At 37.2% G+C, this 144,179-nt stretch overlaps 2 protein-coding genes across 5 annotated transcripts; one reads left to right on the top strand and one right to left on the bottom strand.

Moving 5' to 3' along the window:
* The first annotated feature begins 32,085 nt into the window (after positions 1-32,085).
* Positions 32,086-37,539, top strand: NXPH3 (neurexophilin 3). Its single transcript, XM_003768365.3, has 2 exons — positions 32,086-32,831; positions 35,598-37,539. Exons 1-2 carry the CDS (start codon positions 32,778-32,780, stop codon positions 36,300-36,302), a joined length of 759 nt encoding a protein of 252 aa, XP_003768413.1. The 5' UTR covers positions 32,086-32,777; the 3' UTR covers positions 36,303-37,539.
* Positions 37,540-53,627: 16,088 nt separating this feature from the next.
* Positions 53,628-128,178, bottom strand: SPOP (speckle type BTB/POZ protein). Of its 4 annotated transcripts, none has more exons than XM_003768366.4 (11): positions 128,041-128,178; positions 125,725-125,857; positions 76,782-76,931; positions 76,102-76,223; positions 73,025-73,176; positions 72,782-72,909; positions 64,608-64,785; positions 61,652-61,707; positions 60,353-60,475; positions 56,737-56,879; positions 53,628-54,207 (listed from the first exon to the last, which is right to left on the bottom strand). In XM_003768366.4, the coding sequence occupies exons 3-11, from the start codon at positions 76,857-76,859 to the stop codon at positions 54,063-54,065; spliced, it is 1,125 nt and encodes a 374-aa protein (XP_003768414.1). In that variant the 5' UTR covers positions 76,860-76,931; positions 125,725-125,857; positions 128,041-128,178; the 3' UTR covers positions 53,628-54,062. The 4 variants fall into 4 exon arrangements, with proteins under 4 accessions (XP_003768414.1, XP_023358214.1, XP_023358215.1 ...); XM_023502446.2 differs by lacking the exon at positions 128,041-128,178 and adding an exon at positions 127,454-127,973 and having other exon boundaries at positions 53,653-54,207; XM_023502447.2 differs by lacking the exons at positions 125,725-125,857; positions 128,041-128,178 and adding an exon at positions 83,804-84,178 and having other exon boundaries at positions 53,653-54,207.
* Between the last annotated feature and the right edge of the window lie 16,001 nt (positions 128,179-144,179).

Raw genomic sequence — 144,179 nt, 5'->3', positions numbered from 1 at the left:
TGGTTGAAAGGGGATCAAACATTGGATATAAAGTGCAGAGTCTTCCTTTCACCCGAATAATAAAACTGTGATCAGAAATTAGCTTAAACCTAAAAATCGTATTCCCTAAACTAACAGTATTTAAAGAAGATAGATATAATTACCCATCTCTTTACCAGTTTCTGCTCTCCCCTTCTTGCATCCTCTCCTGGCAATAATGAAAGTCTTTTCAGGTGAAGGATGTAAGAAGAAGCTAGAAATGCCATGATCAAAAAAAAAAAAGTCTGAAAATCATATTTTAAGAAATCATATAACTGCTCAGACATATAGAATAAGAGGGCAAGTAGAAATAGAAATAATTCACTGATCACTTCCTGAAGGTAATCTTCAAATGAAAAACTTCCAGGGATGTCATAGTGAAAATCCAGTTCTTCCAGATCAAAAGTAAAATAAAACAGTTAAATAGGAAGAAAATACTAAAGAATCCCCATCAGAATTATAAAAGACTTAGCAGTTGCAACTGTAAAGGAAGGAAGAGCATAGAATACAATAGTCTAAAAGTCAAAAAATAAAAGCTTACATTCAAGAATAATATACCTAACAAAAAATGAATATAGGTTCGATGGGGGTAGTGGTGGTAAAGATAAGCAGAGACTTTGAAACATAAATATAGAAGAGGTAGAGTCAAGATGATGCAGTTAGAGAAAGCAGTGAATTTAGTACCCTGAAATCTTTTCTCCATAATAATCTATCAAATGCACTAGACTAAATTCTGATTGGACAAACCAATCATCTAGGTAGCACCATAATTGTCAGTCAGATTTGGAGTCAGGAAAAACTGGATTCAAATCCAAACTCGGCCACTTACTAGCTATGTGACCCTGGAGAATCACTTAAGTTTCTTCATCTATAAAATGAGCTGTGAAAGGAAATAGCAAACTATTCCACTATCTCCTCAAAAAGGGTCACAAAAAGTTAGACTTGACTTAAAAACAACTAAAAAAGCCCCCCAAAATCAGAGTGAATCATTTTCCAACCAAAGGCAACTTGAAGAGACTGAAGATACTGATCATTGGGGATGGATCTGACTAGGAATGCAAGCAGCATGGAGCTTTCCAATGCCTAGGAACTAAAAAAAGAACCTAGATAAAGCTTCAGGGTAGGAAGCACCAGACCAGAAAGAGATTCAGGGGATCCCTGAATTAGCAGTGGGTGTAAGAATGGGTGCCATCTGGCAGCTGTAACTAACTACCCAGATCCAGGTTACAGAAGACTGATTGCAAGCATAGATATTATTACTGAGCAAGGAACAAGTTCCAGAAACGTAGCCGTGTGGCTCTGATCCCAGAAACAGAGTGGTGACTCAGTCCTATCCCTTAGCATGGCGTGTAAGTCTGTAGAGGAATAACCAGGGCAGACCAAAGAGGAGTTGGCAGTTCAGCTGTGCTTACCTCCGGGAAGACTAACAGTGACTGAACCCAGAAGCACTCTACTGAAACTCCCAATCAAGGATGTGCCAAACTTAGGTCAAGGACTTGCAAAATTCAGAACCAAAGGGCAATGAACAGATCTCTCCCCAGATCTCACTACTTAGGGAATGCTGAAAGTTTGTAGGCCCCCAGGTTGAGTTGTAAAAGCGACAGAAGGACACAGAAGCACAAAATCTCAGAGCTGACATCCATCCTCCCAAACTGAGCAGAGCCCAGCTGAAACATAAAGCATAGAAGAAACGTACAAAGAGGGGAAAGATTCAACAACATCCACAGTCTCAAACAAATACAAAGAAGTTAAACCTACATCCTATGGGGGAGACAAATGAGTTGTTGTTGAGTCATTTTTCAATTGTATCTGACTCTGTGACCCCATTTGGGATTTTCTTTGGCAAAGATACTGAAGAGGTTTGCCATTTCCTTCTCCAGATCATTTTACAAATGAGGAAAAGGAGGTAAACAGGGTTAAGTAATATGCCCAGAGTCACACAGCTAATATCTGAAGCTGAATTTGAACTCAAGACTAAGGTCTTCTTGACTCTGTGTCCAATATTCCATCCACTGTGATTCCTAGCTGTCACAAACTTAAGTGGAAGGGCAGATTATAGAATCAGAAAGATCCGAGTTCAAATCTGTAAAATGAACAGAAGGAAATGGCAAATCACTCCAGTATCTTTGCCAAGAAAACTCCAAATGAGGTCATGAAGAGTCAGAAATTACTAAAATGACTGAACAACAAATCTATACCTAAGGATCCCCTGTGGGCTTCATATCAACTTAGTTTTAAAATGTAAAATATTTTAAATTAAAATTTCATTTAAATCTGGTTCAAGCTGCACATGGAAGTTTTATGGGCTGCATGTTCAACCTCTGATTTAACTTATGTTCTAGACTAATGTTTCTTAAACTTTGGGTTATGACCCACATAACTGAATGTGGGGATCATGAAGTTATGATTTATCATCAGTAACTGTTTAATCTATATATTTATTTTGTATACTTATATACATGGGGTTGCATAAAAATTTTGGGGAGCATAAATGGATCAACTCCCAATGTTAAACAACTCTCTGTGAGTATAATGTTCCTGTCTGTGTTGACAGAGTAAGTTTCCTCCTTGAGAAATAAGGATGAAATAATAGAAGAAAAAAGAGAAAAGGAAGGAAGGAAAGAAGGGGGAGGAAAGAAAGAAGGGAAGAAAGAAAGAAGGAAAAAGGGAGGAAGAAAGGAAGAAAAGGAAAGATGGATGGAAGGAAGGAAGGAAAGAAAGGAAGGAAGGAAGGGAAGGAAAGGGAAAGTAAGGGAAGGGAAGGAAGGAAGGAAAGGAAGGGAAGGAAGGAAGGAAGGGAAGGAAAGAGAAAGGAAGGGAAGGAAGGAAGGAAGGGGAAGGGAAGAGAAGGAAGGAAGGAAGGAAAGAAAGAAGGAAGGAAGGAAGGAAGGAAGGAAGGAAGGAAGGAAGGAAGGAAGGAAGGAAGGAAGGAAGGAAGGAAGGAAGGAAGAAAAGGGAAGGGAAGAAGAGAGGGAGGGAGGAAAAGAGGAAGGGAGAGAGGGAAGAAAAAGAGAGGAAGGAGAAAAAAATCCCATTGTATATCATAAAGGGAAATGAAAAGAAACTAGTGGAATGGAGACTTCAATGAGTGTAGGGACTGAGAGGACAAAAGGTCGGGAAAGAGGATGGAGGAGGGGAGTGGCTAGTAGTAGTTTTGGGCTGGTGAGGGAGTCTGAACAGAGGAAGCTGATTTCTGAGCAGGCAGGGACCTGATGCTGACCTTGATCCAGACTTAACCCAGACCAGCATTGGACCATGTCTAGAATTTGACTCTTCTAAGCTTCCTTTCATGGATCTCCTCCTCCACACACACACACACACACACACACACACACACACATACACACACACACACATTGTGTGGCATTGGGGCCTGCGGATCCTTAAACCATCCCCATCCCACAGTCCTCATCCTCCATCCCCCCATCTCCCGTCCCATACAGAAACATTGGGACGCCCAAAAGGAGCCGCAGCCTGTGCTAGTGAGACGAATCCCGGTCAAGAGAGATTTGGGAGCTTCTCTGTCTGTCCTTGATCTCTCTCCCACCAGAACAACTGGATCTAACTAGCAGGTGTCCCCTGCACAGCTGTCACTGTAACATTCTCATTTGCTGTGGGGAGACCAGGTTACTCCCTTACACACAAACTCTCCATACACACCCTCGGGCTGGAAATGGGGAACAGCTGAGACTTGCCTTTTCCCCCAAAGCCTCCCAGGAAGATTTCAGAGAGGAAAACAAACCAGAGACTTTGGGAAGGGAGGAGAGAGTGAAAGATAAGGAGAGGCCCCGGGGCTCTCAATCCCCCTGCCCCTCCCTTCACTCCCCACCTGCCCTCAGCCTTTTCCCAAGGGCTTTCTCCAATCCTTAAAGGACAAGAAAGCTAGGTTAGTTTGCATATCACTTTGCATGTGTTTTACATCTGATTTGGTGTATAGTAATACACCATTTACATTTGCAAGGGATCATGGGATTCTTACTACCTGAGATTCTGTCATTTCTTTTTTTTATGCTGTTGCTATTATCATTTTAAAGTAAAATTATAGTGATTACTTTTACTTTTGCATCATCTTCATCTCTCTCCCTTTCCTCCTTCCAGATAACCACCCTAACAAAAAGGAAGAAAAAAGCAGAAAAATACATTTCAGCAAACCTAAATGACATATTGGGAAAAACGTAGTCCATCACCTCTACAAAGAAGATATAAAGATAAAGTATTTTTTCCTATTTCTCCTATACAGCCACCCTTGGTCCTTATAAATTAGCAGTATTCATACTCCATTATCTTGGGGGTATTTCCATTTACACTAAGCAGCAAGGCAGTTTAGTAGAGAAAATCCTGTAGTGAGAGTCAGGAAGACCTGAGTTCAAATCCTGACTCAGATTGTATGGCAATAATTAAATCGTTTAACTTCTCTCAGACTCAGTTTCTTCAACTGTAAATAAGGATCAATAGTACCTTCCTTATAGGATTGTTGTGAGAATCAAAAGTTAGTATATAAAGCACTTTGCAAACCTTAAAGTGCTATATAAATGTTAGCTATTATAATGATTACAATGGTTATTATGTAAATTGTTTTCTTAGTTCTGCTTACTTTACTTTGTATCAGTTCATATAAGTCTTCCCTTTTTCATCTTTTCTTATGATACAATAATATTGTATTATATCCACATACCATAACTTGATTAACCATTCCCCAATAAATGGGCATCTACTTTGTTTCCATTTCTTTGGCTACTGTGAAAATTTGGTTTATATGGGGCACATTCTTTTATATGGTATATAATCACAAATTTCCTTGAGCCATTTCTTTAGTCTTCACTCCTTTTCTTCTTGAACTTTTCCATTCAGGGTCCAATTACAACTACATAGTTATTTCTCAGTACTCATGCACAAACACTCACCACTAATGCTCCACACAAAAAGAGACATAGAGTCTCATACCCATTCTACCCACCTACCCATTAACCCCCTTACATCCCTGCACATACACAGACATCTGCTATCCAAGAACACACATGGAGATATGCAGAGACACTAACAAAAGGCATAAAAACTAACTGGAAACCTGAGTCAAGGAAGGGGTTATATTCAGAAACTTTTGCTGCCAGTCAAAAAAGAGAATCTCTACTAGAACTTCCTTCTCCATCAGCTCTTAATGGAAGTCTGCAGTTCCAACCAGGCACTCCCTTTGGCTTATGTATATTTTATTGGAATGTAGGTATCATAGTTCAGAAAAACCTGGGAAGAATTATATGAACTGATGAAGAGTGGAGTGAGCAAAGCCAGAAGAACAGTTTATAATAACAGTAATAGTATAAAAACAAACAACTTTGAAAGACCTAAGCACTCTCAACTCAATGGCCAAATGTGACTTATAAAAGGCTGATACAGGTACACTCAAGGTGCTGAATGACATGTTTTTTGAACAGGGTCAATGGGGGAGTTTGTTTTGCTTGATTATGTATAATAGTTACAAGATTTTTTTTTTTACTCCCAAAGAGGAAAAGGAGGAGGTAGAAAGGAAGAAAGGTATATTTCTGTAATTAACTTTTTTTTTTTCAAAAGATGTAAATTCCTTGAGAACAAGGACTGTGTCCTTTTTTCTTTAAATTTCAAATGTCTAGTACAGTGCCTGGCAAGCAGTAGACACTTAATAAATGCTTATTGATGGATTAATTAATCTCACTCATTCTGCAATCTAGGTTCCCCCTTATTAATACCAATTAAGTTTCTTGACTTCCAGTCATCTTGTTAGTGTACTTGGAGTTTGTGACCCACTAACAGCTCAGATCCTTTTCTCATGAGCTTTCATGTGGCTTCTCTTGTCCTGTGTTGTACAATTGCTTTTCTTAACCTAAAAACAAGGCTTCATATTTATTCCTCTATTAAATGTCATTGCATTATACTCAGCCTAGCTCTCCATCTTGTAGCCTGCCTTTCAATATACTGGCTGACATCTTTTTGGATCCTGCTTCAGCCATACAACATATTTGCTTTTCCGCCCAGATTTCATCCAGCTGCAAATGTGATCATAATGAATTCCAGCCTACTTCCAAATACTTGGTAAAATATTGAACAGGAAAAGAATAATGACAGATCCCTGTGTCACTCCACTGGAGACATCCCTCCAATTTGACATTGATCCATTAAATCAACATTTTTTGTGTCAAGTCATTCAATTAGCTTGCAATTATCCCAGTTGTATTATCCAGCTCACAGTCTTCAACTTTGTGTTTAAGAACAAGTCTATGTTTATTTGATATAGCTGAAACTGGAAATCTTCATTCTTCCCTTCCCCCTCCTCCCAATACCTTGAGAAAACATTTGGTATTGCCTAAAACTCCATAATTTGAGTTTTGAACTTTTGCACTGGGGGACTTAGCCTGCATAGGGCAGGTCGGTGACACAGTGGATAGAGTGCCAGGTTGGAAGAAGACTAGTTTTCCTGAATTCAAATCTGGTCTCAGACACTTACTCTGTCTGGATAAGTCACTCACTCAACCTGATTTGCTTCAATTTCCTCATCTATAAAATGAGCTGGAGAAGAAAATGGCAAACTACTCCATGATCTCTGTCAAGAAAACCAAAAGAGGGTTTATGAAGAGTTGAACATGATTGAAATAACTGAACAGCAACAAGAACATAGTGAATAAAGTAGCTAGATTTAGGATTAGGAAGAACTGCATTCAAATTCTGCTTCTGACATTTCCTAACTAAATGCCCCTAGGCAAATCACTTAATTTTTTTCATCCTCAGTTTCCTTATCTGTTAAAGAGATAGCACACAGAAAGCTCTTTGCACATCTTAAAGTGATCTATAAATGCCAACTATTAACTTTATTAAAAAATCTATTTCTAATGGATAGAGCTCCAGTCCTGAAGTCAGGAGGACCTGAGTTCAAATGTGGACTCAGACACTTAACACTTCCTGGCTGTGTGACCCTGGGCAAGTCACTTAACTCCAACAGCCTCAGTCAAAAAAAAAATGTTTCCAACCTTTGCTTCTGAACTTATCTACCATTGCTTCTTTTAATGACTTCCCCAGAATTCTCTATCTTATCTGAGTCACAGGCAGAACCAGACAAGACCGGACAGAGGAAGAGCCTGACTGGCACTAGGTGAGGCTGTCAAGTTTCAGCACTGGTAAACACCTGAGAGGTAGTTATTAGAAAGATATGGGAGTGGAGCAGCTAGGTGGTGTGAAGTGGCTAGAGCACCTCCCCCACCCCAGTCAGGAAAACCTGAGTTCAAATCCAACCTCGGACACTTAACACTTACTAGTGGGTAAGTCATTTAACTCTGATTGCCTTGCAAAAAAAGAGAAAGAAAGAAAAGGAAGGGGGAAAAGATATCGCCTTGAGAAAAAGAAAAAGGAAAAAAAGACATGGGAGAGCTAGACAAACTGAGAGGTAGAACTAAAATGAGTATAAAGTTCATGCTTTCAGATTTGTCATGAGGGTACAACAGATTGTTAAGAGGTCCCAAGGAGGTACAGGTAAAGTTTGGAGTCTAGAAGTGGTACCTTGACAGAAGAGGAGAGCAATTTGGTTTTAAGTAGACAGGCTTGAGTTAACTGTCTAGGAGCTGTCCACAGATAGGGACAAGTGGGCAGGGACAGGCTAAGTTGCTGGCAGGAGGGACAGAAGTCTGGGGAACCCTGGATGTATGAGAGGGAGCCCTGGCTATGAAGCCAGTGCCACAAGGTGCCTCTAGAGAGAACCTTCCCTGTTTGCCCTTTTCCCCAGGGTGGCAGTGATGGGGGAAAGTAGAGAAAGGGCATATGTCTTGTCTACTGACTTCTCAGGGAGGGTGCTTTGTCCTTTGGGCATCCTGGAAGTGTCTCTGGGGTGGGGGAGAAGAGGAAAGATGTTGAATCCTGTCCTGTCATCTGCCAGCAAATAAATGTTTCTGAATGGCTACCTGCCTTCCTCCAAACCTTGCTGTCCTGGTGGTCCTATCAGGCCCATCCCCTTCCTGCCTTCCCAGAACCTCAGGCTCACTCTAAGCAAAATATAATAGTTGGAGAAAGAGGAGGCAGGCCACCAATATGATTCTGGGGCCCCATTTCCCAGCTAAGACCGGACATCGTCTTGGCCAGATTGCTGCCCTAGAGAGGTTCGAGCTGGGAAGATTTCCCTGGAATGTTTTTTGTTCTCCATCTCCTGGCTGATCCAGCCGGCCTGGCTCTGACCCTACACCCACGGTTTATGGACAAGTGGGCTGTAGTGGCTGAGTCTAGGCTAGGGGCCAGGACTCCTGATTCCCCACTCCTCCTATCTCTAGGAAGGGAAGGAGAAGGATACCAAGAGATAGAGAGAAAGGAAGGGAAAGGTCCATCTTCTCCAGTTACAGATGGGAAGTCCGAGAAATTTAAATACTTTTCTTAAGGTCATATCAAGTCAAAAAACAACCCAGACTTCCCTTGGCTTCTATCATTCCACAATCCATTACCACTGCTTTATACAGTCTCTGCCCATGGGCTAATTATAGTTCACATTTCTAATAATACTTTGGGGGTGATGACATTTTTCTCATAACTCCCTTCAAGGTAAGTAGAGCAAGTATCATCATCATTCCCATTTTACAGATGAAGAAACCACAGCTTGGGGAGATAATATGTTTTGCCCAAGATTTCATTACCCCTATGGTGTTTCCCCCACTGTGGCACACCATCTCTCTTTAAGTAAGGTTATCCAGCTGATGAAGCTTTTTTCAGGTTAGTTCCAGGAAGCTGGATGAAAGTTTGCCTGGGGAAAAGGGAACTGAGTTTCTGGACAGAAGGGAATCACAAATGCTGGAACTCAGCATTTGGCTATTCCCAGCTAGGCTAGAAGGATTGGGAATATCAACTGGAGATTCCTCCTCCTCCTCCACTAGGGTCTATGAAGTCAGTGCCATGTGGTACCCCTAGAGGGGAACTGCCCTGTTTGCCTTTTCCTCCAGGTGGCAGTGATAGGGGAAAGTAGGGATCTGAACCCCAAGACACTCCACCTTGGCATATATGGCACAGTTCAGAGTTTGTAGGATCCTAAATAGGAGTTCTAAGATGACAGAATTATGAGAGTAGTGGGGAGGGGAATGGGAGGGAAACCTGACTGAAAGTGTATCCTGCAGTTCTGCCAATCCCTGAAACAGCAGAGCAAACAGGGCATGAAATGGGGAACGTGAAACCTTCTCAGGACTCGATGAAGCGAGACACCAAGGGTGAGATTCTTGCTGCCAGGGGGTGGGGAGACAAGCTTGATCCAGCTCACAGATGTCCCGGGCTTGGGGCCCAGACAGCCTGGAGGGGAGAGGGCTTGGCCAAGGGAGGTATATGAAGGGGGTGTGCACAGTGATAAGAGATGGGAAACCCAAAGACTGCCCCAGTAGGGAAAGGGCATATGCTTTGTTTACTGATTTCTCAGGGATGGTGCTGGGTCCTTTATCCAGGCATCCTGGAGGATCCTGTCCAGGGATGGGGAGATGGGTCCTGTAATCTGCCAGAGGAAAAAACGAAAAAAAAAAAAAAATATATATATATATATATATATAATTAATTATTCTGTGGAGCGTGTGGTCCCTCAGAAAGGAGGGACCCCTCAGTCCTCAGCCTCATTTTGAGATCCTATGGAAGTGTGCCTGAAAAGTTGGATCTGGAAAAGAAGGGGAGGTGGGGAAATATTGGTCATCCTTCTCAGCTGTCTATCCTTCTGCCTCCCACTTTCCGGCCTGGGGCCTGGGCTTCCTCATCCCAGCTGCTTCACTCCAGGAACCGGAGGGGGAAATGCAGGTGTGTAGGGGACCAATGGAGGTGAAAAGATTTATGGGGGTTCTGGCAGAGGGTGGGAGGAAGGGGAGAGGAAGAAGTGTTGGATTTGGTTTTTTGTTTGGTTTATTTTTTTTCTTTGGAGGGGAAACTTCTTAGGTTCTTAATATTGATTGAATTCTTAACTTGGGGAAATCAGCTCTTCTCCATAGAATCTTGAAATGAAGCTGAAAATTCAGGAGTATCTCCTTTTTAAGGACCTTTACTTAATTCAAGAAGCATTTATTAAGTGCCTCCAATATACCAAGCACTTCTATTCTGAAAACAGAATAAAAACAATAAAGATTGAGGTTACAGAGTAAGAAAACCTTCCCACAAGCATTAAGGGTCAGATTCCAGGAAAAAGCATTGAGGCAGGATGTTTAACCTTCCTTGGGGATCTGGAAGGGGATGTATGTGTACGTTATTGGACTAAAAGAAGGAGTCCAGCCCTGAGGCAGGGGAATGGAAGAAATAGCCTCTTGAGATTCTTTTCCCCTTTAACTGACTGACCTATTTCCTCTTAGATTGAAAAGAAACTCTAACCCCTAGAAGAGGAGTATCCAAGTCTGATGAATGGACATTTTTGGGCAGGTAGGTGAGAAGGCATGAGGAAGAAATCTTCAGGATAGGGAGTGGTTTGAATCACACATGTATGTGTAAATATGTTTCTAGGGTGAGATAAATATGTATGTTTGGACATTAAGTGAGATTTTACTATAAGCCCCCATCTCAGCCCCATCAAGTTTCTCAAGACATAAGGTTTATAAAGTCCTGGAGAAGAGTGTGGACAGCAAGTGCCCTCTGCTGGCAGGAAATAGAGCTGTTACTACGGCAAGAGAGATCTGGAAAACTAGCAACACGATTGGATGTACTCAACATTCCTGATAGCAACCTGGGAGGCTAGTGATATGGCCCTGAGCATCTTAATGTCTCCGTGCAATTTAGCATGGGCTAATCATTTGTTGAAATGCACAGCATAAAAGCTAGAAAAGCTCAGAAATCACAGGATCAGAGAAGCATAGATTTCAAGCTGGATGGAAACTCAAAGGTCATGTAATCCTGCTCCCTTATCTTACTGAAGAGCAAATGGGTCTGAAGATCAAGAGAACCTTGTGCTGTTGATTCCCACTATAGGACTCTAGTCACCATACCATATCATGACTTTAATCCAAACATTTTTTTTTTGAAGATATATCTATTTTCCTCCTACTTCTCTTGTGGAAACAACTCTTATCATACCTATTGACTAAAATACCTGTTATTTGTCCTATATATATATATATATATATTTTATTTTAAAGAGTGCCTCCTGGAGGTTCTAGTAGGCTGGTATTGTCACCAAGTCAATGTCTATCTCCCCCTACCATTTTTGAATACTATATGGAATCAGATTCTATCCCTCCTTCTTGGGATGTATGGGATGTTAAAGGAGGACTAACATTTCTGGTGTGGGGGCTTGATGAGCCTTTTTCAGGGCTATACATCCACTTGCTGTCTCTACCTGGTACATTTGTATCTGGTACTTTTGTTTTTACATGACCTAGAGTTCCTTGATCATCTTTTATAAAGAATTTTTTAAAAAAGAAAGAAAGAAGAGAATAAATTCAGCAAAACCAACCAATAATATATTTTTAAAATCTGACATTATATGCAATGTTCTGCATCTATTGACTCCTTATCCATGTGCCACAAAGGATCTGGGACAAGGGGAGGAGTTGAGGGATGTCTTTACATAGCTTTTCTTTTGGTCAAAACTTGTCCTATAATTTTTGCAACATTCACATTCCATTGTCTTGTGGTGATTGTTCCTTCCATTTACTTTGCTGTAGTCATCATGTATGATGTTTTCCTGGCTCTACATCAGGTCATGTAAGTCTTTCCATCCTTCTCTGTAATAATCATATTCACCATTCTTTACAGCAGAGTAATAGTTTATCTGATATTTAGATTTGGTGAATGTTTGTTTTAGTGTTTTCAAATCAACACTGTAGTAACAAATGACATTTATAGAGGGTGTCCCAAAAATCCTAACATAAGCTCCAGCCCTCATAACTCCAGAAGTATATAAGTTACAAACTTTCAAAATACATTGCTTAAAAAGTTAGCTATTTAAATTTCTTTAACAGTTGATGAATTTTGAATTTGGGAAGGAAAGAAGGGAAGGCTCACCTAAGATTCAGTAGTACCAGATATCTGTTAATTTCTTCTTTTTATTAATTATTTTTTGCTAAAGAGTTATTAAGTAAACTCTCTTTTTAAGCTACTGAAGGAGTATAAATGCTACCAGCACCCTCCAAATTTTGCTGTCCTTGGGGAAGACTCCCATCACCCTATCCTAGTTATGATTGTAGGATCATGGATATGAAGCTTGGATACCATCATCCTTTAAGGAGTTTAGATGCTTTTTGTCTTTCTCTTTCATTTGTCTAAACCAGAAAGGCTTCCCTGAAGTCAGGAGCAGACAGAAGACAAGCAGCCCTGAAGACCAGAACTCCTGTCTCTGAAGCTGTAGTTCTTAAACTTTTGTGTCTATGTATCATGAATCTTTATGGCAGTCTGGGGAAAAGTAAGGATTTTTCAAAATGTTTTAAAATAATTGGAGGTAAGTATAAATTTCAGTTAGAGATTAATGAAAATAAAGTTAAGTGGCCCAATGAAGAGCACCAAATCTGGAGTCAGGAAGATCTGAGTTTAAATTCTGCCTCAACACTTAACTGTTCTGTGATTCTAGGTCTCAGTTTCTTCCTCTATAAAGTGGGAATAATAACCTACTTCAAAGGGTTGTTATAAGGATCAAATGAGACATTTGTAAGGATTTGCATACCTTAATGTACTATAATTCTTTATAGTACATTATATTATATATATAGTACATTATAGTACATATATATACTATATAGTATATTATAGTAGAATATAAAAATTCTTTATAAAAGATGATCAAGGAACTCTAGGTCATGTAAAAACAAAATGTACATACTAGCTTAGTAATAGTAATTTGTTCTTTGTTGTTGAGTTTTTCAGTCATATCTGATTCTTTTTGACCCCAGTTAGGATTTTCTTGGTTAAGATATTGGAATAGCTTGTCATTTCCTTCTCTAACTCATTTGACAGATGAGGAAACTGAGGCAAATAAGTTAAGTGACTTGCTCAAGGTGTCATTTAAGAATGTTTGCTCTATTATCTCCCAATTGATAAATGATCAAAAGGTAAGAAGTATGCCCAAAAGGCTATAAAATCATGCATATCCATTGACCTATCAATATAACTACTAAATCAGTATCCCAAAAGAGATTTTTTTTTAAAGGAAAAGGACCTATATGTACAAAAAATGTTAATAACAACTTTTTTCTCAGGGCAAAGTATTGGAAACTGAGGGGGATGCCCATCAATTGGGGAATGGCTAAACAAATTGTGTATGTCATTATGATAGAATACTATTGTTCTATAAGAAATGATGAATAGGATATTCTCTGGAAAACCTGGAAAGTCCTCTATGAGCTCATGCAAAATGAAATGTACTATGTATAAAGTAATAGCTATGTGGGATGATCAGCTGTGAATGACTTTGCTATTCTTAGCAATACAATGATCCATGACTGCTCTGAAAGATTTATGATGAAAAATACTATCCATACCCAAAGAAAGAACTGATTGTGTCTGAATACAGAATGAAGCATGCTTTCTTTTTTTAACTTTATTTTTAAGGTTTTTGGGGGAGGAAGATCTATGTTTTCTTTTACAACATGACTTTTATGGAAATAGTTTGCATAACTTCAAAAGTACAGCAGGTTCTTACAGACCTTACCTCTGTGCCCCCATTATCTTGACAGCCCTTCTCCTCCCTCAATATCCCTTCAGTTTCCTCCCATGTTATAGTGGAAAGAATGGAGGACCTGGGTTCAAATTTTATTTTTGTTACTTAGTACCTAGTAATCCTGAGCAAGTCAGTTAACCTCAATAAGACTGTTTCCTCTTCTATGAAATGAAAAGATTGGGCAAAGCGACCATTAAGGTTCTTCCAGTTTTAAATTTATGACCTTCTCCTCTTTGAGTCTTGTATCCTGTCCCAGTTCCTCCATTATCCCTCTAGGCCTTGTGCTTCTCCCACGGTATTTCTCAGGTCTTCCTCAGTGATTCTCCCAGACAAAATTTTCTCTCTCTTTTTTGTCGAATCTAAGAAACTCTACAATTGGAAAATTCCTCCACTGATGAAAACTGGCAACTTGACCAGAACTTAAAATCTCAGTGTTCTGCCTGTAACCCTGAGAGGTTAGTGACTGGCGGGGGATCACAAGGCTAATATGTGCCAGAGCTGGAACCTACCCCAAGGTTAACTTCAAGGCTAACTCTCTAACCACTGCTATAACCTTCCTTTCTCCTGGTCTTACAGTCTGAAATTTTTTTCTTTGACCACCAGAGGGCAATACAAGCCCTTTAAAAAAAAAAAAAAAAAAAAAAAAAAAGCCCTTTTTAAAAAGATGCAGTAAGTGGTCTCCTACTGTCCTTCCTGTTCAGTGTGTCCTTGCCCCCTCCCCAACTTGCTTCACTATCTATCTCTCTTTCTGCTCTCCCCCCTAGCTTGATCTTTTCCCCACAGAGACCCCTTCTGGTCTCCTTTACTTCCTTCCCCAGGAGGCTGCAGAAGCAAAGCCATCAGGAAAAGTACTCATACCAAGGGAAAAAACTTATTTCAGTCATGCTACTACCTGGGCCAGCTCCTGGGGCCCTATAGGCTCTTCTAAAAAAATTGCAAAATGAGAGCCATCCATTTTCAGAAGCTGACTGTCAGAACAGAGCCCCCAGCAATGGGGAATCCAATGAGGGAACCCCAGCGGGCTTGACTCTCCTCCCTGAAACATTTTAGATTGCCTAATCCAAGAGGACACGGTGCCTTAAAGGAGAAGCCATCCAGCTGTTTCTGTTCAGGTTTCAGTCTCCATAACATGGCATTGCTGAAATCACAGGGCACTGAGGGTAGAGAGGAAGTGGCCTGAATTGGTCCCTATTCTCCTCTGCCTCTCAGCATCCCCTCCTTCTCAAACTAGCCCTTTCTTGGTTTCTATTCCTGGATCTCCCATTTCCTGACTCCCTCCCCCCCTCCTTTCACTATCTCCTCTCCCCATTCCATTTGAGGGTATTTACATGACACACCCCTACACACACATACACACACACACACACACACACACACAGCCGGAATGCTCACTTGGAAGCTCATAGTCACATATAGAAATCTGATTAAAAATGGAAATAATACAACTGAAATCCTCAAATGACTACAGGGGGAATAATGTTGGATTTGAATTCAGAAATCCAGGGTCTTGATCTTCACCTCTATTATTCACAATGTAATATTAGTCATATTGACCAATCTGTTTGGGCCACAATTTCTTCCTCTGTAAAAATGAGCTTAAACTCGATGATAGGTAAAAATCCTATGATCCTATTGTAGGATCACCACCACCTTTTTTTTTCTGTAATATGAGGAAATGTAATATAAGGACTCTTCTCTCTTTCCTTCTCTCCCCACCACAAATGCAGATATTGTTTGATTACAAAAAAAAAAAAAATTAAAAAGAAGGGGCTTCATAATACATATATACATAGTCCAGAAAAACGAATTTTCACATTGACTATGTTCCAAAATGTATGTCTCATTCTTCATTTTAAGTCTATCACTTCTCTGGCAGGAGTTGGAGGAGGGGAAGCTGCTTCATCTTTAATCCTCTGGATTTATGGTTTATCATTGTATTGTATTGATTTTATATATATGCTGCATCTATTTATTTATGTGTACAATATTTCCCCAACAGAATGTAAGTTCTTTGAGATCAAGAACTGTTTCCTTTTTGTTTCTGTTTAACCAACGCCTAGTACAGAGCCTGATACTAAATGTTTTTGATTGATTGGCAATCAGAATGAGAAGGATCCTGGAGGTTATAACTCTACCTTGCTAGATGGGGAGATGACACCAAAAAAAACCCTAGAAACTCATCCTTACTTTGAGAATTTGTGAATTCTGTGGAATTGGGAAAATCTATGAGGAAATGTCAGAAAGCCAGAGGGGAGTACTCCCTTTTGATTAATTGTTTGCTCAATCAAGTTGCTTCCTTTCATTCACCAGAGAAAGATATTTACACATTATAAAGGGATCAGTGGATGTCAGAACCTTGCTAACAACTCATTATCTCTGTTATTCACTCTGCTTTCTGTGATTATATAAATTGGGGTGGGGTAGGGGAACCTGAGATAATAAAAGGAAATTGGTGTCTCTCTGGAAAAAGGGAAAGTGGGAAGAAGGGCAAATTTGGATGGAAAGATGACCAGTTGTTTTGGACATGTTGAATTTGAGATGTCTTTAGAACATCCAGTTTGGGATGTTCGACAGGCAGATGGTGACATGAGAATGGATCTCAAGAGAGATGTGAGAATGGAATATATAGATCTGCAAGTCATCTTCACAGAGGTGATAAATGCATTGGAACTGAGGAGATCACTAAGTGAGAGACTACAGAGACGGAAGGCCTCCAAGATGCAGAAGGATATGGGTGATGAACTAGCAAAGGAGACTGAGAAGTAGTCAGACAGGTGGGAAAAGAGCCAAGAGAGAAAAAGTATCATGAAAACCAAAAGGAGAAATTATCCAGAAGAGGATGGTTTACGCAGGGGTCCTCAAACTATGGCCCGCGGGCCAGATGTGGCAGCTGAGGTTGATTATCCCCCTCACCCAGGGCTATGAAGTTTCTTTATTTAAAGGCCCACAAAACAAAGTTTTTGTTTTTATTATAGTCTGGCCCTCCAACAGTCTGAGGGACAGTGAACTGGCCCCCTATTTTAAAAGTTTCAGGACCCCTGGTTACAGTGTCAGTTGCTGTAGAGAGGTCAAAAAGATTGAGGATGAAAAAAAAAAACGATTAAAATTGGTCATTTTGGAGGGAACAATTTTATTTAAGGGATGAGGTCAAAAACCAGACTGCAAAGAGCTGAGACATAAGAACAGCCGAGGTGAAGTCACTGAGTATAGACAGTTTTCTCTAGGAGTGTGACTATGAAAGGAGAAGAGATGAAGGATGATAATGGGGGATGGTAGTAGGCAGCTAGGTGATGCAATGGATAGAGTGCTGATTCAGGAAGATGGGAATCCTAATCGAACCTTAGATACTAAGATTTTGCCTCAGTTTCCTCATCTGTAAAATGGAGGATATAATAGCACTTACCTTTCGGGATTGTTGTGACAATCAAATGTGATGTTGGTAAAGCACTTTACAAACCTTAAAGAATGATATAAATGCTAGCTACTATTATTAGAATTTAGTGAGGCAGAGATATGCTGGTAAATGTTTAAAAGCCAGTTCTCAAGGAGAAAAAAAAAAAAACTAGCATACTACTCTCTTTTCAGTTTAATTTGCATTATCAATACTTCTCCATATCTTTCTTAGGTTTAGATAAGCAACAAAAAACAATGAATTAACCTCTGATTATAGTGTTTTGTCGTTTCCAAGGTATAAATGCTCACATCAAAAATTTTATATCTGACTCTAGTAGCTGGCACAAATCTGACTCCAGAACACAACTGTGTGAGTTTGTATTTTGTGTGTTTGTTTTTTTAAGGATGGGGAGGGGAGATAAGCATGTTTGTAGGCAGCAGGGAAGGGACAGGTAAATTGAGAAAGATTGAATATTGGAGGCTGAGGAAGATTATGGAGTTGATATGTTGGAGCAAATGGGAAGAGATAAAATCAAAAATATACATTGGCAGGAAGGAGTCACCATTGTAAAAGACAAAGGCCACCTCTTCTTCAGAGACTAAAGAATATAATGATTGACCAAGTCTAGGTATTCTGAGATTTGAGAATGAAGAGAAAAAGAACTGTAGAAAGGTCTTGATTTTTAAAATTAAGGTTTAAATAGAGAACTTTAGCTAACAGAAGGAGCTGGGGAGGAGAGAAGGTTTGGAACAGAGGCTATGGGAAGTGGGAGAAAGTCAACAAATGCTATCATGCCAGGGACCACCATGCCTCTATTGATTTCTCAATCCCTGACCCTTCCTGCTATATTTTTCTCACCTCTCCCTCTCTCGCCTCCTCCAGTTACTACGTCTATTTTCTACTAAGCATGTCCCTGAACAGACACGATTTATTTTCCAGTCCTAATAACTAGGACTGGACTAGGACTAACTAGGAATAACTAGGACATTTCTGTTCCTAGTCTCTTTCTCTGGGAAAAGGGGGAAAAGAGAAAGCTCACAAATCTGCTACAAAAATAATAGCTCATGTTTCTAGAAAGATTTATCATACTTTCCTCACCCTATGAAGTCGGCATTTTCATGAATTAGCAATATCATCATACTCATTTTACAATGAGGATGGCTCATTACCTCCAATTCCTCCCTTCCCCTCTAGCTGATTCTTTCACACTATATCATATTCAGATTTCAATCACTTCTTACCTCCCCCTCATACTGACTTTCTCTTTCTTTATCATTCTCTTTTATTGTTTTTATTGAGTCATGTCTGAGTCTTTGTGACCCCACATGGTGTTTTCTTGGCAAAAACACTGGAGTGGGTTGCCGTTTCCGTCTCCAGCTCATTTTGCAGATGAGGAAACTGAAGCATGTGGTGAAATGACTTACCAGGATCATGCAGCTAATAAATGTCTGGGGGCTAATTTTGAACTCAGATCTTGATTCTATACCAGAAGCTTTATCTACTGCACCACCTAGCTGCTTTAAATTTCAATTTAGGGACCATCTAAATGAGCCTTTCCTTATCCTCCCAGCCTATACCTCTCCCTTCCAAACTATTTCTATTAATTAATTTTATATTTATGCAATATACAATTTTCTATGTATTTGTTTCCTCCATGAAGGAAAAAAAAAAACTCTTTGTGAGTAGGAAAGGGTTCTCTCTTTGTATTATAGCTCAGATACCCAGTACAGTTTTTGGCACATAGTAGCTGCCTTACCGATACTTGTTAATTGATTCTCTACCTGTTGTAATCTTGCTTGCATCCTCAGTGCTCAATTGAAATAACTTTCTCCAAGGAACACTCTCCTAACTTTTTAATCCAATGGCTTTTTTTCAGTCCTCATTCTTCTAGACATCTTTATACTGTTAACCACTTTTTCTTCCTAACTATTCCCTCCACGCAGGATTTTGTGACACTGCTTCCTCCAGGTTCTCCTTCCTGTCAGAATATTTTTTCCTCAAACTTATTTTGCTGACTAATCACCCGTTTCCCTCCCCCCTTCATGGCTACATCCCAGAATTCTGTCTTGGGTCTTCTTCTCTAAGTATAATCTCTTATTGATCTCATTGTCAGCTCCACCTGGGTGCCCTCAGAGATCTCCAAATTACCACAACCCAAACAGAATTCATGGTTTTTCCCCAAAATTTGATCCCTCTTCCAATATTCCTGTTCCTGTCGAAGATACTGTCATCTCTCTGGTCACCCAGGGTTCACAAGTTAGGGATCATCCTTAAGTCATCCACACTACCTATATCCAAAGATTTGCCAAATCCTTTTGAATGTGTGTCCAAAACATCTCCATATGTATCTCCTCTACACATCTATATTTATCTTCTATACTTACACCCAAGTTCAGGTCCTCACTACTTTAGTGCAGACTATTGCAATGACCTCCAATAGGTCTCAAATCTCTTCCTCTCCACTTCATCCTTCTACAAACAGATATTCCAAAAGCACAAGTCTGATCATCAGTACCCTACCTAAGAAGCTTTTTGTTGTTCAGTCACATCCCACTCTTTGTGACCCGTAGGCCATATCACACCAATGTTGTCCATGGGATTGTCTTGTAGTGTTTGCCACTTAGGGCACTAAACCATCTAACTGCCCCCAAGAAGTTTCATTGATTCCCAGATTTTTCTATCATTTAAAGCCTTCTACCATCTGGCTCCAACTTATCCCTCCATGAAGATCATACATTACTGTCCTTCACATACTCTACATTCCAATCCAATAGGTCTACATGTTTCCCCTCACTTAAGGCATTTCATCTACCTCCTTGCCTTTGTACAAAATGTCTCATGTCTGTTATGCTCTCCCTCCTCACCTCTGCCTCCTAGAATCTCTAGCTCTTAGCGACTGAATTCCATATTGAAGTCCATTGCTAATTCTTGAACTGTTAGTGCTCTTCTCCCTTCCTCCCCACATTGAAACGACTTTGTCATTATTCTGTAAATGGCACAGGGGGAATGACCTCTCAGAGCTAGTTTTTGAAACAGGTGCAGAGATTCTCTGATTGATTCCAGCTTAAGCAACAGCATGGAAACTTGGGAGGTTAGGGCTGTTTTCCAGCCATGTGTAACTAAAAGGCTTGTACCTATAATGAATTAAAGTCTTCTAATTGACTGTGGAGCCAGAGGAACTTGTGACTCAGGGATTGCTAAACCAGAACTGAGTGGGAATACGAAGCAGGCAGCCTGCCCTTATGTTGATTTCTTTCCTTTGTGGCTGAGACAGTTGGGTAGAGAAGGGTGACCTCCCTTATTTCCCACCCAGCCATGGTGACTGTTGGGAGCACATGGCTGCCTCTGCATCTGTGTTTGTTCTTTCCTGATCTTAGACAAGCGAGTATTCAGAAATAGAAATGTCCAGGAAACATTGGCAATTGGAGCTGACGTTTCATTAGAGGTCTCACTGGCAGTCAGAGTTGAATATCAGTTGGAACAGTAATCATCAGAGCAGTAGTGGGCAACAACAGAGGAAGTAGCTGCAGATGGATGGGAAAAGACAATCATCTGAGGATACTAAACAGCTTCAGAGAGCACAACTCCTTGCTTAGCTATGAACTCCAGAAAAACATTCATTATTCCCCACTGCACCCCAATAGACATTGTATGCATTGGTGGGAGGATATTCCTCAGGTTTATTGGTTTAGTCCTCAAGAGAGAGGTGATTATTATTTGGTACAATTATTATATATATATATATATATATATATATAAAGCTGCCTGATTAATTGTTAATAAAGAGCACACACGTGGAGGCTTTCAAGTGACATTATTTAAAAAAACAAAACAAAACAGTCCTTCAAGATCACTTCTAGAACTTGGAAGGAAAGCAGTTAGCCACTCTCTGGAGACCATAACATGTTAGTTCAATTGAGGGCCCACTCAGGGGTACTTTCTATTATACATCTTGATATATATACAATTTTTCCCTAATTGAATATAAGCTCCTTGGGTTCATTTCCATTTTGTATCTATCTAGCTTATAATCTAGCTTATAATAGTCCCTAGCATATAATAGAAACTCAATACATTTTTGATTTTTGATAAATTTCATTGAATTTTACAGATGAAACTCAAGTTCATAGACACAAAATGGATCATACAATTGAAGGTAAAATTCAACAGCAGGTCCCCTAGTTTTAGGTCTGGCTGCTGCCCCAGTCTTTTCCCTGAGCTCTAAACTCCCCTCTCCCAATGCTTGGTAGGTTTTTTTCACCTAAATGTTCTCCAGGTACCCCAAACTCAGAATTTTCCAAATTAAACTCATCATTTTATTCCAAAACTTGCTCTTCCCCCAGACTTGCCAGTCTCTGCCACTGATACCACATTCTCTCAGTCACTCATGCTTGAAACCTGAGTCATTTTTCACTCCTACTTCTTCTTCAGCCCCTACCTCTAGTCACTGAGCCCTGTCAAGTTCTTCCTTCACAATGGTTTTTTTTTTTTAAATCTCTCCCTTCCATTCTAAACCAAGACCATCTCTTTTCATAGATATATTATTGAAGAAGTTTTCCAAATGGCCTCCCTACCTCTGATTCTATTTATTCATATTTATTTATCGATTTTAACATATTTATCAATTATTTTTTCAAATTTATCAATTTATTCATAAAGGTAGAAGGAAGAGAAAATTGGTTTTTTATTTATTCAAAAATAAAGAAGCTTAAAACACATGCAGAAGACTCTTCAACATTCTAAAACCTCTTCCATTATTCTCTATAACCTACTGAAGAAGGTTGAGATTTGTTAATCCTGGCATTCAGACCAACAGGATGATTTCAGAAAGGCCTGGAGAGACTTACACGAACTGATGCTAAGTGAAATGAGCAGGACCAGGAGATCATTATATACTTCAACAACAATACTAGATGATGACCAGTCCTGATGGATCAGGCCATCCTCAGCAACAAGATCAACCAAATCATTTCTAATGGAGCAGTAATGAACTGAACTAGCTATACCCAGAAAAAGAACTCTGGGAGATGACTAAAAACCATTACATTGAATTCCCAGTCCCTATATTTATGCACACCTGCATCTTTGATTTCCTTCACAAGCTAATTGTACAATAATTCAGAGTCTGATTCTTTTTGTACAGCAAAATAATGTTTTGGTCATGTATACTTATTGTGTATCTAAGTTATATTTTAATATATTTAACATCTACTGGTCATCCTGCCATTTAGGGGAGGGGGGGGGGGGTAAGAGGTGAAAAATTGGAACAAGAGGTTTGGCAATTGTTAATGCTGTAAAGTTACCCATGTATATATCCTGTAAATTAAAGGCTATTAAAAAAAAAAAAAATCCTGGCATTCAATACCTTTCACAGTTCCCTGACATGAAGCCTCCACTTCATCACACTGCTATCTTTGATGAGATTTCAGAAAGGCCTGGACAGACTTACACGAACTGATGCTGAATGAAATGAGCAGAACCAGGAGACCATTGTACACAGCAACAGTAAGATCATACGATGATCAATTCTGATGGACGTGGCTCTCTTCAACAATGAGATGATTGATACCAGTTCCAATGATCTTGTGTTGAAGAGAGCCATCTACACCCAGAGAGAGGGTGTGGGAACTGAGTGTGAATTACAACATAACATTCTTACTCTTTTTGTTGTTGTTCACTTGCATTTTGTTTTCTTATTCATTTATTTTATTTTTTTGATCTGATTTTTCTTGTGCAGCAAGAGAATTGTATAAATTGTGTGTGTGTGTATATATATATATATATATATATATATATTTGATTTTAAATATATTTTAACATGTTTAACATATATTGGATTGTTTGCCATCTAGGGGAAGGGGTGAGGAAAAGGAGGAGAAAATCTGAAATACAAGGCTATGCAAGGGTCAGTGTTGTCAAATTATCCATGCATATGTTTTGAAAATAAAAAGCTTTATTTTTAAAAATGTTAAAATTGTAATTGGAGAGAAAATACTAAATAAAATTTTTAAAAGATTAAAAAAAGAGAGAGATTATAATTTTATCAATACTTCAGACTCTGCCTATCCCACCTAGTTACTTAGGGCCTCATCATTTTTCCTAAACAGACTAGTCTTTCCCATTCACTCCTTCTTTCACCTTCATTTTTGCTGATATCATTTCCCACCTCCGCCTCAAATGTCCTCTTCTATCTGTACTCTCTCTACTCCTGCACTTCCTCGTTCCATGATCTCATCAGTCCCCATGGCTTCATCTACCACCTCCATACAGATGACTTTCAAATCTACAAATCCAGTCAGCTCTCATCTCTCACTTGATCTCCAGTTCCACAGCTCGCTCCATCCATCAGCTTGAGATCAACATTTGAACATCCCTTTATCATTGTTGTTGTTCAGTCACGATCCACTCTTCCTAACCCCATTTGGGGTTTTGTTGGCAAAGATACTGGAATGGTTTCCCATTTCCTTTCTCCAATTCATGAGGAAACTGAGGCACACAGGGTGAAGTGACGTGTCCAGAATCACACAGCTAAGTGTCTGCCCTTTTTTTCCCCTCCCAGCTCTTTTTACAGATGAGGAAACTGAGGCAAACAGGGTAAAGTGATGTTCCCAGGTTCACACAGCTAGTTGGTGTCTGAGGTCAGATTTGAACTAAAGATGTGTTTTCCAGATTCCCAGCCCAATGCTCTATCCATTGCACCACCCATATTACACCATCCTACGTGCCTTTTAAACTCAACATATCTGAAAGCAAGTTCAGCTTTTCATCCCTTAAATCCACCCTACCTTCTACCTTCTCTATTTCTGTCCTTACTCTTTACCCTCACACAGCTATCATTCTCAAGCAATTACTATCTTTTTAATCTCTTTAAAAGTTTTATTTCTTTAATATCTTTAGCATCCATTTCCTTCTCTCTACTCATATCACCATCACTCTAATCCAGGCTCTCATCATTTCTTGCCTGAATTATTGCAACAATCTCCTAATTGGTCTCTCTGCTTCCAAACTCTCCCTTTTCCAAAGAATCCTCCATATAGCCTCCAAATTAATATTCCTAAAACTTAGGTCAGGCCATATCCCTCTTTTGCTTTAAAAAAAAACAAAAAAAAAAAACTCAGTAGCTTTCCCTTAAAATGCAAACTCTTCTATCTGACATTTAAAGTCCTTCACAATTTGGCTCCAGCCCATCTTTCCAGGCTGATTAAACATTACTCTCCCTCATGTATTCTGTGCTGTGGCCAAATTGGTCTCCTTTTAGTTCCCGTACACAATATCTCGTCTCCCACCCCTATGCCTTTGCTGCCCTCCATTTCCTATTCATCCCTCCCTCTTAGAACTCTAACATCCTCAGCTAAGTGATACAGTGGTTAGAACATAGGAGCCTGGAATCAGGGAGATTTGAATGCCAAACAAGCCTTACTAGCTAGCTGTGTGACTCTGGGCAAGTCACTTAATCTCTACCTCAGTCTTCTCAATTGTAAAATGGAGATAGCTACTTCCCAGAGCTGTTATAAGGATCAAATGAGATAATGTTTATAAAATGATTTGCACCTTGCCTAGAACATAATAGGGGTTTAAAAAGCTAGTTCTCTTCCTCCCTTCAAGGCTCACTTCTTTTAAAAGCCTTTCCCTCCAATGCCATTTCCTTTCTCCAATTCATGAGGAAACTGAGGCACACAGGGTGACTTGTCCAGAATCACACAACTAGGGATTTGCTCTTTTTTTTTTCTCCCAGCTCATTTTACAGATGAGGAAACTGAGGCAAACAGGGTAAAGTGATGTTCCCAGGGTCACACAGCTAGTTGGTATCTGAGGTCAGATTTGAACTAAAGAAGATGTGTTTTCCTCCAAGTGTCATCCTCCAAATCACAGGCTTTTAAAAGATATTCCTGTGTTTATTTCTTTGTGAACACACTATATTCCAGGAGAATGTAAACTCCTTGAGTACAGGAATTGTCTCCCTTTGGGCTCAGAATCCCCAGCCCTGTGCAGGGCACTTAGTAAATACTTAACAAATGCTTGTTATGTAAGTGATCGATTTCTAGGGCTCATAACCTCAGAATCACATGCCTTGCTTTCCCTCATCTAATTTGAATCTTTGCTAAAGCCTATTGGGTGGCTAGAACCCTGAGCATGGATTTAGGAAGACTCCTCTTGCTGGATTTAAATCCAACCTCAGACACTAATCAGCTGGGTGACCCTGGGCAAGTCCCTTAACTCTGTTTGGCTTAGTTTCCTCATCTATAAAATGAGCTGGACACAGGTAGGTCCACAGAGGATTGGACCATGATCCCCCATCAGTGCTCTTCCCTGCTTGCCTTTGGGAGTTATCTCTCAGTACTTCAATTTTTCTCTGCCAACTCTGCTTAAGTTACTCAGGACTCCATCGCAGTGAAGAGAGTTTAGAGCTTTCTTTTGTCCCTACGACGTTCTGCCTGCTATCACACTTCCTTATGAACCTCCTTTTCCTCCTCACTGACTAGAATGTAAATGCCTTGAAAGCAGAAGCTTTTTTCTTTCTTTTTGTATCTCCAACACAAAACAGAATGCTTTGCACTTAGTAGGAATTCAAGAAATGCTGGTTGGTTTGATTCGAATTGACTAGTTTATGACTTTGGGCAAGTCACCTCATCTTTGACCCAAAACTCATCATCTCTGAGTCTCAGTTTTTTCATTTGTTAAATGGGACTGATAATATTGTCTCACAAAATTTAGGGGGAGGGTTCTAAATGAGTTAATGTACCTGAATAATTTTTAAAACCCTACAGCCCTCTATGCAGGGCAGTTATTACAGTTATTAGATAGACTTTTCTATTCTCAAGAATCTCCTAGTGTACATCTTCTCTTTCCAAGGAAACCCAAAGACCCGGGATAGTCAGCTTAAGGAGATGGGACAAAATCTCTAAATCCCCCACCGTGCTGAATGTGCCAGTAGGCATTCAGGAAATAAACAGGGAAGGAATGAACGGTTGGATGGAGAAGTGGGAATTCTCTAGAGGGGTCCGGGATTCTTGCCTGGTCCATATGGGCAAAGCGCACAATTTACCACTCTGGCCACAGGAGGTGGCTTGGTCCTGGGTGCCGGATCCCTAATTGTCCACCAGGTGGCAATCTGACCTCACTTTACCACCTACCCTCTCCCACCTACCCAACAGTGATGTAACATTTCACCAGCCCTGACGCTGACTCTCCACCGCCCCCTGGGGGAACCTAATGCCAAATACAAACAGACCTGGGGTTGCCCCAGGAGGAGCATCGGGCTGAGCGCCAGAAATCTAAGTTCTGGATCTGGGTGTCCCCCAGTACCCCCAATTCTCCTGGTCCCTGTAACCCTGATGCAAGCAGGGTTGGCAGAGAAAAATTGAAGTACTGATAGATTAACTCCCAAAGGCAATCCTCTGTAGACCTACCTGTGTCCAGCTCATTTTACAGATGAGGAAACTGAGGCAAACAGGGTTAAGGGACTTGCCCAAGGTCACCCAGCTGATTAGTGTCTGAAATTTTCATTGCATTGATTATATTGGATCATCTATTTACACTGATTGACACTAATATACATATTATAAGGCCCGAGAGCTGAGGAGGCTCCTGAACCCCTCTATATCCTTCCAACAAAAAACAAAAACAACCAAAGAAAATTCCTCCTTTCTTTCTCATTTGAAGTGTTTTGAATGGAATTTGGGGAGGACAGTTGTTATCCAGATGTTTAATAAAGCAAATAACAACTTGAGCCCGGAATCCTCCAAACACCCATTTTCTCTTAAAACGAGAATGATTAATTATGTCATTGTAGTTGTTTGTTGCATCTTTATTTCTAATGCCCCCCCTTTTTTTGCCAAAGAAAATACCAAGTGATTCAAATTCAAAAGAATAGGTCTTGGGGGCAGCTGGGTGGTGCAATGGATAGAGCACCAGCCCTGAAGCCAGGAGGACCTGAGTTCAAATCTGACCTCAGACACTGGCTGTGTGTCCCTGGGCAAGTCACTTAACCCCAATTGCCTCAGGAAAAAAAAAAAAAAAGAAAAGATGTCTTGTGGGATTAGGGCAAAAAATGAATACAAACGGACTAAAATAGGATTTTAACCCATTATTCACCTAACACCTCTACTAGCGTTCTACTCCTAATCTGTGACCCTTTGAATGCCATCAGAGAGAAAGCTAAGAAACATTCTACCAAGTGAAGGCTTTAGTTATGGGTCTAATGGAAACTTTATACCCACTGTCTGAGGAAAAGGGGCCATGGGTCCAGAGAAAGGAGCACTAGAACTGGGTTCTAAACATGCTTGTCGCTTCCTACCTGTATGACCTTGGACAAGCCACTTAATCTCTTTGGATCTGTTTTCTCTTCTATTAAATAAAATAAGGGAATAAGATTAGAACAGTGAGTGGTTCTTAACCTGGGGTCTATGGATTTCATGGATAGATTTCAGAAGGCCCATGAATTTGAATGGGGAAAATAATTACATCTTTGTTTTTAATATAATTGATTTCCTTTATAATTCTAGATATTAATTTTATGCATCTAAAAGCATTCATCTGAGAGGGGGCCCATAGGCTTCCCCAGATTGTCAAGAGGGATCTATAACAGAAAAAGAACACCTGACCAAGATGATTTCTAAGGTCCCATTACCTTCTAGCTTGAAATGTAGGAGAGTATGACCTTCCTCTCTATGACTGAGCAAAACTGCTGAAGGATAGCTTGAGTCTGGATGAGTAGAAACATTTCCTGATAGGGATGCATTGGGGAAATCCTACGTGGATGACTCTTGCATCTCCCTTGCTAGAAGCCTTTCAACCAAAGGAGAGTCCTATAAGTCCTTTGTGTAGGGATATGAGGTTATTTCTTAAATTATTTTAAATTATATTAATTATTAAATTATTAAAATAAATAATTATATTATATTAAATAATCTTATATTATTTCTCTAGATTTCTGCAAACTTAAAGTGTCTGTAATTTTAGAATAGGAGAAAATAGAAGCCAGAGCTGAGGGGACCTAAGAGATCAATTAGTCCAAACTCTTCATTGTTTAGAAGCAGAAACTGAGACTCAGGAAGGAAAAGTGGTTACCCAAAATTATTTATTCTGTTATCAGCAAAGGATTCTTTAACTTTCTATAAGAGTTGGAATCATGGCACAGCATTGCTCATTATCTCACAAAAATCCATCTTATCTCAAATTCTAAAATATGCACTATTTCCTTTTCAGAATTGTGGAGTGGTAGGATTGTAGTTAATAGATATGCTAGGTGGCTCAGTGGATAGAGCACCAGGTCTGGAATCAAGAAGACATGAATTTAAATTTGGTGTTAGAAACTTATTAGCTGTGTGACCCTTTATAAAGTCCTTAAACTCTATTTCCTCATCTGTCAAATAGGGATTAGAAAACCACTTCCCTCCTCAAGGTTATTGTATCAAATGAAATAATGTTTGTAAAGGTCTTAACATAGTGCCTGGCACATTTCAGGCACTAAATGCTAGCTATTGACTCTGGGCAAGTCACTTAGCCCTATTTGCCTCAATTTCCTTATCTGTAAAATGAGCCAAAGGAGGAATGACAAACTGCAAACTGCAAACTGATGGACTACAAGTAAAGAATGGGGCAAACCTTCTTAGAACTGTCCAGCATATATATATTCTGGTTTCTCTTAAAATCGTATAAATCTTTCATCTTTTACCAACATATTGGTCCTTACTTGGACAGTATCTTGGGTAAAATGCTAGATTTGGAGCCAAGAAGACCTGAGTTTTAATTCTGCTTCAGATACACTTATTAGCTGTGTGACCCCGGAAAAGTCATCCTATTTTTCAGCATAAATTTCCTCTACTGCAAAATGAGGATAAAAACAACACCTACACAAGAAGCTTATTATGAGGATCAAATAAGATAATATATATTTTAAATGGTTTTTGTTGTTGTTCATTCATCTTGGTCATGTTCAACTCTTTGTGATCCCATTTGGGGTTTTCTTGGAAGAAATACTGGAGTAATTTACCATTTCCTTCTGCAGTTCATTTGACAGATGAGGAAACTGAAGCAAACAAAATGAATGACTTGTCCAGGGTCACATAGCTAATTTTTTAAAATGCTTTACAAAACTTAAAAGCATTATATAAATGCCAGCTATGGCTATTATTCTTATTACAAGGGAGAGTTTTTGGGGAAAAGGGATAGTAATTGAGGTTGTGAGGGACAGACAGAGATGAAAACAGAGAGAAAGGACAGAGGCAAAGAGAGAGAGAGGTAGAAACAGACAGAATAAAGAGAGGATAGAGACACACGGAAATAAAAAGAGACAAAGAGGACAGAGAGAGATAGAGAAGACAGAGGCAGAGAGACAGACAAAAAGGAGAGAGAGAGAGAGAGAGAGAGAGAGAGAGAGAGAGAGAGAGAGAGAATAGAGATATAAGAGATAAACAGACAGAGGATATCAAATAATGGGCACATATTAGAGAGGAGAAGGGATATTTTTTTTTAACCCGGAGAAGCACTGTTATTCAGAGCAGGGACTTGCTTGACCCCTGGGCTTTGACTCCCAATGTAGAACTCTGCACTCCCTGTGGGAAGGAGGGGAGCCTCCCGGTGAAGTGATGACTGAGCAAAGCTTTCTCCCTGTCTGACCTTAGAAATGACCCTCTGTTAGGCACAACTGCAAAGCCTGCTGAGTTGTCTCTACAAGCTGCCCCAACTGCAGCTTTCCTCTCAGACATCCCCAATGGCCATCTTCGTCTGGAATGTCTTTTGTTTCTTCTTATGGCTTTTGAAGGGTCACTGTTTAAATACATATCTACAACTCTCCACCTAGTCTAGCATTTCTCCCCTGGGAGCTGTGGTCCTGATCATCCAAAGCTGTGGTGTAATAATAATAATAATAAAATGGGGGCTTGGCAATGCATCCTAAAACACTTTTTTGTTTGTCTTCCTCATTACACTAGCTCAAGCTCATATTAAGATTCATCTGCATTCCCTGTGCACACACAGACTGACAGATGGTGGGGGAGGTGGCTGGGGGCTGGAGCAGGGGGGAAGCCATCCTGTGATAAAACCTTGGCCTTGGACAATTCACAAAGCACAGAACCCACAGGCCAAGCACTGAGAAAGGGTTTTCTAATCCCTTCTGAGGAGGGGCCCCCTTCTCAGTCTGAGAGATGGACTTAAAATGTAGAGTCTTACATCAGACCTCAGAGGTTAGATGATATCTCCCATCTTCCAAGATTCCAATAATATTACAGGAATCTTCCACCTCATCCCCCCCCCCCCAATATGATATAACAGTTTTCCTCAAAGAACACTGATGAGAATTAAATGAAGGTATTTCCTGATTAGGGAGGGACCAGAGGATTATAGATTGAGAGTTTGAAAGTGCCTTTGAGGCCATTATGTCCAATCTCTTCATTTTACAGATGGATAAACTGAGGCACAGAAAAGTTAAATGAAGCTAGTAAGTATATGAAGTGAAGGTCTTCATTTTGGGGATCACTTACATTAGCCTCATTTTGTTCTCCCTTTTAATTTGCTTTTAGAGGCCATTTGGAAGCAACTCTGTCTGAAACTGTTGAATACCTGGCACCCTGACTGCCAGACTTGGATGACTGAACCACAAAGAACAAGAAGCAGTTAAAAAGAAGAAAGAAAGAAAGAAAGAAAGAAAGAAAGAAAGAAAGAAAGAAAGAAAGAGAAAGAAAGAAAGAAAGAAAGAAAGAAAGGAAAAAAGAAAAGGAGGCAGAGAGAAAAGAAGAAAGAGAAAGAAAGAAAGAGACAGAGGGAGGGAGAGAGGAAGGAATGAAGGAAGAAAGGAAGGGAAAGAGGGAGAAAGGGAGGGAGGAAGGAAGGAAGAGAAAGGAAAAAGGAAGGAAGGAAGGAGGGAGGGAAGAAGCAAGGAAAGAAGGTAGGAAAGAGGGAAGAAGGGAAGAAAGGGAGGGAGGGAGGAAAGGAAAGGAGGAAGGGAGGAAAGAAAAAGAGAGAGGGAGGGAGGGAGGGAGGAAGAAAGGAAGAGACAAAAGAGAGAAAAAGAAACTGTAGGAATTCTGTCCATCACAGAATTTCCCCTCCCTCATTCAGCCACACTCCCCAAAGCCATACTCACCAGTTCTGACCTATCACTCACTATTCAACTAATAAACTTGAATTGAGTACCTACTACATACAAAGTCCTTTTGAAGGTAATGAATGAGATGGACTCGGGGACAAAGCCTGCATCCAAAGATTAAAGTCTTGTCCTCAGCCTCATAGAAAAACCTCCAGAAAGGGGTCAGATGAAAACAAGTCAAAGAGGGTCAGAAAAGATGGTCAACGACCCTAGATTGGGGGGGGGGGGGGATTGAGAAGGAAGTGACTAGCTCTAAGTCAGAGGAAATGCTGTGCCCAAAGTAGGAGACAAAAACTTAGCAAAGGGGCAGACTTACCCTAGACTTCCACAAGAAAGAGAATCTGAAAAGAATTCAGAGGGGGAAAGTATCTTTTCTCTCTGAAAGATTTTTACCACCCTTCCCTTCTACAGGGACATCCTCCCCTTGGGAGTTAGGGACAACGCTGATCAAGGTGAACAGACTCGCTTGGCCAATACAAGTCAGCACCTGGTTGCTAATCCAATCTGTGTCAAACTCAAACAAATGGAGGCCATCAAACCACACCTCAGGATCTTGGGGGGTCATTTATTGATTCGGGAAAACACTAATATTATCCATGTTTTATTACAACTTCATTAAATACTTTTCACCTGCGTTTTAATATGGTCTGGAGGCACTCAGAGTTTGGTGGGATCGCACCGGGCGGAGGGTGTGACATCTCTGACCCAGGGTCACAGTCAATATGTCAGAAGTCAGACTCTGTCAGAATCGGTCAGAAGTGGATTCGAATTCAGGACTTTCCGGCTGCTCGGAAGCCGCCTAATCCACGACGGCTCTTGTAGAGATGGGTGGGGACGGATTTCTGGATCTGATGATTCCTGGAGAGCCCTAATCCAGGGGGACTGAACGAGTGAGGTCACAAGTGCACGTTAGCCCTGTCCAGGCGCTGTCCTTTAGCCCCAAGTCCTGGCTCCCAGCTGGGAGGAGAGGGCGCCTGGGCCCCCTGGCCGATGGGCCGGCAGGGGAGGAGTTAACTCCGGAGGTGCCGGCTCCACTCACTGTACCTGCTGCCGCCGCCGCTGCCGGTGGGAGGGAGAAAGGGAGGGACGAGGAGAGAGGGAGCCGGCGGGGCGGCGGGAGCGCTCCAGTCTGGGCCCGCGCTATAGCCCGGAGCAGAACCGGAGGGCTCCAGGAGGAGTGGGCAGACAGTGAGGGGGGCACCTACGCCAGGGGGCGCGCCAGCCCTAAGGGGTGGGCTGCCGGGCTAGGGACGGGTTTCACCTCGAATTAGGGCTGCGAAAAAGAGGGGCTACGAGACAGTCCCTCGCACATCTGGAAGAACAGGGGGGCCCAAGGGCGGCGGCGCCACTGGAGCCGAAAGGCGCGCAGGACGCACATCTGGACCCAAGGAGCGGTCGCGCGGCTGGATCCAGAAACGAGCTCGGAACGCACAGCTGGGACTTAGGGATGGTGGTGGTGGTGGTGGTGGGCTAACACCTCGAACAGCTGCAAGAGAGGGAGAGGACGGCCACACAGCTGGACTAAAGCAGGGGGCGGGGTCCATCGCAGACAGCTGGAAGTGGGAGGGGCGCTCCCCGCAGGGAGCCGGAGAATGGAACAGTGAACCTAAAAGAGAGGGGCAGGTGAAGGGGGCAGGGTGGTACCCCAAGAGACAGAGGGAAGGAAAATGCAACTCACTCGCTGCTGCTTCGTGTTCCTGGTGCAGGGCAGCCTTTATCTGGTGAGTAGCCCGCGGGAAGCTGGGCGGAGAGGGCCCTGGGTCTCTAGGCATGAGGGAGTGGGGGAGGAAGGCGGGAAGCTTCTGAGGACCAAAACTTTCTCTCCCACCCTCACCTCCCAACTTCCCGAGGCTGGAAGTGGAGAAGCGAGAGAGTCCCGGGGCTGGGGCAAAGAATTGTGCAGGAAAGGGTTAATGGACCCGGCGGGTTGGGTGGCACGTCCCTCCCACAGTGATTCCCTGGTGAGGGAGAGGAGAGGAGAATTGAAAGGGGAGGGCTGGAGACAAGTCCTAAAGGGTAATGGGGCCCTCTCTTACGGGACGAACCACAGGATGTTAACCCAAGGGCTGCCTCCCGTTCCCCCCCCCCCCCCCCCGCCCAACTCCCGCCTTCCGGGCAACGGATTTTAGCCCTCGGGGAATAGCGGTAAATAGATGGAAGGGAAGAACCCGTTGATTTTATTCTGGATGGTGGGCCGTCCCCCCATACACTTCCCCCCAGGCTCTGGGTCCCCCCGCGCGGAGTCAGATCTGAAGAGGGTCCGGCCCCCACCTCCCTGCCTCTCTCTCTCTCCTTCGCTCCCTCCCTTCCTCTCCGCCTGTTGTTTTCCTCTCTTCTCTCGGCTGCGCGCAGCCCAAGCCCCACAGGACTCTGGCAGCCGGCTCCCCGCCCCGGGCTCTCTCGGCAGCTGAGCGGAGCTCCCTGATTCCCTGTTCCCTTTTTCCTGCTTCCCGCCCATCGCCACGGAAACAAGTCCCCCTCCCCAAACTCCTAGACTTCTCCCTCCATTTGCCACTTCTGTGTTTCTGACCCACCCCCGGCCGCACTAGGAGAGTCGTCTCTTACACTTGTTCCCCAGCTCCTACCTAACATCCCCCCATGTCATCTTTTTTCCCCCCTCACCATATCCAAATCACTCCTTAAATCTGGGAAAACCCGATCCCCAGATGCACATTTTTGGCCCTGTGCCATCAACTAATCCCACCCCCTCCCCCACCCTACATAAAAGTCCTCTCTTCTCAGCCAGCCATCCAGCCACCTGTGGCCTTCATCTCTATTCCACACCTCCATCCTCAGCTATACGCATCTGGATCTACGACTCCTAACCTTTAGTCTCCCTCCGGACCCATGTCCTCTCATCCCTTATCTCTAGGTCCAGGAAGACTCACCTGGCAAGGGGGAGAACAGTCAGTCAATCAATAAACATTAAGCCCCTAATATGTGTCAGGCACATGATATAGAGATGGATACACAGTCTCTGACACTGACAGGAAGGAGAAAAGGTATTTCAAAAGGAGCAGTGGTGCCCTTCAGAAAGATAAGGACATCTGTCCCCTTATCATTAAATAACCTATTTATTACTGATTCTTTTCCAAGTCAGAGTCAGGGAGCTGTCCAGCATTTTCCATATGCCATTCAGTGGACCTAAGTCAATATCCGGAAACACATGCAAGCCCAACAAAGACATACTTACAAAAATACCCCTGCACACATACTGTGTTACCTTCAGGCTACCATGCCTGGGCTAGATTCCCTCAGATTGTCCATATGCTTGGACATCCTTTCCTAGCAGCACCCTTTCCCTCCCTCTCTCCTCTAGGAAGATTAGTCAAGGGAGAGAGAAAATTGGCATTCTCTAGCTCAGCTATGTCTTGGGAGCTGACTCTCCCTGTCTGACTCTCTGCCTCCTCCCTTTCCTCTCTCCACGTAGAGATATATAGATACATATATAGATCTCTATTTAGAATATGTGTATATATATGTACACACATATAACACATACATACATATGCATCCTTAGTCATGAATACAAGCTCTTTGTGGTTTGGTCCATGTTGATATTCTACTGTCTGCCCTTTTTATGTCTGGGCATCAGTTTCCAAGTAGTATATCCTATGTAGACTGAATGTGCTGTCTCAGGTTGGGTGCTGTATTACTTCCTTTGCTGGTAAAATTTCAGGAGGAAGAGCCTCAAAATTGAAGGCATAATAATGATGATGGCAATAATAGGGGCAAAAACTCATACATACTGCTTTAAGATTTACAAAGGGCTTTCTTACAATAAACTAACCTTGTTTCATGATGTAAGCATTATTATTTCTGTAAAGCTTAGAAAAAGTGATTTGTTTCTGGTCACATAATTTAGTAAGTGTCCCAATTGGAAATCAAACCCAGATCTCTCCTGATGGCAAGTTCAGTGTTTGTTCTAATACAAAGGAATTGGGGATGTGAGGAAGGGGAAGAGAACAAGAAAGAAACAAGAGAAACTTTCAACTCAGGGCAGATGTTCTTCATTTGGTATGGGTTTAAAGTAGGAGTGAGGAATGAGTACTTCTTTGTTCTATCAATCAATCAAAGGCATTTATTGTACCCACTCTGCACCAGATGCTATGCTAGTCACTGAGGAAACAAGTATAAAGAATGAAACAACCCCTACTTTCAAGGTACTTATAATCTAATGGGGAGACAAGTGCATATAAAGTATATACATAGTATAAAAAGAATATAGTGTATATAAAGCCTAAAACCAAATTAATATATGTGAAGTAAAATACAAGGTAGCTTGGTGAGGTGGGAGGACACTAGCTTTGTGGGTCTCAGGAAAGACTTCATGTAGAAGATGGAACTTGAAGTATATCTTCAAAGAAGAGAGGGACTCATAGAACCAGAGATAACATCAGTAGTCTGGAAGAGGAGTTAGCAAGGACTTGACCATCTAGATTTACTATGAATGGGACTCTCACCTTTTTTTCCTCCCACCTCCCCAGGTCATCTGCGGCCAAGATGAATCCCCCCATGGCTCTGATGACCCTGAACGTGATGATGCTGAGGGACAACCTCGGTCCCGTGTGCCTCGGAAACGGGGACATCTTTCCCCCAAGTCCCGTCAGATTACCAGCTCCACACTCCTTGGGTTGCTGGCCCCACCAGGAGAGTCATGGGGGGATCCAGGACAGCCCCCTGCCCATTCCCACCATAGTGCTGCGTCTCCTGCCAAGCTGAAGAAAATCTTTGGTTGGGGCGACTTCTATTCCAACATCAAGACAGTGGCACTGAATCTCCTGGTCACAGGGAAGATTGTGGACCATGGCAACGGTACCTTCAGTGTCCACTTCCAGCACAATGCCACTGGCCAAGGGAACATCTCGGTCAGCTTAGTGCCCCCCAGCAAGGCTGTGGAGTTCCACCAAGAGCAGCAGATATTCATTGAAGCCAAAGCATCCAAGAGCTTCAATTGCCGGGTGGAATGGGAGAAGGTGGATCGGGGCCGGCGGACCTCACTCTGCACTCATGACCCTGCCAAAACCTGCTCCCGGGACCACACACAAAGCTCAGCTACCTGGAACTGCTCCAAACCCTTCAAGGTCATCTGTATCTATATCGCCTTCTACAGCACAGACTATCGGCTGGTCCAGAAGGTGTGCCCAGATTACAACTACCATAGTGATGCTCCCTACTATCCTTCTGGGTGATGCCCTGGGTGGGTAGAGGGGAGGACCTTCAGGTACCTTCCCTCCCTCCATCAGGGGCTGAAGGGGATCTTACTGCCAAAAAAAGTGGAGACCTGGGGGGGGGGGGGAAGGGGTAGGAAAGAGACTGATTTCTCAGCAGGAAGGGATAGTGGAAGAGAATTGTGGGGAATGATCAGAATAAAAGCTTTGGAGTGGGAAGTATTGAATAACCTTGAATATGTGAAATGGAAAAGGGATGGATTCTAGTTAACAGCCTTATAGAAGACTATGGCTTATGGGTAAACATTGAGTTTCAGAATCTGGGAGGAGTAGGTTATTGAAGCCTCTGGTAAAGGTCTAAAGTCAAATATCTAGGGATCAAGTGATGTAGAGGCACCTAGAATCATAGTTCCTTGGCCAATGTACTCAAGAAGAGACAGACATGAGATAGTGGGTATCTTCAGAGAAAATGCAACATTGGAAAGGCTCAGGGAAGTTTAGAGTTAAGAAGGGTTATTTCCAACAAGCCTGTGGAAACACTCATAATTTGGCTTAGAAAAAATACCTATTCTAGTGGTTGAGTGGTCAGCATGGTTTTTGAATGTCAGTAGAGTGAAGTAGGAGAGATAACCCATTAATCATAGAGATCTTGGTTAATGGAGCACCCACCCCACTCCCACACACACACCCCTCATCTTCAAGATCCACTCTCCCCAACTAAAAAGGATCCTTAAGGAAATCCTACTTCCCATTCTCAGACAATGTTGGGAGGTATACTCTGATGGGATAAGATTTGCTGGGGTGTGGGGTCTTCTAACCCCAGCAAAAGATTCACTAGGCACAGATGGAAAGACATTCATTGTACTATTGATGTCTCCTCTTCTGCCCCCAATCCCTCCTGAGTTCTATCCTCCTGTGCTGGGTATGTTTCCCCAAAGGAGTAAGTTTAGGAGGGGATCCAAAACACCAGAGTCCCCTCTGCAATCTCTGCTTCCTCCTCTTCAGATGGCTCTAAGGGGTTGCCAGTGACTTGGGAAGAAGCAAGGCTGAATGAGACAGAGGGCACTGGGTCTCTGTTTCATATGTTCTGTAGAGTCTGTAATGGGGGGAGGGGGAGGGTTATGGTGGGAGGAAAGGGAGGGAAAGGGGATGTCTTGTAAAATTATCTTGAATGTTGATTTCTGTTTGCAGAATCATGTTTTTGGAACAGAGAATAAAGCATTCCCAGGACTTGGGAATCTTAGTTGTCTAAATGAAATGACATTTGCTTTACCTAAACTCCATCCCCACATCATTTCCTTATCCCTCGTTGGTCCATCTGGTCTTGGAGACCAGAATTAGAGCTTCTGACCTATGTTTGGTGGTGGCCAGCTAGCTGTGGGCTACAGGATTTCCTTCATTTTTCCTATCCTTCCAAGAGTCAATGTCATACAGATAAGGAGAGGATCACTGAGCTGTTTTGAGGATATTTGTCATAACTACATGATCAAAGTTAGAGAAAAATTCATGCTATTCCTCTCGAAGTTTAGAAAAGCAGTTTTCAGGTAATGTGACAGAGGGAAGGGAAGGGAAGACTCATGGAAGGGAACCTAAAGTCTAGTCTGAGTTTTGTCACTGAATTGCTGCATGGCTTTAGGCAAATTCCTTTTAAAAAAATTTTCCCCCCAATTTCTTCATCTCTGAGATAATGCTCTATGAAGCTTCTAGATTTGGACATTACATGTTTCTAGAAAATCTGTGATTCTAAATGATTGTGAAATGTAGAAATACTATTCTTTAATTTTTGTATTATTTTATTTCTGCCTGCTGTCACCAGCACTCCCACACTCCCCAACAGAGACAGCTCGTGATGCCTTATGAAGAGTTAAAGAGTCAGTCATAAGAGCTTTGCCTTCAGATTTTCTCTAGGAGATGTATTGAATCTAAGGATGTGTCAACAAAGGAACAGGCAATGAGGGGCGATTTTTGAGGAAGCCAACCACCCAGTATTGCCTGTCAGTGGCAATTGGGTGGGGTCTGGGAAGAGTGGGTACTAGGCAACCAGTGCTGACCATCACCTTTCTGACCCTTGGCCCCAAGGTGCTTCCAGGGTCAACATGGGAAAGGGAAGCAAGTAGGGAGCTTTCCTAAACCCGACCCAGGCCACAGCTCCTTTAACAGGGATCTGGAAGATTCAGACATCAGGACATCTCACGCTTCTTCACTATGTTAATATGAGGACGTTTTTACTGGTTGGAGGGGACATAGAGAACCCTGGCATTTGGCCAAGTATGTTCTCCATTTGGAGGCAACCAGGACAGGTCTGTGGACTGAAATCAGGGGATGGGGCGTTGAGGGTGGAGGTGGTCAGTGATGGTAATCCCTTTGCTTTTCTCCTCTTTTCTCTGGAAGTACCCCCCACCCCATCTCCCTGAGACCCAACCTGAAAAATGAATTACCTTTCACTTGGTTCTCCTTGACCCTCTCATCCTGTTCCCCAAACCTGCAGAGATCCAGCTGCTGGCAGCAGCTGCACACCCTGGGCCTTGCATGCCCGACAAGTGCTCACCATGCAGGGGGTTGTTGCATTTTAATTACTTCATTTCACACCCCCGATGCTTTCCCCCTACCCACCCCTCCTTTTCCAACAAGGCCAAAAATGCTCATTCTTAACCTGCTTTCTGCTATTCCATTTTCTTTGAAGCAATATGGTCCAGTAGAAAGAATCCTAGTTCTGGAATCAGAGATCTGGGTTTAAATCCTGCCTCAAGACTGCCTGTCTGACACCTTGGGGCAAGTCACTTAAATTCTAGGGTCCCGGTTTCCCCTATACATTAATGTGGTTGAATACATTGAATTATATAATGTGTTCAGCTCCAAATCTATGATCCTATTCCAACTACTCATTCATTCTCTTGATCGTATTTCTTTCCCATCCCCAATATAGTGTCAATCCTCAATCCTTTTTGATTGTTACTGCCTATTTCTCTACTTCTATATAGGACATTGAAACCATCCCTTCAAAAACCCTCTCTAGGATGTCAGGAATGAGTCTCTACACCTTGAGAGATGATCACTGGGAAGTACTATGCCTGACTTCCCTTTCTCTGCACTTCAGGCTTTCAAGACCTTTCCTGTATTCAGGAGAGTCTCTTTAGAGTAATTTTGTTCCTCCCTCATCCCAATGAAAGTTCTGGGAGAATTTCTCCAGCCCCCCCCCCCCCCCCCCCCCCCATGGAAGTTTTGGAGATCTTTTCTCAGACTATAACAGTTGTCCACTATACCATTTAGCCTTGCTGCTTTGTCATGCTGCTGGGTACATGGTTCTACAGGTCCTCTCCACATAAGTGTGTCTGAGACTGTTACCTGTTCTGTTGGCTGGGAGTGCCAATGGCGGCTCCCAGGAAGTAGACCATGTTCTGTATGGCCGAGCTTAGTTCTAATAGTAAGAACCTCGACTAGGATGTCAGAACACCCATTCATTCAATAATCATTTATTAAAGGCCTTCTACGTTCAAGGCACTGTGGACATAAAAACAAAAATAAAACAGTCCCTGCCTTCAAGGAGCTTACATTCTACAAGGAGAAATAAGACATATACACGCAAGTCAATACACAATATATACAAAGTAATTTCAGGGGTGAATGTGGAGAGGGAGACCTGGAGCTACAGATCCACCCTTCCCTCACACTGTGACCTCACACAAATCACATCATCTCTGTGGGCCTCAGTTTCCTAATCTACAACTCCAAGTGTCTTTGTTTTCCTATGGGATAATTGTAAGAGGGCTGTGTATGATGTGAAATATCTGTTTGAATGTCAATCACTCTAATGGTTTTTCTTAGTAAAAATAGAGGGAGAAATGACTGTGGAACTAACAGTCTTCCCTCCTTCCTGCCATTCTGGGGATAAACAAGCGGAAACTGAGTCACCCGCATTTCTTCTCAGTGACCTGGGCTTGTTTCCTAACTCTCAGAGAGAGGAATGGTGGGTGGGCAGCTCGGCTGGGAGAGAAGGCTTATGATGCTCGGGCATCTGGGTCATGGTGTTCATATGGGGAAGGGAAGGGCGTGAGGAAGGAAGCAAGGATACATAATGAGCCAGTCGTTCCCCATTGGGAGATAATCCACTGGCGGGGTTGGGAGTGGGAGAAATGTCATTTCTGAAGACTTCCAGTCCCGTGGTGTTGCCAGCAGAGCTGGTGACTGGTGTATCTATGTGTGCTAGCATGTGTGTAGGGATAGGCAAGGGGATGAGACATAGCAATGTGGATGCCCTCCAACTCCATGAAGCCTGAGCTTGGAGAAATCATGAAGGCATTTCCCCAAAGTCATAGGGGATTGATCGGCAGCTGCCTTTGCCCTCCCTAGTTCAATGTGGTGGAACACTGTCCCTGTCATAGCTCTCACATATGGCCGGGAAAGGAAGACTGAGGATTTGTCTGTTGGAAGGGACTGGGCCCTGGAGAGAAGTGGCACAGGAGAGGCGGCTTGGAGAGGAGGATCCTGTTTCTTGGCAGAATATAGACCCCCAAATGCGAGCTGGAGGATAGTGGAGACAAAGTGAGATCTCCTTTTTTACTATCCAAGTGGCACCTAGCCAGACAGCCTAAGGCAAGGAGAATCCAGCACCTCCTGGGTCACAGAGACAGCCAAATAGGTTTCTTTCCCCCCAGATGGTTGGCCAAGAGGACTGTTTGGAAACTGCTCTGGGTAAAAGGAAGAGCCAATCTCTTTGCTTCCTGCGATGGGTTTCCAATATCTTGAGCTTCACTTCCAGTGGCTGGCTACAAAAGCAGATTCTATTACTGAATTCTTGTCCTCATGTGACACCTTGAGTAAATCACTTTTTGCCTTTGGGCCTCAGTCTCTCCATCTGTAAAACAAGGTTTATCCCTGACAAATACCTCAAGTTTGTTACAATGACAAATTTTTTTTTTAAGTGAAACTGCTTTAAAAAGTATAATACTCTCCTGATATTATCATGCCTTTCACCTCCATCTCTGGGTTGGGGTCATCCAAACCTGCTTCTTACATAGCCATAGAGGGCTCAGAAGCATTCATTACCACCCACAGTCTTCTAATTCCCATTTGAAATAACTCTGGCCCCAGAATTCAACCTCTGCTCAGCTAGGTCCCCATCCACTTTCTAATATAGCTGACATAAGATCCTCATTAAGGGCCTGGCTCATCCCAGCCAGATGGGATCCTAATTTAATTAAGACCCTTTAATTAAGACCTGCAACCACACAGCTTTGAAACTCCCAACTGAAGTAAGGTGATTGGTAAGAGGGGGAGATCCCAGCTCCATCAAAAATAGCATTAACAGGTCCTGATTTTGGGGGGAGGGGAGTTCATCACACTTGATGGGGACTATATCTTTCCACTGAGTACAGAGATTGTATCTTCCCAACACAGTAAAAACTCCCTAAGAACAAAGACTGCCTCCCCCAATAGATAAAAATCACCTTTGGAGTAGACACAGTGTTTCTCTCCCTCCCCCCCCCCCCCCCCCCCCCCAATCACAATGGGAACTTCCTGATAAGCAAACAATGTCTATTCAATCTGATTCACTCTCTCCAGGAAGGAGGGCTTTGTCTTTCATTGCTTTTTTGCTGCTAAGTATTCAATACTAAGTCCTGAACAACTAGAATATGAAATAAAAGACTTGTTTGCTGTTGTTATTTAGTCTTTTTTTTTTTTTTTTTCAATTGTGTCTGACTCTTCATGAACCCATTTTGGGTTTTCTTGGCAGAAATACTAGAGTGGTTTACCATTTCTTTCTGCAATTCAAACAGGGTTAAATGACATGCCCAGGATCACACAACTAGTGAGGGTCTGAGGTCAAACTGGAATTCAAGCCCAGAACTCTTATCTACTGTACTATCTAAACTTACCTTACAACTCAAGAAGCAGATAAACTATGTTATCTGTCATATCAAAAGCATACAACTGGTAAGTATAGATTCTAGAAATGCTGTCTCAAAGAAGCCCTAATCCAGACATAGAGACCTGTCTGTCAAGCTAGACACCCCAGAAAGAAGATGATGCCTATATTCAGCAACTTCAAGGACGTGTTTCTCTTTGAATTTAAGGAAAAGACCTTTATTCCTAGTAGCAGTGAAAGCAGGCCACCATCTGAACAGATTTGGAATTTGAGCCCCTCTGAAGATCAAAAACTCTTTGGAGGGAGCAGCCTGGGACTCACTTGTGAATGTTGTTCCTCTTCCTGTAGGGAACATCTCTTTATAATTAATTCAGAAAATACTTGTTGACTGGTCCTGCTTGTTGGGTTCAATTTACTCAGATAACAGTGAAAACTGTGGCCAATGTGGGTTTTTGTTAAGAGTATGAAAATCTGTTACAAGGGTTGTTTGTTTTTAAGAGTATAGAAGAAGGGATTGAAAAAGAGAAAACAAATGTTTCTTCATTGGAAAAAACAATTTAAAAAGAAATAGTGCTACACGTAAAGTCAGGAGATCTGGTTTTGAATGCAGGTGCTGATATCTACTTGTAGCCATGTACATATGCCACTTAATCTCTTTAAATCTCAATTTCCTCATCTCTAAAATGGAGCTAATAATGTTGTAAAAAAGCACTTTGCAAACTTTATAGGGAGAGAGAAACTTGTATTATAATAATAATATAAAAAACAAATATCATTAAGAGAACTGAGAGATGGAAAGAAATCCAGACAGTAGGACAGCTGAAACAGAAAAAGGATAAAGAATTCAGTTTGTAAAAATTGCATTAAGCAATGGAAGCAAATTACTTGTTTGTGGAAATGGGGACAGGATTGGGGATGGAGTTGTACAGCAAAGGGAAATAACACCCCATTTTCCATTCACTGTGTTTTCAGGCCTCTGATGGGGCCTGCTGCTCCCTCATTCTGATTCTGCCATCTGCCACATCATATCAGAGATCAGATCTAGCAGGTTTATTGGTAGCTTTTTCCCTCTCTCCCCCCTTTTTAATGCAGAGGATCTGGCTCAGGATGTCACTCTACTGAGCAGAACAGGAAATTAAGGGGGAGGTAGGAGGTCTAAGATATATGCCTGGGGGGGCGGGGGAATGGGAGAAAACTGGAAGCATCAATCAATACTGTTAAAGGAGAGAGAGAAGGAAGGGGAAAAAAGAGAATATTGAGGGAGGTGGAGACTAGAGAGGGGAAAATAAGAGAAAGGGAAAATAGAAGGGAAAAGAATGTTGATGATAGGAGGACATGAACTTCTGCAGAGATGATGTCTTGTATCAAGTAGGTTTACTCCGATTCCTGACCCTTTCCAGAAGAGTGTAGTAAGCCCAGAAGCCCGACTCCTGAGTTCAAATTCTAACTGCAATCGACTTCACCTTTTTTTCTGTGTTAAGATTTTTCCATCTGGGAAAGCCTCATCTCTCTGCTCCTCATTTTTTCCCTCTGGGACAGGTGATCCTGAGAAAACCTACATGTTTGATCTTTTAAAGATGGTTGGAAAAAGCACTGCTATTGGAGACTGGGGATCTAAGTTTAAATCTTGTCCCTGAAACTTTTATATATGAGTTTGGACAAATCATTTAATTTCTCTGTTCTTTAGTTTTCTGATTTTTAAAGTGGGGAAAATAATATCTCATAGAGAAAAGCACTTTGTAAAATCTTAAGGCACTATTTAAATAAGCTAATGTTGCCATCACATCAAAAAATGAAGGGAGAAAGCAGCACAATTTAAGTACCATCACTGTGTCCTTCCTTATGTTCCATCTGAAATTCCTAATTTATCATCAAGCATGCCCTCAGAAATCAGATCTTGGTTTATTCAAAGAAACTTTTAACTCTCAAGCTGAGAAGTCAAACAATATACCTTGTTTTACTTCCCCATAACTATCATTGTCCAACTTACACCTTCCCAAACAAAGTATGCCCACTGACAGTTGAATGGTGACTCTTCCCATCCCACCAAGATCTTTCACTTTGCTAACAATATCCCACAATCCCATTTTTTTTTTTTTTTTGGTTTGTCAGTGGCTCAACTATTTGTGACCCCCATATTTGAGGTTTTCTTGGCAAATATATTGGAATGATTTCCCATTTCCTCCTCCAAATTAATTTTTCTCAGTTCCAATTTGATTACTGATGGGGATGAGGCAAACAGGGTTACGTGACTTGCCCACACAGCCAGTACCTGAGATTAGATTTGAATTCAGGAGGATGAATCTTCCTGACTCCAGGCCCCTCACTTTATCCACTATGGCATCACCTAGCTGCTCTAGAATTCCATTTTATTGACTGTAATTCCACTCTCTTCTTGTAGGAAGACAAATCATCTGCTCTGCCTTATTCCCCAAGATCCTCTGAGCCTAGGCATCTGCCCTGCTACTTTCCCTTCCTAAATATTGCCTGAGCTCATCTGCCATGAACTAAACATAGCAATGATCTTCTTTTTCTCTACCTCCCCCAATTAGAATACCTAGTTCCTTGAAAGTAAGAATTACCTCAATTTTCTATTTGTAAATCCCAGCTCTTGGCACAATGCTTAACACATGGGAAATGCTTAATCAATGCCTTTCCATCACATTCCTCTAATGCAGAGTCACAGTATCCAAGATGTGACTTAAAGCCTCCAGTGGAACCTGCTATCTCCCTCACAAGTTCATCAGTGCAACATAAACCCACACTTCTAACTGCTAAGAGATCAGCACTATCTGGATGTCCCCCTAGAACCTCAAATTTAATATGTCCAAAATTAAGGTCATCTTTCCTGCCAATCATTCCTTCAATTTTTATTTATTTATTTTTACAATTTAAACTGTTATTTTTCAATGGAACACAGTAAACCAATTTTCATTGGGATACTCATTACCTTGCATAACCAGTTACCAAGTCCCGTTAATTACACCTTAAAAACTTATTTTGCATCAAAAGAATCTCAGTGCATTAGAGGTCATATAGTATAATTTCCACCTCTCTGTATATATATGTATGTATGTACATGTACATTATGTATATATGTTCTCTCTACAGTATCTGCCCTCCCCCCCAAAAAAAGTTATCTCTGCAAAGATATCCAGAAATTGAATATGTCCTAAACTAACTTAATTCTTATTTGGTAGGGTAGCTCTAACTCTTCTAATTTGAAAGGCTTTATTTATATAATTTGTTTTTGCAACTACTTCATTTTCCTATAGATTCCTCCCCCTCCTACCCCGTGAGCCATTTCCTGGAATAGTAAAAGAAAAAAAAAAAATACAGTTCAGCAAAAACTAACACATCAACTGTGGACAACTCTAAATTTTAAGTTTTTACTTACATCGAGTTGATATTTGCCTCTCTGAAATCTTTGCCCATTACTCTTTTCATCACTCCCAATGCCACCACCTTAGTATGTCTTCATTACCATATACTTGAACTTCTGCCTCTTAAGAGTTCCCACTTCCATTCTCACTTCTTCTAAATCATATTGCTTGTAGAAGAACTCTTTGCCCATAGCATTCCTCAGTTCATTTTGAGGGATTTTTTTCATTCTTGCTAATTGCAACTCCAGCATCTAGCATAGTGAAGATACTTGTCGTAAAACTGTAGGAATGAACTTTGAAATACTTAAAAACTCTGATCAAATTGATCAACTGTGATTCCAGAAAGCAGATGAAGAATATGACCTACCTGACAGAGGTAATGCAAAATAAAATGTATCTTTGAACATGGCCAATATGGAAATTTGTTTAGCTTAATTATGTATGTTAGGCATAGGAGTTTGTTTTGTTTTTCAATTAGGTGAGGAAGGGAACAGGAGGAGTTGGAAGAAAATACTTCATAATTGATAAAAGTAAAATTAAAAATACTTAAAGGCTGGCTTCCTTTTGCCTATCACCTGAGTTCAAATGACTTTCCTGGTATTTAATTGGCTAGCATTTGTCCCCCCAGCCAAATTCAAGGTGTTCCATTTCCAAACTCTCTTGCTTTGGCTAGTCTGAACTACTTGCTTTTTCTACAGTTGTTGCAAAATCCTGAGCTTGAATCTCTGGCTTTGATTCCTGTTTTCACAGTAAAAATTAACTTTTCTCTCCTTTTAGGCACCAAGTATACAAAACCATACTGAATCTAAACTTTGCATTTTCCCCAACACTTAACAAGATGGGTGGACAAATAGTTGGCATTAAATGTCTGTTGAATGAATTTTAATGAATTGAGTTCTAATGGCTAGTGAAAGTGGTTAGAATAGGAAAATATTTGAGAAAGGCTGTTTTAAACCGGTTTCCTTATTCCATTTACTAGCTGTCACAGAAACTTGTGGAACCTTAGCTTATTGTGATAAAGCAAGGATACTAGCTACCTACTTTGTGCTTCTCAAGGTCATCTGAAGGTCAAATTCCCAGTGAACCAGTAAATGCTAGAGTATGTATTTGGAAGGAATTAATATTCTTTCTTCTCTAGGAATCCTTAGAAAAGGAAGCCCACAGCATCCTTTGGGCTAGTGCTCCCAAGTTTTTTAATCAGGAATTTTTTTTTTTTTAAATTTTTCTACAGTAGCAATTTAAGCCAACTTTTTAAAAATACTTTTGGGATGAACGAATCTATTTTCTTAGGAAACTAGGTAGATGCAGTGGATAAGGTAGTTGGTCTAAAGTCAGGAAAACCTGAGTTCAAATCTGGCTGTAAGTCACTTAAATCTTTTTGCTTCAGTTTCATTTATGAAATGAGGCTAATAGCACCTAGTTTCCAGGTTTCTTGTGACTATCAAGTATAAAACCCTCAGTCTAGAACCCAAAATATAGTGCTATATAATTTTAATCATTATGCTAAACACTTATAGCGGGTTACTGATCCAGAATAGTAACAACGATGATATATCATTGCAGCATTACTGGGAATTGTAAGGGATGGCTACTAGAGATGCTCCAGGAATGGAACTGGATATAAAAGGTGAGTGCAAAATGTGAACTGGCCTCTCTGCTATTCCACAAACAAGACATTCCATCTTGGTTCTAGGCATTCCAATTATCTCCCTATCTAGAATGCTTTCCTTCCTCATGTCTTTCTATAATTTCCCTGACTTCCTCCAAGTTCCTTTCTACAGGGAACCTTTCCCATTCCCTTTTAATTCCAGTGTCTTGCCCTCTATTTCCTACTTTTCCAGTATGGAGTTGTAACAGTAGTTGTCTCATTAGAATATGAGTTCTCCAAGAGCAGGAACCGTTTTTTTTTTTTTTTTTTTTTTTTTTTGTTTGCCTCTTTCTGTCCACTTAACACTACACCTGGCACAAAAGTGTTTAATCAATGTTTACTGATTGAACCAAGGTTTTTGAACACAGGAAATTGGGTGAATAGTTGTGTACCATAAGACAGAAAAAAGTCAGGAGCAGCAGCAGATAATTTTTGCGGAAAGATAAAACTGGCTTTAGAAGCACAGACTCTAATGTACTACTGGTATATCCAGGTACGGAACTATCCATCCTGTAAATAGTCTAACATGTAAGTCTGAAGCTTAGAGAAGCCAGGACTGGAGCTATAAATTGCAGTCATTATGTGTAAAGTAAAAGTAGAACTCAAAAGAGGGTGGTATCAGTGTAGTAAGGCACCAGCAGAACTTCTGGGAATGTACATTTTTAAAGGAGATGAGCAAATTAGTAAAGAAGTGGAGTGGTTAAAGAGAAGGGGAGTTAGAAGAATGTGGGGTTTCAGCATCTTACATATGAAAGGGAATGCAAAAAGTGGCTAGTGAACAATGTTAAATACTGCTGAGAGATGATAAAAATTGGAAAAAGCCATGGGATTTCATGATTAGCTAGTCTCTAACAGTAAATACAGAAGTAGAAATGAAAATCAGATGGCCAACAATTGAGAAAATCATGGTGAGGAATTGAAGGCATTACCAAGTGAATGAGAAAATTGGCACCAGCATAGTAATGTCTGGTTTGGATTTTTAAAAAGTGTTTAAAAAAAATGAAGGTGCAATCTCAATATTAAGGAAATAAGAAACATAACAGAAATGTAACAAATTTATACTGTGGTATAACAAGCCTATTAGCTGCTGTTAGTGATGATGACTATAGTGTAGTATGGGTGAAAAAAAAATAGAAATTTAAAATGGCATGATCACATCTGACAACATTAAGAGAATTTATGGTATTACAAAAAGTTAATAGAGGCAAGTTCCAAATCTAGACATCTACCAGACAATTTAAGTCTTTGACAGTAAGTTCCTAGGACAAGCTTATCTGAATGCCTGTACACCCAATTCATCTGGAAAACAGGGTAAGTTAAAATAAATAATCCACTATGTGCCATTCTCAGAAATGAATAAAAGCTGATGGTGGCCACTTTTCATCTTATGTGTGATAATATTCTAACATTACAATTTCACAGATGTTATTAAAATATATACTAAAGTTTTGTACCTATTTTGTTGAAATCACCTTAGAATTTGGCCCAGAATTATTGTCTCAAAAATATAAGTGCAATCACCTTGATAATGTAATCATTAATTCTATAAGACATCACCCCAGGACATTGCTTAGAGGACCCTTATGAGTGACTACTAGTAGATCATGAATAATATTAGAACCACTAGTCTAGGAAGACTGCTAAAGCGAGACCTAGGATAAACCACATGCAAAGATCCTTCTTGTCCTTAGATGTACTTAGCCACTTGAACATTAAAGCTTTCAAGAATTATGGAAGACCTAAGAATATGGTTTGAAGAGAATCCCACTACTGGGATGAACAATCACCTGGAGGTTCCTTCTTTCTTTAAGTGGTTGTAGTTGGCCAGTAAACTGAAGTCTTTAAGAGAATCCCATAGATAGGAAGACAAAACAAGACTGGGATGAGAGAAGACCTGGCTTCTAATCCAAATTTACCTCCAAACCAGCTATATAACATTGGATTAGTCACTTCTCTGCTTTGGGATATTTCATTATCTGTGACATCAGGAAGATGGCTTATGTGAATGTCAAGGTCTCTTTTAACTTTTTCAGTCCTTTTCATAGGAACGAACAGATCCATTTGGGCATCTCTAGCCTTTTACTTAACCTATGTCAGATTTTTCTGTTTTGCATATTGGAACTTCATCTCATCTGAGTAAATAGTTTGTTTATTGACTTATTAGGGTAACTCTAGATTCCCATTCTCATTTTGGTTCACTATTCCTAGTATCAAAATAATTTGTTTTCTGCTAGATCTCAACTCTTAAAATCATCGAAGGCAAAAGTCAATGTTTAAGAAACAATTTCCCAATATACACATTGGGGAAAGATTGTCTCTTCAGGACATACTCAAGAGTTTGAAAATGTCAAAAAAGTGCTCTGAGATCTTAGATGTGGAAATCAGAGGCATCACTGCTAAATCCTTTAGCCAAGTTATACAGATTTCATTTTCATGTTTTCCCCTAGAGTTGATCCTTCCCAAACCCTTAATCATTTCTGTTGCTTATTCTGAATTCCCTCCAGCCTGAAACTATTTTTTCCTGGCACTGTAGCAATCAGAACCAAACAAAAATCCAGATGCCATTCCCAAATCAGCCATAGAAATTGGGAAGGGGAAATGGTGATCATCTTACTAAAATGTTATTCTTCTGGCTTATTGACTCAAAAATCTGAGTCAATACTGTTCCAAGTCTATATTTCATTTATTCAATAACACCTTGCCTTGAACTCAATCCTTCTGCCTCCTTTGGCTCATTATCCGAAATAGTATCCAAAAACTGTGGTTGTCTTACTTAATCTGTTTCTATGGGGTGGGTTGACCTATTGAGAATTTGGTCTGTTCCCCTTGAAATCAAAAGTCAGGAAAAAGAAACACTGAAAATGCAGACAGCTGTCTTACAAGATTTACCTAACCATTGGTTAATTTCTAATGGTCTACTAGATAATTTAGACTCAATAATTCCTTGGCAGTGTTCAAACAAATCACAAGGTAAAGAAAATGAAAGTGCAGAGGGATCCACAATAATTAAATAAGATAATTACTTGTGGAAAATATGGTAGGGTCCTAGCTGCAAATTTATACTCAACTCAAGTTTGAACCAAAGGAGTCAGAGCAGACATGTATGGGGTTTTAGCTGTTGTTCTTTTAACAGCAGTCTAAGAGCCAAAACAAAGCAACAGACCGTTTCAAAGTGGGGGCTGAACTCCCCCTCTGTTTGCTGTTATCCTCATAAACAGACAAGCTGTTTCTTTTCATCTGCCGAGGCTCACACAAGGAAGAGAGAGCCTCTACCTTGGGATCTGTCTAGATAATGAAAGAACAAACACCCAGAACAGCTCAGGCAGCAGCAGCACCAAGCCAGTGGTCACAAGCATCGATGATTTTGGTTCATCGCTGCAGTTAAAGATAGCAGAGTCCTTTTAAAATAAAGTGGATTCTCCACCTCTCGTTTACAAAGTAGTAACTTTATTATTAATAAGGAAACAGGGATTTCTTACCCAAGTTGCTAAAACCCCAAAAAGGAGTTGGAAGTCCCGAAGAAAAAAAATGAAGTTTGATCTCTCTAGAAAGAATGGAAAAAAAATTCTGAGGACATCATGATACGAGGTGGGTAGGTAGGGATACAAAAAGGGGGATATGTGAGGATGATGGATACAGATTTCAAATATCCAATTGGACATAAACCACAGCTCCTAAGATTCTTTGAAACCACTTGCCTGAAATATTGTTTTGATAAATAAGCCATATCCTTGTGGAATTGAAATCTCCAACTGTTCTACTGGCACGGACATCTCTGCAGTGACAGCACAAGCCACAGATTGTGGAGTTAACTCGAATTAAATTTCAGATGTGAGGGAGCTGGGGGAGGGGATAGTGATAGTGGGAGGTTTATGAACAGTATGCTATGGCTCTAATGTGGTCATAACCAGATGGTTCCAACAGTATCATTTAGGGGGGAAAAAACCAAACACCACACCTAATAAAAATAATAACAACAATAGAAAACCTATAAAGCACTGTCACCTGAGATGGTTGAATTATATGAATTCCTGGTGTAAATCTCAAATTGGAATTTTCACAAACTTTGGATAATCCCAAAAGAAATACTTCAAAGTCCCAGAAGCCTTCCAGAAGTTACATAAATCCCTGTTTACTTGGACAAACCTCCAGTTTTTCAGTGAAGGAATAAGAAATCAAATTTTAACTATGATTGTTCACTAGGAAATATCTAAGGAATCACAACACTGAATCATTCTTGCAACTCCCAGTGGACAAAACTCCCCTTTTGTCAGCTTTCCCACCAAGAAAGAAGCTTCCTTGGGTTAATTATTGAATCTTGGAGCACTGGGCAGGTCTATCCCTGCCTTTGCCACTTACTAGACGTGGACCCTTGGGCAAATCATTCCCATTACTTAGCTGTACAACCTGGGATAACAATCCCTACTCTTGAGACCCTTAGAGAGGATCCAATGAGAAAATGCACATAAAAGAACTTTGAAAACCTTGCAGCACAATACAAATGCATTATTATCAGCTATGCAAGAGATAAAATGAATGTCAGCTACCTTGTGGACTTGTTCTGTGTATCAACTTCACAAGTTGGGGAGACAAGAAATTATAAGCCAAAGAATTTACAGCCCATTCTTTTACAATGATATTGTTAATAGAATGAGATCAGACTTTAGTTCAGATAGCATATGTTAAGAGATTAGCAGATTCCAAATCTTGCCCTTGGTTATATTGATAATATATGATCTATTCAGGACTTTCTTCCTCCACATTGGCATACAGAATAAAACCTCCAATTTTTAGTTTAGAATCTACACTATATTTAATTAAATGAATAAAGTTAAGTGTTGATCCACACTCAAAAAAATCCAACAGCCCAGCTCAGCTTAAGTGCATCTGGGACTCTATTGTTGATGAGTACTGCTATGAATGGGGCATAAAAGGTGTCCAGGTTTCCAGGTGCTCAGGAAATTTAGCTTTACAAGCATGTCCACTAGTAACATAATTACAAAGGCTCTATTTTTTTCTATAGCTAGATCAGGATGAACAATAGAAAAGACACTACTCCAATCTCAATTCAGTCACAGTATGTCACTGTACCAAATCCATTTGCTTAAATGATTCTGTGATGACAATCTCGATTCTTTTTTGTTTCATTATTAGGTGAGGTCTGTAGTCCTGTAATTTGGTGTGGAGAGTGACACAAATCTTAGGAGTTTCAGAAGGATGACACTTTCTTATTCTCATTTCTATAGTAGGCTCCAATCTTGGCAAACCTGAGGAGTAATTACTTAATATTTACCCTAACAGAGGAATGAAAGGGCAAGTGTTAAGTAAGGACAGGGCTGACAAAGGTTGACAGCTTTTGAAAAGGTAACTTTGATCCTATTTCTCATTTAAAGACATTGAGTCTGTGCTGCTCAAGCACTGAGATCAGAATTACTATTTTTAATAGAACACCTGGAAAAGTGGCATTAGCTAGGTGTAATTTTAGGGAGCCAATCAGCCCTGGAAATTCCCTTGAACAGGTGCCTCTGATCCAAAACAGACCAAGGGAGTAGGAGAAAAAAAAAAAAAAAAAAAAAAGGAAAAAAAAGAAAAGAAAAAAGGAAAACCAGGGATACCACACAGTACAAAATAGTAATTATTTATATTTTCAAAAAGAAAAAAAAAATGACCATTTGGAAGTTCTCCCCATGGGAGGAAGGAAAGGAAAAGAACAAGACTGGCTCCTATGCAGGCGGCAAGTCAGGTACAAAGAACTGAGCATTTCAGGACCAGGAATTTTTCATGCAGTATTAGTGAACAACTAACACAGCATATTAGTGTTTTTAGTGGGGTGGGTTTTCCCCCCCACGCAGTGTTAGTGATTAACACTGTGTGTTAGTGTTTTCAGTGATTTTTTCCCCCACGCAGTGTTAGTGAACAACTAACAATGTGTTAAGTTTCCCCCCTACCCTTTTTTAAAAAAGGGGGCTGGAGAGAAAGAGGAGGGAGAAATAAAATGAGAGAAAAATGCCAAAAAACATTTTCCACAATATCTAAAAACAGAGAACCACAGTTCTTGTCAAGAAAGTACAAGATAGGGATGAAGGATTGTTTTCCCCCAGTTCTTCAAAACCAATAAAGACTCTTTGTAAAGGGCGCCATGTCCGAGTTCTTGATTCCCAAACCAGAGGGCCTCCTCTCCGCCTCTCACCTTCACAGGTCTTTTTCCCTCACAGAATGATAAAGGGTGTTTTCCATTTTTGCAAATAACATATAAGTGCTAATAACAAGAGAAAACTGCTCTTCTGTTCGCTGTACGACGGTAAAGCGTTTTCATAAACGTCCCAGTTTTAGCACAGCTGAAAGGGCTAAAGTTTCTTTCTCTCAACATAAATACTACTGGAATCCTCCAGAAACGGCCGTTTGAGAAATTCCATCAAAAATTCTTTCCTCCTCTTCCTTTTTCTTTTCCCTTCTCTTAAAAACTAAGCGTCCTTTTTTGTTTTTTTACTCCAGGCACCTGACGATTTGATCTGTTCTGTGCTGTCAGATGCAGAGATGGGTTATACCCTAGTACCACCTTCTGGATGTCTTTGTGGGGTGTCAGCACCTAAACCAAATCCCTGGAGGATCGACTTGTCCAAGCTGAAGGGAACACACAGACAATGCAGCAACAGGGTTTTCATTAGGATGAACTGCCCCGAGCCCCAGGCCCTCCCCTCCCCCATGTCCCCTCAAGTTACTTGGTGCTGTTTTTAAAAGTCAGGTTGTCATGAAACAGTCTTTCCCCCCATAATAGAGTAAAAGCTCCACAGACTGAGCTGTCTCTATGTAGTGGTCAAGGACAGCAAACGTGCTGCTGCTTCTGGGAAAAAAAAAATTGGGTCCTGCAACAAGCAGGGGCCTTAGGATTGCTTCAGGCGCTTTCGTGGGGGTCCCAAGAAAGGGCACTGTGCTGAAGCCAGGGAACGGTACGCTTCGGCCACCAAATGGGGGTGTGAAACCACCATGGACTTCCATCCAGAGGTCTCCATGACATCTGAAGCATGACTAGAAGAAACACAGACAGACGAGTTAATGGTGAAGAGAGGAGGTAAGCAAATTGTGGAGTACATATCTACCTTTGGTCTAATTTTTTAAAATGTCAAAAACAAAGATTCACAGAAGCTCACATATATGGGTGATGTGGATGTATGACAACAGCATTTTGTAGTTTTGCTCACTGTATTTTGTTGCACTTCTCTGAAATTCAGGTCACCAATGATTTTAAAGGTCAAGTCTGATGGCTTTTTTTCAGGCCTCAGACTTTCTGACTGCAGCACTTGATACCATTTATCATCTCTCTCCCTGGACACTCTCCTGACACTTCAAACTTCTCTCTTGAGTCTCTATCAAGCTGACCATATCTTCTTGATCTCTTTTGCCAAAATCATCACCCTGAGCTGAGGATGTACTCAAAGCTAGGTCCTGGGCTCTATTCTCTTCTCTCTTTACATTCTTTCATTTGGTGATGTCATTTCTTGTCATGAGTTCAATTATCATCTTTACTAAGATAACTCCCAGATCTCTATGTCCAGTTCTAGTGTTTCTCCTGAGCTCCAGTTCTGAATTACCCACTATCTACCAAACATTTCAAACTGGATTGTTCCAAAGATCTCAAACTCAACACATACAAAAATACAATTAATTATCTCTTCTTCCAAGCTCCCCCTTCTTTTGACCTTCCCTATTTCTGTCCAAAAGATGGTTCTTTTTCCATTCTTCCTTTACCCCACCCACTTGGGGTCCACTCAGTTGCCAGAAGTTGTCATTTCTACTCCCACAATATCCCTTTCCCATCTGATACCTTCTCTTCATTCATTTAGTCACTACTCTGTCCTACAGACTATTACAATGGATTCTTAATTGCTGTTTCATTCTCAAGAGTGTTTCCACTTCAATCCACCCTCCAAACAATTGCCGAAGTCATCTTTCTAAAGTGCAAGCCTAACTATGACACTCAAGTAAAATCAAGGAGCTCCTGATTGCTTTCAGGATTTGGCATTTGGATCTCTTCACAACCCAGACTTAGTACCTTTCCTATTTATCAAACATCACTTCCTTAGACTTCAGTCCAACCAAATTAGCCTCATTTCCTCACTTGTAATCTCTCATCTCCATTCTACATGTCTTTTTAATGCCTAGAATTCACGTCTTTTATAGTCACTTGTTTCCTTCAAAACTCAGCTCAAACATCACCATCTGTAGGAGGATTGACTGACTCCTCTCAGCTTCTTGTGTCTCTTTTCACTAGTCCTTACCTAGCATTTATTTTCTATTTTGCACATACTTCCTTATGTACATGCATAAAAAATGTAGGAAGTTCCTTGATAGACAGGAATTGCTTCATTTGTGTCTTTTTATTCCCTTTCCTTATAAAAGTGACTGGTACTTAGTAAATACTCACTGGTTGACACAATTTACAATCTTTTATACAGTAAAAATCCCATCCTCCTCTATTCCTGTCGAGTGTCTCTTTGAAAACAATTTCATTTATAAGCAAAGAAATATAGTTCTCTATCTTCAAGGATTTTTAGTAAGATATGCTGGTTACTCATATCTCTAGGATACTGATCAAGAAGTTTATTTAAAGGGGGAAAAGATGAGAAAAAACAACATATTTGGTCCAGAAATAGTTAACTGCTAAGATCCTAAGATCTAAGAAATGTGCTTGATGAGTTAATGAAGTTTATCCACCAACGTAGTTAAGCCACTTTTGTTAGAATTTGAAATACTATTTTTAAAAAACTATCAAATTTTCTCTTTTAACCTAAATGAAAAAATGATCTGACTATGAAATACTCTGGCTTCACTGGTTCCACTGGCTTCTCAGGTCTGCCATCCTCCAGATCCCTAGTCTGAAGCTCTACACCTTTTGTTTCTTGTCTTTGTCCCATCTCTGGGACGAATAGTCTCCAGAATTTGCACCTGAGATATACCTACCAGAGCAAAAACCCTGCTGCTCAAAAGATACTGACGTTCTTTTGGCACATTCATGTACCTGATGACCATTGCTAATTGAGACTATTTCATGGTCAGATAATATTTTCACTTAAGATGAGAGAACAGATCTAGTGGAATTGACCGTTTCCATTTTGAATAGCCTAATCTTCTGATTAGCCCAACCTTCTTTTTTCCCATTTCACAACACACCGGTAGAGAAATCTCATTAACTCATAAAATATATTTCTGGTTTGAGAAGATCTTCACAATCAACTTTTACTGGACTGAATCCCAAAACTGAAGTAAGAAGTAAAACAACTATTTTCTGAGGGTATAATATTCTTTCAAATCAGTAAGTTACAAATAAATTAATATAGTTCCCTTTTAAAATTAATCAAAAACTTCAACTCACAAGAAAGAGCATACCCACAAAGGTAAAACTATTTTCCAAACTGTGAGGTGAAGAATTGCCTAAAATATACAAAACCTTACCTGCTAGATCTGGAGGACTAATGAAGTCACCAGCATTGAAAGAGTTTTCTCTCATCAATTTCCCTCCCCTTTACTCCCCAAAAGGCCTTGAAGATGCCAACTCACTAGTTGATGAAATCCACTGCCTGTGTTTTCAGTTGATCTGCACTATGCAGGTCAGCCAGAATAAGAATCTCTGCTGCATTCTCCACGGACAGGCTACTGCAGAGCGCATCTTCACACATGACCTTTAAACGCTCCAGGGCATACTGTGAGACACAAACATCACCATGGTCAGGGCAGTAATAGCTATGGGCAGAATGGTTCTTAAGTTGCCTTTCTTGGCAGTACACCCTCCTCCAGACAGACCTCAGACTCCATTAGACACAGGGATAGAGTTGCATACACTGATAGACCACAAAAAATACTGGTTCATTTATTCATAGCAAATTGGCACATTTTGAGGGACAATTATTTAATTTTTAAACAAAGGCATCCAAGAAAACTTTCAAATATCTGGCATATAATAATTAACAAATTATAATATAATAATATAATTAATAAATATAACAATAATAATTAAATAGAAATTCTAAAGTCTACCTGCAACAAAATAGCAATTATCATAGAATTCTCTCTCCCCAAAATATATCCTAGTTTCCCCCACCTTACAGGAGTATACTGTATTTTACTGTTTATAGAGTTTAGAAGCAGTTTCACTTTAAAACTCCTGGTACATATTATTTTGGAACCAGAGTAAGGTGAAATATGGTTTTATTCCACCTCTTTCTTGCCTGAAAAAGCAACTTGTTATTCCAAATGGGAAAAAGAACTTTAGGGTGGTTCAAGACCTTTTTCTGAAAGATTAAATGGAGTCCCATTCTGTTGGGGTTAAGGAAACCTGGACAAAGCAATAGAGACTCCCCCCCCCCCCCAATTTTGGTTTCTAAACTCTCTATAGTCTAAGTAAAAGATCTAAATGTCCTTGAATGTGGACAGCAGGATTATAAAACATCTGGATGGCTTTGAAACAGTATGGTTCAGTTCCTAATGTGAAACTGACTTGATTTGGAGACTTTGTAAGGAAGAAACCAAGACAACACAATATAAATATAATTCAACAGGATTCCCTAGTGGGCTGTTGTGCCTTGGAGGCACCTAGGATCTGTCTTTGGAGCTGCAGAATTCTATGGGACAACCTCCCTTCAGGCAATAAAAATGAGGCTAATTATATTTTTATGAATTTTGGATTAGGAGGGCAAATCTACTGGGCACTCTGATATCCAAGAGCAAAAGAAGATGGAGAGAGGAGAGAAGAGTGAGAGAGAGAGATTTATTGGTTTTGGTGCTCCCTCAGTCTCTGCATTTGTGCAAGTGGGAAAACAGTTTTTGTAAAAGAATGATTCCAGATGACACCAGTAGGATGAGATTTCTGTGTTCTAAAACTGGGACAGCTCTCTACAACTGTAGGAGAAATCTTCCCATTCTTTCTCCATCCATGTATTATAAGGACCTGTACTACGAATAGCTGATCCCCAAATGCATAATTAGACAATAGTAGCCATTTTGGTCCTGTGGGAGAGGGACTAAAGTTTTTTTCCCCCTTAATTATAATTCTGAAAAACCTGCTTAATAGCAGTACTTACTCAAGAGATTGAAATTGTGTCTCTTGGGCCTGGCAGACATGATGTGCTTTGTTTTTGGTCTAATTACACATGTTCTCAAGGGACTGGAAAAGCTCTGAAGAAACTGGTTTGGCCTCTTGTGCAAACACTAGATGGTTTAGGTCCTTCCATGAATGGTTTCTTTTTCTGCTTTCCTTACATTCACAAGAAAGTTTAAAAGTAATATGCTAGGGGCAAGACGCCCGAAGTTGAGACATTCTGAGTAGACCCTGTCTATTTTGTCAGCTTCTCTTTCAAAAATGGAAGGGAATGCTAGGATTCAATAGCTTTAACTGATTTTTTTTTTTTAAATACCAATGAACATGTTGTACTGACAATATTCTGCCTGGGAATAGCTTAAGAAGCTATTCCCCTGTGGAGTTACAATAGGTCAAAGGCAACATGGTTCCCTGGCCATGTAACCAAAGAAAAACCCAGGGGCACAGAGTTCTAATCTTGGCTCTACCAATGGCATGTTACATAATACTACGTGACTGAAGGGGCTTGCTACTCAGTATATCTATCTGTAAACTGGGATTGCTGATTATTTGTCTCATGAAATTTGGGGAAAAGTTATCTAATGACTGCAAAATAGCCAAGGATGAAAGACAGTCTTAAGTTTCTAGTGAACAAATATCCATTAGATGATAATGGACACAAATGACCAACTATTGAAAAATCCCAGCAGAAAAATTAAAAGGGGAATATAAGCTCAAACATATTTTAAACAGTCTTATCTTTAACTTTTACTTGTACTCCTACTATATATTTTCAGTACTTTGAAACCAACCAATGACGAATAAATATTTACTGATTGCTAAATCATCATGAATTCTTGGTAGAGTAGAAGAAGCAATCAAAGGGAAATCAGGAGATTTGAATTGTAGTCTTAGTTCTGCCAAGCTATATAATCTCAGGTTAATCCCCACCCCCACACTGAGTCCCCAATTTCTTCATCTGTAAAACAGATGGCAGCCTGCAAATTCCCTTTTAATTCTAATATTTTATGATTCTATGATTCTTTGGAAAGCAGGTATCCTCAGGTAGAATAATGAGGAACCTACATAGCCTTTTTCCCTTCAAAAGATTTTTTTTAATTAAATTAAATTTTTTTCTTTTGCTTTGTACTCAACATCAAACATTTTCACATACACAGAAAAAACAGAAGAGGATTGTACATAGAAGCCACAAATCTCTATTATATAGAGCTTGTGTGTTTCTAAAAGACTTTAGAAGAAAATATCTTCAGTTTTTTCAAACCAATTCTTATATCAGCATTAAATTATCTTTTATAATGTTCCCACCCATAAGAAGGCCCAAAATTCAATTAAACAAAGTTAACAAACACATCTGATTGAGAAATATAAAATCTCCACCTGTAAAATAGAAGTCACAGAGTGATCTCCTCCATCCTCAGGATGTGCCAAAGGAGGTGGAGGGAGACCATGATGATCAGCAGATCCTAGGAAAGCTCTGAGCCCTTAGGCTGGAGCCATCTTTTCCCTCTGATGAGTTCTGTAGCATCAGAGCAGGAAGAGAAAATGCTTTCAACAGAAAATCGCTTTTCTCCACCAACAAGGTCTAATACTGCAGCTATATGAATCCTCCCAGCACACTTTCCTTAAATTCCTCCAAAAACAGAATTATTTTCAAGACAGCAAAACCAAACAACATGAATCTTTGTTTCTTTACCAGCTGTTCTGCCTGGAATTTTGTTTTCATGAACTATTAGGTGGTATTGTGGGAATGGTCCAAGAAGCATGCTTTGATGTACTCAGATACCTTGGATTATTTTGCAAATATTTCAAGTAATCACTTAAGAAAATCCTGAAATGCCAACTAAGAAAACAAAATGAAAAGGGATCATTTTCCATTTCTTCCTACCCTCCACCCCGAGGTTTTTCCTAGATAGTTAATTTCACAACATTACATTAAGATGACACAACTCAGTCTGGGAATGACTGGAGAGTAGAAAAAGTATATAGGTTATCAAACTCATGCTTCTTTCCTGATAGTGCCTGATAGGGCCTGCCATGGAAATCTGAATATACCGTGACCCTCTAAGATGCGGAACTTACCTTGTCTGCAGCTGCCAGAAGATCATCAGCCATTTTATCTAAGTTGGGGGCCTTGCCAGTGTAAATGAAGCACATCATTTCCTTAAAAACTTCTGGCTCTACATCATTGATTTCCACCCGGTTCTACGTCCCAAACAGAGAAAAATTTCGACAAAACAATTCATCAGCTACTTTCATTATTACATTTCAAAGGGGATTTGCTACTTACTAAGATTATATAATAGGTTAGGAAAAAATTATAATAGGTTAGAAAAAATGTGTTATGCCCTATTTGAATCTAATGTTCCTTCTTTCCTACATGTATATCTTAGTACTCTATGAAACATAATGAATAGCAAAACAATCTGTAAAGTGGTACCCAGATAACCTCAAGAAGGACCAGATATCAATTATTATATATGGATATAACAAATTTTAACATATTTTGATGCTTTAAGAATCTACAATTTAATTCCTTCCCTCTATCCAAGGCAGATCACAATTTCCTGAATAACTATGGTCAAAAATAACTTGGCTTTGTCCACCTTCCCAGGAGAAGAGCCTCTCTGAAATTAGCTTGGTTGATACTTAGAAGACAGGCACAGAGTCTATACCTGCACACATACTCTTTAGCCTTCCCAGTTTCATGGATCTTGTGACATAGTCTTGGAAAACAATTGGTCACCATAATGACACATGCAAAGTGAACTGACAGATGAATTTCCATATTAAGGTAACAAATAGAATTAGGAAGGTAAATCTTTTGCATTTCTAAATCAAATATTATAGACTGAATTATTTCTGATTTTATATCATCCACACAACAGTTCCCCTCTATTAACAAGGAAAATTGAAAGCTGGTAACAGGTGACCTGAGATTTAGTAACTTGTTTAAAAAAGATGCTCCATGATAGAAGTGGATATCTTCGACAATGAGAAGATCCAATTCAGTTCAAATTGATCAATGATGGACAGAATTAGCTACACCCAGAGAAGGAACACTGGGAAATGAATGTGGACTACTTGTATTTTTGTTTTTCTTTCCAGGTTATTTTTACCTTTCTCAATCAGATTTTTCTTGTGCAACAAGAGAACTGTACAGATGTGCACACATATATTGGATTTAAGATATACTTTAACATGTTTTAACATGTATGAGACTGCCTGCCATCTAGGGGAGGGGATGGAGGGAAGAAAGGGAAAAATCAGAAGTGATTTCAAGGGACAATATTGCAAAAATTACCCATGCATATGTTCTGTCAATAAAAAGCATTAAAAAAAAAAAAAAAAAAGATGCTCCATATCTCATCAGGCACATACCTTTTTGCTCTCTTCCATCTCATGCTCAAACATGGCGCTGAAAACAGGAGAACGGGCTATGGTGAAGTAGAATAGAAACACAGAGTTAACTTATAACTTTTGAGATGCTTTGTCCTATCCAGCAATGATAAAATTTGCAATATGCTTCCCATTTTACTGCCAAAGAAAAGGATACTAGTAGTATCAATCCCAAACATGACTAAAGCTGCCTTGTGGAAAGATGTTAAGTATAGTTAGTGCAAAAGACCTGGGTTCCAACAAGCTTGTGATTTAGAGCAACTTATTTAATCTTTCTGAATCTGTTTCTGCCATAAAATGATGGGAATGGAATAGATGATCTTCTATAATGTTATGATTCTATTAACAATCTTTCACTGTAACTTCAAAAATTAAACACTTATTAAGTTTCTAATGCTGGGTACTAGGAAAATAGAAAATTTATATAAGCAAGGTCTCTGGTACTCAAGAAGCTTAGTCTAGAATTTTTTGTATGCATCCTAGATCCCTTTGGCAGACCCAAGGATGCCTTCTCAGAGTCATGTTAAGTGCATAAAATACACAATATTACAAAAGAAGTCATTACGTTTAAGTGCAGTTATCAGAAAGTATTTTTTTTTAAAGGTCATGGACACTAACTTAAGAACCCATTACAATAGAGTAAAATAACTAAAGAACCTGATATCAGAATATTGTTTTTTTATTTTAAAAAATTCAAAATCAAACATTTATTAAACTCTTACTGTGAGCAAAGCATTATGGTTCTGAAAAATTTTAACATGTTTTGATATGAAATTTGCTCCTATTCCAATGTGTGTCTGGGATCTCTCAAAGGCTTAAAAACTACTTTCTTCACTGCAACTCAGAAAGTGGAAGTGCTGTTCATAGCAGGGGTATAAATAAAGAAGTACAATGTCTGGTATCATCAGTACTATAGAAGAAACTACTGGTCATGTTTAGAATGAGTAAGCTAAGTATTCAGCCCTTGGGAACAATTTGATTCAATTCCTCAAGCATTTATTTAGTATGTGAGGCAGTGAAATGGATGAAGTGTTAAGGATACAAAAACAAATCAAAATCTCTGCCATCAAAAGACTTCTAATCTGGAGTAAAAAAATATACAACAATTATACAGTTAAGTAAATTTAAGATTCTTTGAGAAGAAAGAGATGCTAACAATGAGAGGAATCAGGAAAGGCTTCTTCAAATAATGGCACCTGAGTTGATCTTTGAAGGAAGTTAGAAAATCTAAAGAGGCAGAAGGTGACCCATATGTATAAAAATAAATATAGTCAGATTCCTCAAACTAAAGTTATCTTTGATTCTTTTGTTTCCCTCATATCCTATGTCAAGTCTTACTCTAGTATACTTTTTCAATCTCACTCTAATTATCACGTTTCTCCTTAATCCCACTGTAACCTCTTCATGAAAGTTTTTATTACCTCTTGCTTGGATTGCTGCAACAGACTCCTAAAAGAAATGACTCAGTTCTCTCCCTGTTCCAATTCATCTGATTATGGCCAACACTGGTTGACCATAATTAATCTTTGCAATTCACAAGTTTGATGAGATCACAGCCTTGCTTAAAAACTTTCAATGGCTTACAACTTTGTCTTATAAAGAGAAATCCTAGACTAACAAATTGGTCCAGTTATTTTAGAAAGGAAATTGAAACTAGACTCAAAAAAGGTACTAATATTAGACTCATTCATATTTCAAGGTGATCAAAAGGAATCATATTGTATAAAAAATATTTTGGAATAGAAATCTTTGTAGAAGCCACAACTGGAAACTAAGTGAGGCATAGGGTTGCCCATTTATTGGGAAACGGATAAACAAGCTATAATATATACAGATAAGGAAATATTATGGTGCCATAAGAAATGATGAAACAGACAATTTAAGAAGAAACTGGGAAAACCTCTCTGATATGATGCAGAATGAAGTACACTGAACTAAAAAAAATAATTCACCTCTCCGATATGATGCAGAATGAAGTACATAGAACTAAAAAAAAAATTTCACTGATTCCAATGACATTACAAAAAAAAAGCAACTTTGAAAGACTTTAGAACTCTGATTACTACAATCATAAATGAGTTCAGAGGACTAAAGATAAATCAAGCTGCCCTTCCTCCCCCCAACAGAGACGTGATAAAATTTAAAATCCAGAATGAGACTTATATTTTTCCCAGTGTGGGAATTTGTTTCCTTGGAAAAGGTGGGTTTATTTTGTTTTTAAATTGTTCAATATGGCAAGGTGTTAGACAGATGATAAATGTTCCTAAAAATAAATACACAAATGAATACAGAATATTTAAATTTAAAGATCAAAGATCACAGCATTTCAGAGTTGGAATAAACCTTAAGGACTATCCAGTTCAACTATTTTGTATTAAGATGAGAAAAACGAAGTCCACATAAACATCCAGGGCCTTGTATAAGATGGTAAAGTAAATGGCATAAATTCAACTATTTACCCTTTCCCAAGACAGTATACTTATCGATCTCTGGGGCTTTCTTCATGCTGTTTGCTGGCCTCCTTTGTCTGGCATGCTGTATTGCTACCTACTTGCCCTTCCAAGGTTCAGTTCACATGACAAGGCTTTTCTGATCACTCTGCTTTGCTTCCAACCAACAGACATAGGATCTCTTTTCCTGTTAATTCTTGAGGCACTGTATTTACTCATCTCCTCCATTTTCCCACTCTATGTCTGCCTATGTCTTGTTTTCCACCCCTACCACCTCACACCCTCCCATCCTTTATCAGCACTAAGTTCTTGAAGGAGAATCTATAACTTACTTCATCTCTATATTACCTCAGGGCTTAGCACAGTTCCTTACACATAGCAGATATTAAATAAATGGTTCTTGAAGTGAATTCCAAAAGTTGAAAGGTTACCTGACCACTCAAGATCTTACCTTGTAACTAAAACTCACCCCTGGAATCAATACCAACCTGCTAAGATAGCTTTGTGAGCTTGGAACTCTTGGCCAGCAACACACAAGCAGCAATCTGTGAAGCGGGAATTTTCCCAGAGTCCTCCCAACTCATCTGCCAACCGGCACTCAGGGACTTTCACCATATTCATGGTATTCTGGCCAGAAATGTTGACTGAATCTTGCACCACACTCACCTGTGAAAGGCAGGAAATGTATATCAAAGCTTTTTCCTATCAGACATTTTTCTTTTTGGAGAAAGGGGTGATATAAAGGTCTTGCCAATTGCTTCCCCCAAGCTTTTGTACTGCAATTAAATGATAATATGGACTAGCTACTGTAGGCTTCTGAAATCAACTCTACCCCCCCTTTCCTTTTTGAATCAAATAATTTCAAAAACATATTTAACTTCTTTTTCCTCTCTTGGAACCATGCCTTCTCCCTCTGTTTCCTAACCTAAATTGTTCATACTGCCCAGAAACTTACTCTTAGCCAAGACTCATTGGCTTCATAAGTACTACCTTGAAGTACTGCCAAGAATCCAAGGAGGGGTTGGGGGGGAGGGGAGGAGAAGAAAGGGAAAGGGGAGAGGTAGATATGACAGAAAAAAAGTAAAAATAAAAACAACAGTACCCACATCTTATTCAACTTAAGCAAAACATCAGGTACCAAGAGCTCCTAAAAAGACTACTTTTTCATTTGGATGCCTTGCCAGAATTGAGCCTGATTTCTTAAACCCAAAGGAATAATGCCCAAAAGCTATGCTATTTAACTCAGAATTTAGAATGAGTTAAATAAAATGTGCCATCTTCCATATATGAAGCTTTACAGACTCATAATCTGTAGGGCAAGCGCTTTGAAGCTGTTGTTGTTTTTTTTTTTTTTTTCCATTAAAGGTGCAGAAATATATTATGCTAATTATCACTCGCTTGCCTAGTACCCCATGGTACCAAATGGTACACCAATGCAAGATGGCTGACTGGAATACATGAAAGTAACCAGCTCATAGTAAAATCAAAATTAGGAGTATGGCCTCAGTAGTATGTCTTAAATAATTAAGCTAATTGGACTCAGACAATAAAACAAAAATATTTTCTCCAAAGTGAGTCAAAGAAATTTTGGCAAATCCCTTAAGCAGAAATAGGACCACCTGTCACCACTTGCTTAAATACAAGTTAGTTCCATCTTCTGCAAGAAACTTTCCCCTCTCCTTAATGCTAATGTTTTTGTTATGTTGATTATTCCCATTTATCCATTCTATAGTTAAAGTGTACACAATGGACTGAATACTGTCTCTCTCAAAACATTGAAAACTCCTTGAGGGCAGGAACTATCTTTTTTTGTCTCCCCAGCACTTAGCCCAGTGCCTGGTACATAGTAGGTACTTAACAAATGGCAGTTAACGGACTAGACACTAAGGTTTTGCAGTTATATTCTCTGTTGATTACCAGTCTCCAACTTTACCTCCTATACCAACAGGTAATAAGTGCAATCATCACCATTTAGAAGGATGAGAAAAATAGACACTATAAGATCAAGCCACTTGCTAAAAGTGGTCTCTGAATAGATGAAAACAGAATTTGAGGTCTAATTTCTAGTTCCCCATTTTTTCTTTTTGATAGAGCAGGATAGGAAAGACAGTTCAGGGATACCCCAATACCCAACTTGCCTTTTAAAATCAAGATTTAAGTCATCCGCTGAATGCTGATATAAACCCAGAGGCAAAATTAATGCTTCTTTCAATTCACCCTGAGTCTCTTCTGTGCAGGAGAGGGATATTTACTGTCATGTCTGGAAATTTATTCATTTGTTTTAAACTAGCCATTATGGTCTTGGGCAGTGAGGCAGCCAAGTTGATAAATTATGGATGTGCTTAGCAGCACATTAATCAGAAAAGATTATAGCATTATTTTGATAGCCAGGGGCAGAGTTAAATCCACCCCAAGGAGACTTCCCTCTTGACCCGTGCATAATAATAACAGTTCTTGTCCTTTGACATTAAATGACACTTACAAAGTCTGTTTCCAGTTACAACACTGAAACACTGATGACCACAGAATAGATTTGAAAAAATCAGTTACACCAAATTTCCACACAAAGAAAGGTAGAGGCCTTGTGGGACTGAGGACAAAGAGATTGAAGATTTGGTACAGGATTAGCAGTTTACATTAAACCAGATTGACAGCAACTCATAGTCATTAACACTTGATAGCATTTAAAGATTGGGTGAAATGAACTGGGAAAGTCACCACTGAATCCCACACAACCAAACATAGTCAAAACTGATATGAAGTTTTGCCACTTGGACTGGATTTTTATTCTGTAAATATTTAAAAGGCTACAACGCATTGGGGCTCTCAGATTTGGAGCATTTTACCACCATTATATCATTATATATGTTTATATAACAAATAAATTTTAAATGATATTTAACAAGTGAGTCTTTAGAGTAAACTTTTAATTTTAAAAAGCAATTTTTTTTTTTTGCAAATGATACTGTTGAGGGGTGAGGATACCCTAACAGCGATGGGGGTCCCCAGTGTTGCAGGTTTTGGGAAAGAATTCTCAGTCCCAGTCTGCAAGTGAGGTTTTTGGCAAAAAGGGTTTATTTTTACTAAGAAACTCTTTCTCTAAGTGGACCTCTTCCTGATAAGATTGGGATACAGAGTTTTTATTTTATTTAGCCTTCTATGACTTGGGGGTTAAGGAGCAATTAGGGGCTAATTTCCAAATCAATAAGGGAGGTGAGTGTTTCCCAGACCAAAGTGATTCCCAAATCAATTGGAGGTGGGAATTTCCCATGGGAACCAGGTAATCTTCCCAGATTCAGGGTTTTTCTGATCCAGTTCCACTCCCTCGCCCCTCAAAGATCAGGGGGACACAGTTCTATTACATCAGTACTTTTTTTCAAAAGGCAAAGATTTTTTTCCAATGCCTATAAAACTGACAATAGTGACTCGTTCAGAACTACAACTGTAAACCTACACAAATGACATTCCTTTCTTATAAATGGCTACATGAAAACGTCTCACCACTCACTTAAATTTAAAGTTGTAAGAGTTTCTTTTTTAAAATACATTCCTCTTTCTAAACAAAATCAGTTTTCATTAAAGAGCACAGAGTCTGCCACATTGAAAAATGTTTCTTGAGTTAACAGAAACTTACAAAGTTAAGCAGCAAAGTTAAATTTTGTTTGACATTTGTGTGTTTAAATGCAATCTAGAGAAATAAAAATGGGCAAAACCCCCTTATTTCAAATTTGACGTGAAAATCTTGGGCTAAGAAGAGCTATGTTATATTTAAAGCCAGAAGGAATGTTTTTTTTAAAAGTTTAAAAACCTCTGGAAATAGAATGATGGCCATTTCAACCTTAATCACAATACTGCAAAGTGGGTACTAAAACATCCTATTTCCCAGAAGGTGGAAAATATGTATCTTCATTGCTAATAGCCACTTGTTTTCAACATTAAAAAGTTCAATATTAAAAGAGACATTGGTCAACACAAGCAAAAATTTTTATTCAGGAACCAAATCATGTTCTTATCTTGGTTTCCTAAGGTTCAAAATGTATGAAAACTAACTGGGGGGATACCTATAAAAATATAATTGAAGTAAACAGATCTTTTGGGGATCCCAAATCCCCTTCTGGGGAGCTCCAGCTCCTGGGAAAAACATACCTTTCCCAGACAACACCCCATTAAGTGATCTCATTCAGTTGGAGATGACTCTGGGACCACTCCCAGCTCAAATTCCTAAAATAAGTGATTTCTTTTCAATTAGAGATCTAAGTCCTGGGCATTGACAACATTGAAGGAATCTCATTCAATTTTGAATTGAAGCCCTAAGCCTCAGAAGGCTAATAAAAGACAACTATGAAGCCCAAATCTTTGCAGAAATCTGAAACAAGAATTTGCTTTGCCAAGGAAGCTCTTTTCTTGGCAAGGCTGCCTGCCAGGACTTTTGCCCAGTGTGAAGATATTCTCTTCTCAGTGTTAACCTCTGTTATTTCCCTAACAGGACCTTTTTACCCAGTAAGAAGTCTGTCTTCCTAGCAAAGCTGGCTTCTCAAGTGTCAAATTCCTAATAAGGAGTTTTGCCCAATAAGAAAGCTTCCTTCTAAGTGAACAATAAATCCCTTTTGCCATACAGATTTTCAGGTTTGTGAATTCTTTCACATTAAACCCAGCTTGCAGACCAGAGGGGGTTCCCCACCCCAATTCTCACACCTCTTCACTCCATCAACCTTATCTTTTGCACCTCATCATAATGAATGGAATGACTACCACTGTTAAGTAAGAAACAATGAATACAAATTAATAAAAAGAAGCTTTGGAGCTGGGAGGGAACCTACTACAACTGATAATATAGAACCAGGAATAGAATATTCAAGACTACCACAATGGAAACAAAAGAACAAAAGCAACAAAAATATCAAAATCTATGAAATTATAATGACCAAGTTCCCTCCAAAAACAAGAGTTATGAGAAGGAACTGTCCCTGGCTTCTTCGCAGCAGTGATAGAACTATGGGTCTGAAACACAAAATGTAAAGTTATATTTTGTTAGTTTTGCTCAACTTTTTTTTCCTTTTTCCTCTTTTTTTAGTCTTCACTATGGGAAATGTAGATGTTATAAAAACAAGCAAAAAAATTTTAATTAAAAAATAAAAATTCAAATCAAATTATGTTCTTATTTTCCTCTTATTTTTCTAAAGTCAATTGCCATTAACTTTGTCTCTCCTCTCAAATGTAGTATCACCTGTTATTGCCTTCCATGGAATAAAACTTTATTGTATTAAGTGAAATTCAGCTAACAAGTGAAAAAACTGAGACTATGAGCTCTAATCAGAGCTTTATTACAGATTTCTGGTGTGATGCTAAGCAAACTAACTTCTCCAAGCACTAGTTTTCTCAATCATAAAACAAGATGAACTGAACTCTCAAGATTCTTGCAAAGAGTGACTCTTAGAATGCTGTGTGCTATAATTAAACGGACCAAATTAAATGAGGGAAAAGCTTACTCCTCAGAGTCACTGCACATCACCAAAAGTGGATTCTGTGCTAGCTAAATTTACATGCAAAGACAATACATGTGCCTTAAGATTTTATGACTTATCTAAACATTCATTAAAATAAAGCCACTACAAATATTCCAAAATGTACGAACAAAAGTGATCAATTTTCTCAAATCTTTCACTTTGAGATTTTTCTGGTGGATTCTAGAGATGTGACAAAGTCACCATAAAAGCAATTGCATCATATCATAATAAACCAGTAGTCTATAAACCAGAGACAAGAACAAAGCTGTAAATTAGGAATAAATATTCAGTGTGAATTTATATGAGTATATCTATCAAGAGCCACTAAATATAAATTAAATATGAATATGAATAAATATTACATATGTAAATAAAAATTCCATGTAAGATAGGAAGCAGCAATGATCAAGGAGTTGGAATTTAAATGCAAAGATATGTTCAAGATCATAAAAAAAAAGTATTACAAATTTGGATAAAAAGATTCAGAGTTAGAAGGGATCTTAAAGGTCATCTAGTCCATATCTTCTCATTGTACAGATGAAAAGAACTACAGATTTTTTTAAAAACACACACATTCATTCCCTTTCTCTTTCTCTCTCTCTCTCTCTCTCTCTCTCTCTGTAACAGTCTTGCAATGATGAATGTTATAAAGTCCATAGAGAGCTTTGGAACAGGAAACAAGCCTCACTGGGCACAAGTCCAAAAAGCAAAAAACAGAGCTCTGCACCTGTGGCCAAGTAAGAAGTGTGAGAGGAACATATGGCACACCTGGTTTGATGGGAAGAAACTGATGGCGTCAGCAGAATCCAGCAGACGCTTCCCAGCTCAACATCTTCCAACTCCCAAAGTGTAATCTCGCCTCCCTCCCAAGTTAGCAAGGCAAAGCTAAACTTAACCACAAGACTTCTCTTCCTGAGGGAATCTCATATGGAAAAGTGAGGGCAAAGAGGATTGGAGAAGAGCCATGGACTCAACAGCAGAAAAATAGGGAGCCACGTGAGGACCTAAGCAAACTACTTCCAAATCAAGACTGTCAACACAAGGCAGACTGAAACAGCTGGAATGGATTGAGGGGGAAAAATGGGAAGAAGCTGAACCTACAAATGGGGAGAGAAACTGTTGCTATTCCACTGCGAAATTCTGGAATGTTGCAATAAAGACTGTGGCATGTCTAAAAATGCCAATAAAAAAATTTGGAGGTGACACTTAAAAAGGATTGTTTCTCTTCCTTCAGAAAACAATGACTTCCATGACTTGCTTTTGTTTCTAAAAGAAATTAAGTTTTTTACCATTTCTAGTTGCTTTTGAAATAAAAAGCTCCAAGATAGGTAAAGACTTTTTAGCATAGTTTCTCTGGATTAGATTGCACAATCACACAAACTGAAAACCTGGGCATGGCTTGTTTTTAAAAATAGTGTCTAACCTCACATTAAACATTAAAACGGTTCACCCACTTCCTCCTTCTGGCTCATTGAGTGTGATCTGTGCACAACTGGACCTACTTGGAATTCAACTTTCAAAATCTTCGGACACTGAACAACTTCCACATTATCCACAGTTAGGCATCACCTTTTCTCACTGGACTGTTTCTATTTTGCCCCAACAATAAAAGAAAAATAGCCATCACACAAAACCCCATTTTATATAAGCAGTATGGTGTTAAAAAAACATTTCCTCCCCCAAAAAAGGTTTACACCGGACATCAAATATTCCATGGAGGCACAGGAAAAGCTGTGACATGGAAAACAAAATAGGTACTGACACATTGATCTCTGCTGCTCACATAGATCCCTAGGGACAAGAATTCTTCCCTGTTGACCAAATGAGAGCATTAACTCAATAATAACAATAAAAATAACTAATATTTACACAGCATTTATTCTCAAGACAGGTGTTATTATTCCCCATTTTACAGATGACAGAGGTTAAAGTGACCTGCTCAGGGTGATACAGTTAGAGTTAAATGCTGGATTTGAACTCAGGCTTTCTGACTCCTGAGTTAGCGCTCTATTATTCACTGTGTCACCAGCTGCCTCTAACTCAAAACTGGATCTTGTCGTTATCAGTTCTCAAATAGTTGGGAAACAGCATCTAGGCTGTCATCATCAAGGTGTTGGCACAAGATTGGCACTGCTCAGAAAGTGATTCTCAGACCATGTGATGAACAACAGCAAAATACCGAGTCCCTTCCTAACATTCTGCTAATGGATGACAGCTGGCATCTTTTAGGACAGATTAAGCAGTAGCTTAGAGCAGGGGTCCTCAAACTTTTTAAATAGGGGGCCAGTTCACTGTCCCTCAGACTGTTGGAGGGCCGGACTATAGTAAAAACAAAAACTTTGTTTTGTGGGCCTTTAAATAAAGAAACTTCATAGCCCTGGGTGAGGGGGATAATCATCCTCAGCTGCTGCATCTGGCCTGCGGGCCACAGTTTGAGGATCCCTGGCCCCAGAGCATCCCTTCTACTAATACTGTTTTTCACCTTCCCACCTAAAGATGTTCCTAAATAGAATAAACTATAAGTACTCAGATTCTGACTAGATCCTGGGGTATAAAAAAAGAAAGTAATTACTGCAACTGATCTGATGTATGTGTATATGTTGTATTGTGTTATGTATGGTCACAAACATGCATGTGTTTACACACCTACCCCGGTTATTGCTTTCACATGTCTAGCAGCAAATGAGGGTGTATTGTCAGCTCTACAAAAGAATGCCTAAAAAGGCTTCAATGGAAAAGTCCCAGGATCCTGAGGTATAGAATATGGTCCTTACTAAGAAAGCTCTGCTTTTAAATCTTGTAAGAACAGGATTTTAGATCCAGAACTTTGAAAATCAGGAAAGGCAGTCTTCAGTTGATGCTATAAATCAGAGTTTATGAGATCATAGGACTACAGTATAATTTAGAGATCATCTAATCCAATGTCCTCATTTTATAGATGGGCAAACAAAGGCCCAGAGAGGTGAAGTGACTTGCCAAGGTCACACAGGTTGTAACTAGCAGAAGGTGAAATCTGAACCCAGATCCTCTCATTCCAAATGTAATTTGTGCATGGCATTACCCTTTGAGGTTTCCCCCATTTTTTCCTCCCAAGTACAATACAAGTGGATTCCCCAGCATTCCAACCAACCCCACAGCACTCTCGGTGGACTTACCTCACAAAAGAGGGTGAGTTTATCATCAGGAAGGAGACCATTGGCCTCATCCAACAGAAAATCTCTACGGATGAACTTCTTGAATCCCCAGTCCTTGCCCTGTACAAATCGATAGGCTCTCTGGCTCTCTACAAAAAGATATCAATAAGGCGATTGAAGAAAACATTCTGAAGTCACATCTGCACAGCAGAGGGAGTCACCATGGGCCAAAGCAGTGAGACAAGCCAAGAGGAGGACACTTACCCATTGCCTTTGTTTCTTCCCCTTTGGCATTCAGGATGGAGAATTTAAACTTTGCCCTGACTTCACTCTTTGGACAGCTGACCAATAACAGGTATAGTGACAAGTAATCTTTGCTTTCTTCATCTAGCCCTTTTGGATTCACCCGCAAACACCTACCCAGGACAAAATAGGAATGAAGTTAAAAGTGGCTGTGTTCTCAAAATTTTATCTCAAGCAGTAACATGGAACATTCTCTTGAGGACCATAGCTCAGCTATTCATTTATTAATAAAATATAAAGGAGGAACTTTAGATTGATCTAATTATCACTTAGAATTTGAATTTTTCCTTTTCTTTTTTCTATAATCTTCTAAATCATCTTTTTTCTCCTCATTTTTCTAACTAACTATCCTAGTTTTGTTTTAGTTTAGTCAGCCTTTTTATATCCAAATCCTCAATCCTTGGAAGAGCTACTGGTTAATTGTTGGTATATAACCTCAGCTAGTGAAGAAGAGTCCTGGCTTTGGAGTCTTAAACAAAATGACCAAACCAAACCAAAAAGCTCTCAGTTGAGCTTTTAATGCAAAAATCACTAATTCTTCTATTTTACAATCTTCTCCCCAATGAGTATTTCAACCTTTTCCTCTCCTCTTAAAAAACTATATCTTCATTTCACCAGCAGCAGCACCAACACCACATTCTTAGAAGATGACAGCCTATTTTACTGAGAAGACTGAAACCAACTGACTTGCCTCCCTCAGGTTCCTTTCTCTATTCCCCAAACATTGTCAGCATCATCATCATTCTCTCTTTTGTTCTCTTTCTTCTCTCTGGCCACAAAGGGGATATATCCCTAATTCTTACCTAGGCTCCAAGCCTAACCCTGGGCCCCAGTTCTAATCCTTTCCACCTTGTTCCCATACTCATCTCCTCTCTCATGTGTCTCCAATTTTTCCCAAAGGTAGTTTTTCTCATTTGTCCAAATATATTCAGGTCTCTTTAATCTTTAAAAACACCACAACAAAACTTCTTCCCTTGACCCTTCCAAAATCCCCTTTCATTAGTAAACTTCTTTAAAAAGTTATCTATATCTGATACTTCTACTTTCTTCACAATCACTTTTCTTAATTCCCTGTAATTAGACTTCTGACACATCAATTCTAACAAAATTGTTATAAGATCATCAATGATGACCTAATCATTAAATGCAATGGCCTCTCCCCAGTCATTCTTAGCACTCTTTTCAGCTTCTAACACTAACAACCATCTCTCTTCTACTGGATATTTTCTTCTCCTATAACTTCAAAGAAGTGGCAATTCTTCTATTTTGCAAAACTATCTGTAAACTATTTCTTCCTCACAATGACTATATTAAGCTTTCCTTCTCTTTTCTTACAACCAACTGTATCCCCAGTGACTTTTCTGCTGTCACCTGCCTCTCCTCCCTAATTTCTCCTTTGCTGACATCTCTTACCTCTCATTACCGCCAAATATAGGTGTTTCTCTACCTCAATCTTACATACTTCTCATGGCTTAACTATCACTTCTATACAGATGATTCTGAATGCTCTTTCTCTCGCGTCTTAATTTCTTTTTTGAACTATAAAACATCTGTTGCATATGCAACTGCTCCATCTTACCTTGAATTCTGGTCCTCCTGAGCTAACCTCTTTGTTGTAGTGCCTGTTTATAAGCTGGAGGTCATCTTAGACTCTTCCCTCACTCCATACTTCTCAGATATAATTCGGTATAAGGTGCCATTCCACTCCTCTACAACATTCACATCTGTCCCCTACTCTTTTTTCCCCAACACCAACACTCTAGCATTACTACCCTCTTCATTCATCTTTCAGATCACTGCCAGGATCTTTCTTATGCAGAGAGTTGGCTATGTCAATCCTCACCTCAAAGTTCTTCAGTCACTTTTTTGGTTCAAGGCCACAATCTGGTACCATGCTCCATTTTCAGCCTTATCTCTCAATTGCCTTCCACAGGCTCAAGCCAAAACGAACAATTTTCCCTACTCTAAATATTCATTCTGCCTTCCTGCCTTTGCTAAAGCTGTTCCTTGTGCCTAAAATCCCATCCCTTCTCATTTTTCCCTGTGGAAATACCAATATTTAAAGTCCATATTTAATACTCTTTAATATCTCTTCCAGGAAGTCTTTCTTGATTCTCTCTAGCAAATCTGATCATTTTAGGTTCATGTCATCTTTTATGTAATATCATATGTTACAGGTATTTTTGGTTCATTGTTTTCTTGCTCTGCCCCGAGCCTTTCTCCCTACTTTGCACTGTGAAGACCTATGTTTTATCTAAACATTTGTCCCAAAGTCTGGCACAGTGCTCTGCACATATAGCAAGAGCTTAATAAAATCTTTAGGGTTTGGGTTTTTTGGTAGGTCTGGGCAAAGAATGGCAAAAATCCCATTTTTAAGGAACTTTATCAAGTGTATAATGATTTGACAGAAATTTACCAAATCTGACCATGAAGTATGGATTATTTAAAGTTTTGCTTTTTTTTTTTTTTTTTTTTTTTTTTAAAGAATTTTGTTAAGAAGGAGGGGTGGGGAACAGACAAAGACAAATTTATGACATTTCTTCTGGAGATGATTTTATAGATGTAGTTTCTAACTGTACTTACAAAGACAGCCAATGATACAAATCCGTAAATTAAAATGAAAGTTTATATGGAGAGTTATATACTTAAGGGGTTCTATCTAAAGTATAAATGTCACAAGTTGAATACACAGCACATAGATTCAGATGCTGCTCCTACCACATTCAATCTACAAACCATATGTATCATCTTCTAGGCCATACCAGAGTTATGGCACCTCTTCTTGGCCAGGAGCCTAACCCTATGCCTCTCTTCACAGAGAGTATATGCTACCAAAATCATCTGTACATACTTTGCCAAAACATGCATTTGAACAAAATGCCAAGGATCAAACATTTCTCTAAGCACTTGATATAGTCCCATGCACACAGTAGGTACCCAATAAAAATTTTTAAAAGATTGCTCTCTCCTATATTTGTATACTGAACAAGATGGAAACACTTCTAAGTTTCATTGTGCTGAATGAATGTGCTCCTTACCATTTTAGTTTATCATTGGCTCCCGATGAAAAAGTTGAACTTTTAATGACCTCACCCATTTCTTCTCGACAGAAGCTAAAGTTATTGATGGTCCACATGTAGGAAAATTTCACTACCTTGATCTACAGACAGAAAGTCAGAAAGCAACTCAGTGAAGAACAGTCAAGCACAAGAAGCAGAAAAAAAACTCAGTTCTTTCCTCTTTTCCGCCTGTTTAATGCCAATTTCGACTGGTGAACAAGGGAAGGTAAGTAGGGGGACAAGAGCAGACTCAACATGGAGAGAACAAATGGTCACTTTTACAAATTCTTTTAATAATACCTGAAAAACACTTATTTGAAAGTGGAAAAAAAAAAACATTCAGGCAAAAGAATGAAGTAAATGAAGTATCTATTAATGAAAGAGTCTTTGCCTTTTCTTCAAACAATTTGTGCTACTTATAATTTTGGAACCAAGTTTAGAACATTCACACAGGTTCTGCTAAATGCACAATGTTCTAGAAGACTGAAAAGACCAGGGCTGCAGGCATATTTTTACTGTTCTAGATTGCCATCTCCTGGCGTCCCTCTCTTTAAGGACTTAAAAGTGTTAACTTTTAACACTTAGGATAAGGAAAGAATTTCATACTTTTGACTTCCAAAAATCCTGTAAGATCAACATATAAAAAAAATTTAACTTACTTGTGTGTAGCACCAGCTCTCAGCTACAGGGCCACTCGACATTTCTGCCGGAGGAGGAGGACTCGGGACCCTTGACATCGCCAGTTTGAAGGTTAAACGCAATTTCCCAAGTTTAGAAGAAAAAAAACACCTTTCTATTTAGTCTTCACCCTGTCAATCCCAAAGAACAATAGGACTTTGGTTAAAACTCCAAGGAAACCAATTATTAACTGTCTTATTTGCCTGAGAGCTGTAAAATTATTTTTGAAATAAACTTTAGACCCTCTCCCACTAACCCTTAACATACATTACTATATATGCTAGATACAAAAGGAACATTAAACAGACTCATCCATCTAATTAATTTACACCAATTAAAAAAAGGTATCTTTTAAAAAGGTGAGAACAAATATTTTTACCATAACAAGTTAATGAGATACTAAATATTGATCCTCAAAAGTGCTAACTATTGTAGCAAGTATATGGATATTATATACCCATTTCCATCTGAGGTTAAATATCTAATGAGGCTAAATATCACTTCAGGGTTTCATTTTCTGTTTGATTTTTCTAAGCACTATAATAAAAAAACTGTTGGGAGAGTTTTGCTGGCCAAATGCCCCTGAAGTAAAAAGGTAAGTTTGTTAATATAGGCTTGGGCACTTTGGAGTGCTGGCTGCTAGTAATGAGAATTAGTGGCAGAGAAATAGAAAGCCAAGGAAAAGTAAACAAAAGAGAGAAGAATGGAAGAATGATCATCCTGAAGAAAATTTGTGCTTAGCTGAAATTCTCTTATAAGACCTTTCTCATAAGTGAATGAAGGAAAAACATTCAGTTGGTGATAGAAAAAGAGTTACATAAAATATCACATTATCACTAATATATGAAACTAAATGTTCTTATAAGATTCTAACTATTGTATAAAATATAAATGAAGTCAGAGGTTTTGTTTTGCCCCTTAAGCATTTACAAGCAGAACATTCCAAGAAATAGTGAGATCTGATTGTAACACATGGCTATCTATGCCAGTTATACTAGCCAAATACTGCCCCTGCTGGTTTTCATCAATCAACAGTGATTTAGGAAAAGAGCTCAACTGCCCCTCTATGATTACTATCTCATCTCTGATAATTTCTAGTTATATAAATTTAGTTAGTCAAATCACTGCCTGTCTGGGCTTTAGTTTCCTAATCCATAAAATGAAAGTGATATATCAAACAAATGATTTCTTAAGGTCCCTTCTAATTCTAAATTCTATGACTTGATAACCTTATGACCAAGAAGAGGAAGACAGACTTTAAAGTTCTGGTTGGTTTTCTGGAGGTCTTTGGGACCAGCCTTCATTTCAGCAGAGTATATATCACCACAAGAATACCCAGGTGTTAAAGTCCAAAAGTCTTTATTGTCTCCTTCACAGTCTGTCTCCTTTATTGGGACTCAGCTAGCTTTCTGGAGGGCCTTCAGACCCTCCAGATTTGGTCTCAGTGAAGAAGGACAGACCAGCTATCACGGTGTTGGGAAATTGAGTGAATGTCTCTCATCCAGTCCTAGGTGGTTTTTACAGACTCTATTATAATTACATCATCATAGGTGTGAATCTTGTTTAACAGGTGTCAATCTTGTAGAACTATAGTAAGTACTAAGTACATGTACTGAACTAGAGAACTATTAATCACCAAGCTAAACTAGATAACCATTGTCTTATCAATTCCACTGAGTTAATACCTTGTAAGAATCCTTGACTAAGTATATTTCTCCAGAATTCTGGCCCATTACAACAGACTGCATTTCTTGTGAAATGCATCACCATAATACAATTTATCTGCTAACTGAATTTAAATTCAACAGCTGCCTGCCTACTATGGTCCAGGCATTGAGCTAGGCCCTAAAAATACAAAACAAAACAAAGTCTCTCCCCCCTCAAGACCTTTAAATTTTGGTAGTTTTTTATTGCTGGGTTTTGTATTTTTTTTTTTGGGGGGGGGGGGGGCTGTTCAGAAATGAAAAATATATACGTGATTATCTGAGAAGGAGAAAAGTACTAACCAGGAAAGGCCTGCTCTAGATAGTGGTATTTTGTGATGACCACGCTAGCACCCAGGATACCTTAGAATCAGCCGGAGTCAGGATAAACAAAAGTCCTTAGTCTTTATTCTTGGTCTTTAGGGGTAGTGAAGGGGATTAGAAGCAGGATCTCCGCTACCTCCTTCTTCCTTGTCCACTGCCAAAGTGACCCTGGCTCGCCATACTCCACCTCCTACTCTCTCCTACAATTCTCTGTATACACTAATTATCGAGCCAGCACAGGATAGTGGGAAGGGCCATTCCCCAAGCACATGCCCATAGAGTATTGTCCAATTGGTATTTAGCCCTAAGTGCTTGAACGGACCTCAGTGTAACGACTCAAGAGTTTCAGCCCTCTACAATATTTAATCTAGGCTTTGAAGGTAACTATGAGAGCAGTAATAGCACAGTAAAAAAGGGGTCTACCCTGGGGACCACAGAGAAGTGGTGCAAACAGAAGATATGGGCTCAAATTTCACCTACAACAAAAACTTACAATTACCTTACATAAGTTACTTAACTGTTTTGGACCGCAGTTTCCTCTTCTGTAAATGAAGAGATGGCCACTAAAAGTTCTCTTCAACTCTAGGCTGATTATTCTAAAGTTTCTAAGAGTTGAAGCTGAGAAAGGAGTACATTCCAAGCATGAAGAGGATCTGCCTATGCAAAGGCTTTGAGACAGGAGATAGAATTCCAAATTTGGAGAATAGGAAATAAGCCTTGCTGGAAAGGAGGAGACATAGAAGGAGAATAATGTGAAATAAGCCTGAACAGACAGGGTATAACCAGAATGAGAAGTACTTTAAATGCCAAGTTGAAAAGTTTGATTTTATCCTAGAAGCAAAAGGGAAACATGGTTTTTAAGATTTTTAAGTAACACGGTTAGACCTATGCATGAAAATTATTTTAGCAGCTGTCCCATATCTTGAGCTAAGTTACTGGTCCAGCATGGGTCACCTTTGTCAGTAGGGAATTTCAAAATTTCACTTAAAAATAGCACTCATTTGGACAAAAAAAAAAAAAAAAAAAATCCATTAGATGTGAACAGAAAAGGGGAAGCTAGGTAATGCAATGAATATAGCACCAGCCTTGGAATCAGGAGGACCAAAGTTCAAATCTGATCATAGCTGATCACAGTGATCAAATCTGTCGCAATCTAGCTGTGTGATTCTCTGGTAAGTCTTATTTAACCCGAACTGCCTTCCCACCCCTCCCCCCACAAACAACAGCAACAATAACAAAAAGAACTTAAAAGAAATTACTTTGACATGGAAAATTAATATCTTAAAACTAATTTCCTGTTACAGTTATCAAATATGACAATATCAGTTTCAACTGTATATTTAAAAATCACTCATTTTATAGAATAGTGATTTAAATCAAAAGAATATGGTTTTAAGTCTACATGAAAAAGTTAATATAGAAATAAATATTTAAAAGAGAAACAAATCCATTTAAATACTCAGTAAAGGTATTACTATTCCTTGATCTTCAAGAATATACCCAAATCTTTCAAGCAAAAGAACTTTTAGATAAAATCCTGAAACAGTACTTCACAGAGGTAGTAGCCTGTATTGCTATCAGTTTGTTCATATATTAGATTAACAGAACAATGCAGGTCAAAACTGTGTCCATCCAGTTTTTTGGTCAGGATTTTTGTATATGAGTCCAAAGCTAATAACTAAATAAATCTTGAAACTAATGAAATAGCATATTCCTCAAACTCTTCTACTTAGATAGCTTAAATAATAGTCCTTAAAATTAAAGTGATAGAAGAAATTCTACTGTAGTCATGGAAGTTTCTTTGAATTTTTTTGATTCTTGTTGCCTGGTCCTCCTTTACTAACTCCACTTTTCTTTCTTTTTATGTCCAATTCAGCAACTGGTTGAACTAGACTCCCACATTGATGAGCTTTATCCACACTGCCTGCTGAGAGAGAAATTGACTAGGATAGCACAGATCTAATTAATTTCACTCATAGCAGGCACCATTGGTAAAGTGCTTCATCAGTGCAGAATCCTGGTGCTACATGAACTCTCTAGCACACCATGACAGTTGCCACAGATGCCCAGTGGAGAAACAATTTTAAAAGAAAAGAGATCTATTTGGGGGTCATCTTTTTAAGAACTTCTGTAGGAAATAGGCAGTAATAAAACATATTATTGGCTTCAAACAGATTTAAACAAGATTAAAGTTCTCTCTAGTAAAAGACAATTTTAAAAAGATATTTTAAATTTTAAGCAATGTATTAAAATGTTTTTCGAAGGCTACTTAACCTGGCAAAATTCTGGTAATCCCAAGCTCAACATTAAATAATTTCTCACAGCCAGGACCTCACTACTATCTCTCTTATTTCTGTTCCTAACTTGAAAATATTTAGGTTTTTTTCTCTATCAAGAAATATTGCTGTGTGCCTAAACATCCAATGTGAAGATATTTTCAAACAGCTAAAATAGCAATCCTGATATGACCCTCCAAAATACCTATAAAATGACATTACAAAAGCATGATCCTGTTATTCTTATGTTACATTAGGAATTTTTCCAAGTTAGATTGATACCAATATGAAAAAGGGATGCTATCAACATGAATTCTAATTCTAGTATTAGGCCAAAGAAGAATAGGTAAAAAGTTGTCTTGAACCATAGAATGTATTTTCAAACAAACATGAATAGTGTACTGAAATACCCATTTCTGTTCAAACTCATTAATTTTTCTCTTATCTTTATTTCAAATCCTGAGTACAGGTTTGGCTCCAACAATGCTGAATGTGCAAGACTCACAATGAAATGAAAACTATGACATAAATAAAGTCTTGCTAATATAGGCTTTTGAACAGGATATATTGCTAGGCCTTGATGCAAATTTGGCATCTAACCTCTTAAGTTGCCAGAGCCAAGGTGAATTATTAAAGTTCGAAGGAATGCTTCCTTAATGCTGAGGGGACTGAAAGGAAGGAGATAATTATTGAGAATTTGCTTCACTTTAAGACCCAGGAGCAATTCCTAGTGAAAATCAGGAAATGGTTTGAAATAAAACACTTCTGCTTAAGTATTACATAACCAGGATTCTTTCTGGGGCAACAGAGTGTTGTACCAGAGGGAATAAAATGCCAGTAGTTGGGCATAGCTGGGCTAGGTCTTTGGTGTTTCAGACAGATTTTGCAGTCATTTTTATCTTTCATTTTACTTCCTGAGTGACCTCCCTATCTTATCTTCAATTCAAAACGCTCATCCATAGAACCTAAAACTCTATTGACTGGTACAACCATATCAGATTTATGATTACTATGGGTAATCCTTATACCAGGGTCAGTCTTAAAACACCCAGATAAATGAAAAAAGTGTGAATTCAGTATACAAACTTTTAAGTTGCTAGGTTGAAACAAATTTCTGCAACTATGTGCTGTATTGGAAATTTTTTTTCCTTTAAAAAAGAAAAATCATCTTTTTTTTGGACTGGGTTTAAAATATAGTTCAGTTTTCAAGTAAGGAAAAATTCCAGTGTCATAACTATTTTAAAACTGAGAGACGCTTGCACTTTCCAAAACAGAAGATGCCAAAAAAAATTGTTGACTAAGAAAAATAAAAGACATGGAAGGAAGACATGGACAAACCATAATACTCGAGGATTACTATGACCTGCAGAGTTTTCTTTGTTCCTTTATTCATGTGTACTCAATAACATGTAGTCCACAGTGCAATAACTTCCTTCTTATTACCCCAAGGACAGATTACAGGTCACACTGACTTCCTTTGTTGCAAAGCTCATCTGACTTTTAAAGACAAACTTTTGGCAGTTCAATCTAGTCTAATGGATTCTTATTTACAGAAGGTACAGTGGTTTTATTATTCAGACAAATCTTAAAATTAAACTGAGGATAATCCTAAAGACTATTACGGAGGGATATAATAGGGCAATGGATAAAAGATTTAAAGCTAGTTATTTTTTGTGTTGATTCTGTTTTGTGAATGATGTATGTTCTAATTAAAGATGGCTGCTTCTTTATTACATTAAAATTTTATAAGTATACTTACAAATTAACCTAACAATCTTTACAATTAAAATATTTAAATGGTGGGACAGTTTGTGACCATCTTATAACAAAGACAATAATTATAACAAAGACAATAAAACAAGAAGGCTTGAATATAACATATTTGAAGTAGTATATTTCCTCAACAAGGTTTAAGTTATGGTATGTTCTTGCCTTATATGGCTATTAGAGGTAATATGAAATCTGGCCACATTTGTAATACTATGGAACCCTGAAAATTATCAACTCATCTAATTCCAACTGTAAATGATTTAATTTCTACTTTAGTCTGGTAAGATGAAAACAAAAGAAAAAATTAGAATAATCCAAATGTCATAAAAGAGGACAGGGAGAGGAATGTTATAAAAAAAATTTTTTTACAGACACATATGGGAAATTTCCTGCACACAACTGATTATACAGAAATACCATCAAAATTGCATAGTAGATAGATAAATAGATAAAGGCAGGCCACATCCTGTAACCAAAAATATGATTTACAATATATAAGAATAAAGACTCAGCCAATGACCTACTTATTTCAAGCTACAGTCAACTCAATAAAATTCCAGCATAATGTAAGAATTTGGGCAGCCCCCTGAGTTTATTGCATTGGGATTTGATCTGTAATTTCCATATCCATTGCCATTTAAAACTAATTCATGGAATGCACCTTCCACAATTCTTTATTTTGATAAAAAACATTATGGCAGAGAATCACTCTCTCCCTTCCCCTCTCTCTCTCTCTCTCTCTCTCTCTCTCTCTCTCTCTCTCTCACACACACACACACACACACTACCATTTTTCTCCCTCCCCCTCTCTTCCCCCCCCACCTATTAATCCACAAATCTAGATGTATTGCTGCATTTTTTCAAAGCCACATGAAGACAGTAATTTGTCAAACATAAGGAAAATTCCAAAACTTGCATATATATTAGTACCTATGAAGTTTTTCCAGCTTGAAGCTATTTCCTAGTAGGCCTGGATTTTGAAACTCAGAGAACAGTCTGAGTAAATCTTCTTCAGGTTACTTTTCACTTCCAATCCAAAAATAATTCAGAGTATTACAGAAGGAACTTGGGCAGCAAGGCTCTTCCTGATAAAACCAAACAGAGTATAACCAAGAAGATATATGAAGGAATCCCAAACCACGGAAGTCAGAGGGATTAGCAATAGAACACTCCACAGTGCTTCCTAAAGTCTCTATGTGAGCCAGTTGTTTATAGACAGTGCCCTTCTCTCTAGATTATAAATAACTGCAAATAGTCCTTGTCCCTAGAGGGACCTTAGCAGCCAGCTCAAAGGTTAAAATATGAAATAATTCTCACCTTAAGAAGAAAGCTTCTTTCCTATCACAAAACAAAAACAGCAAAACTTTGTCATTTAAAAAGAAATGATAATTTTTTTTGAGGCTCAGAATCATTCTTTCCCTTTTAGATTACCCAGCACAAACCAGCTATCAGTCTGAAAATACTGGCACAGTTCTTTGACCCCAAAAATATACACAGAGAGAATCTAACACTTGTTTTTTATTAAATATGAAGTTTTTCAACTAGAACAAAAGCAGAAAATTAGACCACCACAAAACTAGAGCTGGGAAGAATTCCTTCCAAGAACATCTAAATCAATCCTTCATTTTTATAGATGAAGAAACTAAAGCCAAGAGAATGTAAGTTTCATGAGAGCAGAAATTTTTATTTTCCATCTTTGTATTTCCAGTGTGCCTAGCATAGTGCCTGTTATATATTAGATGCTTAAACTCTTTTTATAAAGCAGAATGAAACCCATAAATTGTTTTAAGGTAGCATTTCCATTTATAGAGAATAATTCAATTACATTAGGGAGTTACTGGGTGAGGTACTGAATGATTGAAATGAATTGTTCAAGGTCTCAAAAGTAGTAAATAGAAAAAGATAATTCATTCAAACATCTCCCTTCTACAAAATTTATAAAGGCTCTGTGAAAATCGAAATAACGAGCAGATTCAAGATTTGGCTCTCAAAATCATGTAAACATGTCCAAAGTGCAAGAGATTAGAAGAACCGTTAAGAGCCATTTCAAAGCAACAGATACACAGAGGTTGCATAATCTCTTGGAGTCTCTGGGCTCTAAAGGAGCCAAATTCAACAGTTTTTCTGGTTTGGTACAAACCTTGATCAAATTATGTTTAAATACTACATCTCACTAATACAATTTGACTGCATATTGGACAATGTCCCTATGATTTCATCTCAAAAGAGACATTGGGTTTCAGCTGAGTTTCTACTATAGAAATCTCAATGATTTCATTTACCTAAAATTTGCTATTTGCAATTTGTATGTCCTCTCCCCAGGACCACATGGATAATACTACCTACATATACATTAAAAGATAGAAATTAGCATCACTTAAAAGAATTTATTTTTGCTTAAGACCCTAAACTTTCTTCAATTTCATTTAAAAAGAAACATCAGTTTTCTGTGTGCATTTAATCAGCTTCTCTATGTACTAAAGTATAGAGTTTCTTTCTTTAAACCATAGAAATGTGGCAGCTATATTCATAAAATACAAATTCCCTATACCTAGAAAACCAGCAAAAATGAAGTTCCTTTTTCTTTTGAAGTATCTTTCTTTTACTATGAAAGTTTTTCCCCCCAAAGCTATGGGAAGTGTTAACATTTGGGTTCTAATGCTAAATGGCTCAAAGGGGGCACACACTACAACATTCATTACAAAATTCAACACAGAAACTGGAGAAAGTAAAGACATGCTATCAGTATTAATTGAATTTCTAGGCTTCTATTGGCTAGTAAAACCTTTTTCATCCAATGAAATTGTGAAAATCTGCATAAGGCTTTTAGGCAAAAAAGAGGTTCCTCTTTTCATCATAAGCAAATTATCAAGATGCCAAGAACTATACAGGACACTATTACAGAGTGCTGATGCTCTAAGTCAAACACACAAATAAGGCAATCTACTTAGTCAAACTCTTTTTATAGAGCAGAATGAAACCCATGAATTGTTTTAAGGTAGCATTTCCATTTATAGAGAACAATTCCAGTTACACTAACCAGGGAGTTACTGGGTGAGGAAAATAGTTTTACTTAGAAATCAGAGTTCTCCAATAACATGTCTTGTCATCAAATGAAAATTTAAACAAAAACATTGATTTCTCCTTTACATAAAGTACAAAATCTTTTTGTCTCTTTTGTCCACCCCCCTCCTACCTGAATACTAAAAAAATAAGACCAAGAGTAGGACAAAAAAAAAATATTTAAAATACATGATCTATGTTAACAAAACATTTCCTTGTGCACTATTTATAATGTTTTGGGAAATTTGCATATATTACTTCAGTTAGGTACTATAAATGGAGTTATATTTTACATAAAATTCGGGACCTTAGAGATCTAATCAAGTTACATTATTTTGCTGATGAAGAAACAGAGAGGAATGGGATCAAGTTGAGGATGGAAAGTAACTGAAGTTACTGCTGAAGTTCACAAAGGTAGTAAGCAAAAGATCCTACTTGGTCTGAGTTAAAATTCAATATTCTTTCCATTATGCCACTTTTTGCAACCATTAACAATGTCTATACATTTCACTTTTTTGCCCTTATATTTACATGAATTTTGAAATTTGATGAAAAATCTACTTATTCTCGAATGTAATTACAACTTGTTCAGTTAGAAAAAGAAATGAGTAAAACACTTAATTGAAGTCCTAACTGCTCTGGCAAAGAGGAGAGGAAATTTTCACATACATTAGCTCAAATTACTACAACTGTTCTTAAATGAGTTAGTCGGTCTTAGTATTGTTTTTCGGTTTTCAGAACTGTGTGGCCTAGGAAAATAAGTTTACATCTAAAAGCTAGGTTGTGAGCACAGCAAAAAAAAAGGTTTGCCCAATTTCAATCCATCTGCAAAAAAGGAATAAAATGATCATCTTTATCACCTACCTCACAAAGTATATAACAAAAAATCACAATGTATTTTGCATTTCTCTTGCAAAGAGATACATTAGGAAAATTGCACCCAATTAACATATTCTAAGGAAAGCCACTTTTCCTATGACTGCTAAGAAACAGCTGATGAGGAAAATCTTTATGTGATCATTAATACCATTATGAATGAATTAGTGATGATTAATATAAAGCAAGAAGGAAGAATTTCTGTTGAAACACAGGTCACATAGTTTGATTAAGCAATAACATTAGTTCTAGTTATTATCAAATTAAACAAAGCAAGATTAACGAAAATAAGTAGAACAAGAGCAGTTTTGAAACACCTTGAAACACCTTTAGCAATGGTTCATAGCCTGGTTTGAAATTCAAGTACTTGATATAATTAAGAGCCAACTACAAATCTTTCTTTAAAATTAGGTGCTTATAATTGCAAAAGAGTACACATCCTTTAACCTACACTGGCACAAATGAGCTTCTTCAATCTACTAGACTTTGTAAGTTTAGAGTTACACTTAGCAATCAAGTTTGCCAAGTTACTGGAGTCAAAATAGGTCAATCTTGAAGCTAAGTAAAATTTAGACACTAAAATTAATCTATAAAAATCTTATCCTGCTTAAACAGAGTACATAAACTGCTATAATATCATAAAATAGATAACTATCTGGCTTGGAGAAAAAATACTTTAAAAAAGCTAGAGTAGATGAAATGTAAGATGAAAGCGGATTTTTTCTCATACCACTTGTTTTAATCTTTAAGTGAAGAGTTTTGCTTTTTCAGCTTATTTGTTAGCTTTAGATTGTTAATGTGTCAGGGTCATCTGACAGTTTTTCCTCTTACTTAAAATACACAATGTTTAATGTCTACCAGTATAATATCTACAGGAATCTGATTTCTTTTGGAGAAGTGATGACTAAATATTCAGTAGTAAATATCTACATATCTATTTGACAGGAATGAAAAGTATTTCCTTTTGCTTCTTATATGCATTTGCTTTAGAACTAAACTAGGCAGATTTCTACAGTATCTTTCGCAAAAATTTTCATTATCTCTTCAGATTTTATTTTTAAATTTAGCAAGGGCCATCAGAAATGGTCTAAGATATTACAAAGAGTGTGAATGAAGTCTAAAGCTGATTCCTGGATTTTACCTTATTAACTTTAATTCCCACTACCAGAGCCATAACTAGTAATTTTTATATCTGGGATTAGAGAAAAGAAAGTCATTCTCAATTTGGAGTCAAGGAACCACTTAGAATAAAAACAAAATGGGGTACTAACAGGAAGGAGGAGGAGCTGACCCTATAAATCATCTGTCTAGTAGCTTCCAACACAAACCAACATTCACTCACTAAACGTACATACTACTGTAAATTCCCTCAAGTATATTCTTCTAGAAGAGTACAACATGTAAATAGTTAAGTACACACATGATAATTTATGGGTAAAGACCCCAGTGAGAATCCAGGAAAATATTAGTAAAAATCTCCTGCATGAGCCTCCAGGGAGGCCAATGATTTTAAAGAGTAGAGGTGAAGAGGAAGTACATTTCAGGCATAAGGGCCAGTTTAAGAAAAGGAAAAGGAGGAGCGGTTTAGGTGGTGCAGTGGATAGAGTACCAACTCTGAAGTCAGGAGGACATTGAGTTCCAATTTAGTCTCAGACACTTAACACTTCCTAGCTGTGTGACCCTGGGGAAGTCACTTAACCCCAGCAAAATTTAAAAAAAAAAGGGGGGGGGGAGAAATGGAAATGTTTTCAGGAAACAGCTACTAGACAATTTGGCTAAAATGCAGAATGTCCAGAAAGAAGTAATTCAAAATGAAGCTAGAAAACTTGGCTGAAACCAGATTTTTAATACCTAAAGCGTCAGAAAGGTTTGTATTTTTCCCTAGAGACAAAGAGGAGACATTGAAGTTTTTTTAGTAAGATAGTAAAATAGTGAAGTGTGCTTTGTGGAAATTATTTTGGCAACCATGTGCCAAATGGAGCAAAGAAGAGACAATGGAAACCATAAATCCAATTACAAAGCTACTGAAATAATCCAGATGAGAGGTTACAATGGTCTGAACTAAAATGGCAGGAACATGAGTGGAGAGATGAATGAGAGATGTCATGAGGTAGAATCTACAAGATTTAGCAACTAGTTGGATATGACAGATAAAGGAATAGAGTGAATTAGAATGAAATCCAAAACTACGCTAATTGGAATGATGAGAAAGGCCTCCACAGAAAGAGGAAGTCTGGAGAGAGAGTAGGAGGATATAAATAATGAGTTTCATTTTGGACATGTGGAGTTTGAGATATCAAATTGGAGACACCAAAAAAAAAAAAAAAAAAAAAAAGTAATTTATAAGGCTGGAGAGAGTCAGTCTGTGAGATTGGACATAAAGATCTAGGTGTCATCTGCACGAGATAATAGTTGAACCTATAGAAGCTAATGATATCATCAATTAAAAAGGTAAGACTATGGCCCAGGACATAGACTCATGGTGGTGGTACATGGAGATAGGTATGGAAACCAGAGAAAGCAACATCATGACTTCAATAGAGTCAAAAGACTACAGAGAATGACAGAAGGTGGAGAGTTATGAATATTGTGTAAGGAGCCAAATGAAACATTTAAAAATAGCCAGGAGAGAGCAGAAAGGAAGTTCAAAAGGGGATACACACATAGAGTCATACTGATATTACTATGTTAATTTTAATCTATATAATTTTTTGAAAAGCCAGCAATTTGTACCAGAGATTCACAATCTCACATAATACTCTTTTTTTATACTTTATGGAAACTCATATTTGTTGATGTCTGTCAAGTTTATAACAATTTGTTTAAATCTGTAAGGAGATCAAGAAAGATGAAGACTAAGAAAATATTGGATTTTGCAACGAATATATCTTTGAGAGCCTTGGAGAAAGTAGTTTCAGCTGACTGATGAGGTAAGAAACCAGAGTGGCAAGGATAACTGGTAAGGGTAAACAGAAATAAGTGGGAGGAGAAGAAATGGAGGCAAAGTACAGAGTTTTTTCCTAGAAGTTTGATTATGAAAAATAAAACTGCAGAATGATAGCTTTCTATCTTAAATAATGTTAAGTGTACTGCTAGGATCCATTTCTTGCTACTCAAATTTCTGGTGGGTAAGTTTTAACCCTCATGCATGGGGTGGCAATGAACTAGGACTCCAAAAAGAAACAAGAAAGGAGTGGGAACTTATCAGATGACCTGACCCTAGCTAAATCTAGGTGATTACACAATCTCATCTACTAACTATGGTGTCAAAAAATGGAAGAGAAGGCATAGGAGTTTATGTCTACAGCCTCTCATTAAAGTTAACAGGGAGCCTTTCTCAGGCCCCATCTGCAGCAATTTGGTTCTGTTCCTGGCTTCCCAATCCCTCCATAGGCTTCTTGCTTTCGCTCTCCTCTGTACATAGTTACTCAGTTCATTCCTGGTAGGAAGATTTAAATATACCCTGCTCCCAGCCCTGACTGGTGGAAAGTTCTCAGAATACTGGAAACAAGGTAACCTGAAGAAAGAGAAGATGCCTGTCTCTGACTTCCCTTGACCAAAGTAGAGGGACAGGGCCCAGAATGTCCATCTTCATTTCTCTTGTTTAAGAACTTAAACTTTAAGCCATTCCCCTAAACCTTTGGTACCTTTAAATTTAGCCACATCTTGTGGCAAAGCTCAGTTGCTTTTCTTAGGCTAATTACCAGTCTGCCTGTTCCTTATGGCATTCTTATGAATAAGCTATTTGGAAGTGAGTACCAAAAATACAATACCTCGTTTGTGTCACTTAAATACTTTTAGTTTTTGCCTTTAAGTTTTGACTTTTTTGAACCATGAGCCAAGACTTGTAATTTTAAAAGTTAATTTGTGTTATGTCTCACCATCAATAATTCAAATGACAAAAATAAGAGAAAAGCACAGTCACTGCTGGAAAGACCCGAGTTAAAACTTAGCGGTAGTCATAGTTAGAAAAGCTCTATTTTGTCTTAAGACAAGTTTAATGGGCAAGTTCCCCAAAAAGGCACAAGCAACAAACAGTATTCTCATTAACATCAATGTTACATTTAATACATAATTTTCCATCTTTAAAAACTACTGGAAACATTTCTTTAGAGATATTTAATACAGCTTTTCCTATATGGACATAGATGTGCATATTACACAGTGTATTTTATGGTTCCGAAAATAGTTTTGTATAACAACTATTTATTATTACTACCCTCATGTTGTATAGATAAGGAAATTAAAACTCAGAGAAGAAGAAATGATTTCTTTAGAGAAAATACAATCTGTATATCAAAGCTGAGACAAATTCAGCACTACTTCCACTGTCATATTGCCTTCTAGTTCATAAAGATTTGACTGCATTTTCTAACTGCAAATTGAGAAAATTACAAAAATTAAAAGAATGAGGAGGCCAAAATAGATATAAAAATTAGGACTACAATAAAGGAAACCATTATAGGAAGCCATGCTACTGGATATCATAAAGGTGGAAGGGAGGGCAAATTACAAAGCTTTATAAGACAAAATTGCTAAAGTTATAAACTTTTACAGAAGGATGATACTACTTTCTCATGTTCACAATAAAGAGCTAGACTAAGAGAGGATTGAACAAATCCTAATGAGTCATGGGGTTTGAATACAGCCAACACATAGGCACTAATTATTCTACTAATGCTGTATACATTGTTCCACTTTCAATTTCAGGATCTTTTCTGACAAATTCTGATAAATAAAAAAATAAATAAAGGAACTCACATAACTGAACACAAGACCAACTCAAAGTTTGTTGATGCCTTCACCAGGCAACTAGCTGCCTAACATAGTTAAGAAAGGAAACCCTACTCAAATACTTGCTACTTATGGAGTATACTATTAGAAAGGTAACAATTTTCATTTGTAACACTTGAAGATTTCCACTTGGTCTTAGAACAGGATTTACGTTTGTAAGAAAAATAAAAATGAAAAAAATTATACCAAAGAAAGATCTTGCTTAGTTTTAAATTAAATAGATTACTACTATCTTGTGCTCTTTTGAATTAAAATATCTTTTAAAAAAACCATTATCAATACAAAAAGAATTGTAAATCACTAGGTAATAAATAAAATATATGGGCTCTGAGCAACACTTATTTTCCATTATTCTAGTCTGATTATCAATATGTAGGTGAGGTTTTATAATATATACTTAATTCTACCTAATTAGGGCACAACTATTTCAGAAACATTCAACTAAGTTAGGATCATATTATGTTTTTAAAAGTTATATAATCAATTCCTAAAAGTGATCTGGAAAGCAATGAATATGCTGTATAATTAATAGGAAGACTTTTTAGAGCCAAAAAATGCAAGGGGGTGGGGGTGGGGGGGAGAAAGAGATCTTAAAAGAGTGATGGAGTTAATGAAACTAAAAAATGGCTATTGGCAATAAAGCAAAACAAAAATTTAATAAGAGAGGCTGCCAAATTCTGTCAAATATTGAGTTCTATACTGAAAAAAAAATTTGTTAGCCTTTGAATTTTTGAGTAGAATTCCAAGTTATACAAAATTTTCTACATCCTCCTTTCCAGAGGAGGTAAACAGAATTCATATTTGACATCACTCTTGGGGCATGGGCACTATTCATCAATCCTAATGTTATACATATGTAACATGTACATATATACATACACATGTATATGTAACTGGATATACACAGAGAAAATAGCCACAATCTAAGCCAAACTTAGAATTCCAGGGAAACCTGCAAAAAGCATAAATTACTAAAAAATCTTTTTCTAGTAATTTTTTTTTTTTGGTAAAATATTCTCCCTCTGGTCAGACATCATTATTACTTAGAAATGGTTGCTACTTAGATAAAATGAACAGAAAAAAAAAATCATCTATACTGCATGCTGTAATTTTGAATTTGCTTTAAAATATAAATGGGCAGAGCAGGAGGAAATTAGAATTAATGTCCGAGATCCATGTTCAAAAAGTCAACAGTAAAGAAATAAATGAAAAGAACAAGGTAGCACACTAAAATTGCAAAAATCATTATAAACATTTTACTACAGCATCTCTTTTTAAATCTCTTTCTCCCAATTTTACCTCTTTAATCCTTTTAAACAGACTAATTCTCTCCCTTTTTCCTACTTTAATTCTATCAATCTCTAATTCTGGCACCCCCTCAAACCAACCTTCCTTTCTTTTCCTCCCTTTTTTCCCCTCTATCAAAGTTTGCTTATTTGTAATTGCAGACCCTCAAGAATATAAAAGGGAGATGCAACTTCACTGACACAGGCCTGTTTGAAACTTGATCTAGCTTTTTCCCCCCTCTTCAAAATCTATTACTTTCCCCATCCCTAATCTATTCTGTTTTGTGGTGTCTTTTTTCTTCTACTCTTCCCTCTTACTGACCAACTGTCACTTTCAACTGTCACTAAGTCTCTAGCACTGATATCATTCCTATGCTATAATAAGTTACATTAAAAAAAATTGGTTCTTTAGAAAAGGATTTCAACAGCACAGAGTAAACCCCAAGATAAAATTGTGTTGAAAAATGTGCCTCCTCTTGCTTTCCTTTTAACATCATGGTTCTAAATAACAAGAAATCATTAATTACCAAATAAGAAGTACAAAACCAAACTTATTTCATCCTATTATGTTTTAAATAGTAGCTCATAGTTCAACTAGTACTTGCTGGTAGTGATCATGGAAAAGAACAAAATTTGTTAGAAACACATCATTCAATAACCAGCTTGACTCTTCAAGATTTTAAGTTTGAGGGCAGGAAGTTCTTAATTCATCTTTACATTCCCTCCAGAATTTAACCTACTTGCCTTTCACAAATAGGTACATAGAAAGTCACACAGGCAAACAGAGTAATAAAACCATGGTAATTCCCCATCCACTTTCTGACTCTTCACTTCAGTTCTGAAGTTTAATTTAGAATTTACCAGTTTTAATAAGACCTTTGGACTATCTATCCAAAAAAGAAATCTTACAATCTAATTTCTGGGTCTAGGTAATTCTTAGTCCAGAAAAATTTTTATTGCATGCACAGAAAAAAGAAGCATGGTTTAAAGTCCATTCAGATTTCAATTTCAAGGCACAATCCTTTAGAATATTTAGGAATTCTTAACCTTTCTTTTGCGTATATGTCAGGGACCCTCTCTCCCGCCCCCCTCCTGTCAGTCTGGTGAAGTTACAGATTCTTTCTCAAAATATTATTTCGAAATATACAAAACTTTTAAGATCACAAAACAAATTATACTGAAATAAATTTTCAAAATACTTTTAAGTTCCTAAGACTCCAGGTTAAGAATCCCTGTTTTAGAACAAATATCATCTATGCTCTAAAAAAAACCATGTATGAACAAATACTATTACTAAATTCAACAAGATCAGAAATATATAATGCCCAGATTATGATTGTCTCCACTGCAGGTTCCCAAAATGTAATGTGCTGGATTTGAAATAAGGAGATTAGGGTTCAATTCCTAACCCATACTTACTTAGTTATCTAATGCTGAGCAAGTTACTTCATTGTGAATCTGTTTTTTCATATGTAAAAGAGATTAGAGCCTGTTTCCCCGCCATCACCATCCCCCAAAAAACAACACCAAACCTGACATAAATGTTGAGTATAACCACAATGTTATTTCAGTCATGTCTTTCACTTATGCCCACCTCAGTGTAACGTCATTTAGGGAGTTCTTAGCAAAAATACTGGAGTGGTTTGCCATTTCCCCTTCCAACTCACTTTATACATGGGAATGCATAAGGCTTGCAAGCAAGGCAAAATGACTTTCCAAAGATCACATAACTAGTAAATGTTGGAGGCTGAATTTGAACTCAGATCTTTCTAACTCCAAGCCCAACACTGTATCCATTCATTGTGCTATTTAACTGGCCATATAATACACCAATTATACCTCAAAGAGTCAGAAAAGGCTAAGTGTAAATGTATTATTATAGACCTACATTAGAATTATCTTTAATACTTTTCCTGATACCCATAAATCCCAGTGTCTTCCCTTCCTCACTCCCTGTCTTTTCATTTCTATTCATACTCTTTCATGGACACTTTTCACTTCCATTTGAATGTAAAGCTGGGGATTGTTCCATTCTTTATATTTGTATTCCCAGCAGCTAACATGGTGCCTCACACTTAATGTTGTGGACACACACACACACACACACACACACACACACACACACAGAATTTTTACTAGCTTACATAGAGGCAGCATAATACAATGAGCAAAGAAAGAGCTGTTCTCAAAGCCAATACATGAATTCATTTCCTCACTTTTGACACATCCTAGCTAAGTCCCCAAGCAAGTCACCATTCTGCACAGGTAGAAGGAATTTTCTTCACCTTGTAGTTCCCACTACTTAAGACATCAAAAATACAATCCCTATTCCTAATTTAGGCACCATTAAAAGACATAATATGAAAATCCACACTTATTTATTCCAATTAATGATTCCTAAAACTAACCTAACTCATCAGTTGCAAAAGCAGAGTAGACCATATCAACGAAAATTGTCTTCTGACCCATCTCAGTGATTTAGTTTTGAGACTCCAAAACAAAAGCGAATAGAACTCATCATGAACATATATGTGTATAGATGACAACAGCAAAACAAAGCATAATTATCTTGATCATATTTTCAGTTATCCTTTTAATTTTTCTTATATTTATCTTTTGATCTCTACCATCTTTAATCTTGCCAAAATCTTCAACTCATACAGGTTAGGTCTCTTTCCTTCCTGAATATTTGATCATAACCAGATATCCACAGAACCTTTTTCATATTCTGTGCTATGAAATAAATTACTCTACATCGTAGGATACACATAGCCTCTGATCAATCATTTTAAAGACTGATTCAAATATGAGAATGAGCTAGAAACAACTTCAATAGAAATATGACTCTCCTAATTCAATTCTGGGCCCATTATTCATTGTCTATAAACGATATCTGTTTAAGACATAAGGATGGATCATTCTATAGGTCTCTCCCCTTAATTTATTATAGCCAACATAACAGGCATTCATCATCCACATGGTTTTAACCACATACAAAAAGTTATGCTGAATTCTTTTAAGAAGTCCTGAAATTTTCTGAAGCTTAAACAAAGCTTTGTCCAAACAAGAGCAACTTGAAGTCTTTACCATCAATAAGGAAATCCTCCTTCATTTGACCTCTGTGTTAGACATCTATAACTATAGGGTAGCTATAACCTTTGGAAAACATGTTTATTTCCTTGTTTTATGGCTAAATTTGTATTTATCATCATCATCTCCAACAAAGTTACCTTTGTTGTTATATCTTTCAAAGAATTTTTGATTGGTTCTGACATATACATGGGAGAAGCTTGGAGGACTCAAATGCTTTTTTAGTAAAGATTAAAAAATAAAGTGGTATCTTGCATTCTCTATTCCTTTTGGTCAACTCTATGACTATAAAGCTATCTTTACAATAAAAATTCCTGCCTGATCTTTTCTCACACATTCATCAAGGATGAAGTCCAGGATGGACTGATTTTAAAAAGTGTTCAGTGCTATTAATGACCCAAGCTTCTGCCTCATATGCAGGCTCATTCTTTTATCAATAATATTCTTTTAGTAATGTTCTATCACTCTAAGTCACCAAATACTATTCTCAAAGAATTAAGAGGGGTCATCTAAAAGGAAATGGAGGGATTCATATTAGGCATGAGTAGGCTGTAATATTTCTAATAAAGAACAAGCTAAGTAAAACATATTAGCAAGAGATATATATGGTCAGAAAAGAAGGTGGACTAGCCATATAATAGTGAGAGCAAGGAAAAAAATCAGATAAAAAATGCAGACACAATCTGAAGAGGAAGACTGTCAAACTGTACTAGTTAGATCCTCTACAACTATGAATAAGAACAATGATGGGTTTTGAACTGCATCAATGCACAGAGCAACCACTTAATTGGAATCAGAGATCCATAAACTATAAAAGGATCTGCTTTAAAGAGGAAGAAAAAATTACTTCAGATGGAGAAATATGACAAATAGGGACTCGTAGGGACTAATTTTATTTAACATGTTTATAAAACATTTAATTAGGTTAATTATGAATTCTTTAAGTCTACAGGTAACATTCAGTATCAACCAGATAAGAAAATAACAGTCTAATAAGAAAACTGTCAGGAGGAACAATCATGAATTTCTGGAGTTAGAAAGGTTTCCTATGAGACAGTCATCTAATTTATCTGATGAAGAAATTGAGTTCCCAGAAAGAAATTATTCTAAATTATTTCCCTACTCAAAAACCTTCAATGTTAAAAAGTCCAAATTCCTTAAACTCCTATCGAGGTCCTCCAAGATCGGGCTTCTTTCCAGTCTTATCTTCCATTACTCTTTGGTTAAACTGTACTCAAAAGATGCCTTGAGATTTTTCACCTTTGTTCACATTGTTCTTTCTGCCTCAAAAGCCTACCTGTTCCTTTTCCAGGAAAGGTGCTCTGACCAAAGAAGCCAAGTGAGCGCTCTCCCTTTTTTGAACTCAAAGAATCATAAAATTCCAATACCAGAAGGGAGAACATCTAGTCTAATTTCTTCATTTTACAGATGAGAGCTAAGATCTAAGAGAAATGTGATTTCTTAAAAGCAGTGGAATGAAAAAAGACTTTTAGAGAAATCTAATCTAACTCCTTTCATTTTACACATTAAGAAACAGAATCAGAGCTTAAGTAATTCAAAGTCCCACAAATAGTAAGTAACAAGGATTTGAAGATGACTTGTTCAAAGTCAAAATAGGCCAAAATAGGATTAGATCTTTTAACTTTTAATTCCTTGTTATTTCCATATCACTTCCTTAAGTGTAGAGGGCCAGAACTTTGGAGAAATACACTTGAAACAAGGATTCTTATAATAAGGTATTAACTCAGTGGAATTGATGAGATGATGGTTGTCTAGTATACATATACTTAGTACTTAGCATGGTGATGTAATAGTTCTCCAGTTGACACATAAATCAGTATGCTGTAATGATGTAATTACAAAAAGGTATATATAAGGGCTAAGAAGGACTGGAAGAGAGACATTCCATTTTTGACCGTCCTCCTGGTGGCTCTCCTGCCTCCTGCACTCCTCCACTAAGATCAAGGCTGGTCCCAAGGTCCTCCAGAAAGCTAGCCCGAACATTACACTTAAGGTATGGCAATTTAAGTAGAATAGTGAGAGAAAACATTCTGTACAAATCAATCTAAAATAAATACATGTAGGGAAGAACTAAACTGGACTGTAGTTAAAAGATTATGAGACTCCAAATGTTATCAAATTACAATACAGGAAAGGGACAGGCAGAAAAAAAGGAGATTGGCTCCTGAAGATAATAGCAATGTGCTGCTGAAATCAAATCAGTCAAATTAAACAGAATGTCATCAGGAAGAATACTGTAAACAAAGTATATACCTAAACATACAAATAATATTAGGAATATATGCAGTTTGGTAAATTTAAACTCCAGATGGAGAAATATGACAAATAGGGACTCATAGGAACTAATTTTATTTAACATGTTTATAAAGCATTTAATTAGGTTAATTATGAATTCTTTAAGTCTCCAGGTAACATTCAGTATCAACCAGATAAGAAAATAACAGTCTAATAAGAAAAAATTAAACACACAAAACACATACAAAATTTAAAAAAAAATTTAAGTGATCCAGTGGTCAGTAGAATGTGGGGAGTGGGGAACGACTAAAAGGATCAGGCACTTTTAGTCCAAAGAGAAAGAAGGATACAATCTACAGAATCAGAAATGGAGATAGGCAAAGCATTAACAGATTAAATGCTAATATACCAAGGAATCACTATGAAGCAGTTCTAGAAAGCTGAGTAAGTTAAATTTAAAAGAAATAAAAGGAATAACGTACCACTTTATCTCAATAGGTACTCAATTTCCAGAACTCAATATTCCCACAAAAGGTGAAGCTAATAAAAAATAGATACAACTTCAAAAATAGGCTTAGATATATCAATTTATAAAAATTTTATAATGAGTTATTAAAGGAACATCTCTATGTTTCAGGAAGGAAATCATAATGTCTTTTAGTGCTATGATAACATGATCCTAGGAGTATTTGGTCTGCCCCAGGGAGTGGCTTCAGTATGGCAGTATCTTATCTGAATTACTAAATGTTCTCTCCTCTTTTGTTGAGTATTTTCTGGAGAAAGGTTCTGAAGAAACTTCTATCTGCTGCTGCTTTTCTCATGTGGACTTTAATTCACTGAAAATACATTTAATCAACTAAACTAATATATCTGCTCTATTTAATTTGGCTCATTATAGTACTCAGAGTGAAGTCAATATGCAAATTAGTGATCAGCCATTATGCCAATTACAGGGAGATCAAATACTTTGTCTTGCACACTTGTCCATACTAGTTAACAAATACTACATAAATGACTAAAGTAGCTATGTACTCATCCTTCTGTAACATATGTCTTGTGTACAACTTATTCTCTCATTATTTATTGTACATTATTAGTGTACAACTGTTATTCTCTCATATTTACCTCATACTTGATAAATGGCAAGCTTTTTTAAAGTAGGGTCTATTTTATTTCTCAATAGTATCTTGCATGTAGATTTTCAATGTTTGATTAAATTGAATTTTTTAAATGCTAGAAGGCCTCTTAGTTCTATTTTTCAATTATCTTTTTCTTTTTTTGCTAGGACCCATAACAACATAATTTTAATTGTTACAATTGTTTAATTGATTTTCCACTGTGTACAGGGTTCTGTGGAATATATAATTTCTGGGACATTCCTTCTATCAACTGCACAATTAGCCAAATAGCATTTTTTAAATTTAATAGTTTTCCCAATTACATATAAAAAAATTTCAATATTCTTTTTTCAAATTCTGATCAACAAGCAATATAATATAAAATGTGCAAGGGTGCTCTGCTACTAACTGAGAATACAAATTAAGGTGATTCATCAATAAATATTAGGAACCTAACATGTTATTATTAATATTATTATTAAGAATCTAACCAGGGATCAAGCTACGTGCACTGGAGATACAAAAACAGGCAAAAGACATGGTCCTTGCTCTCAACAAGCTTACAATAATGAAAACGACAACATGCAAGCAAAACATACACAAAACAAGTTATAGATATGATAAATGACACTAAGTTAGAAAGAGAGGAGCATTTGGAAGAAAAGATAACCAGTTTGAGATGTTCAAGAAGCAGTTAGTGATGTGAGACTGGAACTCAGGAGATCGGAGCCCTGATAATAGAACTCATGAGAGCTAGTGAGATCACCAAGAATAATAATACAAAACAGAGCCCAGGTCAAAACCTTAGGAGACCTATCCATGGTTAGTATGAATAACCTAGAAGATGATCCAGCAAAATAAAATGAGAAGATCAGTTAGATAAGTAAAAGAACAAGGAGTAAAGAGTGTCACAAAAATCTAGAGAGTTAAGAGTATTTAAGAGAAGGTGACCAATAGTGTCAAATGGTAAAGATCAAGAAAGATGAAGAGAGGAAATTGGAGATTTGGGAAAATTGGCAACTAAGAGAACATGGTACCAAAGTAACACTTCACAGAATTAGGAAAAATAATAAAATTCATATGGAATAACAAAAGGCCAAAAGTCTCAAGGGAAATAATGAACAAAAAATGGAAAGGAAAGGGGGAGGGAACTTGGCAGTACCAGTTCTCAAACTTTTGCTACAAAAACCATCATCTAGATCAAGGCTTCTTAAATTATTTTCACTTGCGACCCTGCTTCAAATATGAGTTAAGGTGTTTCTTACAGCTTTCATACAAGAGTATGCAAAATGTGAACATTGTATATTCAGAACCATGGCTACAGTGAAGTTGTGCGATGCAACATGGATGAGCACTGCCATAGACACCTCAGATTCATTTTGCATTTGATTTTGAATTAATTTTGGTCACTGAACATTCAGAAAGATTTACTGTTGCCAAATTTTTCACAACATACACATTTAGTTACCCAATTGTGTGGTAACCCACAGTTTAAGAAGCTTTGATCTAGATGATTTGGTACTGGTTTTAAAATACAGAACTTGACCAGTGGAACAGATTAGGTATACAAGTAACAAAAACAAACAAACCTTAGTAGGCTAGTGTTGACTAAATTTAGAATCTGCAGCTCCTTAAATGAAGATTAAAAATACTGAGGGAAAGCATGGATGGGAATCTGACATAAAATGGAGTAAACTAAGATTTCTATCTTTTCTTTTTATCCTTTAATGAAATTTTAATTTTTCAACTAAGTAAAACAAACTCCCAAGGAATTAGAGTAGGTAATGAGGAAATCAAATTATCACTCTTTGCAGATGATATGATGGTATATTTAGAGAATCCTAGAGAATCAACTAAAAAAAACTTAAAAAAAAGAAATAATCCGCAATTTTAGCAAAGTTGCAGGATACAAAATAAATCCACATAAATCATCAGCATTTTTATACATCACTAACAAAATCCAATAGCAAGAGATAGAAAGAGAAATTCCACTTAAAATAACTGTCAATAGTATAAAATATTTGGGAATCTATCTGCCAAGGGAAAGTCAGGAACTATATGAGCAAAACTACAAAACACTTCCAACACAAATAAAGTCAGATCTAAACAATTGGAAAAATATCAAGTGCTAGTGGATAGGTCGAGCGAATATAATAAAGATGACAATACTACCTAAACTAATCTAGTTATTTAGTGTTATACCAATCAAACTCCCAAGAAACTATTTTACTGACCTAGAAAAAATAGCAAAATTCATCTGAAAGAACAAAAGATCAAGAATTTCAAGGGAATTAAGGGGGGGGGGGGGGGGGGAGAAGCAAATGAAAGTGGCCTAGCTGTACCAGAATCTAAAATTAAAGCAGCGGTCATCAAAACCACTTAGTACTGGCTAAGAAACAGAATAATCGATCAGTGGAATAGGTTAGGTCCAAAGGACAAAACAGTCAATGACTATAGTAATCTAGTGTTTGACAAACCCAAAGACTCCAGCTTTTATGATAAGAATTCACTATTTGACAAAAACTTCTGGGAAAATTGGAAACTAGTATGACAGAAATTAGGCACTGACCCATACCTAATGCTATATACCAAGATAAGGTCAGAATGGGTTCATGACCTAGACATAATGATATTATAAACAAAGTAGAAGAATATAGGATAGTTTACCTCTCAGATTTGTGGAGGAAGGAATCTGTGACCAAATAAGAACTAGAGATCATTATTGATCACAAAATAGATAATTTTAAATAGATTAAGTTTAAAAGTTTTTATACAAACAAAACTAATGAAGGCATTAGATTAGAGGAGAAACAATAAACTGGGAAATCATTTTTACATTTAAGGGTTCTGATAAAGGCCTCATTTCTGAAATATAAAGAGAATTAATTCAAACTTATAAGAAATCAAGCCATTCTCCAATTGATAAATGGTAGAAGGATATTAACAATTTTCAGATGAAGAAATTGAAACTATTTGTAGCCACATGAAAAGATACTCCAAATCACTATTGATTATAGAGAAATGCAAATTAAGACAACTCTGAGATACCATTATACACTTGTCAGATTGACTACGATGACAGGAAAAGATAATGACTAATGTTGAAGGGGATGTGGGAAAACTGAGACACTGATGCATTGTTGGTGGAGCTGTGAACAAATCTAATCCTTCTGGAGATTAATTTGGAACTATGCTCAAAGCTTATCAAACTGTGCGTCCCCTTTGACCCAACAGTGTTTCTACTGAGTTTATATCCCAAAGAGATCTTAAAGGAGGGAAAGGAACCCACATGTGCAAAAATGATTATGGCAGCCCTCTTTGTAGTAGCAAGAAACTGGAAACTGAGTGGATGCCCATCAGTTAGAGAATGGTTGAATAAATTATGGTATATGAATGTTATGGAATATTATTGTTCTGTAGGAAATGATCAACAGGATGAATACAGAGAGGCTTGGAGAGACTTACATGAACTGATGCTGAGTGAAATGAGCAGAACCAGATGATCAGTGTACACAGCAACAACAAGACTATACGATGATCAATTCTAATGGACATGGCTCTCTTCAACAATGAATGATTCAAACCAGTTCCAATTGTTCAGTGATGAAGAGAGCCATATACTCCCAAAGGATGGTTGTGGGAACTGAGGGTGGACCACAACATAGCATTTTCACTCTTTCTGTTGATGTTTGCTTGCATTTTGTTTTCTCTCTCAGGTTTTTTTTTCCTTCTTGATTCAATTTTTCTTGTGCAGCAAGATAATATATATAGGTATACATATATTGGATTTAACATATATTTTAATATATGTAACATGTATTAGACTATTTACCATCTAGGAGTAGGGGTGGGGGAAAAGAAGGAAAAATTTGGAACAGAAAGTTTTGCAAGGGTCAATGTTAAAAAATTGTACATGCATATGTTTTGTAAATAAAAAACTTTAATAAAATTGAAAAAAATTAAAAAACAAAAACAAACTCCTATAATAAGCACACTCAAACAAAACAAATTCCAATCTAGATCATGTTCAAAAATGTTTCATTCTGCTTAGAAAGTGGGTTTTATTATCAGTCCTTTGAAATAAAATTTGTCTTTAAAAGTTGTGTCTTTACAATGTTTATATTGCAATATAAATTATTCTGGTTCTGTCTGCTTCACTCAGCATTAGTTTATACAAGTCTTCCTAAATTTCTATAAAAACATCTTCTTTTCTTATACTATAATACTAATCCATTATATTCACACAACATAATGGATTCACCTATTCCCCAACCTAACAAATAGCCCATAAGTTTCCTCTTCTTTGATACCACAATAAGAGCTCCTATAAATATTGGGTGTATATGAGGTTTTGGTAGGTTAGAAAAAACTGGCACAGGGCATAGAGAGTTGCATTTAGAGTTAGGAAGACCAAAAAAATAGTCTCAGGTACTTATTAGCTATGGGACCCTGGTTTAGTTGCTTAATCTCCATTTGCCTCAATTTCCTGATTTGTAAAATGAAAGCAATAACAACATCTACTTTCTAGCACTGTGAAGAGGATAAGATAATATTTGTAAAGCACTTTGTTAAACTAAAGTGCTAATTATTATTGTATTATATATATATATTTAATTATTATAATATAGACTTAGTAATAGCATCAATGCAAAATTTAGGAATTTGGACAGCATAATTCCACATTATTTTCCAAGATGATTGATTTACTTCAAGATTTCACACCATGGATCATAACAAACTGCAAATGGATACATGACTTAGATAGTTTACATCACAAGCAAATTAGAGAAATATGGAAGAAAATACTCTACTATAGATAAGGCAAGATAAAAGGAACATTTTTGATTAAATAAAAATGTAAAGTTTTTACACAAATAAAGTCAAAAACCAAAACTAGAAGTTAGTTGGAAAAAAAGTCTTTGTAGCAAGTTTCTCTGATATGATATAAAAGGAACTGATTCAAATATATAAAAATGAACACAAAAAAGACAGCTTTGAAAGTAACATAAATAATATATCTCCTTTTCTAAAAAGCAAGTTGTCTGTATGAGATGTATTTTTTCATATTTAATACTTTTTTATGTTCTTTGTATATGGGAACGTTTTTTGGTGCTTGCTTAAGTTCAGAAAAAAAAATTAAATTAATTATATATTATATATATTCGGAAGGGGATACAGAGAAGCCTGGCAATGTTCTAGTATATCATGTTTAACATAATATATATTTATGAGGTTTTTTCACATACAATCCTTTTTCTGGTCTTTATATGAAGAAATACTCATGGCTGTTGGCCTTTAAGTTAATAAATTTCTTAAAATTTAAAGGAAAAAAATCATTAGACCCCCTGTTAGAAGACCCAAGTGTTAATGCCCAGCCTGACACTAACTCACCATGGGATCTTGGGCAAGTCAATAATCTTTACTCTGTTTCCTTACTTGTAAAATTAGTGAGTTAAAATGAAGGCTTTAAAAAAGTTTACTTCCAAAATTGAATGGAGACAGAAAGGAGTACACTTTCTTCTCAGCAATTCATGGAACCTATGCAAAAATTGACCATATATTAGGACAAAAAGACCTCAAGATCAAATGCAGAAATAGGAAGTGCATTTTTTTCAGATCACGATGCAATAAAAATTACATTCAATAAGAAGCCAGGGGAAAACAGACCAAAAAGTATATTGGAAACTAATCTCATCCTAAAGAACGAATGGATAAAACAGCAAATCATAGACACAAGTAATAATTTCATACAAGAGAATAACAATAATGAGATAACATGCCAAAATTTGTGGGATGCAGCCAAAGAAGTAACAAGGGGAAATTTTATATCTCTAGATGCTTACTTGCATAAAATAGAGAAAGAAAAAAAATCAATGAATTGGGCTTGCAACTAAAAAAGCTAGAAAAAGAGCAAATTTAAAATCCCCAATCAAATACCAAACTTGAAATTCTAAAAATAAAAAGAGATTAATGAAATTGAAAGTAAAAAAAACTATTGAATTAATAAATAAAACTAAGTTAGTTTTATGAAAAACCAACAAAATAAGTAAACCATTAGTAAATTTGATTAGAAAAAGAGGAAAATCAAATTGTTAGCCTTAAAAATGAAAAGGGAGAACTTTCCACCAATGAAGGGGAAATTAGAGCAATAATTAGGAGTTACTTTGCCCAACTTTATGCCAATAAATTTGATAAATCTAAGTGAAAGGAGGAATACCTACAAAAATGTAGATTGTCCAGATTAACAGAGGGAATAAATTACTTAAATAGTCCCCTTTTAGAAAACCGAATCAACTCCCTAAGAAAAAATCCCCAGGACCAGATGGATTTACATGTGAGTTCTACCAAACATTTAAAGAACAATGAACTCCAATACCATATAAACTATTTGAAAAAACAGGGAATGAAGGACTCCTTAACAAATTCCTTTTATGACACAGACATGGTACTGATACCTAAACCAGGTAGGATGAAAACAGAGAAAGAAAAATATAGACCAATCTCCCTAATGAATATTGATGCAAAAATCTTAAATAAAATATTAGCAAAGAGATTAGAGAAAATCATTCCCCGAATAATACACCATGACCAAGTAGAATTTATACTAGAAATGCAGGGCTGGTTCAATATTAGGAAAACTATTAGCATAATTGATTATATCAATAATCAAATTAACAAAAACCATATGATAAAATACAACACCCATTCTTATTAAAAGTGTACTTCCAGTTCTATTATATAAATTCAAAAGAGGGAGAAATCACTCTTGTCTAGGATAAGAAAAGGTTCTCTAGAAGAGAAATAAATACAGAGGCAATGACATTTTAGTCTTTGTTTGACCCCATGGGACAAAAAACTAGGAATGAATATATATAATAACAATCACTACCATTATCACATCAGAAACTTCCTATCTTTTAGAGCTATCTAATTAATAGGGAATGTGTGTTCAACTGAAAATCTTAAAGTGGAGGCTGAATGACCATTTCTCAGGATGCTGTAAATCAAAACATCAATAAGCATATTAAGCACTATTTGCCAGGACTGTACTAATACTTAGAAATACAAAGAAAAAGCAATTCCTATTCGAAGTATGGGTTGGCCTAGATGACCCATGTAATACGTAAAATGAGGCCTTTTCTAATCCTCTCAACTACTATTGCCTCTTCCTCCAAAATACCAAGGTCTTTAGTATATATTTTTCTATATACCTGAATGTGTACTGTTTCTTTTCTCTAACAGAAAGTAAGTTCTTTGATGCTAAGAACTATTTTAAATAGTAGTCTTCTTCTGCCCCAGGAATAAGTTAGAACTTGGCTAGTCTGAAGTGGCTGCTTTATAATGTCTATTGATTTGATTGGATTTTTCCGACTAGTCTATGGATTCCACTGAGGAAGAATGCTATGAGCAAAGGTGGGAATTGCACAAGATATCTTTAAAGAACAATGGGAGAGGGGCAGCTAGTTGGTGTAGTAGATAGAGCAATTGCCCTGAAGTTAGGACTTGAATTCAAATCTGGTCTCAGATATTTAACACTTCCTGGCTGTGTGACCTGGGCAAGTCACTTTACCCCAGCTGCCTCAGCAAAAAAAAAAAAACAGGAGAGAAGGTTAGCTAGTAGTGTATAGAGCGAAAGAAGAAATATAAAATTGGAAAGGATACAAATCATTGAAGGTCTTAGGATTTGGTGAAGGAGGCCAAGAGAAAAATTGCAAGTTTTTGAGCAGGCAAGCAACCTTGCCTCTTATATAGTTTTAAAATTATTTATAAGTTGTTTTCTCTATTCAATTTTCAAGTCCTAATCTTTGTAATTCCCATCAACAATGTTTTTTGCTTTATTTTAATACACTGAACTTGGGCTGAAGAGACAAAAAAGTCCTATCTTGAAGCATAAGAGCTGGATTATAGGTTCTACAGTCAGCACAAAAATTAAAAATAAAAATAATAATCTTACAAATTCCTTAGTTTGATTGAAGAAGAGTAGGAGAGGGAGAGCTTTACGGATAGGGAGAACAACCAGAGAAAATGCCTGGGGGCTGAAAGATGGAAGTATCTTGTTTGTGGAACAGCTAAGAAACCAGTGTCACTAGAAAGAAAAGTATATATTGGAGAGCAAGGTATAAAAAGAATGAAAAGGTAGGGGGCTATGTTTTGAAGGTCTTTGAATGTCAAGCAGAACATTTTGTATTAGATTCTGGAGACAACAGGAAGCCACTGGAATTTATTCAGCAAGGGATGACATGATAAGATCTGAGTTTTAGGAAAATATCCTTAGTGGTTCAATCAGCTTATTTTGAAAAAGGTCATTTATCTCAACTTTTTCATTTTTCATCCTCTTCTAAACTCTCTTCAATATAGTTTGGAAACTAGTTCCAACAAGTTTGGAACAAGTTTCCAAACTTGGTTAATTAACTGAAACTAGGCTTTCCAAAATTACTCATGACTAGTAAATTGCTAAATGTAATGGCTTTTCTAATCCATCTGAACCTTTTGATAATGTTGACCATACTCTCTAGGACACTCTTTTCTCCCCCCTAGGTTTTCATGACGGTTTCTCTTGATTCTACTTCTACCTAACTTCTCAGTCTCCTCTGCAGGATCTTCATATATAATATTGTCTATGAAGATTCCCTCAAAACTCTATTCTAGATCTTCTTCCCTTTTCTTTATCTTCTCATTTATTGACTTCAATATTTTCCATCAGTTCAATTATCATCTCTAAGTCTGATGATTCTTGTATCTACTTATCCAGTTCTACTCTTTTCTGAGCTCCAGCTCCATATTATCAACTGCCTATTTGATAACTAGATATTCTATAAGTATCTCATCAAAACTGACTACAATTTATTATCTTATTTTACCTGACCTTCCCAGGCAAAAGTGGCCTTTCCCATTTCAAATTGTCACCGAATTCTTCTTTCTCTCTTTTGTCAGCTTTTGCGTTGTGCATATGTATATACAATATGTCCCATATTAAACTCTAAATTCCTTCAGAACAAGATATGCGACCTATTTGTCTTTGTAACCCTAAGCAAAAATGAGTAGCTTGTCAGTAGTATGATGTCAAGATTCTAGAATCCCACCCTGTCACAGCAAGGTATTCACAGTATAGAGCCACCAAAGAATCAAGAGTGAGAGAGCTAGAGATTCACAGTATTACTGCGACTATTTAATTTGCTATTTTTCTCTCTTTTTGCTCAGAACTTTAAAATTTGCACACATTAAATGAATATGACATGACTTTTTATACATCCATTCAAGTAGAAATTTATTCCAACAAGCATTTGAAGATGTAACTGAAGACCACCATACAGATTGATCAACTTCTTCCCTTGATCTAACAAGGTTTTGTTGATTTCATAATTATCTGGCTTCAAGAGATTTCTTTAAATAAGTTCTAACTCCACAAGTAGAATTTTTTAAGTGGAGTTTGTAAAAAATAATGATAATAAAAACAAATCATTTCCTTTAGAAGTTCAGAGAGCATATATTCTGAATATCCAAATGATCATTTTATCAATATGTCTGAAAAAAAAAAAAGCCAACTCTAACATTACTCAATAAGGAAAAAACCATTGCAAGGCTGTCCTAAAACACCATCCACTTGAGTTTAGCTGCAAAAATAACAAAAAGTACTACCATTAAAAAAAAAATTGGACTTTACACAAGTTTAACATTACAGTAAAACTGAACACAGTCCGGTGGGATTAAAGCAAATTCCACTAAGAAATAAGTTTGGGTGACCAGTCCCAATGTCTCACAATTATTACCAGTTGCCAAATCTCACCACTACCAATTCTACTCTGCTAGGAGGAAAAAATTATTCTAGTCTCAGGAATATATATGAAAAGACTTGATATAAGGTAAGAGAGACTTGCTTATATTAATTCTCAAAAACTGAAAGTCTTCCATCAGGAAAACTAATCCCTTGTTCTGCCAGACAACAAATTTTCCTGCCATCTCTTTCTCGAGAGAATCTTTGCCTCTCTCAAATAGAGAGCCAAATGAAATATTGCTTATCTCTCTAGATTATTATTCCATCTAGGTCAACAAAAAAATTTATAGTACATACCTAACGATGTCCCCCAAAATGAAGCTTCGGAGTTTATTATGTGATGTTATGTTCCCCAAAATGGAACTCTGGAGTTTATTATGTGATGATTAAATTAACATTATGGAATTCTATATTTAAGGAATTTGTGAATTCAGACATAAATCCACACTAAGAAACAACACCTCTCAAACTCACAAAATTTGGGCAGTCCTGTGATACCATCTTGTTCTCACTTTCTTCTTGCATCTACCAACTGAAAAGCCTAGTTACCCTGGTAACCAGTTAATTGCAAAGATCTATATCTTATCAGGCTCTCCAAAAACTTTTATATGCCAGCAGTTTCCACTGAAGACATCAGGCAGCAATTAAACAGACAAACCATTAGAAAATAAGACATGAACAAATCACACCACTAATTTCCAATTCAGTTTAATACTGCTACTGAAAAATGACTACCCCACACAAATCTTCTGTTAAGCTAAGGATATGGAAATATTGAGAGTTTTGGTTGAAAAGGGAAGTTTGGGTATAGTATGATATAACAATCACTCTGATTCCATTTATTGGGGAAAAAAATTAAATTGGATTTGAATTGTGGCACCACAAGTTTGCAGAAATTACAAACATGACTAAATGATCGTATTAATAGAAAATAAACATTCCAATAAAGGCTGGACTTATATGTATGCTTCTTAAGGACTATTACATTTGAGAGAGGAAGTTTTGAGACTTTTACAGAGGCTACTCCAAAGTTTTTGACTGGCAAGTCTGAATACAACTAACTTTCTGGTTTATACTGATAAAGTATTATAAGGAGTCAGCCACAGAATCTAAAAGTAAACTAAAATTACTTTCCTAGCATTTATGCTTCTAAAAGAGATTAGAAAAAAGTCAGTTTTGTTAAAGGAAAAAAGTCTCTGTTGTAATTTAAGCAGCTAATTGATATTAGTCATTCTGTTCCAGTGTATACAATTTCTATGTTCCAAGATGCAACATAAATTTTTTTTTTGCATCAAAATTGATGCAAAATATTCATTCAATGAAAAGAAAGTTTGTATTTAACGAGAATATGCTTTACACTCTATTTCTGGTATTTAATTGGAAAAATTATTACATTTGGAACTATTCTGTAGCTGTTAATTTTTTTAAAAAATAAAATGTTGCAGAGGTTTCACATGGTCAAAAAAATTTTAGACTAAGCTCAGAGAAAGTTTTCAGTTTACAGAATAAACGCCTTGGGGAAAAGAAGATATGCAAAGTTCAAATGATGGAGTACATGATCTAGCTCTAACAGGTTTTTCTCATACTATTCTTCCTTCATGTACCCTACATTCCAATTAAACTGTACTCATAGTCCTTTGCATCTGTTCTTCTCCTAGTTTACACAGTCAGCTAGTCCCCACACCTGGAATAGATTTCCACTGTCTAATCACCACTAATTAAAGCCTTTCTGGATATTTCCAAGGTCCAATTCAGAGTTGCCTGCTCTTCCAGAAAGAAAGTCTTACCTGACCTTCCCAGGCAAAAGTGGCCTTTCCCATTTCAAATTGTCACTGAACTCTTCTTGTCAGCTTTTGTGTGTGTGCATGTATTGTGAAGGTTTTCCTTGGAGGCAGCCTTAGTCTCAGTTGAAATAAATTATTACTCCAAAATCGCAGCCAGCTGGTAAAAATGCGAACGTTTATTTCTCCTTCCAAATTAGCCCGGTTAGTTGAGGCCTATCTCTCTGCTTGGCTCCAAGAGATCTTGCAGCTTTGTCCTTGGCTTCTGCCTCTGCTTTCTTCAGCCTCCAGCTCAACTCCGACTCCTGGCTTCTCAATCTCCAACTGAGGCGAGTACCCTCCTGTATCTCCCAGAGTGCTCTATTTATGCTACTTCTCCAATAGTGGGATTGTGGGATATCTCCCAGCATGCTCTCTGGCCCTAAGGGAAGGTGTGAATTCACATATCTCTTTCTAGACCCTGAATCTCCCAAACTGTGAACTCCATTGAGTACTTAGATACTTATGAGCTCTCTAGAGGTATGAACACAAGCATTGTTCAATCAGTTCCACTTAGTACCTTGTTTCAAATTCTGGCCCAAAATATCTTCTTCTAAGATCAAATCAACTCCAATGTCTTAAGACTTTGTAAAGAAATGTTTTAACACTTTGTAAAGATTCCAACATGTATTATACAATATGTCCCCTATTAAACTCAAGTTCCTTCAGAACAAGATATTTGACATATTTGTCTTTGTAACACTAGTAATCTAGCATATACCCATCATTTTGTACACAGCAGCTAATTAATAAATTAACAGAATGATGAAGAATTTAGAAAGGGATGATTTAAGTGAGAGGTGGGAGATACCAAATTTGGGCTTCACTTTTGTCAAAGCTTTGTCTGGCAGCTTCTTACTACTCTCCTTCACATAATAACAAAATAGATTATTCTAGTTTCAGGTTCTTTTCCTTCTTTCTCCTATTTCCACACCTTTGAGAGCTGGAAGAGATCTTGGGTCTATCTAGATTATCTAGTCTAGCCCTCTCATTTTGAAGTTGGAAGAGCTGACATAGCCAGAGCAGTTAAATGACCCTGCCCAAGGTCACACATTTTAGTGACAGAATCAGCTAGAGAACCCATTATTTCCTAATTCTTAACCATCTTTTCTTCTACTAAACCTTGATGCTAAAACTGATTATTTCTAATACCAAGCACCAAGACAGTAGAAGAAATTAATAGGAGCATTTAAGAGAAAACACCCTTACCAGGCAGGCATATGATTCTGGTAAATGACCCTTTAAGATAGAATGCAATTCAAATAAAAAATTCAACAGTCTTCCAATTCTGGCAAGTTCTGTCTAATGGATTCCAGAAAGAAAAAAAAAAATTCACTTACTAGATTGAATTTAACAGATCAAAGCCTAACTTACAAATAAAACTACTAAAGCAGTAGTGACAAATACTGCAGTCATACAACTAAAGAGGCAAGTAAATCATTTCGGCTAGAATGAGATGACTATGTCCTTGAAAACTCACTTCGATGCTCCCTAAATGCTTGTTGCTCTGCTTCTTATACTTGAGTATCACACGAACATTCTTGAATCGATGCAGTAGAACAGGAAGGAAAAAAAAGGCTTTACTTAAAATCTAATCTTAAAAAAAAAAATACACAGTCAATTTAACACTCTACTTGTTCTTGTGGTCAAGAGCAAACTGAAAGGATGTTTGGTTGGGTTGCTAAGTTAATGGCCAAACTACTTCTATGACATAAAAGAGAACAATGACTTATGATTGGCTAAAGACAGTCTTGTGATCAAGAAGTATATATTCATTGGTTATCTGGGTACCACCCAAACTCATTAGAATTGTTTTTATAGTTAACCAATAAGATCATATATGCAAATAATACCATCATAACTGGCTTTTCAACTGTCAAAACTAAGGGCCACTAAACTGATGCTTCAAGTTTTTAATACTTCATAGAATTTTTGACTAGTCCAATTATTTGCATAAGTATTTCTAATGTCTACCATTCATGTATTATAAAATGAGGAGGCTGTGTAAGATGAACTCTAAGCTCACTTCCATCTTTGAATTTATAATCCTATGACAATACATTTAATAAAAAATTTCTTGGGCTCAACTACATTTTGGTTCATTTTATACTGGAAATGATAGTGCTTTTCTAATTCTAATGTGAAAACTGACTTATTTATTCATATTCTTTTCTTTTCTGCTAAAACTGGCAAATAGTGGCAGAAAACTCATGTGAAAAGATTAGATGGTATATTTACTGTTTCAATGGTTTAAAAAAACTGAAGTATCAAAGCACAGAGATCTTTATAAAGCAAAACTTGTACATGTAATTGGGTGTTTATTATTTAGCTTATATGTCATTCCCTTCTTTCTTGTCTTGTAATTTCTATTTCATTATTTGTTCTTTGGAACATTCTTTCATGTGGCTGTTGATAGTTTGCTATCCTTTTGAAAATTTGTTTACTCTGGAAACTGAGTGGATGCACATCAGTTGGAGAATGGCTGAATAACTTAAGGTATATGAATGTTATGAAATATTATTGTTCTATAAGAAATGATCAGCAGGATGATTTTGAGAGGCCTGAAAAGACTTACATGAACTGATAAGTGAAATGAGCAAAACCAGGAGATAGATCATTGTACAGGGCAACATCAATATTATACATCAATCAATTCTGATGAACGTGATTCTTTCCAACAATGAGATGATTGATACCAATTCCAGTGATCTTGTGACAAGAAGAGCCATCTACACCCAGAGAGAGGTCTGTGGGAACTGAATGTGGATCACAAGGTAACATTCTCACTCTTTTTGATGTTGTTCATTTGCATTTTGTTTTCTTACTCATTTACTTTCCTTTTTGATCTGATTTTTCTTGTGCAGCATGAGAATTGTATAAATATGTTTACACATATTGGATTTAACATATATTTTAACATGTATAATAACATATATTGGATTGCTTACCATTTAGGGGAGAAGGTGGGGGGAAGGAGGGGAAAAATCTGAAACACAAGACTAAGCAAGGGTCAATGTTAAAAAATTATGCTTATGTTTTGAAAATAAAAAGCTTTAAAAAATAAAAAGTAAAAAGAAAAATTGTTTAGTTAAATCTACTGGGAAATGGCTTTTGGGGATATGTGTCTAATGTGTGTGTGTGTGTATATATATATATATACACATACACACAAATTTACACATATAAATACATGTTAATTGTTTACATATTTTACACGTCAAATCAAATGGATTATATATCTAATCAGATAAATCTGATACTAAGATTTCTCCTCCTCCCCCATTCAACCACTTTTTTCATGCTAGATGTATTGGGTTTTTTGTTGTTATTGTTCTGGTTTTTTTTGCTAAGGCAATTGGAGTTAAGTGACTTGCCTAGAGTGGCACAGCTAGGAAGTGTTAAGTGTCTGAGGACAGATTTGAATTCAGATCCTCCTGATTTCAGAGCTGATGCTCTATCCACTGCACCACCTAGCTGCCCCTCTTCCAGTTTTTTTTATGTATGATCTTTTAATATGTCACACATCAATTTAGAATACATTATAGATTATGGTATAAGGTGTTGATCCAAGCCTAATTTCTACCAGATTGCTTTCCAGTTTTCCTAGCAGTTTTCTAATTTGTTTTCTGCTTTATTGAATTGAATTTTGTTTCTCATTCTCCCTTGTCCAGTCTGTTCCATTAATCTATATTTTTTGTTTGTTTTTTTTAAAACCACTATCAAATGATTTTAATAACTGCTGCTTTATAATATAAAGGTCTAGTTCCTGCTGAATTCTTATCTCTTTTCTATCATTTTCCTTGATGATAGATTTGTTTTTGGATATGAATTTTTTCTTTAATCAAATTCTGTAACACATTCCTTTGATAATTTGATAAATATTAAATTTAACTGTAGTAGTAACATTTTTCTTTTATATTATCATAAGCTATCATATGATCACTGAATATGCCTCCAACTATTTAAATTGTTTTTTACTTCTTAAAGGAAAATAACATATTTGAATCTACACAAATCTATCATGAACTTTGATAGACTGATCCTCGGACACTTTTGCATTTTGTAGTTATTTGGAATGGAATTTTCCTATTATTGCCTTTTGGATTTTGTTATGACATAGGAAAGCTGATGATTTTTGAGGGTTTATTTTTATAGCATCACGGCTTTGCTGATTTCATCTTGTTTGCTATTATGTTGGTTTTATTTTCTTGCTTTATTCTTTTTAATCATATGGTTTATCCCTCCGATTTGTCTTTTCAAAGAACCTGTTTGTTTCTGCTTTGTCCAATAGCATGATTGCCAACTCCTACTTATTTGGATTTGACTGATACATAATAAATTCCCTCCCCCCCTCCCCCCAGGACTTCTGGCAAACTAGAGATTGTGGAGTTCTGTCTTCTTATCTGTACTTTTTCTTTTATTGAGCTACTTCATATTTGAAGGTATATAAGTTAGGTTTATATTTGGTTACATTTGTCTCTAACAGTGATTGGATTCCCCCCACTCCTTAATTAGGATTCTTCCTATCTTTCCCTATAGATACAATGTTTTCTCCTTGGTTATTTTTGCTTAAAGTAACTATATTTCTACCAGATCTCTTCCTCTCATATTCAACCCTATCTATTTCCCCATTTGTTAGGATTTTCTTTAGTTTTGGAGTTTTGCTTACTAAATCCTTTTTCTTTTTTGCTCTTAACCTGTTATTTAATTTTTCCCATTTTTTCCCTTCTGTTAAATAGCACATCCTACCCCCAGCCTTTCTCTTCTTCCCTTCAACTTGCTTTTAGTTTTTTAATTTTACTTTACTTCTAAAAAAAAAAATTCCCATCATCTTATCTTCCCCTTCTATCTATTCTAGACTTTTATTCTTTACTTCTATGACTTCATATTTATTTAGTCTTTATACTTTTTAGTCTTTTCATTTCAGATATTTTCTAAATCACTTTCATGTTATTGGCCATAGATCTTGCCCCCAACCTCTATTTTCTATTGTATCTCACTCTTGGAAATACTAATTTCTGCTGGTGATAGAAAATAAATTTCCCCATGGCAAGAATTTTCCTAGGTCCTTCATTTACTTTTGTCCTCCTCTTGGTCATTTTTCCCATTTGCCCCCAAATTTCTTTTTTGTGTACATTTCCTCCTACTCTTCTAAGTGTCAGTTGCTTTCAGAGCTTGAAAATCTCCTTCTAAAACAGGATGGTCTCTCTAAACAGCAAATCTTTGCATATTATGTCCATGTAAGGCCATGATTTCTCTCTCTCTCTCTCTCTCTCTCTCTCTCTCTCTCACACACACACACACACACACACACACACACACACATCCCTTCTCATATGGAAGCATTCATCAATGGTATCTACTTCTACCACTGAAACAAGATTTGCTCCTTTTTCATTCACTTTCCCTTTGCCTCCTTACTCAATTCTCCTATAGAATCTCTTTTTCCTGAGAGATTACAGGATATTTTTCATTATTGTTAGCCTTTGCTTTTAATTAGGTACATTATATATTCCCTCTATATTCTTCCTCCCTTCTATTTTATATACCTTCTCATGCTGTAATTTAGTCCAACAAAAAATACCGATTCACCTATAGGCGGTGATATAAGATTTAGTCCATGTTGTCTCAGTTTTTCCAACTTCATCTGTATCTGACCTTCTGCTTGCACTTTTAATAGTCTCTGTTAAAACGTTGTGCTTAGTTGCTGTATTTATTTACTTTTCTTATATTTCTGTTGTCTAGGGTGTTTAAAAAGCAAATTTCTTCAAGTCTAGTTCACTTTCCAGGAATATTTCAAATGCATCTTTTTTATTGAACATGGATCATTTTTCCTTTAATAGGTAGGCCCAGATTTGCATGGTAGGGCAACTTGAACTTCTTTGTCGTTTGGAACATATTATTCTATATCCTCATGTAGTTTCTAATGGGTGGGTAATCTTGTATTATTTGAATTTCCTTTCCTTTATATTTGAAATTTTAAATTTATAATTAAATGATAGAAATAAATAAAAATATATTTTAAAATTTCTCCAATTCACTTGAGGAATTCATTGTGTATCAGCAGAATTGTTCAATTTAATTACTATGTGTCTTGAAGTTTGAAACATAAGATTTTTTTGCTGTTTCTGAACGCAAACTGTGGATTCTTTTAATCAGCAATTTGTTTTGTTTCAGAAGTTGTGGACAGTTACCTAGTATTGTTTGTTGAGTTATGGTTTGATATGTTCTTCTGAGAGTTCTATAATCTTTAAACTGTCTGTATATCCTGTCTTTGAGATCAGTGTTTCACTGCATGATTATGTTACTGCTTTTTACTTCTCTTATTCCAGACAGTCCTTCACTTTCATGTATTTGTATTTAAGTTTTTCTCTTTTGCCAATTATTTCTACTATGCAGGTCATAAATTCTGCTTTCACAAGTCTTATTTCTTTTTTAAACCATTCAGGAACATCTTATTGGGGTATCATATTCTCTTCAAAACCCAGAGAATCCTCTGCCTAATAAGATATTAATTCATTTTCCTTTGTCTTAACATATTTAGTCATAAATGCCTGAACTCTTTACCTGACCTGGAAGCCATATTCTCTTCTATTATTAATATGTTCTGAGTTGGTTTATTTGTTCATAATCTTAAATATTGTTTTTCTCCTGAGAACTTTAGTAATTTTGATATTTTTTCCCTTTTTTTTTCTCCTATTGCTCATTTTCTGACAATCAGCTTTGATGGTAGTTTCACTGGGGGATGGACCTCAAAGCCATCTCAACTTTTTCCCAAGCTGGACAATTCACCCAATCTCTACCTCTGCCACAAGTGATTTGCAGTGAAAGAGATCTGGCCCCAGTGAAAGTTTGGCCTTCAGGCATAGTGAAATACCTCAAAGTCACATATACATACATATCCTGCCAGAATCCTTTATGTATCTCTGTTTTTTAAGTTCTCTGGCTGAGCTCTATTGTGGCAGAGTACTGAAAAGCTGCTGTTGTGGCCTTTTTAGATTTCTATGTTTGAGTTTCTGAAGCAATGAGGGAAGGTAGGGGAGGAAGACCAGGTATAGAACTAAGTTCTATTACAAGCTTGCAGTTTGGCAGCAGTGGGAAAGAGGATACTCCATGAGCACATTATGGTTTAGGAATAAATAGCTTTCTTTATTGTTAGATTATCAGGTTTTTATCTCACTTAGGTTCTCGGTGTCCAAGATAGCTAAAATTGTTTTACCTCGTATATAAATTCCTATTTTAGAGAAGTCATGAGGATTAAAAAAAAAATATCTAGTCCTCCATCTTATTGGTCATGTAATTCTGAACCTAAAGATTGACTTTTAAGCCTCCCCAGCAACCTGATTTCCTCCCTCTTTAATTTTTTTTTTCCTACCTTATAAGGACTCTATGAGGTCCCATTTCAGTTAATTATTAAAAATGTATAGCTATGGGACAACATATAGGAAATAAATAAGATTGGGGGAAATAAGATAAAATATCCTTGCCAATGAAATATTAAATATTTCATAGGAATTACAAGGAATCCTCCCAAAGTATTTTTTTAAACCCATAAAAAGATTTGTGGAAAATAATGTCAAGCCCTTGAAGAGTCACTTATGGTGACCACAGTAAAAGAGAAAGCACAAGACTATGAAATAACGAAGACCTAGGTTCAAGAGGGTAAATAGTTTCAAATCCTTCCACCGATACTTAATAACTTCAAGTTACTTAATCTCTTGGACCTCAGTTTTTTCCTCTGTAAAATAAAGATGTTAGATCACATAACTTCTTTCTAGCTATGATTCTTTTCAAAATCTTTTTTCAAAAAAAAAATTCAAAAATTTTGAAAAGTTATGTAAAACTTTTACAAAAGGAATTTTTTAAAGGTAGTAAATGAACTTACTATTTAAAGCAGTGGTTCTTAAACTGGAGTCCATGAACTTGTTCTTTTAAAAAAAAATTTCACAAAAAACTGGAGGGTGGGGTGAGTGTCCTTCAAATGGAAAGCTAATAAATTAAGTGTGGTAAATGAAAAAAAAAAAATTCATAACTATTTCAGAAACAGTGTATTGTATACTGAAATGCAGTATAATTAGGTTCCTTTATAATCATATATATTTTATTTTATTCATCTAAAAACAGTTAAAGAAGAAGTCATTTGGCTTCATCAGACTGTTACTGGGATCTATGACACACAAAAAATTAAGAACTGATTTAAAGGAACTCTAATGTAAATTCTTTAGTAAAGCAAAAACTCACTGCAATGAAAAATTTTATTTTTTAATATATATTTATCTGAAATAGGGCATACTGGAAAATCTGTAATATAATAGAAGCCTTAATTCAAAAATCATTGAGTGTAAGAGCCCATCCTCTGAAATGCAATTATAACCATATGCTGTAAAATTATATTCTATCTTAGTTCTATGCCCAACACACTTGTATTTCACTACATTAGTGGTACCCTATTTTAAGTAAATTTGATATACTAATTAATTTGAATCTATAGGTACAATAAATTAGTTGTTATCTACATTAAAAAACAATTTTTTACTTTAAAATAATCTACTCCTTTCATCTTACTACCAAATACCACCTAAACTCCCTCCATTTTCTCATCTCCATATCACCTAAGTATTAAAATAAAAACTATTCATATTGAAATATGCAATGACTTTTTCTTTATTTTAGTTGTTTCTAATTTTTCTCATTTTTTGTATTTGATGATATTACTTTCCTACTCCTCTTTTTACTATCCTTACCACTTCTTCAGTTACCTTTCCTAAATCCTCTTCTTCTAGTTACTAAAATGTGAGCATATCCTAAGGTTCATTCCTCAACCATCTTTTCATCTCTTTCTTTAGCTACTAAAGGATCTCATGCACTTTCCAATTCCAACTTTCATTTCTGGGTAAATCTTAAAATCTATGAGATTAATGTTCTGATCTTTCTTCCTACCTTCTAGTTCCACATCTATAATTATTCACTTGCATATACCAACATTCCTCAAACTCAGGTTGCTGAAAACTAAACTCTCATCCTTACTCCACAAAAAAAAAAAAAAAAAAAACAAACAAACAAAAAAAAAACTTTCCTTTCTGACATAGTAATTGTTATGAATAACAACTATATAACTAGTCATCCAAGCTTAAATCCTGAAAACTATCTTTGACTCCTCTCTCTCTAGTCAACTCTACTTGATCAGTCTCCATTAGTCAAATTCATTCCTCCTAATATTTCTTGAATTTGTCCTTTCCCTCTGCCACCCCAGAAAGCCCCATACAAACCATACAAGCTTTTTAACTAGTATCCCATTTGTTACTGTAAATAAAACATTATTTTCAACATCATTCCCCCCAAAACCTTTAAGGACTAAGTATCTCTTCTTTCCCTTTATTTTCCAAACTCTTTGGCCTCACATTCAAAAGCCTCCACAAACTGGCTCCAAATTATCCTTGCAATTTTATTTTCCATTTTACTTTGTAAGAACTTTCTATACCAACAAACTACTAGATTACTCATTCACTGTTCTCCAACAAGTCACCTACATTCCAGCTTCTTTACTTCTCATTTCTCCCATTCCCCCTGCCATTTCTCCTATTTCCCTCATCCCACTCCACCTCCAGCACCTTCTTCAATGTAACATACTTATAAACCCCCTCTCACATCCTATTTTTTCCAAGAAGTCTTCTATAACCATCCTGACCCACTTATCTTTCCCTTCTGAAATATATACTCAAGCTCTTATTGTATGAACCATTTACTTGGAAGTTATCAAAAACTGACTGCATATATTTAACCTATATCAGATTACTTGCTGTCCTGCTAAGGGGAGAGGTAATGGAGGAAGGGAAAAAAATTTGAAACACTAAATTTTACAAAAATGAATATTGAAAACTAAATGTATTCGGAAAAAATAAAATACAATTGAACAAAAACAAAACAACATGACCAGAGTTTTGCACATGCTTGTTGATGACAATAATGGAGTTTCTATGAGAAGTCAAATATCCACAAAGAAATTTTTCCCTGATTTTTCCCCTCTCTGCAGAAAATTTGCTTTGCTTGGGAAGGTTGTGTTTTCCCCAAGCCACTTCAGAGGTCTGCTGTAAGTCATTTGGGTGAGATTCTCTCCTAGTCTAATGCCTTTTTCACTTCTAGCAACAAAGAACAAAATTAAACCTTCTGATCAAAAGGGCTCAGGTTTCAAATTTATAGGTAATTGCCAAAGATTTTTAAGTTTGCATTTGCTGCTACTATAATATCCATTTCATTAGCTTAACTTTCTTATGGCAGGCGCCATTTTGAGATTAACATCCAACTCTGAAGAATGTTTGAAAAGCAACTAGGAGAACCTAAATTGTGGTGTTTGGAGGATGATTTTAATTGTTCCACTTCAGAGATGTTCCACTTCATTATTTCAAAATTTGTCATGTTTTTTAAATGCTGATAATGATAATGGTGGCAGCTATATAGCACTATGTGCCAAACATTGTGCTAAGTGTTTTACAATTACTATCTTATTTGATCCTTACAACAACTCCAGGGAGATAAATGCTGACATTATATAGAAGAAACTGAGGCAAATATGGATGAAGTGACTTACCCAGGGTCACCCAGCTAGGAAGTATCAGAGCTGCCCATTTTGCCCTCAGGGCTTCCTGATTCCAGGTGGGTATTCCTGAACTCTCCCTTAAAAATCCAACAAAGCCTTACTAAAAAGGCCAAAGAAGCAGAGCCCTATTTAACAACAGTTACCCTTCTCCCCAAACATAAGTATAAGGAAAATTGTCCTTCACTGCTTCAAAATGTCATGCCTCTCTAAAAGAGGCTACAACAATGATATTTGAGTCAGAAGAACAGTCTGATTTCATGACAAGTATCTTGTTCAAGGGTTAATTTGGGGTTGGGGGAGGGGTATCGATATCATATATTAGCACCTTTCATATTGTAAATATTTGTTTTCATTAAAATCTGCCAATATGGTCTAATAATTCATTTAAGATACTAGATTTATATGTGTATACATATGTGTAGGTACACAAACAAAATCAATTCTTTGTCAAGTTCATAATAAGATAAAAAATTTGAATATATACAACTTGATTAGGTTTTTGTTTGAATTGAGTTTTCTTATTAGATTGGAATAAAACATAAAAAGCATTTAAAATGAAATTCACTATAGCCAAAATAAAAATAAACTGATTTCTATATTTTTCTATATTAGGATAAGGAGATATTATCCTAATCAAAAGCATAGTTTTGTATGCCCAAGTTAATGTCCTAGCCACTTCTAAATACCAAGGAATGTCTACCATATAGAAGCCAATTTAAGGAATAGTGGACATGTACTAAAAACCAAAGAGCAGTTCACAAGGTTTGTATAGAAATATTTCATGATATTTCTTGAGACAACTAGTAGACTTAAAATTATGCCAGCAAAAAACAACTAATCCCCTTCAAAAACAACAGCTAAAAGAATAGCAGGTTGCAATGCCAGGTAAGGGTTAATGTTTGAATGCTTAATTCCCACTATGAGGTTAGCATTTAACTTAACCTAACATTCCCAAAGCTGTATTACCAGCTCTGCCAACAGAGGAGTTGGGCCACTCCTATCAGTTTTATTTAAATATTTGTCCTAAAGGAATGAAGGTCTAAAGCTTTCCTTAAAGAGTCCGTGTTGGGGAATTGTTTTCCTGTACATAGTGTTTAAACAAGAGAGAGAGAAATATTCAGAATAATCTCCTTCAAACACTATTTTTGATCAAGTTCGCCCTTAATTCAATCTTATTATTAAACAAGTAGTATTAAGAGAATTTCCATGGCATTTCTTCTTAACTTCTAAAAGGAAAGAGGAAAACTTTAGGATGCTTGAAAAAAGAGACAGGTTTTAATATAAGACTAATATTGGTATGAAAGTAGGAATTCAAAGAACTTTAGAAAGCTTAGAAGTAAAACAACAAAATGGCCAAGTAAGCAAAGATGACTCACATATATAATAAAATTCTGTAATAATATGGCTCATTATCATATAGAGATGTCTGTATTTCAGATCAAGTTACAGAAACCACCCGAATTATAACTATTGCACATACAAAGTCTGTACAACAGATTAAGCCAAGGTCCTAGGGTAATTTCATACTCCTAATACCAAATGAGTTCCACTATAGGACTCAGCTGTGTTTATTTTCCATAATATTGTGAATTTTTCAAACTATAACTTGGATGCAACCAAAATTCTCTGAGTTTACAATTATCCTAGAAATTGAAAGCACTCAGTACTTATCAAAACGCCAAATCAAGCAGAATACACATGAGAGATTATGGCCTATACGTAATAATTCGTAATTAAGTACAATTTCAATTTCATTTCGTTTTTATGAGGAAAATCTACTACTGGTATTAAAAAAAAACAAAACACCTTATGACAGCATAATCTTATATAACATTTCAGCTATGTAGAAAGGGAAAAAACAGAAATACAGAAATATACATACACAACTGTTTTTATAAGGATCCAAAACATATAACACACTCCCCTGCTCTTCCCATTCCCCCAAAGCTTCCAAACACAATATAGATCTTTAAATTTCATCACGAGTATCCTTCCTCTTAAAAAACACTGTTACTTTCTAAAGACATGCAAGAGTTCCCTACCATTTCTGAATTAAACCCTATAGAATTAAAAAAGAAGAAAGGGAAGAGAGAAGGAAGAAAGGGTACCTGGAAGGGAATGGGCAAAATAATACTTTCCTTAAGACACTATCATTATTTCAAGAATCAGGCAGAGAATCCATGACTTTACATCCAAAAATCAGTTGTACAAAGATATTTTAAACACTTAACAGAAAAATTATGTGCCAAGAATAGAAAGAACAAGTCCCTATCTTTAATTTTAGTATTTGGTTTTAAAAACCCCATCACATATATCCAGTAGCACCCTCTAGACAAATATAATGTCATTCCTCAAATAAGGACAAAAACTATGGTTCATGAGATTTACATCCTAAATGCAAACAGTTTAAAATTTGATTTTTCAGCTTAAACTGACATACTTTTAAAATGTATCTGCTGCCTTTGACAATGCTGCCCACTCCCTTTCTTCTTAAAATACTCTTTCATTCAGCCTCTGTAACAGAACTTTCCTGATATTACCCCTAAAAATTCTTTTCCTGTTTCCATCAGTGATCATTCCTGTCCTTGATCTTTATTACTGGCCCAAAGTTTAGTCTTTGAACTTGTTTTTCTCTCAAAAATAATCTATTCCCAAAAATAGTTTCAACCAACATCTGTATACTAAGGACTCTCAGATTTCCATTTCTAATCCTGACTTCTTATCTTTTCAGCTACCTACTTGAATATTCAGATTCCACCCAAAACTTAACATGTTCATAGTCTCTCTCAAAACTATTACCTCTTTGATACTTCTGAGTTATTGTCTGGTCCTCCCAGTGTTCTAAGCTCAATACTCAGAAGTCATTTTAATGCTTCTCCTTTGCCCTCATATTCATTCAGTAACAATAAGCCTTGTCATTTCTTTGTTAAAAAATGCCTTTATACCCAAGATAAAAGGTGCATCTACATCGAGAGATAGAACTGATGAACTTTGAATGCAGAATGATGCATATTTTTCATTATTTTTATTGTTTTTGCTTTGTTGTTTTATTTTCAACATGACTAATATGGAAATGTTTTGCATGACTACACATGTATAACTGATAAATGCCTTCTCAAAGAAGAGGGAGGGATAGAAGAAAGGAAAAGAATTTATAACTCAAAATTTTAAAAAATGAGTATGATAATCTTGTTACAATAGGAAGTATTGTTTTAAATAAATAATAATTTTAAAAAATTTTAAATGCCTTTATAATCTTCCCTCTTCACTTCCTAATCCAGATCTTCAATACTTTATCCAAGATTTCTTCAAATTAGTTGATCTCCTTGCTTTAGATCTCTCTCCTGTTCAATCCAACTATTCTAATTTATCTTATACTTACAATATATATTTTTCTCAAGAACAATCATCACAAAATAATCGAAATGATATAGATATGTGGATAAGTGTAGGAAGAAGAGAAAGGAACACTGAATTTAAGGCTATATTCTTTCAATGTTTTGAATGGTTTTGTCAATTATTTTTTTCTTTTACTTAAAAACAAATGCTATGATATAAGGAGTAGCTCCTCAAGGAGGAGAGAAAGATTCAGGGGGAAATCAGACAATGTAGAAAAATCAATAAAAATCTATTTTTTAAAAGAATATTTTTATCAAAAGACATTTTCATCAAATCATCCAAAGACTCAAAGCTAAAAGAACTCAACATTGCCCACAGTATAATATCTAAATTTCTCAGTCAAAAATCTCATACAATTATTCTTGCCATACTCCTCTAACAATTCCTACAATCAACCCCTCACATGCAAAATTTGCTAATTCCTGTCTTTGTAAATTCATAATATTAAATGTCCATACTCTCTACATCAATCTAAATTCCTCACCTTCTTCAAAACTGGAACAACATTCACTTAATTCAGGAAACTCACAGAGATAAACACTGATAAACTATAATTATTTCTTCACTTTTTTTTTTCAGTAATTTTATGTATAATCTATTATTTTGCTTTGTTGCTTTGTAATTGTTCTCATTATTGCTCAAAAATTCATTGTCTCATGAAAATAACTGGAAGCTTCTTAAAGATAAAAATACAGCTTCTCCTACTGTATCTCTCCATAATATGATCACAAATTTGTATTACTTAAAACTTATTATAAACATGAGAATCAGTCTTACAAGAATTTACATGGAGGAACCACATATATTGAGGAACTGGGATTCAGGACATCTGTAATGTCTTCTCAATTCTGTCAATGATTTGTGTGATCCAGCACAGATGACTTTCTATTTTTGCTTCAGTCTCCCCCATCTGCAAAGCAATGATAATATTTATCAACAAATCCAAGGTACTATGAAATTTAACAATTTTAGAAATTTAAATAAAACAAGTTGCAGAAAGCACCTGGAAAATTAGATGTTTTTATATGTATATTTATGTGTACTTATGTATGTATGCATATACATATGTTTTATAATACAAAAATTCCATTTAAAGGACAAGGGGAAAAATCCTGCAAAGGTGAATGATCATTTAATACTTCTCAACTGTAGTTCACATCTATCTTTTCATTTGATGTTACTACCATTACCTGATATAAGTTTGTATAAGATTGACATCAAACATCAAGTATCAGACTTCTCTAAGACATTCCATTTAAAGGGAAGCAAATTTCTGATATCCTCTCTTACACTGTCTATAGAGATTTCACAATATTAATGCCTCAGGCTCTATACATAGAGAGAAGGTGCTTTTCCCAAGTTCTTTCCCATGGATGATGGAATGTTTGCTACCACCAGGTAATGCTTCTACAAAAAGCCACTCAGATTTTCTGACTTTTCATTTCTATTCTAGCTGTAACCATGGTGATAGGTAACAGTCCTAAAAGGGAGGTCAACTATGCAAAGACCAGGGAAGGTTACACAGAAAAGTTAGAATAGGGCCAAGAATATGGTAATTAGACTTTCAGTGTCCAAAAGCAGGCAAAAAGTTTCTCTACTACTTTCAACTTGAATCCTAAAAAAAAAAAAAAAAAAAAAAATGGATAGTAGGAGAAGCAGGAGGAAAAATATATGTGGAATTGAAAATATGGCTAAAGGAGGGAAAAAAGTTAACATGAATAAGTGAAATCCACCCAAAATGCCCTGGCTCCTCTTGGTCATTTCAGCCAATTGTTCCAATCTCCACTTTGATTAACTTTTTTAACAAGCTGACAATGACTAGTTTCAGTTTCAACCACTGTACCTCTCACAGTCCTACTAAACTTTGTTATAGTGAAAAGATCAGTGAAATAACCAGCAGAAAGGAGAAGGAGCCTGGATGATTCCAGGAGAATTAGGCCACTGATATTTAACTATTTTAATCTCTTGTCTACAAGTGAAAAAAACCATTATTTCCCTAATTTAAAATAAAACCGAAACAAAAATTTTTCAATGAACAATCTCTATTTGCGTCAGCATTTCATATTTATTAAACATCAACAATGTGCTCCTTACAAAAAAAAAAAAAATAAAACAACCAAACCCACACGCAGATTCTATTATGGAACAGAACAAGTCAGTCTTAAAACTGGGATAAGAGCTCCGCAGGCCTGACTCAGACTTCCCGTTCTAACTATTATGCCACACTCTTTGTGTTCAGAAAGAAAAGAAAGCACTTTATATCAGGGGAAGACCTATTTCACAGTGTCATGATTCACAACCGCCAGCCCTTCTTCCTAGAGGAGGCTGGCTAGCCCTCTTCTGAAACTGGTCACCTTGAGCTGGATCCAATTATATTTACAGAGCGTTCGAAGTATTCACAATAATGACTTCAAAAGGTGCAGCATTCTGATAATGGGGAGGTGATCCTACAATTAGCAACCGCAGTGGGAGGTAAGTGCAGGGGGTGAAGACTTGGCCCCAGGACCTGAGCTCGTGTAACTCCGGAGGCCTCCGCTGCAACACCAAGCGAGAACAACGCTTTGTCCCTTGACCGCCTCAAACAAACCAACTTCTCTCTTTGGACAGCAACAGCAGCTCACTATCTGGCAGTAATCAGGCTGAGCCACAGTCTGACTACGTGGGGTAAAAGGGATCGTTATCCAGCAGGTCCCCGCAGCATGATGCTGCGCATGCGCCTCTAAGACAGCGAAGGAACACATACCCCGCCTAGGTAGCGCTCGCGCATGCGTAATGCCTTCTCCCCTCGCCTCCGGCGACAGCTCACTATTTGGCATGGGGGGGGGGATGGGGCAAAAGGGAGTGAATGGGGGGAAGGGAACGCAGAAGAGGGAGGGCCAAGTGTACATGAATTCAATGCCAGAGTGGAGGGAAAGGCCGGATGGCTGAAGAGCCGTCAGATTCACGCCATCGCCCGAGTGTGGGGTAGAGAAGGAAGGGTGTGTGTATGTCTGTGTGTGAGTGTTGGGGGGGGAGGGTCTGGTCAGCCCCTTAGAAAGGCACCCCCCCCAACCTCCGACTGGACAATCCCCTTTCTCTCCTCCCCCCACTCACCTGAGAGCGGCCGCGACAGCTGCTGGTCCCCGTCCCCGTGCGCTCACCTCATACTGTCCGCAACATCCGGGACTCGCCGGGCGGACACACACACAAACACGCAGAGCGCGCACACTCACACACACACAGACGGATACACACCGGCCTGGCGTCATGGCGTCACGGCGTCAGCCCACTGAGCGCGTGCCCGCCCCACCCCGCCCCCACGTGGCACCTCCCACCCTTTGCCTTCCGTCGCCTCTTCTCCCCCCGCCCCATCCTTTCTGAGGCCTGCCCTGCCCTCTCCTGGGAACGCCTGCGTCGGGGTCCTCTGGGGCAGATCCGCGGAGCTCCAGGTCGAAGACGCGGGAGAGAAACAGCGCGAGGGAGGGGCGCAGAGCAAAAAAAGTGGAGGAGAAAGCGGAAATAGAAAGGAGTCGCGTGCAGGGCGGAGCAGAGTGGACGAAGGCTCTGGGGGCAAGGGCTGAGGCGCGTCCTAACCTTTCAAAGCTCAGCAGAGAAACATGATCTGGAGCTTTCCTTTTCCAGATAATGGTATTTGAATGGTGTGAAATTCTACGATAAGAAAAGAGTTTTTTAAGGGGCAGCTTTAAATTCGGAAACGTTTTGAGTCTGAATCGCTAGTTTTTTCGTTACCATCATAGGCGAATTTGGCTTCAGGGATGGATCTGAAATTTGTCACCACAGAAACAAGGGGACTCCAACATTTCCTGCACTTAGACGCAGGGGATGGGCATCCTTGGAGGGGAATTTCAAGAGAAATGTGTGTTAGTACTTCCCAAGAGATGTAGGGGAGGGGGTCCTAGGTCAAGAAAAGAGAAACAATTTACTCAGTGATGATCAATATGTAGCCCACTCTGACCTCAGCTCCTTGCTCTGAAACAAAGTCTCGGTACTAATCAATCAAATCCACAACTCAGGAGCTTCTAACCTCCCAATAGTCATTTGTTTGACCACCTGGAAGGACAGAAATCCAATAGAATATTTACTCAAAACGTACAACAGGATAAACAACAAAGGAAGGGAGTGTTGGAGGTGGGGACAGAGAAAGGAAGAAACAGCTAATCTGTCTGCCCATGAACATGAATAAATTGCTGCTGCCTTCTCACCAAATTAACCCAAATGATTCCCGCAGTCCTAGGAAGTAACCATTCACTGCCTTCTTTCTAATGCCTGTTTTGTTCAGGCCCTTACTTGCTCTTGCCTGGACTGTTACAAAAGCCTTCTAAATATTTTTTCTACCTTAAGACTTTTCTCTTTTCTAATCTATGCTCCAAACAAATTTTCTTGTAGTTATTCGATCTTTTTCGGTCATGTCTCTTCATGATCCCATTTGGGATTTTCTTGGTAAAGATGTGGAATTTTCTTCTCCAGCTCATTTTATAGATGAGGAAACTGAGGTAAACAGGGTTAAGTGACTTGCCAGGATCATACTCAGGAAGTGATCTCAAGATGATGAGTCTTTCTGTCTCCAAGTCTGGTATTCTATCCACTGTGCTGACTTGCTGCCAGACAAAGACCAATATGATGTCTAATGTGCAAGTCATGTCAATTTGCTCAAAAAATTCTAATGGTTTCCTGTTGCTTTAAAGATTATAGACAAAACAGTTCTGCTTGGCACTCAGCATCTAGCCTAATCTGGCCCCAGTTTACCTTTTCTGTTTTGTTACACATTACTGTCCTTTCATATGTTCTATGTTATAGCCAAACCGGCCTTCTTGTGGTTTATTCCTAAGAGGCACAGGCCATTACCCTTCCTAAAATAAGAATATATTTCCTCTTTACTTTCATCCCTTAGAATCTCTAGTCACCTACAAAACTCAATTAAAGCACCACCTACCACCTTTTGCCTTCCTTGGAAATCACCTTGTGTTTACTCTATCTACTAATATGTATACATCTTACTTTCCCAAGTAAAATGTAAGGTCCTTGAGTTCTATTTTCAGCTTTTTATCTTCAGTACTTAATCTGACCCATAGTAGGTGCTTAATAAATATTTGTTGATTAATTTATTAAATGATTGAGAAGAACACAGTTACTCTAAGCTGCCGGTAGGATTTTCAGTGCTAGAGGCTAGTTTCTACAAATATTCACTGTTCAATTACCTCTTCAATATCTGAAGCAGCCTGGGGCATGGCATCTCCTAACATCAGGACTTGGACATTTCTACAGGACCAGGCTCTCATGACACTAACTGCCTACCTTGTATATGTAATTCATTCTTAGACAGTTGTTCTTTCCTCCCACAAGTTTTCCATTCTCTTCAACTGGGCATGCTTAAAGCTTCTAAATTCATATACAGACTTCTGGAAAGATGTGGTTCTCAAAGCACCCACCCACTTAAAAGAATAATATTTGGATACTTGTATTTCTATAGCCAGTCATTTCTTCTTTATCAGGAATAATACAATGAAAAGTGAATATTTCTGTCACACTCTGTGGCCTCATTTGGAAAAAAAATCAATTAATTCAATTAAATTTTCTTTTAAAAACCACCAACGGCGTACTCACCAGAGCAGTGTCCCAGCCAAAGACGTAATTTCAAGCACTTTCATTTAGAGCTGCCACATGCCTATTACAGCACATTTGCGAAACTCTCCCTCCCCTTAGGAGCAGGGCTTTGTAGTACAGTAGAACCAGTCACCCAAAGCCTCTCAGACTAATGCAGCTGTTTTCTGTTCCACTTTAAGCATGCAGCTGCCTGAACTGGCGATCTGGGGTCCAGAAGTATCTCTATTAGTCTAGGGACTTATGTGTACCCTAGTAGGTTTATAGGGGAAAATATTAGCCTTTCTGATTCTCTCATCTGTTTCTCTGCCTCTGTTTTCCTGTCTCTATATGTCTCTGACCTACTTCTCTAGGCCCCCTCTCACTCCTCAGCTTGTAGTTGAACAAATGTTTCTAAAAGGAAAAAAAGAATTCTCTCCCTTTCAAACTGTGCATACAATAACCAAGCAGTATCAGTATTAATGGCCACACTACTTATGTGATCATTTAGATTTATGCAGACATGAAAGTGAAATAAGTGAACTGACACTTTTCCATCTTCTATCCTTTTATCTGTCAGCAGATGTTAAGAACAGTTGAGAACAAATGAAAAAGAAGGGAGTTTGGGAATTAAGTATCAATGGGGAAAACTGGGTAGACAGAAGAAAGGCAATAAGGAGCTGTTAGCCAGTCTAAGGTTTCTTAATGACCCATTGACCACAGGTCACTATCTTAACTCCACCTGGATTGTCCAATTCTGTGCATGACTTCCAATCCAAACTCCTCCTTATTCTTCCCATCATTCCATACCAGCATACTGGCCTATAAGTATTTTTATTATTAGAATTTAGAATTTTAGAATATTAGAAATTAGAATTATTAGGATTTTAGAACAACATTTATCTATTTATTTATTATTATTTACATTATTAGAAAGTTAGAACTATTAGAAATTTAGAATGACTGTGGCCTTCTCAATTATTTGTAAAGTCAGGAAGTCCTGAGTTTAGATCCAGCCTTAGATTGCTCACCAGCTATATGTCGATGAACAAGTCACTTAATCTCCATTTGCCTGTATCCTCAATTGTAAAATAGACATAATAATAGGGTTGTTATGAATATCAAATAAGATAATATTTTAAACCATTTAGCTTAGTGCTTGGAACATAGTTATTTATACTTTATAGTTTATAGTTTATTAAGTGATAAATATTTATTTTCAAGAACTCAAGATTTGACATAAATTGCTGGGAAAACTGGAAAGCAGTTTGGCAAAAACTAAGTATAGACTAATATCTCACACCCTATTTGAAAGTAAGTTCAAAATGGATAAATCATTCAGATGTAAAAGGTGATATTAGAGAAGGATGGGGTAATGTATCTGTCAGTTCTATGAATCAGGAAGACTTTATGACCAAATAAGAAATAGAGAGGATCATGGGAAGTAAAATGGATGATTTTGACTACATGAAATTAAAAAGGGTTTGCACAAACAAAACTAATGCAGCCAAAATTAGAAGAAAGCAGGAAGGTGGGGTGGGGTGGGATTAAAGCAAGTTTCTCTGATAAAGGACTCAAGGACTCATTTCTCAAAAATATAGGGAACCAAATTTACAAAAATAAAAAGCCTCTCGATAAATTCTCCAACTGATAAATGTTCAGAGTAGAAAAAGTAGAAGAAATCAAAACTAACAAAAATCTCATTTTTCAAATGTTCTAAATTATTATTGATTAAAGAGATGGAAACTAAAATGACATTAAAACATGCCAGCTCACACTTATCAGATTGGCTAACATGACAGAAAAATAAAATGACAAATGCTGGAAGGGATATAGAAAAATTGGGTCACTACTGCACTGTTGATAAAGTAGGGAATGAGTTTAACCATTCTGGGAAATAATTTGGTTCTATACCCAAAGGGCTATAAAATTGTATGTACTTTTTGATGCCATTATTAGGTTTATACCCCAAAAGAGATCAAAGAAAAGGGTAAAGGACCTATTTAAATAAAAATATTTATAGCATCTCTTTTTATGGTAACAATGAACTAGAAATTAAAGGGATGCTTCTAAATTAGGAAATAGCTGAACAAGTTATTTTAATTTGATTGTGATGGAATATTATTGTGCTATAAGAAATGATAAGCAGGATGGTTTCAGAAAAACCTGGGAAGTCATATGAATTGATGCAAAGGGAAATGAGCAGAAAAAGAATAATGTACATGGTAACAGCAAAATTGTCACAATGATCAACTGTAAAAGACTTAGGTTCTATGATCAAGACAATAATCCAAGATAATTCCAAGAATCCATAAAAAAAAAAAACCCACTATGTATCTCCAGAAAGACTACTGATGAACTCTGAGTTTGATTGAAACACACTTTTAAAAAAAAACTTTATATTTCTTGATTTTGAGAACCTAAGCTAGCTATCAGCATTTCTAGGCGCTATGGTTTGGTTCTATACCTCAGGAGTTCTATAGACAAAAGATTCTGCTTTTAGGTTCATTCCTTTCTTCCTATCTGAGTTAAGTTTCAAACTCAATCAGAAACAAGATTATTGGGTTATATTATACAGCATTTTCCTAACTGGAAATGCCACTTTCTGAGCCAGTGACATGTTCAAACAGTCATTATATTATTGGTGGGTAATCTCTTTTAGAATACTCTTAGCTAAGTGTCACTTCTTTTCTTCTCCTCATCTGAGAACCTATTTCACTGTCCCATGGGCAATAAATGGCACTAAATTTGTTTTTCAGGGCCCCATCACTCTCTTAAAACTATCCTATAGAAAGGTAAGTTGCCTCATCCATTAGCTTTCCATTGATCTGCTAATGTTTATGTCTTTTGAGTACCAAGATTTCTCAGCAAAACTTTATCTCCTTGTTGAAGGACTTGAAAATGAAATTGGCGGTCATACCATTGTTGAGTCCTGTCAGAACTCTTCTGAGCTGGTCATGTCCAATTGGTAACCTTCCTTCAGCCTTTCTCTCAGCAGAGGTCTAATTGTCAATGTTTGCATTCTCTTCATCTTCTGAGCCTCCAAAGTTTAAGCAATAGGCAGATATACCTGCCAAACAAACATCAACAAATATAAAGTTTGTAGTGTCATTCTTGGGGGAAATGTACATGTATACTAAGAATGCCACATTTTGATGACTCTCTCACAATTTTTGTTTTGGTCTTAATGTTCCTAATCAATATGTTCACTCAAGCAGATTGTGACTCTCCCTAGGGATAGGAAAGTATAGTTTTCAATTTCTTGATACCTGCAAAGGCTAGCATTTTTTTGAGTTGCTTGTTTATGTTTGGGAGAGGGGAAGGGTAACTAAGTATGACTGTTGGAAATAATTGATCACCACGAAAGTATATCCTATGTTCTTGCCATCTCCTCCCAAAGATAAAATGTCAATTCAAATGTCGTAAAATGTTAACAAATTCCAAGGATTTACTAGTTTTGTTAAGGGCTTACTATGAATCAGAAATATGCTAAATACTAGGGATACCAAAAAGGTAAAAAACCAGTTCCTGCCCTCAAAATCATTATATATCTATATCCATACATGTCCATATGTACACATATAAACTGTGTACATACTACACACACATTTCTACTCATTTCCATTTATACATTATAGACACACACATTTATGTATGTACCTAGTTTAAGTATATATGTGTATGTCTGTATACATATATGTATATATATATAGGAAGTTATATATGTGATATATACTATAACTGCATTAGCTTCTTCCACAATATATTTATTTATATTATATACAAGCTAGGTATTATGTAATCTACATAGAGTACTATATTTGTACTATAGAGGATATGTGGTATATGTGTGTGTAATTTTGGTACAGATCGAACACAAATAGTCCCTCTGAACATTTGGAGTAGACTCTTAACTTTATGCATCTCACATTGCTTCTGTGCTAATTCAACTTAGCTTTGCTCATAGACCACAGCGCCTTCGATGATGAAGGCACTCCATGCTAGGCAGTTCTATGCCAGTATCTCCCATGTTATATAATCAGTTCTAAAGTTCTTAAGAGAGACCATCAGAGTCCAGTGGCAAGACAAAGTTCAAAAAGATTGGCAAAAGCCTATAAGGGATTATATGAGCTACCTTGACCTTTTAAAATTAATTCTTTCCCCGTCTCAATTTATCCAAGGCCATATCCATTCAATGACTAAGGGCTAGTAAGAACTAAGACAAAAATGACCTAATTTACCATCACGAGTATCTCAATTTGCAAAGAAAAAATTCCTCCTTCCCTTTCTCTTTTCTCCCCCTCCTCCCCAGCTTCTGGTGTGAACCAAAAATAATTACTCTTTACACTCATTCCAAGTCATCAAAACCTAAACAATGAACTTCAAAGGCTTAAACTGGGACTATTATTGGCTATTCAGTGAAACCTAGAATGATTTGACTTTAAAGGCATTGTCAAGTAGCTCCATTTAAAACACAACAGACTTTTTAAAAGCCTGTTTTTCAGAGCTATATTTCAAAAAATCAAAAATGAAAATTTCACAGAGGAAAGAATGAGTCTGAGTGATATTCTCTAATTTATCCAGACTGCCCAAATTCAAATGCTTTTTGCTTTGGTGTACTATTAAATATATTAGAATATTTTACCTTTTTTTCTTGAGTTTGTCTCATTGATCAGGGCAAGAGCTAAACTAAAATTTCTTTTCATAATACCCATCCCCCCTTACACACACACACACACACACACACACACAGTATATACTATAAATATAGTTAGTGAAAGCTAATTTCTCATATATGTGTCTATATATTATGCATAACATGTATACATCATATATAGCATGTACCTATTTTACATAAATGTATATTGTGAGTATATAGTAAAAGGAAACCAATCCATTATATATTTATATATTTATTATGTGTTTATGTGTGTGTGTGTGTGTGTGTGTGTGTGCAATAATTGAAAGATCCTCTCAGAGGGAAGCCATAAGCATCGAGAGAAGAAGAGAGTCTAGGAAGGGACTGCTACAAAAAAATGAGATTTGAACTGAATCATGATAAAGTCAGAGAAGCAAAGTAAAAATGAGGAGTGAGAGTATTCCAGTATGGTGGACAGCTAAGGAAAGGTTTAGAGACAGAAGATGGTGTGTCATATGCAAAAAACATCAAGTTGGAGGGCCCAGCAGCTCATAAATATTTATTCAATGAATGAAAACAGATAAATGATTAAATAATAATAGCAATAAAGTTTTGCTAGTATTTCTGTTTTCTAAATATGCACAAGAAGATGATAAATTTTTTTTTACTAGGTCCAGGGTTATCTCTTGACTCATGAGTCTAAACTCCTTTTATATTGCTTTTGTGGCCATTGAGTATTATGTATCTCCTGCTTCTTGGTACTCTTCATGGAATCAGGTACAATCTGGTAGAAAAGGGCCTAACTCCAACTTGTCTCAGTAGTAGGGTGCCTTCCTGGCAATGGAACTTGAGTCCTTTAGCGTCACTTGCTCGCTCCTTGGCTTCCCTGAGCCATCTGTTCACACTGCCAGTAATCCATAGGCAACTGAAGCAAAAAAGGTTGGTTAAATGAATCATGATTTTCATATGCTGCTGGCATGCTGAATGTTGGAAGAACCAAGCTCTCAACTATACTCGATTATAGCCCAACATCATACATAACCTTCAGAACTTCTTACTTATAACATGGCTGTGATGACAGCCTTCAAGACAGATCACTGACAACAAGGAAACATTTTTTTCTCCTCAATTACAACCATTATTTATTAAGTGCCTACTATGTCTCAGGTACTGTGCTAAAGTTTGTCTCTACAAAGTAAAGCAAAAAACAGTCCTTGCTCTCAAGAACTTGCAGTTCAATGGGTAAAACAACATACAAACCACCATATATAAATAAGTCATAGCCAGGATAAATTGAAGATAATGAACAAAGGGAAGACACAAGCATTAAGATGATTGGGAAAGACTTCTAGTCAAAGGTAGGATTTTTGCTGGGAGGAAGCCAGAAAACAGAGATGAAGGATAGCCAATGAAAGTGCCCATAAGAGATGAATTTTTTTTTTTTTTTTTTTTTTTTTTTTTTTTTTATGGCTAGAATCAAAGAAGCCAATATCACCAGATCAAAAAATGCATGAGGCAGGGGGAGCCAAGTATAGGAAAACTAAAAAGGTAGGAGGAGGATAGATTATGAAAGTCTTTGATCACTAAATAGAAGATTTTATATTTTATCCTAGAGGTGGCAGAGAGCCATTAGGGTTGGCTAAACAGAGAGTCACATGGTCTGATCTGTGCTTTAAGAAGATAGATTTGGCAGTTACATGGAGGAGGGTTTGGAATGGGCAGAGACATGAAGTTAAGAGACTGAGCAGAAGCTTATTGCAACAGTCTAGGAATGAGTGGTGATTTACATTATGTGAACTGTTGTCCACATATTCCTTTCTAGGCAGTAGTTCTAGACACAGTATTCTCAATGTTACCATCTCTTCATTGCTAGCAAGCAACATTTAATCTGGCACTGATCAAAGCCTAGGTTTATAGATTGTTATCGTCGCAATTATACAAATTTAGAGACACCTTTACTCCAAATGTTGATATGAATTAGTTGTGCCCAACCTGTGTTAGAACCTTCTGAACTTGTATTGGTCTGATCAGTCACACTGTACCTTGACTCCAACATAGTAATGCCATTTTGATCCTCTTTAAGAAAGAAGGACAACTAATAAAGGATAGTTCTCCATTTCTGGTTGTATCCTCATAATATCATCTTGTTGTAGACTCCATTCCTTTAGTCTTTCTTTCCAAGTAACATGATTTTGAGCATGGCCCTATGTCTCAAAAGAATTTCTGTCTGCCTCCAAATTGGCATTTTCAGGATGGCTTCCTTACTTTATTCTCATGATCCATAAACTAGATAATGTTCTAGTTTGCAACTAGAAGTTGAGCTTTCCCAGGGAAAGTCCTTCATACCAGCCTTTTGTCCATCTACCCAACTGAACAGGAATTGTTCACTGTTAGGATTCTTACAAGGTGCTAAGTCACTGGAATTGATAGAGACAATAATTATCTAATTTAGCATGGTACTTAACAGTTTTCCAGTTCACTATTGTACTTAGTACTTATTAGAGTTCCACAAAATTCATATCTTTAAGAGAGCATATATAAGGAGGAGCCCATTAAAGGACAAGTCCACTAAGACACAAGCCCACTCTTGGAGGCAGAGACAGATTCATTCTATTTTCCATCTTTGTGCTGGCTGGAGGGTGAAGCTGGAGAGGCAAAGGACTAGCAACAAGAGCTCTTGGAACCAAGGAGAGAGATTGGCCTCTAAGAAAGCTGATCGGGCCCAAGAAAGGAGACAATACTTGAAAGAGAAAATAAAGGATCTGGACTTTAACTCATGGCTGTATTCAGGGTGATTATCTTGAACTGAAATAAAGGCTGCCTCCAGAAGCCCCCCAAGAAATCTGCTCCCAGAGAACATTATATTTTAAAGAAGAACATTACAATTCACAATCTAGTCAGATGCTGTCAAATGTCAATAGCAAATAGATATCATTTAATTTCTGAGCTGTATATAACATGCTTCCATGCACTCCCTCCAATTGAGTGAAACTCATGTATTTCCTTAGTGGTTTATTTCTCCTTTCTTTCCCTTTCCCTATGTGAAGCATTCACATACATTTCAAAGTTAGGTGGCTGTTTCCTTTTGTATAGAGGGCAAATATATCATATATTTGCTCTAGTGTCTCATCATATTGCTTCTCTTGTTTGTGTATAAATTATGAGTTTAGGCTAGTTCATTTACATGCCCTGGGAAAATCCAAAAGCCTATGCTTTAAGGTTTTCCTTTGAAATTTCCCTTTTTCCAAATACATGAACAGATAGCTTTCAACATTTATTTTTATAAGATTTTAAGTTCCAAATTTTTTTCTTTCCCTTACTTCCCTCCTTCCTCTCTAAAACAGCAAGTAATCTAATATAGGTTATACATATACAATCATCTTAGCCATATTTCCCTGTTTGTCATGTTATAAAGGAAAAATCAGAACAATAGGGAAAAGCCACAAAAAAAGAAAAGACAAAATGAAAATAGTTTGCTTTCATCTGCATTCAGTCTCCATAATTCTTTCTCTGGATGTGCATGCCATTTTCCATCACAAGTCTTGGAATTGTCTTGGATTGTATTTCTGAGAAGAGCCAAGTCTATCACAGTGGAACATCACATAATATCGCTGTTACTATGTACAGTATTCTCCTAGTTCTGCTCACTTCATTCAATATTAGTTCATATAAGTCTTTCCAGGTTTTTCTGAAATCTACTTGGTCATCATTTCTTATAGCACAATAGTATTCCATTGCATTCATATACCATAATTTATTCAGCCACTTCCTAATTAGTAGACATCCTATCATTTCTAATTCCTTGCTATCACAAAAAAGAGCTACTATAAACATTTTTGCACAAGTAGGTTCTTTTCTCTTTTTTACGATCTCTTTGGAATACAGACCCAGTAGTGGCACTGCTAGATCAAAGAATATGCACAATTTTATAACCCTTTGGACATAGTTTAGAATTGTTCCTCAGAATGATTAGATCAGTTTACAACTTCACCAACAATGCATTAGTGTCCCAATTTTCCTACATCCCCGCTAATATTTATAATTTTCTTTTCCTGTCATCTTAGCCAATCTGAGAGGTTTGAGATAGTACCTCAGAACTATTTTAGCTAGCATTTTTCTAATCAATAGTGACTTATAGCATTTTTTTATATGATTATAGATGGTTTTAATTTCTTCATCTGAAAATTGCCTTGTTCATATCCCTTGACCATTTTTTAATTGGGGAATGAGTTGTATCCTTATAAATCTGACTCAATTGTCTATTTATTTGAGAAATGGCACCTTTATCAGAAACACTGGTTATAAAAATTGTTCCCCAGCTTCCTGCTTCTCTTCTGATTTTGGTTGCATTGATTTTGTTTGTGTGAAACCTTTTTAATTTAATGTAATCAAAAGTATCCATTTTGCATCTCATAATGTTCTCTATTTCTTATTTGATCACAAAATTTTCCCTTTCCAGAGTCTGACAAGTAAATTATCACTTGCTCGACTTACTTGCTTATATTATCACCTTTTATGTCTAAATCATTTTGGTAGTCTGAGATGTTGGTCTATGCCTATGGTCTATGCCTAGTTTTTTTCCATTTTGTTCTCCAGTTTTCCCAGCAGTTTTTGTCAAGTATGGTGTTTTTATCCCAGAACTTGGAGTCTTTGGGTATATTAAACAGTAGATGACTAGAGCCATTGACTATTGTGTTTTGTGTTACTAATCTGTTCCACTGATTCACTACTTTATTTCTTAACCAATACTAAGTGGTTTTGATGACTACTGCTACAATTTTATAAACTAGTTTTAGGTTTGGTACAGCTCACATAATACATTTCAACCAAGTCAACCCCAATTTTTTCAATCACTCTCTATGTTATTACACTATTCAGCAAACCAGTGATGATAACATAAGTACTAGGAATGCAATATAAAACCACATTAACACAATGAGTCCATAATGTAATTAATGCACATGCATCACACATGCAAACTGGTGATCACATTCATATGTCAACAATTAGTTTATGACTAGGCAACAACACCTAATGAACCAAAATCAATTGTTTTATTTTCTCTATGTATACTGAATGTAATAAATAATAACATTGAACAATTCTTATTATATGAATTCAGCAGATTGATCCTGAGAGAGGACAACCTATCTGAAAAAAACTAAAATAAATAAAATAAAAGTAGGGGGGAAAAAAAGGTTTCCTTTGAAAAAATTCAGGACTGGAAAAAATTCCACAAATAGAACTTAAAATATTTTTAAAATGTAAGCATCTAAAAAAACTAAAAATAAAGAAAAAATATATACCAAAAAGGATATCAAGAAATGCTGAACTAAAATTCTGTTCAAACTGGGTAGGAAGAAACCCCATATATTTTGGGAAGTGAGAGAATTCTAGTGTCTATACTGACACTATATAGGGGGATTCCTGAGCCTATAGTTTCATTGCTAACAAAAAGCTCCCAGATGAGAAAAGTTCAACCAATCCAGGTAAACTTGTCTAAAATTTAGTTTTAGATTTGTTACCTAGAGACAAACTCAAATAGGAAAGGTAACACATTTACTTAGAAAATCACAAATTAACATTACTTTTCTTATACTGTGTTTTTATTTATTTTGTTAAACATTTTCCAATTGCATTTTAATTAGATCACATTGGGAGTTTTCCTGCAGCTGTAGGGCTAGAGTTTGACCCCTTCTTCCTCTTCCACCCTCAGTCCTAAGAAGTTAAATAATTTTCCAGGGTCACACAGCCAATGTATAGCAGAAATATGCTACAAACCTAAGTTTTTCTGCCTCCAAAACCAGTTCTTAATATCCTTAATCAATCAACAAACATGATTAGGTTTTTTAAAATTTTTAAGTAAAATTGTCTTCATAGTGACTCCTGTTTTTCCAGCAGCTGGCTAGTTAAGTAGGGAACCAATACTTTGATGAAGGATTCTAAATTCAGGAGCTCAGGATTCCAGGCTCATAAAATGAATTCATTTTTGATGGGGTCAAAGGGGACGATTTCTCTTTCTCTCTCTTCCCTTCCTCCACTATCCATATCAAAGAGACTGCACCAGTGGGATGTAACACACCTAGTGAGGCACAGAAAGAGAGACATATTGAGATTAAATATAGACACAGAAGAACAATCTTCACCTTAGGAAAAATAGCTTCAAGAAGAATGATTTCCTAATGGTAAAGGGAAATATCTGTTCTGTTCTCAACAGGGACATGGACCTTCAAGATTCAGTTGGGCTACCTGTCCAACAGGGAGATATCTCTAGAGGGAAACCCTCATGAGGATTCTATGAAGAGACAACTTTATATTTATAGTAATCAGGAATTGGAAGTTATTCTTTTACTATATATATATATTCTTTATATATGTACCTCAAAACTTACACTTTATGTCTGAGCCAAATCTTCTCAGTCATCCTGTATATCCAAAAGAATACATGCCTGGTTTCCACAAAATGTTTTTGTAGCTATTCTTCTTATTCTACCTTCTCAGTAATTAAGACTAAGTGACTGTCAATGGGAAGCACAATGGTGGGGGCTCATAAGCAACAGCATTAGAAATCTAAACTCTCAAGGCAACCCTGATGAGAATAGCAATAAAAATATTTGGGAAACCCCAACATGTGAGTGAATGCAAATGTGAATAGGAAAAGTGGCATGATAGGAATTATCTCCCACCTATGTAAATACATATACTTATATATTTTATGTATATATAAATATGTAAAAATATACTATATATGTATATATAATACATACATGCACACACATGTGTGTATATGTTTTCTTACACATAATTAAGTGAAATAAGTTATCCCATAGATGTAACACTTCTTTTCAGTCTCCTTATGCCCTAGGCAGGTATGATAGCTTTCTGAACTTATCCCTCTTTCATAAAAAGACAAACCAAGACCCAGAAAGGTAAAACAACCAACTTCAGGATCATAGAATGAACCTGAGAAGAAGTACCTTGGGAACAGCCCCCAGGGGCTCTGTTTCCTAAACTTGTGGAGCTGTTACTAGGAGATGGTTCTCCCTGGTCTCCTGCCATGTTCATTCTGGCGCCTGGGTTGTAGCCAGGAGTTAGGTGGCTGACAAAGGTTTAGCTCAGCTCAAAAGGCTAAGAGTATACTTGCAAAGCCATAAGGATTTAGATTATCAGCAATGACAAACAATTTCAAATTCCCCTGTAGACATTCAGATCTCCAAAATTTTAATTTTAAGAAATAGTGGACAACATTATCACACTACAACCTTCTCTATTTCAATTATCAAGGATTTATTTTCTCTCCCACTCCCACTTATTCCTTTAAAAAAAAAAAAAAGAAAAACATAACTTAAAATAAATACGCATACGCACACAAAACAACTTCTTACACTGACTGTATCCAAAATTATATATCTCATTCTGTATCATCTCTCTATCAGGAGGTGGGATAGCAGGGATGGTAATCAGTGCTTTTGAAATATGGTTCATTATTGCATTAAACAGAGATCTTAAATCTTTCAAAGTTGAGATTGCTGTTATTGTGTACAATGTTGTTGTTTTGTATATATTATTTTCCTAATTCTGTTCACATCACTCTACCTTGGTTTATACACGTCTGCCCAGGTTTCTTTGATCTATCTTGTTCCTTTTTCTGACAACACCTTACTATTTTATTGTACTCATATGTCAGAATTTATTCAGCTATTCCCCTAGCTTATGAACAACTCCTTAATTTCCAATTCTTTGTCACTACAAAAAAAAAAAAGCTGTTAAATTTTTAGGAGTTGTTTTCCTCTTTCTTTGGGGTACAGGCCTAATTGTGGTATTTCTGAGTCAAGGATATGCATGATTCCTAAATGGCCTTCCTGAAAGGCTAGACCAATTCATAGCAACAGTGCATCCAACAGTCCATCTAACATTTGTTTTCTTTTTTATCTCCTTTGTCAATCTGGTGAATAAGAGATAGAAACTCAGAGTTGCTTTAATTTACATTACAAAATTATTTGTTATTTGAAGCATTTTTTCATATTCGTGTTGATAGCTTGGACTTTTTTCTTTGAGAACTGCCTGTTCAGATCCTCTGGCCATTTAAGAATTGTGGAATGACTCTTAGCCTTATAAATTTGAATCAATTTCTCATATAATTTGGGAAAGTACTAACTTTTCCAGAGCCCACACAATTTAGAAATCCAACCAAAATCATGAAGATAAGGGCTTTCAAATTTTCCTATTGAAGAATGTCATCATAGTCAATCCATAAATGGTAAAAATTTTAATTAAGACCAACAAACACTTATTAACAGCACAGTATATGAAATACTTCTCGTGGTAGTAAAAAATTGGAAACATGAGCTGCCTATTGATTGGAGAATATGAAAATATGACATAGGAAGGTAATGAAACATTATTATGTTGTGAAAAAAAGATGAATATGAGATAGAGAACCATGGGAATACCCATATGAACATATGTGTAGCGGAAAAGAGATCAGTTATTACATTTAATCTGAATTCTGATGTCTTTTAGCATCATATTCATTCATATCATTATGAAGGAGTCATCTATGGAGAATGGTAGTGGGGATTTGCTGAGAGAATCCAAAATGAATAGGGAGGACATGGACAAGTGATCCACCCACCAGGCCAGCTGTGGACATGTCTCAGTGTCATTCCTCATGCAGTTTGTTACCACAAAAAAACCTAGATGTATTTAACTCTGAGCAATAAATAGTTATCAAGATCCTGATCCTTTTTATTCCCATCCAGTGTACTCTGGGTCACCCCTCTATGAGATTACAAAGGCAAGCAACTCCACTGTGCTAGGAATGGTGGTGATTACAAGAGTGACCAGCTGTTTGCAACTCTAACAGGAATGGATTGTGGATGTTGTATGATCTCTTCTCCTTTATTAAATAATCTCATATAGAGTTTGATTCCTTATAGTATTAGAGCTATACTCTAGTACTATAGTGTAGGGAATGCACTGATTGCTTTTTTAATTGTGTCAGGAATATCTG

Source organism: Sarcophilus harrisii, chromosome 4 (genome assembly GCF_902635505.1).
Source record: "Sarcophilus harrisii chromosome 4, mSarHar1.11, whole genome shotgun sequence".
NCBI lineage: Eukaryota > Metazoa > Chordata > Mammalia > Dasyuromorphia > Dasyuridae > Sarcophilus > Sarcophilus harrisii.
Note: the sequence above shows the minus strand (reverse complement) of the source record. Positions and strands in the feature narration are given on the sequence as shown.

Bases quoted from the DNA above. Each gene is read 5' to 3' on its own strand.
- SPOP (XM_003768366.4), bottom strand. From the start codon at position 76,859: ATGTCAAGGGTCCCGAGTCCTCCTCCTCCGGCAGAAATGTCGAGTGGC. The intron at 76,224-76,781 runs GTAAGTTAAATT...TTCTGTCTGTAG, and splicing joins AGAGCTGGTGCTACACACAA to ATCAAGGTAGTGAAATTTTC. The intron at 64,786-72,781 runs GTAAGTCCACCG...TGCCTTTCACAG, and splicing joins AACTCACCCTCTTTTGTGAG to GTGAGTGTGGTGCAAGATTC.
- NXPH3 (XM_003768365.3), top strand. From the start codon at position 32,778: ATGCAACTCACTCGCTGCTGCTTCGTGTTCCTGGTGCAGGGCAGCCTT. The intron at 32,832-35,597 runs GTGAGTAGCCCG...CCACCTCCCCAG, and splicing joins TGCAGGGCAGCCTTTATCTG to GTCATCTGCGGCCAAGATGA.